The 142,182-nt window shown below is 36.3% G+C and overlaps 4 protein-coding genes and 1 long non-coding RNA gene across 7 annotated transcripts in view; 4 read left to right on the plus strand and 1 right to left on the minus strand.

Moving 5' to 3' along the window:
- LOC132111106 (uncharacterized) overlaps positions 1-2,235 on the plus strand; it is a 5,029-nt gene extending 2,794 nt beyond the window's left edge. Inside the window, exon 4 of the long non-coding RNA XR_009424732.1 lies at positions 1,187-2,235. This is a non-coding gene — a long non-coding RNA (uncharacterized LOC132111106). The remainder of the gene's footprint in view (positions 1-1,186) is intronic.
- A 2,851-nt stretch (positions 2,236-5,086) lies between these two features.
- Positions 5,087-21,442, plus strand: LOC132110488 (sphingosine-1-phosphate phosphatase 1-like). The gene is made up of 3 exons (XM_059517135.1): positions 5,087-6,030; positions 14,586-14,675; positions 18,345-21,442. The coding sequence occupies exons 1-3, from the start codon at positions 5,386-5,388 to the stop codon at positions 18,894-18,896; spliced, it is 1,287 nt and encodes a 428-aa protein (XP_059373118.1). The 5' UTR covers positions 5,087-5,385; the 3' UTR covers positions 18,897-21,442.
- Positions 21,443-29,807: 8,365 nt separating this feature from the next.
- On the plus strand, positions 29,808-69,534 carry LOC132110489 (serine/threonine-protein phosphatase 2A 56 kDa regulatory subunit epsilon isoform). Of its 3 annotated transcripts, none has more exons than XM_059517136.1 (14): positions 29,808-30,179; positions 40,214-40,374; positions 58,471-58,667; positions 60,904-61,005; positions 61,555-61,647; positions 61,743-61,873; positions 61,958-62,017; positions 65,120-65,228; positions 65,315-65,368; positions 65,461-65,511; positions 65,640-65,759; positions 65,992-66,119; positions 67,230-67,331; positions 67,467-69,534. In XM_059517136.1, exons 2-14 carry the CDS (start codon positions 40,218-40,220, stop codon positions 67,564-67,566), a joined length of 1,404 nt encoding a protein of 467 aa, XP_059373119.1. In that variant the 5' UTR covers positions 29,808-30,179; positions 40,214-40,217; the 3' UTR covers positions 67,567-69,534. The 3 variants fall into 3 exon arrangements, with proteins under 3 accessions (XP_059373119.1, XP_059373120.1, XP_059373121.1); XM_059517137.1 differs by lacking the exon at positions 29,808-30,179 and adding an exon at positions 39,828-39,850; XM_059517138.1 differs by lacking the exons at positions 29,808-30,179; positions 40,214-40,374 and adding an exon at positions 49,780-49,808.
- Positions 69,535-83,245: 13,711 nt separating this feature from the next.
- On the plus strand, positions 83,246-115,845 carry LOC132110490 (potassium voltage-gated channel subfamily H member 5-like). The gene is made up of 11 exons (XM_059517139.1): positions 83,246-83,532; positions 84,709-84,832; positions 85,705-85,811; positions 86,156-86,284; positions 87,546-87,664; positions 93,673-94,065; positions 98,853-99,282; positions 103,051-103,250; positions 103,346-103,598; positions 106,704-106,900; positions 113,986-115,845. The coding sequence occupies exons 1-11, from the start codon at positions 83,460-83,462 to the stop codon at positions 115,006-115,008; spliced, it is 3,048 nt and encodes a 1,015-aa protein (XP_059373122.1). The 5' UTR covers positions 83,246-83,459; the 3' UTR covers positions 115,009-115,845.
- A 4,750-nt stretch (positions 115,846-120,595) lies between these two features.
- LOC132110291 (glycoprotein hormone beta-5-like) lies at positions 120,596-126,908 on the minus strand. Its single transcript, XM_059516861.1, has 3 exons — positions 126,813-126,908; positions 121,677-121,856; positions 120,596-120,787 (listed from the first exon to the last, which is right to left on the minus strand). The coding sequence occupies exons 1-3, from the start codon at positions 126,906-126,908 to the stop codon at positions 120,596-120,598; spliced, it is 468 nt and encodes a 155-aa protein (XP_059372844.1).
- Positions 126,909-142,182: the final 15,274 nt, after the last annotated feature.

The raw sequence follows: 142,182 nt of genomic DNA on the forward strand, positions 1-142,182 counted from the left end.
CCTGTGGTCTGTGTGGGTCCTATTGCCCCAGTGTAGTGATGGGGACACTATACTGTCAACAAGCACCATCCTTCAGAAGAGACGTTAAACCGAGGTCCTGACTCTCTGTGGTCAGTAAAAAATCCCAGGATGTCTTTCGAAAAGAGTAGAGGTGCGACCTCGGCATGCTGGCTAAATTCACCCATTTGCCTCCGACCATCATGGCCTCCTAAAAATCCCCATATCCGCTGATTGGCTTCATCACTCTGTCTCCTCTCCACCAGTAAGCTGGTGTGTGGTGGGTGTTCTGGCGCAATATGGCTGCCGTCGCATCATCCAGGTGGATGCTGCACACTGGTGGTGGATGAGGAGATACCCCCCGACAATGTAAGCGCTTTGAGTGCCTAGAAAAGCGCTATATAAATGTAATTAATTATTATTATAATTATTATTAAACATTACATTGGCTTTACATAGCCTTGTTTGAAAGATTTGAAAAAAGTTTTGAAAAAGTTTGTAAGTTTCTAGACAGACAGACAGGCAGACAGACAGACAGACAGACAGACAGACAGATAGACAGATAGACAGATAGACAGACAGACAGACAGACAGATAGACAGATAGACAGATAGACAGACAGACAGATAGACAGATAGACAGATAGATAGATAGATAGATAGATAGATAGATAGATAGATAGATAGATAGATAGATAGATCCCGGGCGCCGCAGCATAAATGGCTGTGTGTGCTCACAGTGTGTTTGTGTGTGTTCACTGCTCTGTGTGTGTGCATTTCGGATGGGTTAAATGCAGAGCACAAATTCTGAGTATGGGTCACCATACTTGGCTGAATGTCACTTAACAGATATACAGATTGACAGGCAGATGATAGATAGATAGACAGACAGATAGATAGATAGATAGATAGATAGATAGATAGATAGATAGATAGATAGATAGATAGATAGATAGATAGATAGATAGATAGATAGATAGATAGATAGATAGATAGATAGATAGATAGATAGATAGATAGATAGATTATCTAGTTGTCCATTTCATGTAAACATCCTGTTCACGTCTGCTCCTGTCTCATGTCTTCACATTTGACATCTTCCAACTGTCTCTCCTCACCTCTCTGTCTCTCCTTACCTGTCTGTCTCTCCTCACCTGTCTGTCTCTCCTCACCTGTCTGTCTCTCCTCAGCACCTGATCCTGCGTGAGGAACGCAGCTGCATCCTGCGCCTGTCTCTGCAGAAGCTGCGTTTCCTAGACGACCCTGAGGCTTACCTCCGCCGTTCTGTGCTCATCAACAACCTGCTACGCAAGATCCACCTGGATGAAGCCCAGAGGGAGAGAGAGAAACAGAGATATGAAGAGGCAGAGGAGACTGAGTGGAGGCGGAAGAGACTGAAGGTGGTGCTCAAGGAGTTCCAGCAGTACAAGCTGCTGCCGTATTCATCTTCCCCAGCCTCATGCATCTGTGGCCTGGGCAGCTGCCACACCCTGCCTCCTGATCATGGAGCTTCAATGCTACTCTACCATTTGGATGATAAAGCATAAGATGTCATCGCGCACATGCAGGGGTTTTATTCCAACTGTCTACGACTGATTTCAAGGAGCCAGCATTAAGGAAGAAGGGGATTCTGGTTTGTGTGCATTTGAGCTTGTGCTGGTGAGCGTGCGCTCTGAGGTTTGTGATGTGACAGGTGTTATCCATATCAGGGTGTGTTTTTCCAACCGGAAAAAGATATCATCCTGTTATCACTGCCTCACTCTGTTGAACTTTGACCACAGACATTTTGTTTTCATAAATTTGCTTTAGTGAGCTATAATCCTAAGCATTGTTTTCAGGGATAAAAAAGGCAAACAAGAAGCCATGCACCTTGTGGTTGTTATTTTATGTTTTTAGAAGAAAAAAAAGAGACGGAAATTAAAATTTTAAGTGTCAAAGTCCCAGCTGTTCTTTAGGATAGAGTGATTTTACTGAAGCTTTGTTGCAGTGAAATTGACTTTTTTTTTTGGATAAGTGGCTAATGATGTCGAAATAGTAATGATTTTTTAAAAGACTTTGATAGCACTTTATTTTACAGTCCTTTTCCTCATGTACATACTATGTACTTACTATGGTAATTACAATAACTATGTAATAACTAGGTACTAACCCTGAACCTACCCCTAAACCTAACCCTACCCAATGTAGTTACCTTGTATTACCAGAACATTCTTTGACAAATACACTGTATGTACTCTTTAATTATGTAAGTACATGCATTGTCGCCATATGGGGGGGGGGGGGAGTTAGGACAATTCCAAGGGCCCCTGGTTGAAAGGGGGGCCAACAAATAGGTAAAAACTCATTTAACATTTGTATTATATTATACACTATATAAACCATCATCATTGAGTACATTTCAAATAATAATAAAATGAATGATGTCTTTGATTTTACTTAATTTGGCAATAAAAGTTAAATATCACCATTGACCTAAAAATAAAACATCCATATTGACCGACCACCCCCCTGTATCTGCATGAAATGGTTTGGTCCTGCCGCCCTTAGCGCACTTATCAGTGACGGTGTTTAGTTAGTTTCAAATGCAGACAGTCAATCAATGCACGGCGCGCTAATAAATAATAAAACGCGAACTAGCGATCTGAAACAATGGCCTCAGCACCCGAAGGGGCAGGGAAGAGGTGACCAGACGACCCTTTTTTCCCGGGAGTCACAATTTCCCGGGAATCACGCTGCTAGAAGTTCTTATTGTCATAATTGATTCAAGATTTTCCAAATGTATTCCTTGATTAAAATTTCTCATAAGCTTAATTGATTTGGTCTAAAGAGAGAAGAATTAATGATTATTTTAATTTGAAAACTACATATAAATTAGCTACCACTGTGTTTATGACTTAGCATCATTCCAGGGACTCCAGGGAGGCATAAGTGCCTTTCACCCTGTTACAACTTGATAAACCACTGAAACGATTTTGGAAACATTATTTTAAGGTAAAAAATGTTACATAGTGTTGCTTTAAGGACATATTTATGGTGGCTTTTAATCTTGCATCAAATAGTGAGCTGCATACTCTATGCAGATTTGCATTTACAAATCACCAGCAGTAAATATTGTGCTAGTACTAGTATTGAACTACAAGCAGCAAGACAGTTGCAAGCCTTTGATTAGAGTTATGTAAAGCTTTTGATGGGACAGTTAGGTCCTAGAGATGTGGTGACAACAGCTGTGCAATTAGATTTTTTTTGTCATGGGGCCCAAAATTCCTGGCAGCGCCCCTGAGTACATGTACTGTAAAATAAAGCACAACCAAGACGTCTCCTTACCTTTAACAAAATCCAAAAAAAAAGGAAAATGTATATGTATAAGGAAAATGTATGTAACTGCACTACAGTTTATAACGGTGTTTTCACTCATTTGTTCTTTTTAACAAATTTAGGTTGTCTGTCCAGTTTGTCTGGCCAGTATACAGAGTTGTCAATGCCTCCTTTTACACACACAGGGATTTTCTACATTTCTGGCTCTCTCATCTTTGGATCTAAAAACCCTAGCTATGTGGGTGTCCGAATATCTTATAACAATGTCCTAGATTCACTGCACAGACCCATGGTTTAACTAATAGGGAAAACAAGGTATACATGCTCAATGTAGTGTAAATTCCTCCATTCTTTCTCCTACAGAACCTCAGACGATCCTGTTCTTGTCTCATATTGCTGTACATGTCTCACATATTTTGGTTACATAAAGTTTTCTAACAGGCAAAGTTGTACAAAAATATTTTGGTATGGTTAATAATGATTAGTACTCTAACTATTAATATTTTGTGTGTTTGTTTATGCGCATTTGTATGTGTATTGTAATTTTTTCAAATTCTGAATGTAATTTACTGAAACCTAAATTCAAAGTGCTATCTTTTGGACATTTCAAAGTATAGACATAGATATCCAGTTTATTTTGAAATGGAGTTATTTTTTGTTTCAAAGAGAACACTATTGCTCAGAGAATTTAGTGCTATTTTGCCAAAAGATTTAAAAGTAGTATTTGAGAATTGTCTATTTTCATGGCAATGCAGTCAAATAAAATATAATATTGAATGTTTCACTAAGTCCTTTCTATTTATCTGTGTAAATAAATATATGCAGATATAAATTGTACCTCCAGTATGTGCAGCTGCTCCAGAGTCACAGTGATGGTGGAAGACCGGGTATACACTGTACATTTTTTTATTTATTATTGTTATTAATCCTCAAATTTCAAGAATAGTACACATAGAATAATACAGCTGTCAACATAAAAGTGGTAGACAATTATAACAACAAAAAACAAAGCAGAAACAAACAACAACAACAAAAAAGAACAGAAAAAAATGTAATAAAAATGGCTTTACAAACTAAAATAATAAAATTGAGAATTACATGTCATTAAAGATTCACAGAAAGATAAAGTTTTTAAGGCTTTCTAGAAACCTTTGTCTATGTATCTAAATGAATGAATAATAAAAAAAAAAAGCTTAAATTAGATCGAAGCTAAAATTAAATTATGTTAACGAAAACAGTTTCTGTGATCCAAAGAGCACTAATAATTTTGGTGGCGCTTTAACTCTGAACAGAAAATCTCATGAATATTCATGTACGCTCCGCCCAGTGTCACAGAAATCTCAGACAGACACCAAATATTCCAGAACACCGGGCTAGACACCGCGTGGTCTGCTTTGTGGCATTAGAAACCATTGAGCTGTGTTTAAATATAAAAACGTTTTCACTCTAAAAGCTTTGTCGTTTAAAAATATAAAAGGATTAATACGACGTAAGCATGTAATCATAAATCAGGCCACACATTCCTTCTTAATAATAAATCCACAGCGCTGTGAAAAGTAACAGCTACCACGTGACAATGCTGGCTCTATGATATTTCAGGGGCGGGTTGGGTAACATTTTAAACGTGTATAAAGTAAATAATTATATTTTATAGCAGTTGGATTAATATCAAACAATGATGTGTTAAAATATTAATAGTATTATTTAGACCCATGGTACTTAGACCGACCAATCACAGACAATGTCCGGGCTGCTAAGCCTCTCCCATTTTAACTTGTGGTCGGGTCGCGCAGATCTCTCATTAACCGGATACGGTGTAGAGGTCGGATTGTAAACCGTTGCAACTAACGTTGGATTTTTTGGGGTTAATTTTCTCTTCATATGTCTAGCTATAACCTCATAAATTGCTATAAGTCTATTTGTCTTAAATTGGGCGTTTTGTTGCTATAATGACAGAAATGGAGGGGGTGGTTTAATAACCCACAGCACGGTTCATTCTCAGTAAGTTAACGTTAGCTCCAGCTTCTCCCGGTCTTTACCGGGTGGGTTCAACTTAGGCAGTTTGTCGCTAGACATGGCAGGCGGGTTGAAAGCGGGATTCGTGCGGCTCATGGACTATTTGCAGGATCCTCAGCACGTCGCGCGCTTCCAGCGGCTTTGCGGGGTTCGCGAGACCGAGCCTCGTGACAAACTTCGTAACGGGGCACCAAGCGCTCGCCACGGGGATGTTCAGAACGGAGGCGGGGATGCCACCCGCCGTAGACCAGAGAGCGGCAGAGGGAACGGCGCTGCAGGAGAAAACGGGCAGGTACTGGATAAAGACGGGGTCGAGGCTCAGGAATCCGCGGTAAAGCCGTTGCGCAGAAACTCTCTCACCGGAGACCTCGGGCAGGAGTTCATCATCGACAATAAGTTTCTTTTCTACCTGTTCACGCTTGGCACTGAGCTAGGGAACGAGCTGTTCTATATCTCGTTCTTCCCGTTCTTCATGTGGAACGTAGACGCGTATGTGAGCCGCCGGCTGGTCGTGGTCTGGGTGTTGGTCATGTATCTCGGCCAGTGCACGAAAGATGTGATCCGGTGGCCGAGACCTGCCTCTCCTCCGGTGGTCAAGGTGGAGATGTTCTACAACTCTGAGTACAGCATGCCCTCCACGCATGCCATGTCCGGTACCGCCATACCCTTGTCCCTGTTCCTGCTGACCTACCGTCGATGGGAGGTAAAAACATCACACGATTCAGCATATGTATGATATTTAAGTGGATGAGTGTTGCGTGACTTTGCACATAGCAAAATTGTATATATATGAGTTTTAGTTCCTTGCCTCCAGCAACCTGTCACTCACTTGAAAGATAGCAATTATCAAACAACCAATCGAGATTTTGCTATATCTGTGAGGACATTTTCAGATGGATAGTTAAACTACTTTGCAAAGGCACCTATTTAGGTGGATTTTCAAGATCTGGCTGTGCAATCATTTCATCTGTTAAAATCCTTTTCTGTGTGGGTGTTAAAATCTCAAAACAATGTTCTACATTATGTGCACTTACTGAGTCCATTCATTAAATTCAATTTTTTTTATTTTGTGCATAATCCAGCATAATCATCTTTATCCCCATTTAAAGGCCACCTTTAAATCTGTGCTAAGATATGTATTCATACTTGTATATTAGTCAGCATTACCAACCTTAGATTATGAAGCTAACCCTACATTGGAGGCTGAAAGGCATAAAGTGTAAGTTTCCTTCACAGGGTAATGGATGAACATTGTGAAACATGAAGAACAAGATAACCCAGGGTGTACAAAAAGGTGTTACAAACATAACATTCTTTTATGTCTTGCTGCATGTAGGATGATTTATTATCACTGGTAATTTTAGTAAATATATTAAAGAGTATTATAACTATATTTGAAGGTTATCATGACCTGATAACACCTACAGTAGATAACAAAGTAATATAATATAGATGTCTTGAAGTCACAGTACTCCTAGAAATGAAAGTTTTGTTTAATAATGTACGCATGTCATACCAAACTCTTGAGAAATGTGGCATGTTTACCAGTGTTTATGCTGCTCTTTTCCATACAGTTAAAGAAGATGGATACTAGTTGTCAACATCAAGCTACAAAATTCACCAAAAAAGCATCAGTACTATACTATATTCCAAAGCATTCAATAGCTTTGTTTGAGGAACATTCACTTTTATTGCATGGAAAATAGCAGCTGCTTAGACCTAATGCTATAAATTACTGAGTAAATTGTGAATTTTCATTTTTGGATAGGCCTAGGCTAGATGTATTCTCTGGTTATGTGTACAAAGGCTTTCAGGGGACTCCAGTGTTTGCTGTGGGTTTTAGAGACTAGTGGCCTTGAATGTTCAAGGCAGTGTTGTTTAGTTTAGTCTTCTCTTAAAGTGCTGAGGTTGATTTTGGCCCACTCAGACGTGTCATTGCTATCAGTCATCAGCCAATGGCTTCTGCTGGCTCACTTGATAAGCACGCTTTCTTCTTATCTCTTTCACTTCAGCCATGCTTTGTGTGTAGTCTGTTTTTTTTAATTACACTCTTTTATCTTTTATCTTGTTTTTTTCTTATTCTCCTCTTTGGTTTTCTTTTTGATTTTTTTTTTTTCTTTTTGGAAAAAGTTTTCTGTCTCTTCAGGTGCCATTTTTATAAGATGCACAGATTAGACATATCCAGTCCATTATATATTTATTATAATTTTATCAGTGATTATATTGGTAATACGTTGGGACCAGTGGCCGATGCTGGAAATTTGCATGCTTTTTTCTTTCTGTTTTTCCTTTTTTTAAGATTATTTTTTGTAATGATTCGGTGGAAAAGTCCTACCATTTATAATAAGATCTCATATTTTAATGTTATCCATAGTTCATACAGTACAGGGATAATCCAACTAAAAATGGAAATTCTGTCATTATTTTAACACTGATTTATTACTATAATAAAAGCTTCTGCCAAATGTAAATGAAAGGCAAAAAATGACTGTTGAGTCATAAGTCTGTTATGTCTGAGATAAGAATTTCAAGAAAATTTTTAGCCATTGGTCCCTCAATATGGTTCAGTCAGTTTCTTGGGTAAGTGTTTGTGTTTATTTGAATTTGTGTGAAGATGCTTCAGCAGTATTAAGCAACACACAAACATGCTATGCACATAAAATAAACTTCCTCAGTCTCTTGCTGGCTGGCACTCACTGTGCATTCACAGACTCCCTCCTACTGTTGTCATGGAGGTTACAGCCACATTAATAATGCAGTATACTTTGTTTACACATACAGTCTTAGCATCAGAGGTCTAGCCTTCTATCTCACACACACCAGCATACACAGCTGGAGAAAGCTCTCACACACAAATATAGTCTATAATCAGAGGCAGATGTTCAGCATATGAGGTTAGCTAAGGCTCAGAATCAAATGAAAGGGAGAAAAAGATCTCTGTGAGTTGGTTCAGCATGTGTTCCAGTGTCTGTGCCATGTGGTCTCAGGACATGAGGTGCGGTCTGGATAACCAAACACGCTCTAACTCTATGTTTGAATCCTTGGTTTTTTTAATGGTCATGTTTCTTATGTTCATCTAAATCCCTTGACTCCGTGTTTACCCTGCAGTTACACTGTATGACCCCGTAGAGGTGTGTGCTACATCAAGTTAATTTGTTCTATTCGTCTAGAAAGACATGCATATTCTCCTTCATAGTTTTATAGTTCATTTGGTTTACTCTTAAATGTAAACTCAACCTTTAAGTCATTTATTTTATGCATTGGAAGTGAAATGCTTTTTTCATGTGATTTGATTGTATCTTCTATTTATCATGTCTTCTGATCCTTTGCCACATTGCATTGCAGTAGGCAGAAGCCATGGCATTAGCTCAACCAATGACATGAGTTTGAGACCGAGCTTTCTGTTTGTCGACCAATAATAGTCATTATTTATGCTATTCCAGTTGGTGATGGTAGTGGCACCGAAATTACATGTTATACATTTTTAATTGATCAAAACTTTTTTTTTTTTATTGTGTTACCATTCCTGCCAAAGTAGATATTTTCCACATAACTGACACATTTTACTGTTTGTATAAGTTCTCACTTTCTCTTTCATTCAGGTGATGTCTTTTTGTTAGGCAAAGCAGAACTTGGAGGTTAAATTTTTTGATTTTTTTTTTTTTTTCGAGTTTCACTGAGCTGAAGGGAACTGTTCCCTTTTATTATACTGCACTGAATGGAAATCCCTGAGTTTAAGCAGCATTTTATTTGCTGTGTCATTTTCTTGGCAGCTGGAGCCATTTATTGTAAATCCACCACTGTACATGTTTAAACATGAACGTCAATGCATACAAATCTCTGGAGTGTTTAAACTCAGCAGTAATCTGTCTGAGAAGGATGTGAGCTGCCAAAGACGCAGATAAGCGGCTTGATTCCAATGAACGATAGGAATGTGTTGCTTTTTAACCTTCATGCAAGTTTCAGCAATTTGATACAAATTAATGTTGTACTGTAAATAATTATGCAATGTTACATTATATCTGCTAAAATACAGAGAGTGTTTATGATTATGTTATAATTTTTTTAATTAGTATAGTCGCTTAAAAGTGTGGCAGATCTTTTTGAAGTTTCATGCTATGGTTCTCTCTCTTTATCCGCCTCACCATCTTTTGCTTTGTGGGACAGTAATTGTAGTTAAGTGGTTGTTTTAGGCTGTGCTGAGGGATAGAATTTAGTGTTTGTTGGTTGAACGGCAATTGTACCTCGGGGGGGGGGTCATAATATGTACAAATGTATTATGCAAGTGGTAGTGATGCGAATGGTATCGCTCAAAGATACTACCATGGACATTGGACACTTGAGACATATAGATACACACCCAGAACAGATACCCTTCAGCTTCATGAAAGCAGGTTACCATTAGCTGTGGTGTCATGGTGACACTCGGGCAACAGCCAAACATGAGGTGTGTGTGTGTGTGTGTGTGTGTGTGTGTGTTTGTCTGCACATGTCTGCATGTGTGCTTGCTTGCTTGTTTTTTTTTTCTTCAGAAAACCATCGGTGCATAAGCTGATACTCTGCTTGAATGTCCAGTTAATACAGCCAATTAAATAGCTTTCAGCTGGTGTCTTTGTTTGATCTGAGGTAGGGCTGGATGATTAATCGAAAAGTAATTGAAACCGAATGCCCATGTCAGTTATTTCGGTTTTTTAATCCTAATACTTCCCCCTTAAAAGCATACTACTGCGTGTGTAGCCACATGACTCCGCTCTCCAATCTGGCATAAAAGCAAAACACGGAGGTGAACGCCGGTTCAACACATAGTGATGGCGCGCGAGCGGTGAGCCTTGCGTCTTCACTAAACTTCGTCACTTGTATTTGTTTTATGGTTTGGACATTCAAGCGATTAGATGATCGGATGTGTATTATTAATTAGGGGTGTAACGGTACGCAAAAATCACGGTTCGGTACATACCTCTGTTTTAAAGTCACGGTTCGGTTCATTTTCGGTACAGTAAGGGAAAGAATTGCAAACATTAAACTGCAGGTTGTTTATTACTATACAATTTTTTTAAATACTTTTTAATAAAATATATATAAAATAAAAATAGAATAAGAAATAAAATACTGCTGCAAAGTTCTCCACTAAATAAAATACTCTCAGTCTCAAACCAATATCAGATAATAAAATATAATGAAAAATATAAATAAATAACTATGATTACAGTGCAGCATTACCAATCCCAGCTTGTAGGCATGCTTCACCAGAACCGTGCCTGACGCGGCGCTGGCGCGCTGCTGCTGCAGTAAGTGATATAGAGGGAGGCCGCCGACAGACCAGGCTCTTGTCTTCATGACAACAATATCTATACTTCATGTTGAGCATAAATATAAAGCCTACTGATAAAGGACCCCGTCAACAGTATTGACGGCAAAATAGACTATGTTTGACAGGTGCAATATTTGAAAATCGATAATTATTAATTAATTTTTTATTTTGAATTTATGTCAACCTATAGACTTTCAAACATCAAAGTGTCATGAATTAATATGTATTTGTGTACGAAATGACATATAAACATTTTCCTATTCTATTTTGCCAGGAAACGGCATTTCTATTTCTAGCATGTACGCGCGTCTCACGCAGGCAGTCTGCAAGCTCTAACCTGTTAACATGGGAGCCGAATTAAAAACAGACACGCCATGCAGCTGAGATTCTTGCGCCACGCATCCAGTGTGTCGCCGGCCTTAGAATCATCTGCAGGGTGGGATTTGCGCTGAACGCAGAGACTTCCGCCACTTAATATGTTAGTTTGGAAACACGAAAATGTATAATGTTCCGCGCACAAAATATTGCATTCGGTCATTCGGTACACACTTGCACCGTACCAAAAGCGCTGTACCAAAACGGTCGGGTACGAATACACGTACTGTTACACCCCTATTATTAATATATCGAGTTCCCATGTTTGAGCAGCTGCATTGTGGCACGAACACTCATATAAACAGTAGCTGTGAAGATTGCGCACACAGAGGAACGCAAAAACTATTTATCAGCGCTGTCCTGTGATTTATTATTAAAGTAGCTTAGAATCTCAAAACTTATTATAGCATATTTTTCTACTTTTGAAGGAACTATGCTATTTACAACCCACAGCTTCACAATAATATAGAGACAGTATGACTAATTCACACACGCAATCACTCGTACTGGTACTGTGCTAATTTATCTTTATCTGATCTTTATCTCTTACACCGAGCAATAATCTGTAAGAAATGTTACGAACATACATAAAATAACTGCTGAAAGTGAGCTATGATGTCAGATCGCGCTTTCAATAGGAAAAAATCTCACCTTTACTAGTCGATCTCAACCGTCTGGCTGAGGCCAGTCTAAAAAGATGTTCAAGACAGTTGACAGAACGCTGCTGCGTGTCGTCATGAAAGTGTAGTATTTTCACGTGTTATTAAGCCTTGCCACTTGCCAATTTAACCATTCAAAAAACTTTAAAGCATTCAAACACAAGACGTGGAAAAGCTGAACTGAGCAGCTGGTTACTCGCGCTGTGCTCGGTGCGCACGTGAGAGAGAGCCGCGTCTCAAAGACAGCAACACTGAACTGAGCTCTCCTTTGCGGAATTGCTAATGCAACCTTTTCACACCACAGACTGAACACAATTAATCATTGATTGGTAATTGGCCAACGAAGTATTGACTGTTGTCTGAAGTTTTGTTTGATTGTAATCCATTACATATCTTTCTATCAAAGTTATCTGATATTATCAAGATTAATTTGTTCTGACAGTTTAACTCTTGAGTTCTTGTCATTTTATTACCATTTTCTAAACTATAGCAAATAAATTGATAAATGTGAGAAATGTTGAAGGTGTCTGAATAAATTTTGGTTTGACTGTATGTTTAAGTTTTACAGTGCTATTTTACATTTAATTATTCGGTTTCTGTACCTGGACACTTACAAACTTGAAAAAACTTAAACACTGTGTAAATAGCACCAACAAATAAACAGAACGAACATACAAATTAAACACTTTCAAACAGGGCCCACTGGTACAACCTGCACCGGGGCCCTGCTGACCCCAGCTATGGCCCTGCTTAGTGTGCAAACCTTGTCAGTGAACTATGAGGGCAAAAAAAAAAAAAAAAACAGAAACAAAATAGTTGTTCATTAATCGTAATCGAGGTAAAATGTTCAATTAATCGAGCTTTTGATTTTAGGCCATAATCGTCCAGCCCTAATCTGAGGACCTTAGTGATGCAGGTGAAATCTACAACCTCACCCCAGGATGTTGTTTCTTCTTATATCATTAAAGGTTCTTTTGATATATTTGTTTATATCATGCATCCAAACAATTATCAATTTCTGTTTAGTCTCGGGCACTGTTCCTGCGTTTTGAAAGCATGCAGTTGTCCATCCACTGTTTAAAAAGCGCAATGCTGATTTAAAATGTTTGAATAATTATCGTCCTATCTCAAAATTGCCTTTCCTTTCAAAAGTTATGGAGAAAGTTGTCCTATTGCAGTTACTTCCGTTTTTACATTCAACTCTGGTATTTCAACCTTTTCAATCAGGTTTTGCAACTTATCATTGCACTGAAACGGCTTTGCTAAAAGTGATGAATGATTTGCTACTTGGTGTGGACTGTGGTTAAAATGCAGTTTTAGATTTTATTGGATTTGAGTGCTGCTTTCGACACAGTTTATCACAACATCCTTTTATCACGCCTTGACCACTGGGAACTGGCATCAAGGATACAGCATTATTGTGGTTTAAATCATATTTTAAATCCAGGACAATTTTAGTGGCTATCGGCCAGTTTTCTTCATCATCAGTTTCTCTCCATTGTGGGGTTCCTCAAGGGTCCATTCTGGGTCCATTACTTTTAATCTGTACATGCTTCCACTTGGTAATATGATTAGGAAATATAAAATCTCTTTTCATTTCTACGCTGATGATTCTCAGTTATACGTTCCATTAAAATCTAGACATTATTTGCAGCATCTTATGGACTGTCTGAAGGACATTAAAATATGGATGGCAAATAATTTCCTCCAGCTAAATAATGAAAAAACTGAGGTGATTATTTTTGGTACCTCTAAAACCAGAAAGTCTATAGTTAATAATTTAGGCAGTCTCACTCCATATGTTAAGTCACATGCAAAAATGCAATTTAGGTGTTATTTTTGACTCTGAGCCTTGCCTTGAAAAGCTAATTAGCTCAGTTGTTAAAAGCAGTTATTATCAATTGAGAATAATTTCTAGACTAAGATCCACACTTTACTTTCAAGACTTCAAAAAAGTTATTCAAGCATTTATCACATCACGACTGGACTACTGTAATTCCTTATACCTAGGTCTTCCCCAATCTTCACTGGCTCATTTGCAGGTGGTCTAGAATTCAGCGGCCAGATTATTAAATGGATCAAAAAACGTGATCATATCACTCCAATTTTAGCGTCGCTCCACTGGCTTTCTGTCTCCTTTAGAGTTCAATTAAAAATTTTGTTGATTGTTTTTAAAACACTTAAAGGACAAGCCCTATCATACATTTCTGATCTTATCTCATTTAATTCTGCTCCTAAATCCCTCAGATCTGCTAATAACCTCTTTTATACGTTCCACGGTCACCGCTTAAGTTTAAAGGTGGCAGAGCCTTTGCAGTAGCTTAAACTTAAAATGCATTTTTATTCTATGGCCTATCCTTATTGTTTTATTTCTGGATTAGTATTATCATATTTTTTATTATTTTATTTTATACTTTGCTATATTTTATGATTGTTTGTACAGCACTTTGGTCAGTGTAAGCTGAATTTAAATGTGCTCTATAAATAAAATTTACTTACTACAACTCATGGAAATGACAGAGTGTAAGACATAAGATTCCTCTTTTTTTTGGCATCTGCTGCAGTCATGTGCATGCAAACAGATAAAAGCAAATCATTCCTGTGTAATACTTTGCTTGTAATTCATATACATTGATGGACTAGCCTGTTCCTTTTCTAACTCACCTGAATTTTTAAAGCAGTTTAAAAATCCATTTTAGGTTATTACTGTGCAGTTTGTGTTGTAGATAAAATGTGAACAATGTACCATTTAATTAATTTACACATAAATCAGATGAAATTATGAAGTTATGGAAACACACAGGTAACCAATGGTTAACATCTATGGCAGGACTGATGAGTTTCATTGTGAAATTTAGCAAAAGTTATCTCATCAACTGAAGCATATTCTAAACTGTTGGTTTGTTTCCACAGTATCCTATGCTGTTGGGTCTCTCTCTGGCCATCAGCTGGTGTGTCCTAGTGTGTTCGAGCCGCATATACATGGGCATGCACTCCATACTGGTAAGACAAATTAAAATAACTAAAAACATAAAACGTTTTTTATTTAATAATAAATTGTTTAAAGATGTAATTTTTAGAGATGGACAGGGCTGTATGTTAACTTTTTTTGCATATTGTACTAATGAATGATTAAATTAATTAATGCACACAATGGCAATATAATTGCCATCGGCTAGTAAATTTTTTTATTTATTTGCCAGACTGATATACTGTACTATATTACACACACACACACACACACACACACACACACACACACACACACACACACATATATATTTATATATTTGGTTGAATCCACATACATGTGTGTGTAATTGATTCAACCAAATCGGCTTATCTTTGTAAAATGGTACAGCTTCTTAAATCTTTAGTCATTCAAGCATTATATTATGATAATTAAGCACTACGCAGAGATAGAAAGTAAAAATATATAAATGCATATTTGTCATTTTAAATGAACTTAGGACTGGTAGTGATGCTTACGATTTTCAGGGTTTCTATAAAAAAATAGATAATAGTAATTATTATTAAAAGATAATACTGGTACTAATTCTACTTCTATACTAACAATATACAATGCACTAGGATATTTTTCAAATAAATCCAGTGAAACACTCATTTAACGTACAGCACACAGTGAAAATTACATGAATATGACAGTGGGCAAATGCATAAAGTGCAGCATAATTTGAAATCACGAGTTTCAAGTTTAAAGCATTCAGTTCACACAGACCGACCATCACACAGAGAACACACGATCATGCTGAATAAAAATGCACACTTTAAGATCTCACGGCTGTTATACATTAATTACTTTGTTTAACCGTTCTATCTGATTATTAGACAAACTTCTATACATATTAGACAGAACTGTTAATGACGACAGCAAACGAGGGAGAGTGTGATCTGTGTGCACTCAGGCGTTGCCGCTCTCAGTACTATCAAAATAAAAGTCTGGTGCACTGCCTCGAACACATCGGCCAAGCAGAAAAACGTATCGGCCGATATTTAAAAAAAAACAAATCAGACGATATATCGGGCTTGGTTTATATTGGTCGACCACTAATCAGCATCACATGGGTTCCCATGACAAAAAGCCAATAGGATTTTTCCATAGGCTTTTGAATTATTGTAAAAAATAAACTCTGTGTTCAACCATAGTTCATTATACTTCAACTTCAACATCACCACCACCATGCTACCAACTTTTTCAAACTTATTTTTAGAAACATATTCATTGAAATGGATTTACGCTGTGGATTAATTTTAAACCACGTTACATGAAACTTTTCATATAAAACCTGAAATAAATACAAAACTAGAGTCAAACTAAAAGTGAAATGAAACATTAATAATGAATAGTAAGTAGTGAATAAATGAAATAATCGTAACTAAAGAACAGATGAAAGCACATATTTTTCTACATTTCGACATATGCTGCATATCCTTGAACTGCCTTCTGAGCATTATTTTGCATAACAGAAAATACTTTTCTCCACAACACCTTCTATTTCTTACCCCGACATAATGAACTACTTTGTTTTTTCGCCAAGCTCATACACAAGTTCTGTTCGGTTCAGAGGCATTGTTCAGTGCCGCTAGTATGGCCGACTTCCTGATTGATGATTGATGTTAGGTGTGTTGTGTGGTGGGTGGTGGTGGTGTTGGCGCAGTGGATAAGACACGTCTTTGGTGTGAGAGACCCGGTTTCGAATCCACTGTGTGACACCAATGTGTCCCTGAGCAAGACACTTAACCCCTAGTTGCTCCAGTGGCGTGCGACCTCTGACATATATAGCAATTGTAAGTCGCTTTGGATAAAAGCGTCAGCTAAATGGATAAATGTAAATGTAAATGTTGTGTGTGTAGTTGTTTTAAGGCAGTCACTCTAGGAAGAAAAAAAATCTCTGGTGTTTCTTTACTGGGCCAGATAATTGCCAGCAGTAGTGTTTATTTGTGTGTGGATGCAGGTCAATTTAATATGTAAGGGAAAATGTACATCCAGCCAGTTGTTATCATAGAATAACCCTCCGACAAGGTGATCAGGACCCTGACTCGAAGCGGAGGGGTCTTGTCACCCTGAATGAGGTTATTCTGCAATAACAACCGGCTGGAGGTACATTATCCCACTTATTACACAGTTACTTGCCACATAAGTAAATAATTAGACACAAAATATTGATTTGAGTTTAAATATTTGAATGCAAAGCTAATGTGAAGACAGCAGTTGTGAGCAAGGTGGCAAGTTCAAACTTTAAGGACATTTAAGAAATACAGTGCAGTCACCACTTATTACACAACATTTCACCATATAAATAATTAAGGAGGTAAAAGATATTAATTTAGGACAATTCTTTTTTGTTCGTTATCTTATAATCCCTTACAAATGGACAAAACAATCAGTTGAAACGAGAGAGCAAGTCCGTAATTAAATAATTGTACACACATATTGAATTGAGTTTTCATATTTTATTAGCTAACCAAACTCAAAGCTTCCATGAAGAAAAACTGTTCCTAGCAAGAGTATAGTGCTGACTTCAGTTACCCGGATGAGCTTGTTATCAGCTTTTACCGGTTGTTATCGAGGGATAAGAGTCAGAATCAAGTATTCCACAGAGCCATGTAATCAGTCTTTACAAAACATTTTGACTTTTTAAAGGAAAATCACGCATGGCTTGAATAATTAGTGTGTTTGTGTGACCTGAGGCCACTCTAATAGACTGTGAGCAGCCTGGTTTAACTACATCCATCTGTTTGGGTCCCATGTTGCCCGATGCTGCCTCAAAATCCACATTCATTATAAACATGTATGATGCACTTGTACAAATCTCGTTACAGTAACAAACAGTGTAATTTTGCAACATGATTTCAGCTGTTGCTGAGGTGTCTGGATGACAGGTTTTTTTTTTCCACATTCCTAAAAAAATGTGGTGTTTCATCTGAGCTTTCTGTTCCATGTCTGCTTTAAGCAGTAATATCACCCTCAGGGTGACCTCATCCATCTGGGGAGATGAGTGGCTGTTGCCCTAGAGATAGTTACCCTGACAACTGTGGGATTGTCTTAACACTCATATTCACAAGACAAAAAGCATAAAAAATTATTATTCATTATGTTGTTGTGTGTGTATATGTATACGTGTGTATATAGAGTTATTTAGAGTTATTATCATGTTTTCTCCCTTTTTTTTCAAACCGTGACAAACGCCAGTCTCCTTTATTTTGCAGAATGTGATATATCCGCTTGACCAATCACAGCGCACCATTCCACACACTCTACACTGTAATGGCGGCGCTTTAATACACCTAGTTAATACATCCTAGTTTTCCTCATCGACTTTGTACTTTGTGATCAACAAATTTTGTTCCAAACATTTGGGTTGGTGTGTACAGGTATTTATTTCTCCTGTTGTTCCTCTTTTTCCTTTGTACATGCCGTTCTTGCTTTTGTAGCAATGTATTCAGAATGACATTTGTTTATTAGGTCAAACTTCCTCTACAGATTTACATGTCAAATAAGATGATATTCAAATATGTATGTTCTCTACACCAGCCTCTTTGTGTAAATTACCTTTTGTTTTTTAATGACGTCTTTGGGTCTCACAGGCGTTTTGTTTTTATTCCTGTGGTTTGTTGTTGATATATCTGTTTTTTTTGTATGCTCTCCAGGACATTATTGCTGGTTTTCTGTTCAGTTTGCTGATCCTGCTGGTCTTCAGTCCTGCTCTGGAAATCATTGACACCTTTAACCGCACGCATCCCTACGCGCCGCTCATCATCATCTCCCTTCACGTAGGACTAGGCCTCTTCTCCTTCACCTTGGACACCTGGAGCACCTCACGTGGCGACACTGCCCAAATCCTGGGCTCTGGGGCAGGTATCGCCTTGGCATCCCACATCAACTACCACCTGGGCCTTTTGCCAGACCCACCTGCATCAGTGTTGCCTCTTCAGCCCCCATCTTTCACCCTCAGCCTGATCGGACTCTGTCTACTCCGCTTTCTCCTCGGTGTCATCATTCTCTTGGCTACCAGAGCCGTAATGAAGGCTCTCACCATCCCGCTCGTCTGCTGGCTCTTTGGGATTCCCAGCAATGACGTTCGGAAAGCCAGGCAGCACATGGAGGTAGAGCTGCCATATCGTTATATCGTCTACGGAACAGTGGGGTTAAATGCGCTTTTCCTTGTGCCTTTCCTTTTTGCGTATGTGGGCCTGTTGTGATTAGATGCAAGAAACACCAATTCTTACGACCAATAAGAGGCCAATTGGACTGCAGCGGCAACTCCCTTTGAATCAAAGATTGGATGGAACTAATGCCTTTCATGTAACACTGTGCTGCATCTTCCAAATGACTCGTTTTCCATCATTTACACTGTAGTTTTATCAGATGTTCTATTCAAAACACCTGTTTGGTGTTGATCCAGAGAATATTGCTTTTTTCTATGCAGTTTGCATTGCATGTATAGTACAGTAGCATATCTATCAGATTCTATTCTTATCTAAAATTGAAAACTTTTGTGTACTACAGTGCTTGTTATATTTTTCGCAAGCAATACAGCATTTTTGCTAATTATCAAACTTTAGAGGAATTTTGACCAATCTTTTGACAAGTTTTGTTCATGCCACAGTAGGATGACTCAAACTCTTGCATCAAGAGTTGACTGAAACTTCTCTTTTTTTTTAAGGTGCAAAATCTCTGATGAATAGGCTGGAACTGATGCCAGCATTTATGTTTCTTATGTTTGTGAGATTTGAATCTGAAATCTCAAATGTTAATAGAAAAGGCTAGCATTGGGAGCAGCATTGATCTTTGTAGTCATTTTGTTGTAGTTTATTGAGATGTTTAATTTCAGATCTAAAGCAAGTTAGACTATTTCTCCAAAGACCTTTGTAATGATAGAAGCTTTAAACGAATAGTTCATGCAAAATTATAGTTCTGTCATTCATTTACCCTCATGTTCAATAATTGACATTCATTCTTCTGTGGAGCACAAGAAAATATTTTGAGAAATGTCTTTTTGTGCATATAATGGAAGTCTATGGACTCTAATTTGGTTCCCAACGTTCCATCTTGTTGTCCACAGAGAAAGTAAGTTGCACAGGTTTGGAATGAGATGAGGGTGAGTAAATGATGACAGAATTTTTCTTTTTTTTTCACTGTCCATTGAACTGATCACTCACTCATTAAAACGTCTTGTTGATGCACTCATGATTTACATATTATTATTGGATTTTTTGTTTTTATATTAAATACATGTCAGGGAGTCTGGCTCGTAATCAGAATTTTATAAGATCTTAAATCTCAGTCTGCTTATATTCCCTATAAGTTGCTGCTTAGAACATGGTAAGGTGTGTGTGCCTAAATATGTGCAGAAAAGCAGCACTTGACTAATAAATGCATTTAGCAGTGTGTTTTCAGTCAGGTTGAAACACTCGTAAATGTCAGGTTTGTCACTCAGCCTATGAATAAATGATAATCATAAAATGATAGTTAAGGTTGTGTTTGATGTATAGTTAAGATGAATTTGTGGTACTGATTTAAATGCACTTCCCAGATTGCACTGCTCTGCTGCCTACTGTTGTGCATGTCGCCGGTTTATTGCATGACACTGCTGTGTGCGTGTTAATAGTCTTCCTGTGGCCTTGTGTGTCTTTGTGCACACTTATGTTCCTTTTTTGCTGAAAGAGGTGGTTTCCTAACTCCTCACTTCTGTAAACAGGATTGTTTAGGAATCTCTGAATGATGAGACAGCCAGTTACTCTTCTCAGCTGAATTCAATGCTGACCTTGGACCCTACAACAATGCAGATCTTTGTCATTTTAAGGTCAGAGGTTATAAGTATGAGGCAAAGTTACTTTCTGGACCAATTGGGCTTGTTCCTTACCACGTGGTTCCATTAATAAGTATGTTTTTATGGATGGCAGTAGGTAGATTGTAGCATTTTTCTCAGGCTTGTGTTCTAGTAATGTCATGTGTTGTTTATGACCAAATATGAGTGCTCTCAGTATTTGTAAATCTATTATGTAGGTTAGTTTTTCCCTTTTCACTCCTACACTGAATCTGCAGATTTTCAAAAGATTGGATTGCATATCATTCAAAAAGCTCAAGACATGCTGTAGCCTTTTCTTGTTTATTTTATGTTTTATAACAATATTTTAATATCATTTGATAACATTGACAATAAAAAGATAGTACTCCCAGGTCATTTTACCTCATATTCCCATGTCTAAATGAAAACTATTTCCCTATAATCAGCACCAAATGAAGAAAAATGCAGCAGAATCTATGTGGTCCTGCTCATGACCTAGATCAATCTCATGACAAAACTGGTCCAGTGGTGGAGTTTTCATTTGAAAGTGCTTTATTTCCTTTGATTTGGTTTTCTGTGGTTTACTGGAAATAACACAGCTTATTCTGAATAAGCAGATCTGATTTGGATACCACACAGTGCCTTTTATATAAATCTCTGCGATATTTGATAAGCACAGACAATTATTCCCATCTGTTTCTTTTCCATTCTTCCTTCATACAAATAGAGCATTTGACAAACTTTTAACCTAAGTGGAACATTCTGAATCAGAATGACTGATTTCTGCTCAAGCCATCCTAATTCATGCAATGTTGTGTTTTTAAATCTACTAAAAAAAAAAAAATGTTGCAATTAACTGAAATTATGCAAGTTTAAATTGGCATATGAAATTACTAAAACTTAAATAGAAATTAAAACTTTATATAAAAAAAAAAACTACATGACAAAAGCACAAAATTAAATTAAAAACTAAAAAAAGCTAATTCAGAATTTTTTTTAAATACTGTAATAACATAAAACAAATACTAAAATAAGACTGGGTTTATCTGTTAGCGCTACATCTTGTTTAGTGTTTTTCAGAAAAATGAAAAAAAAAAGTTGCATGTTAAATGTCATTTATCCTCCACTGGTGTTCACTTTGCTGTCATAACCATGTCATGAATATATTACAGAAATGTAACATTTGTATAATTTGAACAGACACCCTCCCATTGCTTTGGATGTTTATTTCAATGTAAAGACACTGAGTTTGGTTGTTTTGCTACTTATGATGTTTTCATTGTCATTTTTCAGTCTCTGTACCAAATGTGTCCCAGAAGCTTTGGATACTGTATGCGTGTTTATGTAAATTGTTATTTTTGGAGTTTTGATTCTCCTGTGTGATATTAATCTTGGTCTTTATGATTTCCTTTTTGATTATCTGTAAGTACAGATGACTTTGCCATCTCTACATATTGTTGGAGGCATTTTTAAGAGCTCCATGTTGTTGTATTATAAAACCTGCAACTATTAAAAATAAAACAAAATTAACATATTACTTTTGAACTGAACATTCAGACAAAACAAAAGTCTGCTGACCTTCATCCAGCGCTCGACAATGGAAGAATCAAACTCCCAGATGATTAAAAATGTAATGCACAAACCAAGTCGGCACAGATAGCCTCATGATTAGTGCATTGAGTCGTCAACAACTATGCTCACAGCGACTTGAGTTCTATTCCCATCTCAAGGTCCTTCACTGTTCCTGCTTCCCTCTCTCCACCCAATACTTCGTCTCAAAATAAAAAAGGCACCAAAAGTGCATAAATATAACTCAAAAAACAAATGACCAACCTAGAATGTAGTTTTCTAAGGAGACCTGTTCCCTTATATTAATAAATATAATTTTTGTAAATTTTTTCATAGAAATTGTTATCTGATGTTCTTTATTGTTTCCTACATCATTATGTTTTAATATAATGCTCAATAAAAAGCAAAAAGGCTATTACTTTGGTCTGTTTTTTTTTTTTAAAAAAGAAAGAAATGGCATCTTATTAACAGAATCGTATGACTGGGTTTGACAAACACATTTGCTAAGTCAATGTTCCACAGGAAGCTTAAGTGTTACTGCTGAGATCAATGATGAATCTGTAATGCCTGAAATATTGATCTACATGTTTGAGCAATCCTGAGCATGCTTAGTCGGAAAGATTTGCCCTGGCAGTTCACATTAAAAAAAAACTCTTCCTTTCCCTTTTTAGTCATATAAGATGTACTATACAGGTCCTTCTCAAAAAATTAGCAGATTGTGATAAAGTTCATTATTTTCCATAATGTAATGATAAAAATTAAACTTTCATATATTTTAGATTCATTGCACACCAACTGAAATATTTCAGGTCTTTTATTGTTTTAATACTGATGATTTTGGCATACAGCTCATGAAAACCCAAAATGTCTGTCTCAAAAAATTAGCATATCATGAAAAGGTTCTCTAAACAAGCTATTAACCTAATCATCTGAATCAACTAATTAACTCTAAACACCTGAAAAAGATTCCTGAGGCTTTTAAAAACTCCCAGCCCGGTTCATTACTCAAAACCGCAATCATGGGTAAGACTGCTGACCAGAAGGCCATCATTGACACCCTCAAGCAAGAGGGTAAGACACAGAAAGAAATTTCTGAACAAACAGGCTGTTCCCAGAGTGCTGTATCAAGGCACCTCAGTGGGAAGTCTGTGGGAAGGAAAAAGTGTGGCAAAAAACGCTGCACAACGAGAAGAGGTGACCGGACCCTGAGGAAGATTGTGGAGAAGGACCGATTCCAGACCTTGGGGGACCTGCGGAAGCAGTGGACTAAGTCTGGAGTAGAAACATCCAGACCCACTGTGCACAGGAGTGTGCAGGAAATGGGCTACATGTGCCGCATTCCCCAGGTCAAGACACTTTTCAACCAGAAACAGCGGCAGAAGCGCCTGACCTGGGCTACAGAGAAGCAGCACTGGACTTTTGGACAAATTTTGCATGTCATTCGGAAATCAAGGTGCCAGAGTCTGGAGGAAGACTTGGGAGAAGGAAATGCCAAAATACCTGAAGTCCAGTGTCAAGTACCCACAGTCAGTGATGGTCTGGGGTGCCATGTCAGCTGCTGGTGTTGGTCCACTGTGTTTTATCAAGGGCAGGGTCAATGCAGCTAGTTATCAGGAGATTTTGGAGCACTTCATGCTTCCATCTGCTGAAAAGCTTTATGGAGATGAAGATTTCATTTTTCAGCACGACCTGGCACCTGCTCACAGTGCCAAAACCACTGGTAAATGGTTTACTGACCATGGTATTACTGTGCTCAATTGGCCTGTCAACTCTCCTGACCTGAACCCCATAGAGAATCTGTGGGATATTGTGAAGAGAAAGTTGAGAGACGCTAGACCCAACACTCTGGATGAGCTTAAGGCCGCTATTGAAGCATCCTGGGCCTCCATAACACCTCAGCAGTGCCACAGGCTGATTGCCTCCATGCCACGCCACATTGAAGCAGTCATTTCTGCAAAAGGATTCCCGACCAAGTATTGAGTGCATAACTGAACATAATTATTTGAAGGTTGACTTTTTTTGTATTAAAAACACTTTTCTTTTATTGGTCGGATGAAATATGCTAATTTTTTGAGATAGGAATTTGGGGTTTTCATGAGCTGTATGCCAAAATCATCAGTATTAAAACAATAAAAGACCTGAAATATTTCAGTTGGTGTGCAATGAATCTAAAATACATGAAAGTTAAATTTTTATCATTACATTATGGAAAATAATGAACTTTATCACAATATGCTAATTTTTGGAAAAGGACCTGTATTAGAAAAATGAGCAAGAGCTTATTTGTGTTCATTAAAAAAAAAAATTACATATGTTTTTTTGTTTTGTATCATATTTGAGGCATCAGATTTTAATATGATATAGTGATGTATTGAGATCATTTTCACTTACACAAAAGCAGATGTTTTTATTTATGGCCAAAAAGTAAAGATGAAATTCTGAGCTTGTAATGCAAATCAATGAGATCCTTATAACTAATATTATGTATAATCAAGTGAACGTGCTTCAGTCCAGTAAAATATAACTGATATTATAAAAGTTTTTCCTTACGTTTACTTTTTAAAAAATAAATTCAAGATTTCACAGCAAAAAGACACATGTAACATAACCTGAAAATATTAACTTTCAATCAGACAAATGAAGGCATGTAGTAGATTGTGAACGACAGGTTTTTCAGCACAATGTTGATCATGTCGATCATTTAGATCTCTTAGAAATGTATGTATCACATACGATGCAGTAGGCTTTATAGGGTTAAAGACAGGTTGTTTTGTTCTGTTTGCTGGCACAGGCCTGTGTGTGTGTATGCATACCTACTCAGCACACACTGTACTCTATAATACACACACCTCTTTGCTTCTCATCATGCACTCAGCCCCAAATACACTCAACAATAAGATGGAGCAGCTGGGCCTGCTGTACTGCTCAAGTCAGCAAAACACTTGCCGTCTTCATCTGATGACAATGCTGATTGTTGTTTCACTCCTGTTTGTGTCCTTTGGGGGTGTAACAAAAGAAGACAAGCGGACAAGGGAAATCTCATCACAATGACGATAAAGTTATTTATTCACTCTCCGATATAAATGTCCCAGGTATTTCTTCATGTTTAAACTTCTCCACCGGTTTTTTGAAAACAGAAATAGATAAACGAATTAGCAGCTGTACAGACTTACAGAAAGAAATTATATCATTCGCATGTATATTGGAAGGATGAATGAATCAATAACGCAATGTCGAATATGCCATGTCGTTTGATTGATTGCACTTTATTCTCTACATGAATATAGCCTTGGAAGCTGGTATGGGGTTTAAAAGAAAAGAAAGAAAGAATATGCCATGCGTCCAGTTTTACAATTTCTCATTTTCTAATACAAAAAAAAAAAACACTGCCATCTACTGGCGGCAAAGCGCTGTATAAGTTTCTGTTTCTTACCTCTTCACATGTTAGACACGAATACGAATAAATAAAGTATCCGTCGTCGTGTCTCACATTTAGAAATGTTGATGAACTACAGTTATTTTTAGAATAAATTTTTTAGAATAAATGCATCGTAAAAAAAGAAAGTGTATCGTAAAATGTGTCCGTTGCGGAACTAATGTTCAGCATCACTGTGTTTCCGGGGAGAAGCGAAGGATGTGGCACACTGATGTCTTGAGTGTGTTGTGTAAAACCATAGACGGTGCAAAACAGAGAGGCATTTACTAATATTATTAATTATCAGTATGTTTTCAGTACTTTAGGCCGCGAAATTTCTGCTTTGTTACAATGTGTTAACTAAGTAACCTTAATATGCAAATAAATATTCTTTGATTTTGACAATAATTCTGCAACACGTTCTAGATAATTGAGAAATAGTCGTCTTAACTAAAGTCATATCGGTTTGGTAATCTCTATTGATTTATTTGTATAATTTAATATGGATTTTGGGTTCAAACCATTGTGTCCTTGATCAAGACCCGGGTTTTCAAACTGGAAAACTTTAGAAAGAAAGAAAGAATAATAATAATAATAAACAAACACACCAATAAATGTAATTAAATAGAGAATTTGATGCAAATAAAAATCAGATAAATCAGTTTTAAATAAATAATAAATCAAACAGTAGATTAACATAGTCAAAAATGATATAATAATGTAATAGTAGCAGTAAACTAAATATTTTCCAAATGGTATTTTATACATATTTATAGAATTAGTTTTTACTGTATAAATTGGGTCTTAATAAATGAAAATATATAGTTGCCTCTTAAAGTTTAGAAAGCAAATCCCATGAACAAGAATGATCATATTTGGGGTCTGTGGCATTTAAAAAAAATAAAACCCCTGATCAAGACACTAAACAATTTCTTGCTTAAAGGCAGGGTAGGTAAAAAAATGTATAAAAAACTTTTTTTCCAAATTTGTTTAAACTTTATTTATATATCAATACATAATTAAAATGTAAGTACTCTGAAAAAGAAAGTATAAAAATCGAGTGACTGTAGACCTCTCACGACTGTTTTAAAGACAGCTCATTATTTCCATTCACTCTACCCCCTCCCTTCTGGGCTCCTTCCAAAGCCTCTACTACGGCTCGCTAAGTAATGTTATGTTAGCTATATTACGCAGCTACGTGTGCTAATGACACATGCTTCATGAAAAAAATATGTATGATCAAAATACAAAAAGAAAGATTTACCTGTCCAGCAGAAATAAAGCCATCAAGGAGTCACTTTTCAGCCCCTTGAGTTCCCTCAGTTCTCGCCATCGCTGGAAAGCCACGCCGATATAAACTCGCGTTTTATTTCTTTGTTTATCCAAAGACTTTTTGTTCATTGCCTTTTCTTGTACTGTTACTGTCTTCCTTTTTTTGCCTGGTTTGCCTTCACTAACTGCATAGGCTGGTACTGTGAAATTTGCTTGCTGTTTCTCTGCCATTGTTTTGGTATTCCTAGGATCCGTGCCTGTTGAATTCCTCAAATCAAACGTGCACGCGCAAGTGGGCAGGTCATGTGTGGCAAAAGGGTGGTTGCCATGGTTGCGAGAGAGTGACAGTCGCCTAAGCCAATCCTATGTTTCGTCCCGAAATGGAAATAATGAGCTGTGTTTAATACAGATTAAACGGTCTAGAGTCACTCGATTTTTATACTCTTTTTATCAGAGTACTTACATTTTAATTATGCACTGATATATATAGAAAGTTTAAACAAATTTGGAAGAAAGTTGTTTATAAGTGTATTACGTACCCTGCCTTTAAAGCAGAAGTCTAATAAATAGCACAGTAAATCAGTGGATCGCAAATTGTTTCACTTCAGGACCCAGATTTTACATCATGTAGCAACAAATCATAGTCCTTAAAAGTGACATTAAAATATAAACATTAACTGTATGATTAAGTAAAATCATTTTGTATTCATGAAATAAGCATGTTGACAATTATGGTTTTTAATTGTCTCTTTGTTTTCCATGTTTTCATTCTCTTAGCAGGCAATAATTGTGTGATCTGTGACCAGTAGAGAACCTCTGCTTTAAGTCACTTTAGATAAAAGCACCTGTTTTTACAGAACTTTACATTTCTTGTTTTGTTAGCAACATGTTTCTAAAAACAAAGTTTAAAGTTCACTTTTGAGGTTAAACACATGACATTGAAAATGCTCAAATTGTCTTTGGTTTTTTATCTGTACATTTCTCTAAAGAAATAGTTCTAAACAAAGCAGTCACACATCTCCGAGCAACACTGTTGTTACTGAATGATTCACCTTTTTTTGAACGAATCGGGTGAGTCAATGATTCAGTGAGCCATTCATTAAGACAGTCACTTGCTTCATTTATTGAATGAATCGGCCGTTTAATAAATCGTTTGAATCGATGACTCAATGATTAGGACAGTGACTTGCCGCCACCTACTGGTGGTTTGGTTTCTTATTTAAAAGTATTGCATTTTTCCAATCTTTCCAAATACAGTATGTATGTTTAAAAAAGTACATTATTAATCTTGCAACATTATGCATTTGCAATGTTACTGTATAAATGCATTTATGGAACCTCTAATCTTCATTAAACAGTCATTAAACACAGTAAATACATTTAAATGCCACTTTTGATGCAGCTTTTGTACATCCTCAGCTGTTGAAAGATGGAGTTTGTTTATACTACAGCCATACAGTTTCTTATTATTCTAACTAAAATTACAACTTTGACATAAATGATGACTCGTAGACTACATTTAATATGGTTAGAAATAAATATTGCCCTTTCCTAAAAAGCTGATTTATTTTTTATTGTGTTTTATCTCAAGCGATGCAGTATTAATTGGCTACAACTTCATAATCGCACACTTTTTCCTGACTGAGTTTATTTTTTATTATTGTATTGTTGAATCTCATTAGTGATCTTGGACTGAGTGTGCTTTGAAATTCAAATGTGAGTTTTAAACATGCTTGTTTGTCTCTGAGATTTATGAGCACATTGTTATGCACTTTTCAGAGTAGATTCTACTGTCTTCAGTATTTGATTATCATAGTGTAAAAACCATAGACAGTAAAAACAGAGAATGAGAGTCCAGCTAATGATTCTGATGTAATTTAGGCTTAAGCCTGATGAGGTTCACTATGCTGAACTCAACACAAGCCACAACAGGACAGCACTGTTCATCTGTTCGTATTCCATGCAGCGACCGGAAACAGCCCCACCCTCAGCAATATTTAACAGTGTCGCAGTTCACGTGATGTGAATCTGGCATCTAGCACAGGAAATAACAGATGAGATAAACTGAGAAACTGACAATTGCGTGGTGTTTGCGGATGCTACGTGTGTTGTAAACACCCTTAAAATAAACAGTCAAGAATTACGTGTTCAAATACATAGGCTATATTAATCTGAAATTGAAAGCACCCCAAAATCCCCCAGGAAGCAAATGTCATTTGTTTAATTAGTATTTTTTTTAATTAAAATGAAAACGAATTAATATATCACTGTACTAAACCCCTAAATTGGGGAAAAAAGTATTCACTACTCATAAACTTTAACATGTCCATTTATAATTAAACATAAGGAAACTAAAAAAAATAGGTTTATTTTTTCAAAAGTTTCAAAACCCAGAGAACACTGAACCGTGGGAATCGAACTTTTTTTTTTGCGTAGTTCTACGTGTACGTGATGACGTAGGTGCATACGCGCGCGCTCTCATCACTAATTTCCTGAAATATACATAAAAACCGCAGCTGACTGAGAGTAAAAAGGTGCCATTTGATCCTGATGCTCGTGGGATGTGCTGATAGTTCATGCCAGGTGTGCTCTTCGGAATGAGGCGCTCCTCATATGGGTTGGGCTCTTATACAGGTTTAACTTCATTCCTGAAGAGATTGATTATTTCTTTTTCGCTGTCAAGACTTTCGCCATTATAAATAAAGATTTATTAGCGTTATATATTTTTTAAATATTCAGTTTCTTTTTATTTGTGTAGCTCTTTTCACAATACATATATGTTTAGAGGATTGTTTCTAAATAAACGTAGTATTGCCAAAATATTAAAACCATTAATACAGAGTTATATTAATTATACAGTTATTTTACCATATTAAAATTAAGTACATAACAGAATTAAACAGTACATTTCTTTCCAGCTCGCACACACTTCAACCCAACTTTTCTATTCATCGTTAGAGAAGCCTTAGAGTTTTCCCCGCCCATGTGTGGTTATTGACACCTACATCGACCAATGATGTTCCGAGAAATCTTTAAACCGACCAATGACGTAGCGTTGTAGGCCCGAACTCGGCCCAGCATGCTAGACCTCGTCCGTGTTGTGTGTGTGCTATGGACTCAGCCCAGTAATATTGACAATAGGGCGAAAAAGGGACCGATATTCCATAATAAAACACATTTTCTGGATTAAAATAACATATAAGTGCGGTGTGTGGATACAAAGAGATACCCGGGGATGTTCGTATTTCTGCTGGAGCCTTTTCTATCGTCGGAAATTTGAGTGTTTGATGGGATTATTGCTGTGGGTTTGGCAGTTTTTAAGGCCAAAAACAGATTTGGTGTCTTTCTTTATCTTTTTCTGCTGCTTCAAGAGGCCTTGAAGAAGGAAAGACGGTTAAAAAAACCCTCAAATCAGCACTTCACATCGAAAACATCAAGGTAAATGGAATATTTGAAGGTTTTTTGGCCTGTCCTGCTCAAGTTTACATTAGATCCGGCTCGTTTTAGTGTTTCATATACTTACCAGAGTACTATGTCAAATAAATTAACTTTAGGTACAAGAATACTTTTTATACAGAGTTTGTTAGGGGTTTTTGTAGTATTGTGTACCGAAAGGGGAAAAAATTAAAAACGCAAGCATACTTTTAATTGTTTTTCACACATTGTCCGACCATTTGAATGGGTGGATACGTGAAAATCCATGAAGAAAGCTTGTTCTTCATCTGTTTTTGTTTTATTGGTGATTTGGAATGCAGCAGGTCTTTTTCATCTGCTTGTGTGTGTGTAAGTGTGTTTAACATCATCAGGAGATCATGAAACTGCATCATCTGCACTCATGTGGACCATTGAATTTCGGAGGTATGCACTTTTTTTCTATAGTTTTTGAAGGAACCACAGTGCCAAATTGCTTATGTGCATCTCCAAACTCTGCCTGTTTATTTTGGACAAGCCCACCAAATGCAAAATGATTATTACTTCACTAGATTATTATTCACTAGTCTGTGCCTCTGTGCCCTGTTTCCATGGTCTGGTTCACTTCAGCTGCCTGGCAGTTGCAGCGTCTTGTCATCAGCAAAAACAACAACACGTTCATCTCACAAGTGGATTAAAGTTGGACTGGTTGTTTTGGGTGAATTTTAGTCAAAACCAATGGGAGAGGTTATCTCTAAATACCTAGTTATGGAGATTAGGGCCAGGGCATCAGTGTTTTGGATTAACGGCTAGGCATGAGTGTTTCCTAGATTGTGGTTGCAGGGTTCATGTCTTTGTCAGTCAATCCAGTGGTTAAGCCCTGTGAAGGTTTTTTTATACCTGCAGATCTTTATACAGAGCTGGATCGCAGAACAACATGGACATCTTGGATCTGTCTATTTTGTAGACAAAAATATGAAACTTTTTTTTTTGCTAAGGTTAACAGGGCTGTTGAGTAAAGGTTGTCATCTTTCTTATTTTGTCTTGATCTTACACATAAATCTAGCTGTGAATGTCAAATCTAGCTGTGAATGAACTTTACAACAGGACAGGAAGGAATATGGATTTTTTTCCATTTCTCACCTCATCAGTCTTATGTCCTGGACTGGTCCTATTTCACCCCAAATTAAAAATATAAAATTTATTTGCATAATTTTAAAAATCTATGCATTATTTTAATGTCAATTAAGTTAAATTAAGAGTATTTGGTGCATTTGTTGATTTAATTATTTAAATAAATCACTGATTTATTCAAATCAATGCAGCAAAAACTACCAGCATGTAAATATAAGTTTAAAAATATAATTTATATATATATATATATATATATATATATATTTATTTATTATTATTATTATTATTATTATTATTATTATTATTATTATTATTGTAATGAGATTTATGGTGAAATGTGCTTTAACATTTTATGAAAATAATGTAAAAAAAAAAATCTAATTTTGTTTTTCTTGTATCAAATTATATACATTTTGTTGATTTTGGGGTGAAATGTGACACATCCCAGCTTTGGGACATTCTCAAGAGTCTTAACCACAATGACTGCTTGTGTTTATTGATTTCTGCTGACCTTATGTGTTTTCATCAATGTTCTCTTGTGCGATTGTTGCTTGCATTCTTTGTTCTTGTACATGAGAGGAAGGTTTATTCTTTCTACAGGTAGCGATACTGCCAGGCCTGTCCTTTCTGAGAATGGGAGAAGTGGCTGAGAAAAGGGATGATATTGTTTGTGGTAGGCTGCACAGTGCAGCATTATGGGATGTCACCAATAGATGTTGGCAGCATCTCACTCGTTTGATGTCTGCTAATTTAAATCTCTTGGACTACAATATCAAAGTGCTCTGAATAATCAGATTAAAGATCATACAGGCTTCGGACCGTCCTATTCATATTATCAGTTGAATTGTACTTTTCTATGCAAATTCACTTGTCTCTACTTAGGGATTTTGTGTTCAAAAGGCATAAAATAACTGAGTTCAGTTCTAAATGTATATGATTTGGGCTTCTTAAGTTCCACCAGCATGACCAGAGGAAAAGTTTTGGTGGTCTTTCTCTGCTTCCCTGGCCTGTTTACTTCCTGTTAAACTTTTCTCTGCTCCTCCCTTTCTAAAGATGCATTTACAATGACACTGGTTAAATCGCAGGAGGTTGTAGAGTCTCTATGGTCACTAGTGTTGTCACGGTACCGCTACCAGTGAAAATCCACGGTTTCTTTTAATTAATTAAATTTTTTTTGTAAATAAAGGGGATTTGCTATTAAAATTAAAACATGGAAGAAATATTGTGTGATTTATTTCTTTAAAAAATAAAGTTTTATTAATTTTTTCAACAGTAGTAGCAGTATCACATACATTCTACTAAATAATAGTAAAATTTCTAGCACAATCCCTTTATGTAAAATTTAACTTATTTTGACGGGCTGCCATGAATACCTTTAAATTGGCACTGGTTTTACTCAAATGAAACGGTAAAATGCTTGTGAAGTGACTCAGAACAGTTCTGGTGATGTTTATGTATTTATGTCCTCATTGAGATGGCAGATGCTGAAATTACTACAAGCGTCACGCGCTTCAGTCTATGTAAACAAACTGTGGCAGAAAATGCAGGATTCATATTTCAACCAACTTTTGCGGCTTAACATTTACAGATACTTGTCCATATGGAGATTTGATTTGATTAATTTATGCTAACTTTGACAAATTCCGTGTCTGTCCATATTAAATTGTAAGTTTAATTTTCATGACTGGGTTTTGAGATTCCGTCCACGTTTTCTGCTTCGCAGAAATCATAGTGCTGTATGCTTCAAGAATCAGGTTGACCAGGTACTCGCTACCACTGGTACTTAAAGAAACCTGCTACCGTGACATTTTCATTTTTTTTTTTTTTGTACCGACTTAGTACCGAAGTACAGAGTCTTTTGACAACACTAAAGCCCCTTTCACACTGCGATTCCGGCAAATACACAGGTAAAGTGTTCCTGCAATTGTTCCCGGGTCACTAGATTTTGCACTTTCAAACTGCCAGTGATTACCCAGGATATGTGCGTGCTTTCACACACAACCCGTAAAGGTCCCGTAATGACACGTGACATCAGGGCGTGACGTGTAATGTACGAGTCGAAAACGTTAGGCATTTTATACTTTCACTGAAGCAAGCGAACGATCTCGTCTAACTGATCTCTGCTTCATTACAGTTTGCAAATTTTTTTTGTCGCGAACGTTAATCTTCCTTCAAAACAGCCGGTAAAAGAGTCGCGCTATAATGTGCGTCATCACTACGACACCGCATTCGATCTGGCTTTTGTTCACACAGCGCTCGTCCCGGGATTGAACACTGCAATGTTACTACCGTATTTTTTGGACTATAAGTCGCACCTGAGTATAAGTCGCATCAGTCCAAAAATACGTCATGATGAGGATAAAAACATATATAAGTCGCACTGGACTATAAGTTGCATTTATTTAGAACCAAGATCCAAGATAAAACATTACCGTCTACAGCCGTGAGAGGGCGCTCTATGTTTTCAAGGGTAGACTACAGGAGCACTGAACAGCATAGATCGCCCTCTGGCGGCTGTAGACGGTAATGTTTTAACTTGGTTTATTTCTCTCGGTTCATGTCAAATTAATTTTGATAAATAAGTCGCACCTGACTCGCAGGACCAGCCAAACAATGAAAAAAAGTGCGACTTATAGTCCGGAAAATACGGTAGGTCCCCGACCCGGGTTCAATGGAATCAAACTCGGAATCAATCCCGGGACGTGTTTGCTTTCACACAGAAGGCGACCCGGCAATTTGCCGGGTCCGACGTGGAGTGTGAAAGGAGCTTATTGGTCACTAGTTCCAACCAGACTGCCTTATTCAACTTTTCCACTTTACTGATGGTTGCTATCGCTCATGACGTCAGAAATCGGCAATATAAAAATGTTGATAAATTGTTAAAATTAAAAAAATGTACATTGAAAAAAATTTGTTATTTTCATTTGCTTTAATTTAGAAGACTTTTTTTTTTTTGCCTTTTACTTTTGTGTCTTAATTCCCAAATGCATCTGGTTTGTTATGCAGGGCAGTAATTCTGTGTGTTTTAGAGCTGAAACAACGAATCGATTTAATAGATTAAAATCGATTATTAAAATAGTTGTCAGCTAATTTAGTCATCGATTCGTTGCTAAATAATTTATTTGCCGTAAGCGGCTTATTTCGTGCATATTTCAGATCTGCGGTGACCAAAGTGTGGCAGTAATGAGCCACCGGAGGATTTACTCAGCCAGTACAACAGGAGAAGTAGCGAATAGCCAATAGCTGGCCTCGTTTTATGTCACGTGCTTCCCGAACGGCGTCTCTGCAGCATTCAGCAGGATGTGGGAGTACTTTATTTTGAGCCTTCAAAAAAGAAGATTAACCTGTAAACTCTGCACTACTGAACTGTTTAAGGGACTGTTCACATATCGCGTCTTTTGTGCGCTCATGTTCGTTATTTCCAATGTAGGCGCGCAGTATGCGCGCTCATAATGGAAGCGACGCGGTCGCGACGCACCCGTTTTTCCAGGCGCGTGCACACCGCATCGAGTTAAAAACATTTCAACTTTTCAGAATGCAGCAAGCGCACCGCGGGTCATGTGACAAGAACTAAATAATCAGCTTCATCCTTTCCCGTAACAACGTTAAAAGCTCAGCCAAGATGAAGGAACAGCTGATCATAGCTGTATATGGATTCCCATTTTGAAATAAATTTAGTAGCAGAGCTACTGCAAGCGATTTTTAGAGCTGCAAATCCATTTATCCTTTGCTGAAATTTCCGCGTCTTCAAGGAGAGAGCACGTCATGGTTGCTTAGCAAAGGCAGGCGCCTCAGGGGCGCTTCTGCACGAGCGCTTTGGAAAGGAGGAGAAAGCGGTGCGCACAGTCTATGGGTGCGCCTAGCGTTTTAGGCGCGATATGTGAACGGCCCCTAAGCCTTTTATTTGTGCAGATTCTCCAGTACAATGTTGTTTGCAAATGTTTAGTTGTAAAAGCTGATAACATTGCTTTTTAACAGTTAACATTTAAAGCTTAACAAACATGTTCTGTGATCAGTTTGTCGTTTACCAGTTCATAATTCAGTCGTGCAGCCTAATTATGACTGAATGAGAGAGGTAAATGTTTAAAGATATTTGAAATGCACTTTATTTTTCTAAGTATTCACTGCTCTTTTTCACACAGCAGGTTTTTTGTGTGTCCGTTTTTTCTGGACAACCTTCTGATGGATTTTACTTTAAATTGTGAGTTCCATTCAGGTTTCATGCCATTGGCACTTTATTCGAAGGATTGTTTACAATTTCACAGCATAAGCTATAAAGCTGTTTCCCAGTAAATAATAAAATACAACGCACTGCAATCTTATTCTGTTTTATCCTTATTCTTCGTGAAAATATGTTCTGAAAGATTCCTTAATAAGCTTTGTTCGGGATGTTAAACTACTTTAGGAGCTTTAAGGACTGCCATGGTGAAAACATTATTTGAAATCTCCTTGTGAAATTTGCAAGAGTATGGGTCAGTGTTTTGATTGCAGAAGAGTTTGACAAAGGATCACTAACACATAATAAAACAACTCCAGGTATATTTGTGATGAGGATATGACAATGCAAAATTATTAAAATCTCTTAAAAATCTATGCTGAATGATAAAGACCCTTTATTAATAATTTACTTTGGGGGAAAAATGGGAAAAACTAAAATATAAGTACATAAACCGATTAATCGTAAAAATAATCGACAGATTAATCGATTATCAAAATAATCGTTAGTTGCAGCCCTAGTGTGTTTATCTGCTTTAAATTCATGCATGAAATTCAAGCTGACACCTGTAGACTCGTGGTAAACCTGATCCAGATTTTTTAGTCGACAGTGTCCTGCCATGTTATTGCATCACAGTATAGTATTTGTTTTTTTAATTTTGATTATGAATTTGTGAATGCTGTTTTATCTCTCATTGCAGTGTTCATTCTTGCCTTTGTTTACACCTCTGTCTAGATTTTCATTTTGCCACCACATTTCCTTCCTATAGCCATTTGTGGTTCATTTTATAATAGCAAGTCTGAAATGCGAACTTTTTTTCCCCAAGGCATTAAAAGAGGTCTAGATTAGGTGCTGTTATTGGTCCTGCAAAACAGCTTAATGCACAGACATAATGAAAATATACACATCATTGATCTAAAGACCTCAGTGCAACTAATGGCTGTTTAAGGTACTGCTGGAGAGTAACTTTACATTTCTCTTTTGTCTTTTCCTTTATGTACTTTAATGTCTGGGATTATTTAATCCATCATAAAACCTACAGAACCTGAATTCTCAGATATGAAATGTTTTCTTTTGTGTGTGTGTGTTGTTTTGAAGGAATAACTTGCCATTAATCATTGTGTAGTTTTGTAGCCTGATTAGTGTCGGTGACTGTAGGAGTGTGTTTTACTATGAGTCTGTGTTCTCTAATTATATCCATCTAAAAACTTGTCTTTACAGAGTGATCATGTTAACAACAGCAGTTATTTATAGCTATAGACAATAGGGGTGTAACGGTTCACAAAATTCACGGTTCGGTTCGATACAATACACTGGTGTCACGGTTCGGTTCGGTACGGTGCGGTACGTTTTAGATACAGCAAAAAGAAAAAATTAGCAGATAAATTTCCTTGATTTTTATAAAAATGTTTTATTTATTAAAACTAACAAAGTATGTTTTTTTTTTTTTTACATTGAACAATGATGGAGCTATTCTTTACCCATCTTCTATGGTGTTTTCTTAGCAGCATACTGTATAAAGCAAAAACAGCTCCTTATAAAAAAAAATGAAAATGTTATATTAGTTATGAACAAATACAAAGATGTAACTTTTTATATGGAACTCTATAACTCTTTATATTGAGTGTGTTTTTACTCAATTGGTTCTCTATAGGGCTTATGTTTTTTGGAACAAAGCAGGAATTACGGTCTGTCTGAAATGAGCTTGTGAAGGAATATTGTAACGGGGCTCAATTACATTAAGCATGTTCTTAAAACCTACGTTTTCCACTACAGCACAGTTACTCATTGCGCGGCTCGCGAGCCGCATGCGGCTCGTCAAGCTATAACTGCCGGCTCGCATAGTAGCTTACAGTATCACACTGCCACTTGCCTTCAGAGCATGTGAGGCGGGAGCGAGCGGGCGGATCTTGGACAGAGCGCAGAGCGGCAATTTCAAAAGGACGGTGGACGGAGCGTCGCATTTCCCGCTCCAAATTCGCTCTGCTCACACCACGAGTCTGAAGCATGCTCATTCAAGCCTGACCCTGAATCCATTAGTCTTGCACAGTCATCAACAGTAGACTATTTTCAAGCAAAACTCGGCTCAATAATGGGGTTCAAAAAGTAAAATGAGAATTCATACAGGTGTAGCCTATCAATATAAGTCGCACTAAGACTGCTTTAAAACTTTCACTGAGACCTCAAACAGAAAGCACAAAGCTTAAATTTGATTTCATTTTGTATTAATTGTATCTTGATTTTAATCAAGGTTTCATCAACCAATTGTCTGGATTTAATAAGAAGTAAATAGAAAATAGATAACCACGATACGAAGGAGCCGGTGTGAACCTGGAGTTTGTCTCATGAATGAACTGAAACTCAGCGTATAGCCTACTTGCCTCACAGACACGACACATAGGCTATATATAAAGTAGGGTTGCTCCGATCACGATCGGCCGATAGTTAATGCGCATCTCGTCAGTAAAGCCGGTTTTCTAATCAGCGGTAAATTCCATCAGGTGCGTGATTTCACATAGAGCAGCTGTTACTACACAGAGCCGTTGTTAACTGAGAAGATGCGCAAATAAACGCTGAAAATGAACGTGGATTTGCGCATCTTCTCAGTTAACAATGGCTCCGTGTAGTATCAGCTGCTCTATGTGAAATCACGCAGCTGATGGAATTTACCGCTGATTAGAGAACCGGCTTTACTGACGAGATGCGTATAACGATTGGCCGATCGTGATCGGAGCAACCCTAATATAAAGCTTGAAATGTCTACATTTAAACAAAACACTTCAAAACGAAAGAAAACAGACTGCTCTCCCTCCCGTATGAAATGTGCATTTCTCTCAGGCGCGTTTACTACTGCGAAGATCACGAGTCAGCATCTTTCTAGACGACAGACATAAAAAAAATTAAATGTCTTCTGCTATATTTTACATATTCATAATCATTAATTTTGCCGGTTCGTTGTGACAGCTTTTAGGTGCCCTTAAATGTAACATGAATGCATCAGCACTGAAAACAGAGATTTTTTTTTTCTTTTGGGGGCATTTTGTTTGACATTCATGCCAGCTTTCACTCATTCCACTATTAAATTAAATCTGTTCTTAAACGAAAATGTATTGGCCGTGTTATTTCTTTTTTGTGGGATGTCCAATTTATATGTAGAAATGCACATTTGCAAAGGTGACTTAGTATGTTGTCGTAAAAGTTGCTCGCCTTTTGATTTTGCTCTGCCAATGTGGCTCTTGTGAAAAAAATAGTGAGGATCACTGCACTACAGAGTAAGGCGCTCGCTCACTAAGTAATACACACTGATGGCTCGTTGCAAAATGGCTCAGTATTGCTGAGTGAGCAAGCGCCTGACTGAGTAGCCTAACATAAACATATAAGTTGGTGTTTTTTTCTTCTTCAGGGGTGTCAGGGGCGTTGCCTGCTACGTCGTTTGTTGAACGCATATCATTATATTTCACATTTTTTTTATTTTCCAAATATAATTAATTAGTCCAACGAACCGTTCGGTCCATAATGCGTACCGCGTACCGAACCGAAAGCCTCGTACCGAACGGTTCAATACGAATACGCGTATCGTTACACCCCTAATAGACAATTATGTTAATTAATCAAACATTTGGTAGTGTTTTTAACACTTTCTTTCATTACTCAAAATCTGGGCACTAATACATACACACAGCCCACTAACTTCAAACATTCCTGCATTATGTACAGTTTTTCATGTCTCAAAGACTGAAAGTGTAGGAATACCTCAGGTTGAGTGCAGTGTAGAGAGAAACACTACCTTTCCTGTTGGTGCGAGCAGTCAATCACATGTGTGTATGATGGCCAAAGGAACTTCGATATACAACTGGCCGTTTTTTGTTTTATTGCAGCCGGTTTCTGTTCTGGACTTGCACAAACTGCGTTGAAATGCAATCATTTTCAAAAATGTACTTTATGTGAAAATATGAAGTCTGTAAACGTCCGTTAACAGAGACCAGAGACGCTTGCTGTTTGTTTCGTTCAGGCATGTAGTATAATTTACAAAGCTAGTGAGAACATTCTGTTTTTGCTTTAAATTGGGTTATTAAATCTAATTATGTATATGAAATTCTATAACTAAATGATATGAAATTATAAAAATAATACATATATGAATTATATAACTAAAATTAAATAACTAATTACAGATTTGGGTTAAATAAAAATTTCAGTCTTTATTTTTCTTCTTTTTAGGGCAGCAGTAGCTCTAGCAGCAAATCAACCATCCAAATCAAAAGCTGCAGGACAGCCCACAATTAAGCAAACATTTCAGAAACAAATGAAAGAAAAGATAAACAAATACTAATCTTCCAAATATTCTGTATGTTGTTTAGAAATAAAATGTTATGTTCAGTTTTTTAAGACATAATAGCACATTAAAAATAGCACATTTTAGAGCTGTAACAACAATACCGTGAAACCATGATATATTTTCTTAAGGTTATCATACCGTCAAAATCTTATACCGGCCCATGCTAACTTTGATCATATGATCTTGGAAGGGGAACTTTTTGTTCTCCTCTGCCCAAGGACTATAAATGGTATATAGTTTTTAGACATACTACGAAGTGGCAAATTTAGATTTTTAGTGCTTATTATTATTGTTATTTATTTTATTTTTGCGCAAAATGCATTTGGTGCAGTGTTGATGTGTTTCTTTAAATACCTTGCTCTTTTTTTCCAGGGCTATGTCCTCCCCAGCCACCACGCCTCCATCAGTGGATAAAGTAGACGGATTTTCCCGGAAGTCTGTCCGGAAAGCCAAGCAGAAACGTTCTCAGAGTTCCTCACAGTTCCGCTCTCAGGGCAAACCAATCGAACTCACACCTCTTCCCCTGCTCAAAGGTGACTAACTCACGAATACTAAATGCTCTCATAACCACTTGTGCTCTGAAATCACTTAAGCTCTTGTAAGTCTCTGATACAGAGTAGAATACGATTCTGATTCAGACAGCTTCAGCAGTAGGGCTGTGACGGTTGCCATGACAACCGTGTCACCGCGGTGGTCGGTTGCTACCGCGGTTGTCTACTGCCACCCGCGGTAGTGCACGTGACGTCACAAACTCTATAGCAAGCATAATACAAAGTTTTGTATATAAGTGTAATAACTGTAATAGTTGCAAATTCTAAGTCTATGGAAATTAACAAATTACCTCAAACACAGCGTTTCCTTTAGATTGGAAGATTTGAGCGCAGGAAAATACAGTTTATGCATTCAGCAAATTAGTTTAGTGTTGGGCGATGGATCTTGTTGGGAAAGCAAATACCACATCACCGATCTGGAGTCATCTTCATTCATGTCACCCATCAGCGTTTGCACAAGTTCTCGTGATCGCAAACGCTGGCTGGTCAGGTTTGGTGAGGCTTTCTCCAAACTGGCCAAATACAAACGAGACAGCGATAAATAAAAGATGGTAACAAGAAATATGCCAACGGATTCCTATTTCAAAGAGAGCGCGTGCAGATGAGGAGTTAGCTACTGAGCTTGCTTGGTGGTGGAAAAGTAAACCGGACAGGTTTAGTCTGTCTAGTGTTTATACAGGACATTTGAACTCCGTGTCAGTACCTCACAGACCGGACGGGGGATTTATCATGTCGTGTTGTGCTGCATCCAGTTTAGCATCACTGATTATAATGAGTATTTTATCGCACTCCGTCGCTCGCGTCCGTTAGACAGGGTGTATTTAACTTTCTTATTTAGGCTACTTTCTTGTAGCCTAAATAAGCATTATTTCTTTGATATTTATTTTAGTGTTTTGCAGGCGGCGTTCACTGAAAGAAGTGCTCAAATAAACACGAACTGACGAGTTAAATAGGATGTGTTAGATGAGTGATTTCTAGACGTGCATACATATAAATATATCCTGTATATAATATATATAAAATATATTACATGCATCCACAGTTTAAGTCAGCTTTAATCACCCTTTTTTGGTAATTCCATGAATTAACTGACCACGACACTGCTTGCATATTAGTTTATTTCGCAGTGAATGGCCATCCCTGCCCCTACGTTAAACTGGAAAAAAATGATCGCCTTCGTTAACGAGCAAATTTTGACACTAATGTTATATATTTATTTATTTATTATTATTAAGGGGTTTTTTTTCAAACACCGTGCCACCGGCGGTTGTTGGTCCATGACTACCGCGGTGTTAAAAATCTGCCACCGTCACAGCCCTATTCAGCAGTATATACAGCTTTGCAGTAGAATAAGGATACAGATTTGCTTTAAATTGAAAGCATTTTTCTGAACAGTATCATCTGAACAGTACTCATTGTCAACATTCTAGTGTTGTTTGCTTTATTAGGTTATTGTTTTTTTGAAAGATTATTGGAAGGCCAAGTTGAGTGCATTGCATTGTGTGGATATAATATTTCTCTGTGGTTGTGTCCTAGTTGCTCTACCTTTCAAAGGTTTGTGGTCTGTACTAGGGCTGCACGATGTGTCGTTTAAGCATTGATATCGCTATGTACAAATCCACGATAGCCACATCGCAGGATGTGCGATGTAGGCTGTCGTAGTTGATCCGTTATTCATTAACTGTACGGCCCTTGACAAATGTGATTCTCGGATTAATTACACAGCTTAACCATCATAGATTGAAAGTTTAAAATTTTGCAGAGAGAGAGAGAGAGAACGCATGCGCGCAAGAGAGAGAGAGCGTGCGAGAGAGAGAGAGAGAGAGATCACTCTATCACTCTCAGTTGCTGTTGGAGACACTGAAACGTTCACGTGAAAACTAACAGATGCAGAGTCATATACAATGTACAATATACAATGTTTTGGTGCTGGCAGACCTAAAATTAAATGAGGAGAGAACAGTTTAGAAATCTGTCCATTTCACTGCTTAGAAGCTGACAAACTACGCAATATCACGTTCATAACCGCATGCGATTCATCTGCGATTATGTAGTTATGTAGATTATGTAGTAGATTATGTAATTACGCAGTATTGCATAGCTTGTCAGCGAACTACGGATCTGTGTAGTAAGTGCCGCTCCATTTGAAAGCAGGTGATGGACATTTACTGCTGATCACAGAACCGGCTCTACTGATGAGACATGCATGACAATCACATGCGATTATTCATGCAGCCCTAATTTGGACATTCTCCTGCTGAGAAATAGCTGATAAAGTGTAAGAAAAATGTGTGCTAAAGAGAAATGGTATATATCTGTTTTATTTAACATTCAATACCTCAGGAAATAAATAAGGGGACAAGTATTTAGTGATGTTTCCCATTGAGCTGTAAGTGAATACAATTCGTTGTCGATTAACTTAAAGCTAGTGAAGGTGGGATAGGCCTGATAGCAGTGCTCTCTCTCGCGCACACTCCAAGTCTTCAGTTCTCATATACAGCGCGCGATCAGTTCTTGGTGCTCAAATACACATATAGCAGTCCAAATGTCGTTCTTGTAGAGTATCTCATGTGAATACAGTTATGTATTAAGTGAAGGTGAACAGGTGGGTGAAAACTGAACGTGTGTCAGTATTACATGCATGCTGTCTTAAAGGGACAGCATTCCTAATTAAGTACCTATCCGTGTCATTAATGTTAACCAACAGATATTAAATTAATATTTTAAGTAAACCAAATGTATTCGAAAAAAAAATGTTTAATTTGTATCTCTTTCATATGTCTTGTTCTGCTTCTTTGTAAAAAAAATATAAATTATTAAATATACATGAACAACTATAATTTTTTTATAAGTTGCTCCCTTTTCACTACTGTTGAATGGATAGTTTACCCAAAAATTTAAATTGTCATTTATTCAAGTTTTTCCAAATTCAATCCTTGGTTCAAATTTATCATAGAGTACATAGAAAATAACTACCAAAAGTAACTGCAGTTTGACTAAAAGTTATGACTAAAAGTTGACAAAAATGCAATGACTTTTCGTCGACTAAAACTATATAAGACTCATATGACTAAAATGTGACTAAGCCTATTAAGCATCTCATGATAGACTAAAACTAAATCAAAAATACCTGTCAAAATTAATACTGCTTCTGCAGAGTTGGTTCTGTGTGATCCTCTTATTCAATATTTTCGGGGTCTGAATCTGGCTCAAATTGATATGGCAATATTGACACCATCCTTAACTATACCGGAGCAGACGGAAGTTGCTGCTTTTTTCAAGGGGCAGGGCAGTACTGAAACACCACCTTTAAGCTGTTCGCCAATTTACAACACACTGGGACAGCTCTATTCATGTTTCTTGAAGTTATGAACAAAAACGCCAAGTGAAAATTACCTCTTTTTATTTAGTGGTTTTGTGTGTTATAACAACATAAGGAATATCTTTATCTTTTTAATCATGAGAATTTTATGAAAGTGGTAACTTGCAATTTTCTACAATCTATGCATGTTTCTTAAAGTTATGAATGAAAATGCCACATGAACGTTAGTTGTTTTTTTTGCTGCTCCTCACTTGCCCCTGTCTGGTTTTATGTGTTATAGCTCTGTGAGGAATATCTGTGGATCAAGTCAACAGTATATCGTGAATTTGGGCTCTTTTTAATTGGGGGTACTTTCTGAAAATAAATTTATAATAATGGCTGCTGTTATAAAGTAATCATAAGCACTATTTTGAGTCAATTTTCTCTATACATTGTTTATGTACAAAACAGTAGTTAGATTTAATTATCAAATTAAAAATGGTAAGTTACAGTATCAATAGAAATAATCAAAGATTATGAATAACTCCCTAACATCCCTATCAGAACTGTAATGTAACTTTTTCAGTGCTGCAAAAAGAGACTGACTTGTTTGTCCACGTAACCTTTGAATCCAAATCAGTGTGTTGAGCGGTCAAACAGGTTGATTTAGTATTTGTAGAGTGCATCTGATTGGTCATTTGCCAAGGTAACCGCCCTCCCTCAGAGTCTTTGTCTGTTTACTTCTCATCATAAATGAATGCAAAATACAATCGTTCATTCGTTAAAGAACATGCTTCTATCAGATTCACCAGTGTCATGTCAGAAAAAAAAAAAAAATAAATAAATTTTAAAAAATAAAAATGTATTTAGAAGTTCACTGCCTTGCCTAGAAAATGACTGTGTTTTTGCTTGTGATGCAGTATTAAAATTATTGATTTCAGATAGGTGAGATCTATCCAGTGATGGGCTAAGAAATGGAGCAAGAGTTGACTGAAAGTGTTTCCATTCTGTATTGATGGCCTTTGCCCCCCTGCAGAGTGCTCAGTAAGGAAGGATTATGGGAAGGAGGGATCAAAGCATCTCATTTCCTACAGGCGTCAGTCCCTCAAAGGTCGCAGAGATGGTGTGAGTGTGATGTGGTCTATGGTTAATTTCAGTCATGGTTCGTAGCCTAGCAATAGTCATGAGCATGATGACAACAATAATCTGTAGTGAAAACTTAATCTGGTTTATCCAAAAAGTATTTAGAGTTTGAGATTGCAAGGTAGCCAAAATAGTGAGTAAGTGATATAGTGATAGTGAAGTGACATTCAGCCAAGTATGGTGACCCATACTCAGAATTTGTGCTCTGCATTTAACCCATCCGAAATGCACACATACAGAGCAGTGAACACACACACACACACACACTGTGAGCACACACCCAGAGCAGTGGGCAGCCATTTATGCTGCAGCGCCCGGGGAGCATTTGGGGGCTCAATGCCTTGCTCAAGGGCACCTAAGTCGTGGTATTGAAGGTGGAGAGAGAACTGTACATGCACTCCCCCCACCCACAATTCTAACCATTAGGCCACGACTTCCCCTAGAAATATGTATCTTCATATCATATTGTGTTGCTGTACAATGGCAGTTGTTGTGTATTTGTTTGTTAAATATAAATAATGCATAATGCAATGTTTAAAGAAATAGTTCACCCAAAAATCTAAATTTGCTGAAAATTTACTCATTATCTGACTATCCACGATGATGTTTTCACAAGAAATTTGGAGAAATGTAAGCTTACATCACTTACTCATCATCGTGGATTATTCCTCCTTATGTCTTCAATTTTCAGTGCATATACTGTAGCTGCATTGTAATAGGAATGTCATACAGGTACAGGGTGCCTTTTAAAGCGTAAATAATTTGAACACATTGTTTTTCCATAATTAATTGTGCCACATTAACACGTTAAATTGAAAGCCCTATTTTGAAGTTAATGATTTGATGGATTTGTTTCTTAAAAACATGCAGCTTTTCGCTTCACAAGACAATTCTCATTATCACGGCACACATTTACTGCAGAGGATCCATTGGTGAGCAAGTGATGTAATGCTATATTTTTCCAAATCTGTTCCGATAAAAAAAAACAACGACAACAAAATCAGATCTAGCATATTAATCGGGAATGTCAATTATGTCAAAATAATTTATGAAATCATTCTCTGAAACTTTTCGGTATTCAAATTCCCTGACCGCAGTTGTTACAGCAAGACTCAACAATAAGGTCTGCCTGCTGGCCCAGTGACATTGTGTGAGCATTTCAGACCTGCTTACACAAAAGATGTCCTTTTGGGCCTATTTTATGCCTTGCAAACGAAAGAAAGTCTTTCTGGTTTGGGATGATACGAGGGTAAATGAGAAAGGTTTCATTAAAGTGAACCATCCCTTTTTTAAACAGTGAAAATGATCAGGTGCAGAGAGAGAAAGCAAGTCGGCCTACAGCATAAAGATGTCATGTATTTAGATGTTTACTAGTTTTGGACAGAAGTATCACAATGCCTGAAACCCAGTTGCCAGTAGATGGCACTGTAGATTTGCAACTCATGGGATGTTGCACTTTTCTAATAATCTTGCAGAGGTTTAGGCTACTCACTTCACTATAGCTGTTAACACTGAACCTTTATAGAAAATAACTGATGATCAGTCATAGATCACATGACTTCAGTTGCACATGAAGCTGTGTCATGTTTTGCATGCTAAACCGTTTACATATAAGCCAAAATAAGCCACATACACAATCGTTCAGATGTACCAATATCATTAAAAAATATATATTTATATATATTCTGAAATGTAACTTATTCCTCTGTTGGCAAAGCAAAATTTTCATCAGCCATTACTCCAGCCTTCAGTGTCATGTGATCCTTTAAAAAAAAAAAAAAAAAAACTTTCTAATATGTTGATTTGGTGCTCAAGAAAGTTTATTTATTTATTTATTTTTTATCAATGTTGAAAGCTGTTTTGCTGCTTATTGTTTTTTCAGGTACTGCAATACTTTTTTTCAGGATTCATGTAGGGCTGGGTGATATATCCATAGACAGTAAAAGAAATGGACACAGCGACCCCATTGGATTCAACGGAGACAAGTGAAGTCAATTAGAAGCACGCACTTCCTGGGGGTCGGGTGTACTGCACAGACTCAAACTGAGCTTGATTACGTAGATGTCACGTGAGCAACCTGTAAGTCTTCTAATTGCTGTGCCAAGAGAAATCTGAATCACCCACCGAATTTTGCAGAGAAGGCGACTGTGAACAGGAATAATTTTGATAAGTATTCTGATTAATTATCTCCCTTGACTTTATGCCTCCACGTCCCCCGATAGCCTCATAGACAGTAAAAGATTGCCTGCGAGCTTCTCATCCTGTCCATACGGTAATTTATCTACCGCGCGACAGAGAGTCGCTGGTTATGACGCAATCGTTAGCCTATTTTTTTTTACAAAAACTGCTTCTACGGGACCATAATGTAAGAAACAAGGTAATGGAGCCTTTTATACATTTTCGTGTTTCTTTAGAAATAATTAATGGACAAATGCAGTCTTTAAACGCCTCAGATGTAAAGTTATTCGCTGTCAAAGTGACGCCAAAATGAATGGGAATCAATGGAATGCTAGCAGCAGATGGAGGTCCACTAGCCAATGACGGCGCCCAGGGGTGCTTCAAAAAATATGAAACCTTGCCCCCCTGGATATATCTAACGATATGATCATGCGCATCTAGTCAGTAAATCTGGTTCCGTGATTAGCGCTAAATCGCCATCACCTACTTTCAAATGGAGCAGCACTTAATAGACAGTGCCATAGATCACTGACAAGGTAAGTGAATATAACATCGGATGAATATAACATCAGGGCTCTACAGTGCGACCTAATTGCTCAATGGTGCGACTAAAAAAAATCAGCGGTTGCACCGGTACAACCAGCCGTTCGAGGGGAAAAAAGTCTCTCTTTCATTCAGTCTTTTATTAGCCAAGGCCTGCCCAAGAGGCGGTTTGACTGACATGTCCAACAACCAATCACAGTTCATTTCATTCATGGTCAAGTTTCGCGGCGTGGAAAGGTCGCCACATTAACAGACCGGTGTGTAAAACTCTCAGATGTATTTTAAAGATTTTATGCCGTGAACTTTAAATATTTCACATACTTTTGAAAATCCACCGTTTAGTTGATCCTGATAAGCGCCGTTCATCACAGTTGTAAACACGATGGCTTTTTACTTTCGCGAGGGGGTTTGGCGTCACGGTATCTTTGTTTTCAGGCGAAACATTAAAAGAACGCCACACACACGTCTCACAGAAATCCTGTAGAATTTAACCAATCTGATAACGACTTTGAAATTCCTAAAGTGTTTCCACTTTTGTGTCCCATATGCATCGGACGTTCAGTCCACGGTCTGTGAGTGTGACGTCTGAGGCTGAGATTAGGCAGGCCCCAACTTTTTTTCACCCCTCGAGCTGGGTTTCAGACCAGTTTTCATGTCGTAGTTCAGACACGGGCTGGGCCTCCTGGCTGTTTTAGACTTCTCCTTACTTTTCTATTTTAGACAATTAGTGAAAAACAAGATGAGACCGTGCTACCGCGACTTTCTAGAGCGGCTCGACGGTGTTTAATGTCCCACAGCAGCAGTATGGTGCATACTGTCAGTGCAGCTGAGTTCATTTTTGTACTCCTGTTAAAGACGAGATGGCAGAAAGCACATCATGTTTTTCTTTACTTTATAAAAGCACAGCACCTTGTTGATATTGTGAGTGCACACAAATAAAAGTAGACCCTTTGCAATTATGAATGATGTATTACTCTTACCTTTATAAGCAAAAATAAAGGCGTATCCACTTAAAAAAATTCAAGTGATCACGCTGGCATCTCCATGTCCTGAAGCGTCTCCGCACAAACAATTGGATATAGCGCACATTTATCTGGGTCTAACGTTTAAACATTGTTATATGCTTGAACTGTTTTATATCTATAGATTTTCTTTTAGGCAAGTCATGATAATTTGAGAAGGCTAAATTGATCAAACATAGGCTCACTGTCTGCGGCTGGCCACTTTGTCGTTACTAAAAAAAAAAAAAAAATTTAACAAACAAATATTGCTCCAAAGATTTTTCTAAATTAACTTAATAAAATAAAATAAACAACAAAACAAAACAAAATATAATCAGTTTGCTGTTACATACAAAACTGAACTATTTTAATAGCTGAAACAGTATTATATGCTGTTTAGGGACTGTTTAGCTGTTCAGATCAGACACTAGAGCATCCCTTCATTCAGACACAGTGGAAGATCTGATAAGAATCAGTGTAGAGGGGCCAAGTCTGGAAGATTTTGCTGCTAGAGAGAGTGCGGCCAGCTGGTTTAGCCAAATCCAAAGATGAAGGCTAAACTACAGGAGTTGGCCATCCGAGGGGCATGTGACTGCAATGGAGGATAGTTCATAAAACATTGAGCCATGAGATGTTCAAATTTCAGCTCAGTGAAGCACTTTAATAAGCACCAACACATTTTCAGTAAGTTACCTTTCTTGTAGAATTGTGCTTCAAATAAATAACTTTGTTGACCAGATTGTTAGTTAATCATTTAGACTACAAGTCAATATTGCCAATATTGACTTGTAAGTTCAGAAGTTCAGTGAAAATAAGAAAGAAGATTCATAGGCAGATATTTTGAGTCTTGTTTCGTGTGATGTGTTTCTCGGCTCTTGTTGGACCACGTGTTCTGGCCACCATAGATACATTCCCAGCCTATGGTAAACTCCTGCCCCTCCTCCCCGGGGTCTGTGCTGTGCCTCTGACCTTGCTGGCTTGAACTTAAATGAGCAAGGCAGAAAATAGCACATTAGACACAGAGCCCGTCCGTGTTTCCGTAGGCTCAGCTCGGCCCTACGACGCCTGATCTCATGGGTTCCTCATGGAGGTGCAGACCTGTGCCCTGTACACATAACACACACAACACAAACAGTCATCTTTGATTTATTTTTTATTTTTTCAAATACGTCAAGCTCTAAATCCCTACCGATTCCCTTGAGTTAACGACGCAGGAAGAAATTGAGAAAAAGTGAGAGAGACCTGTCTGAGTGAGTGATAGGGAAGAGCGGGTGGTCATGGTGTGTTTTTTTGTCATTTTGCAGATGTCTGTCTATTAGAGTGTTGTCTTCCATGTTGTTCGGTGTTTTGGAGTTCAGTTCTTCTGACCGTTTGTGGACATAAGTGAGATTAGCTGGCAGACTCATTGATTCAGTCAGCTACTGTGACCTCATAAAACATCTATACTGATCTTAATGGTATGATTGAAGAATGTTCCGTCATGCCTTTTACAAGCATGACGCCTATAACCTTGTATTTTGTATGTCGATCTGCATCGATTGCACTGGAAAAGTACTGTTAAGTAATATAATAGTGCCGTATCAGTTATTGGCCATCATATAGATTTTTTTTTTTTTCATTACGTAGCAGGATTGGTTGATTTTAGGCTGTTATTACATATTTAATTGTGCTCATTTTCTCTGTTTATGCATTTTTACCTAATTACCTTTTTTGGTCACTAACGCATATTTAACGTGCATCTTTAAAAAAACTAATAATTGTAATTTGTAGAAAACCTTAATTAAAGATATTTTTTTCTGTAGTGTACATTATATTGTTGTGATGCCGAGGTTAACTAAACATTTTATACTTATTGAGTTTTTGTTTTAATTGTTTAGATAATGAAAAGTAGGCTATATATTTTAATATGTCCCATTTATCAGTGATCAGCCATAACTTGAGGAAATTTTTTATTTACTATTATGGACAGAATTTTCTGGCAAATCTGTGCATCACTACATCAGAATCAACTTTTTTTGTAACTCTGCAGAAATTAATTTTCATGCCCAAGTGAAAAAAGCCTTCCCCTTAGATTCAGGAAAATGTCTCTGCTTTTGTTTGTGTGTGTGTGTGTGTGTGTGCGCACTTAATGCATAGAGTACATTTCTTTCTTGGTCTCTGGCTCTGTGAAAGTCACCTGCTAGTTCCACCTGTCGGAACAACTCACTACACACACGCACACACAATTGCACATGCACTATGTCTGTGTAAGTAGCTACACACACAACTTTGTAACCAGTACTCTCTCTCTCTGTACATTTATTTTCACACACGAACAAACACGAACAGTCTCTCTAATGTAATCCAAGACCACCATTGCACTGAAGTGGGGTTTTCCCCACCCAGGTTTGTGATGCAGTGCAAGTCGTCACCTCTCAGAAGACCTCGCTGCAGACCTTCTGTTTAGTTACTTAAGACCTTTTACTTAAGCGTCTCTTTATACCTCAAAACCTTCTGATAAACTGACAAGAACAAAAAATCATTCTGGACACTAGGGGTGCTCCGATTGATCGGATACCGATCACAATCGGCCGATAATCGCTTTTCGGATGATTGATCAGCGGTCTCTAAAAAACCGATCTCAAGCTGATGACGCACCTGCAGTGAGAGGTCTGGCATGACATGCAGGGGCACCGTCTCAGTCTATGTCCGGCGCTGGTGAAACAATTATAATGCTTTAGGTGAGGTACAATTCATATTTCTTCATTAAATAATTTGAAAAAGTTTCTGTGAGACATAATTTCACAAACAGCGTGAATGAATCACAGAGCTGCATGCTACATAGTCGACACAGGAATTGTCACTTGAACTATCGAGGCAGTGTCGCATCCTCACTAAAGTTTATACATTTCATTTTATCTTTTTAATTCTTGCCAGTATTTAAGCTCATGCACACTCGCAGCGCACACGCATAATAATGCCAGGTTCACATTACTCCATTTGCAATGTGTATGTGGTGATTATTTTTTCTGCACTGTTATGTTAATGTTAATGGGTTAAAGCATTCACACTGCACACACAGTTACAGTGTGGCAGTGCGTTTAGGAGCGGTGCATCTGCAGCAGTGGAGAATCTACTTTTTACTGCGCTGCATATGCTGAATTAAAGTAACAGCACATGGTTTGCTGTAAACATGAACATATATTGACACACAAATGTAGTAATTAGACCATAAATGCACATAGGCTATGGTTTTTTGGCAAGGTTTAAGGGAAAAAAGCACTTTTAGATAAACAAGGCAATAATTTTAAAGTACTTAAAGTTCTTAATGAACCACAGGATTGCTTGTAATAAAGATTTAAATGCAAAAAAAAAGGCAGTAGAGCTGACAAACTTTTAATTTAGAATAGAGCTGAAACAACGAATTGATTTAATCGATAAAAATCGATTATTAAAATAGTTGTCAACTAATTTAGTCATCGATTCGTTGCTAAATAACTTTTATTTGCCGTAAGCGGCTCATTTCGTGCATATTTCAAATCTGCGGTGATCAAAGTGTGGCAGTAATGAGCCACCGGAGGTTTTACTCAGCCAGTACAGCAGGAGAAGTAGCGAATAGCCAATAGCTGGCCTCGTTTTATGTCACGTGCTTCCCGAACAGCGTCTCTGCAGCATTTAGCGGGATGTGGGAGACTGGGAGTACTTTACTTTGAGCCTTCAAAAAAGAAGAGTAACCTGTAAACTCTGCACTACTGAACTGTTTAAGGGGACGTTCACATATTGCGTCTTTTGCGCGCTCAAGTTCGTTATTTCCAACACCGCACCGCATCGAGTTAAAAACATCTCAACTTTTCAGAATGCTGCAAGCGCATCGCGGGTCATGTGACAAGAACTAACCAATCAGCTTCATCCTTTCCCGTAACAACGTTAAAAGCTCAGTCAAGATGAAAGGAACAGCTGATCATAGTTGTATATGGATTTCCATTTTGAAATAAATTTAGTAGCAGAGCTACTGCAAGCGATTTTTTGAGCTGCAAATCCATTTATCCTTTGCTGAAATTTCCGCGTCTTCAAGGAGAGAACACGTAATGGTTGCTTAGCAAAGGCAGACGCCTCAGGGGCGCTTCTGCACGAGCGCTTTGGAAAGAAGGAGAAAGCGGTGCGCCTAGCGTTTTCCACGCGTTTTTAGGCACGATATGTGAACGGCCCCTAAGACTTTTATTTGTGCAGATTCTCCAGTACAATGTTGTTTGCAAATGTTTAGTCGTAAAAGCTGATAACATTGCTTTTTAACAGTTAACATTTAAAGCTTTACAAACATGTTCTGTGATCAGTTTGTCGTTTACCAGTTCAAAATTCAGTCGTGCAGCCTAATTATGACTGAATGAGAGAGGTAAATGTTTAAAGATATTTGAAATGCACTTTTTTTCTAAGTATTCACTGCTCTTTTTCACACAGCAGGTTTTTTGTGTGTGACTGTCCAATTTTTTTTTCTGGACAACCTTCTGATGGATTTTACTTTAAATTGTGAGTTCCATTCAGGTTTCATGCCACTGGCACTTTATTCGAAGGATTGTTTACAATTTCACAGCAAAAGCTATAAAGCTGTTTCCCAGTAAATAATAAAATACAATGCATTGCAATTTTATTCTGTTTTATCCTTATTCTTCGTGAAAATATGTTCTGAAAGATTCCTTAATAAGCTTCGTTCGGGATGTTAAACTACTTTAGGAGCTCTAAGGACTGCCATGGTGAAAACATTATTTTAAATCTCCTTGTGAAATTTGCTAGAGTATGGGTCAGTGTTCTGATTGCAGAAGAGTTCGACAAAGGATTACTAACACAATAAAACAACTCCAGGTATATTTTTGATTAGGATATGACAGTGCAAAATGGTTAAAATCTCTTAAAAATCTATGCTGAAGGATAAAGACCATTTATTAATAATTTACTTGGGGAAAAAATGGAAAAAAACTAAAATATAAGTACATAAACCGATTAATTGATTAATCGTAAAAATAATCGACAGATTAATCGATTATCAAAATAATCGTTAGTTGCAGCCCTAATTTAGAATGTTTGTAATAACGTTAAAAAAAGTAGTTTAAATGTTTTGCTTTAGCAACTTAATATATAAATCTAAAAGTAAATGCAGAAGTAAAACGCATTTTATGATTGATGAAATATTGTATTGCTGTACTGTAGAGCTGAAACAACGAATCGATTTAATCGATTAAAATCGATTATTAAAATAGTTGTCAACTAATTTAGTCATCGATTCGTTGCTAAATAACTTTTATTTGCCGTAAGCGGCTCATTTCGTGCATATTTCAAATCTGCAGTGACCAAAGTGTGGCAGTAATGAGCCACCGGAGGTTTTACTCAGCCAGTACAACAGGAGAAGTAGCGAATAGCCAATAGCTGGCCTTGTTTTATGTCACGTGCTTCCCGAACAGCGTCTCTGCAGCCATAGACATCATATGATGTCTATGTCTGCAGCATTCAGCGTGATGTGGGAGTACTTTACATTGAGCCTTTAAAAAAGAAGAGTAACCTGTAAACTCTGCACTACTGCACTGTTTAAGGGGACGTTCACATATCGCGTCTTTTGCGCGCTCAAGTTCGTTATTTCCAACACCGCACCGCATCGAGTTAAAAACATTTCAACTTTTCAGAATGCAGCAAGCGCACCGCAGGTCATGTGACAAGAACTAACCAATCAGCTTCATCCTTTCCCGTAACAACGTTAAAAGCTCAATCAAGATGAAAGGAACAGCTGATCATAGTTGTATATGGATTTCCATTTTGAAATAAATTTAGTAGCAGAGCTACTGCAAGCGATTTTTTGAGCCGCAAATCCATTTATCCTTTGCTGAAATTTCCGCGTCTTCAAGGAGAGAGCACGTCATGGTTGCTTAGCAAAGGCAGACGCCTCAGGGGCGCTTCTGCGCGAGCGCTTTGGAAAGAAGGAGAAAGCGGTGCGCCTAGCATTTTCCACGCGTTTTTAGGCGCGATTTGTGAACGGCCCCTAAGACTTTCATTTGTGCAGATTCTCCAGTACAATGTTGTTTGCAAATGTTTAGTCGTAAAAGCTGATAACATGGCTTTTTAACAGTTAACATTTAAAGCTTTACAAACATGTTCTGTGATCAGTTTGTCGTTTACCAGTTCAAAATTCAGTCGTGCAGCCTACTTATGACTGAATGAGAGAGGTAAATGTAGATATTTGAAATGCACTTTTTTTTCTAAGTATTATTCACTGCTCTTTTTCACACAGCTCTTTTTGTGTGTGTCCTATTTTTTTTCTGGACAACCTTCTGATGGATTTTACTTTAAATTGTGAGTTCCATTCAGGTTTCATGCCATTGGCACTTTTTTTGAAGGATTGTTTACAATTTCACAGCAAAAGCTATAAAGCTTTTTCCCAGTATATAATAAAATACAATGCACTGCAATTTTATTCTGTTTTATCCTTATTCTTCGTGAAAATGTGTTCTGAAAGATTCCTTAATAAGCTTTGTTCAGAATGTTAAACTACTTTAGGAGCTCTAAGGACTGCATGGTGAAAACATTATTTGAAATCTCCTTGTGAAATTTGCTAGAGTATGGGTCAGTGTTCTGATTGCAGAAGAGTTCGACAAAGGATTACTAACACAATAAAACAACTCCAGGTATATTTTTGATGAGGATATGACAGTGCAAAATGGTTAAAATCTCTTAAATCTATGCTGAATGATAAAGACCATTTATTAATAATTTACTTGGGGAAAAAATGGAAAAAACTAAAATATAAGTACATAAACCGATTAATTGATTAATCGTAAAAATAATCGACAGATTAATCGATTATCAAAATAATCGTTAGTTGCAGCCCTACTGTACTGTGTTAACAAAAGAATCACAATGTTGACAAAAGGATTTTAAGTAACAACGTTTGGATTTAAATTCAAAATAATGAATAAATATTTTGTTTTGTGGTAAACAGCCATGGATTCAGTACCACACATGGACTACATACACACTGCAGTGTGTGTGAACCTCACATACAGCTCAGAAAATCAGGCTTGTGCTGTGTAAGCTATTGTGCAACAATTACACGATTGTAAAAAAAAAAAATAAGATAAATGTATATTTTTGAAAAATGGCCACCTCCACCCCTCAAATTAAAACAAAATTCTCTCACAAGAGTCATCTAAGAGAGGAATTAATTTTCAAAAATGAAATTTGGGCCTTGAATAAATGTCTAAAAATCCTAATTGGATCATTACTATAAATAATTCTACATGAAAAAAAGAAGTCTTTAAAAATATCATATGATTAGTGATTAGATGATTAGTATCAGTGATCAGATTGGCAGATACTGCTCTCTGTGATCGGTGGTCAGCCTCAAAAATCCTGATCGGAGCACCCCTAATGGACACAAATGGAAAATAACTGCACGTGATTGAATCAAAATTACTGTCATTCTGATGGTGTCTAACTTAAGCAATGGTACTGATGTTTTTTGTCTAGATGAACATCTGCGTGTCCTCTGCTGCAGCAGTGCTGTTTTGCTCTGTCTTGGCTGTCCTGTTTTCTTTAGTTTTTCTTGCATTCTACACTTTTGGATGTACAGGTTTAAATATAATATTCTGTTTCATAGGATAAGTTGGATTCCTCAGGATGTGTCGTGATTCTGTATCTTTCCCTGAGGGTTGTGACCTGTAACACTGAATCACAGCAGTTTAGAATTGCAGTATTGTGTGTCATTTGCATATGTCATGAATTTATGTTGAAGACTTCATGATATCAAAATTTGATTTCCATGACTGCATTGAGAATTGACTGCTTCTTATAGGCTGCATAGTATACATTTGTATACAATTAGTATGTGAGTAGGCATTATGCAACAATGAATATTAAAAACAGTTATATGATACATTCACTGTCATCATATGACCTCCATTGCATTGCATGTTTAATTCACTGGTGTCCAGTTATCATCTTAGTATTTAGGGATGCACCGGTTGACCGGCCATAAATCGGAATTGCTTAAAATACGTGTTCGGTAATCGGCCGATTTTTGGTCTTTTTTCAGACGATTTTTCTGGAAGTGCGCCCACGTGCACATACTACATTGTAATCATTCACTATGTCATTTGTGTGGAAGTATTTCTAAATCTGTGTGCAGGACACGGGCAGCCGTTCAGCACTGGAAATGCAGAGCTACATGTCTGAGGCACAGATAGCAGGAAGCAAATGGCCGTTGGTGTACTGGCGCACAAATAAGAGCCTTTCCTGCGTACACTGAAGCTGCGTGAGCGTACTGTACCTGCACAAGTGAAGACAGTGAAGGGATGTTCAGCTCAACTTCTCGCGTGTTGGATGAGAAACTAAACAGACTAAACTGTGACAAAACTGAAAGTTTTTTTTTTTTTTTTTTTTGTAAATTAGAGCTTGCATACACGTTTGAAAAGTCAGATGTAAACGTCAGTTCTGTGAAGGATGATTATTTTTATTTTACCTAAAAATTACATCGACTTAATTTGATTTAAAATTGTTTCATTCATCCAATTAAAACATTTTAGGGTAATGATTTGCATCTATATTTTTTTAGCTTGATCCAATAGTTATTTATTTTTCATTGGCTCATGTAAAAAAAATATAGATGTGAATCATTACCCAATTTTTTTTTAATTGGACGAATAAAACACTTTGCATCTCTGTTTTATTTGCACCAACATTATTTGATTTTTAACATTTTGGAATAATTTATTTTTATAGCATACTTTTATTTAGTCTCACTGGTAAAGACCTTTTTTTTTATTTAAAACCAAATTTAAAAACTAAAACAAATACTGAATGCTGATTAAGAAACATCTTATTGAATGTGTTGTTTGGAATGTAGAACTATGCAGTTGTTGCCTTTAATTTCACATGGTTACAGATAATCTTTTCATTTAAGGCCAGTTCTATGTAGTTTCAACCTAATTCAAAAACAAAAGCTAAATGCTGATGTACCATCTATGTTTGTATTGAATGTAGGCTACTTAACTGTGCAGTTACTGCCATTAATTTCAGATGCTTACGGTTATTGTTTTTAATAGCCAAAAGCCAGTTTGGCCTAAATATCAAATAAACATCTTGTTTATGCATACTTTCCTTTCTTGTTTGTTGCTTAAAAAAAAAAATCGGAAATTGGTTTCGGAATCGGCCAGTTTGCTTGTAAAAAATCGGAATCGGCCATGAAAAATCATGATTGGTGCATCCCTATTAGTATTAAAGGCAATGTTAAAACTAAGCTTTTTTTTCCTTTGTCAAACACCAACTACCCTATCAATAGGAAATATATTAACTAAGGGAAGGAAATTGCACAACAGACAATTTTTTTTCTTTTTTCATTGTTGTAATGATGGTGTTGGTTCAAAGACTATCTGTTAGGTAAACCAAATTAGTGGGTCTATTGCAGTATAGATTTGATTCTAAATCAGTGTTCTGCCATCATGTGTGAAGTCATTTCAGCAAATTCGTTTTGAATTTGAACTCTGGGAAGTTTGAGTTTTTTGCCCTTTCCTGTGCTGCCCACTGATTAGTTTTCATATCCAAGTCCTTTGCAGTTCTTGGATAATGGAACATTGCCCATTGTGATGTTTGATGACTGACCTAGTGCAATCTTTACGTCCTTAAATCTTTCTTCTGATAATAATTTGGGAAATGGGATCTTTTGTCTTGTCTGGAATGTGTTTACTGACATTACATGCTACTTAAATTAATCCCATTGTTAGCTTTTCTCTCAGGCTTTATCTGAGTCAGATGGCATTTGTGTATATGTGGAAGTACACCCTGACACGTCTACTTAAGTGCTTTTTTGAACACACCCATCACAAAGTGACTTTTCAGCATGGCATTTTTTAGCTTTTTCTCATATGCGTGTGTTTGTTTGTTTGTGCACAGACGTCTCTGCTCAGGAGCAGCCGGAGTTGTTCCTGAAGAAACTTCAGCAGTGTTGTGCTGTGTTTGATTTCATGGACACTCTGTCAGACCTGAAGATGAAAGAATACAAGCGCTCAACCCTCAACGAACTCGTAGATTATGTTACAGTCAGCCGAGGATACCTCACAGAACAGGCCTACCCAGAGGTCGTCAAAATGGTGAGTGAAAACAGTCAACTTACTGTGCATCATCTCTCTGTGAACTTATTTTTCAGGTACAGTAGTATTTTGTAGTAGCTTACTTGAATAAACAAATAATAAAACACTACACTTTACTGTATAAATTAAACATTGATTCTTATTAAAGCAACTGTATTAAAGTTCTTCGGTCAAGAGCAGTGAGCGATTTTTATCTTTGTGTTTTGTTGTTTCATTAACATTAAAGGGATAGTTTTCCCAGAAATGAAAAATCTGTCATTTACTCATATTTAAGTTGTTTTAAAACTTAATGGCCGGTTTCATAGACGGGGCTTAGCCTAAACCAGGATTAGGCCATAGTTCAATTAGGACATTTAAGTAATTTTTATAAACATTCCTTCGAAAAAAGTATTACTGGTGTGCATCTTAAGACAAAATAAAGGCACTGACATGTTTTAAGATCAGTCAGTGCAAGTTTCTTTTCGTTAAAACAGCTCAGATTTACATTTTAGTCTAGGACTAGGCTTAAGCCTTGTCTGTGAAACCGGGGGAATGAGTTTCTTTCTTAGTCCAGTATTCAGGCTCTGTTTGACAGGCTTTTAGTGTGCACATGCTTCAGGTGTACACATTCAGAAAAGTGCATGTTAGAACCGCACGCAAATTAAATATTTAACCGGCAAGGCTTTAAACCACATGCAGATAATGTACTTTTGTTATTGTAAATAAGAGTAGTGTCCTGTGCCGTGAGCGTAACTGGGGCTGAGTTAACATTTTATTTGAATTAGGGGTGTGCAATATGACGATTTTTGATCAAGGACGATAAAAATGTCTCCACGATCTGCTTTTGAAAAAATATTGTAGTATTGTGCTACAGCGCACATTCTATCAGCTGCAGTTCTGTCACCTCCGTCTTATACTGTACAACACCACATGGATTCAACAGCAGTATTAACTCAGTGGTAGAGTTACTTCTCATTTTTGCATGTGCTTTTAAATGTTTCATTCGCACAATGACCTATGCTTTTTCTGAACGCCGCATACACCTGAAGCGTGTGTGCTAAAACCTGTCAAAAATCACTGGTTATTGAAATACTGTATTTTCCGCACTGTAAGGCGCACCTTCAATGAATGGCCTATTTTAGAACTGTTTTCATATATAGGGCACACCGGATTATAAGGTGCATAGAATAGAAGATACTGCAGTCCAACCTTTGACTGGGTTTGCATTATGCATCCACTATATGGAGCTGTGCTAAAGGGAATGTCAACAAAATAGTCAGATAAAGATGCCTTGAGCGCCTTGATCCATATATAAGGCACTCTGGATTATAAGGCGCACTGTCGTTCTTGGGAAAATTAAAGGCTTTTAAGTGTGCCTTATAGTGCGGAAAATACGGTAAGTTATCTTTTGTGCTAATACTGTCAAAATGCACAAGGTGTACATGTAGACTCAGTTGGTTATGTCTAAAATGAAAGTAAACAGTTGAGAGTGGATCACTGTGGATCAGCAACTGTTTTTCTTTTCCACGTTCCACAAATAGCATTTATGTTCAGAAGAAGAAAACAATTCATTCAGGTTTAAAAGCACTTTTGAGGGAGCAAATGGTGGTATAAAAATAAAACACTATGACAGAATTTACAGACAGCTGACAGAATTGTTCTTTTTGGGTGAACGTTAATAAAACAACAAAACAAAGAGAAAAATCACTCATTGCTCTTGACTGAAGAAATTTAAAGTTGCTTTATGAATCGTATTATATAGTGTTTTATTTTTATATTTGTTTGTTAAATTTTTTGAATGCTCCTGCTAAAAACACCTATTGTACCTGAAAATAAAGCACTGTTTGTTTTATTTGTATATTATGTGTAGTAGTAATGTTTGTGTTACCTTGAAGGCTTTATCTTTCTAATAGGGAAATTAGTTTGGCTGTAATGCTCAGACAACTTAAAATAGTAAAACCAACATGACAAAGAATTGTGATAAAATCGTGAATCGTGATATTTCTAAAAGAGAAAATTGTGATATATTTTTTCCATATTGCCCACCCCTAATGTGAATGTATGTCGCGTTGTACAGTATATTGAGATGGAGATGCCAGAACTGCAACTAATAGTATGTGTGCTGTAGCATGATACTACAGTATTTCTTCAAAAGCAGATCGTGGAGACCTTTTTATTCTTCACAATCAATCAATGGTCTGTAATATTTGATTCAGTAATTTTTATGGATGTTACATCTTTGTTCTATTTTTTTTAGGTGTCCTATAATATATTCCGAACTCTTCCGCCCAGTGAGAGTAATGAGTTTGACCCAGAGGAGGATGAACCCACTCTAGAGGCTTCATGGCCGCATTTACAAGTGAGTGTGTGTGTGTGTGTGTGTGTGTGTGTAATTGGTGACGGTTCTTAAAAATATTGTTTTGTACCGTGGTCCCTCTTTCCTTGTCTAGAGCTCCTGTCTGTTTTATTTGTTTCAGCGTGTTTGTCTGTGTGTTTTTACGAGGTTAAATATAGACACACACACACTCTGACCCTCTGTGTGTGTACACTCACTGTATGCTTCCAGGATTCCTTTAGAAATTAGATGCATATCTCAAGGAGAATCTTCCTGGTAAAACTTTTCTCTTTTGTTTCATTATAAATCCCTGATTTCATCTTCTTCATCTAAAAAAGAAAAGAAGAAAAAAAAATCCAATAATGAAAGCCACATTCCCAGACATGTGAACCTGTTTTATAATGGAAATGACCCCTGGTGGCAGTAGCAGTTTGTCCTGTGACTGTGACCTCAATTTAACCATGACCTTTTCCCTTTCTTTGCATGTATGCTGAGTTCAAAGAACTCCACCAAATAACACAAACTTTCTCCCCCACCCCAACCCCTCTCTCTCTCATTCTTTTCTCTTCTCAGCTGGTGTATGAGTTCTTCATTCGCTTTTTGGAGAGCCAGGAGTTTCAACCCAGCATTGCCAAAAAGTACATAGACCAGAAATTTGTTTTACAGGTGAGGATGTTGTTTTAAAAATCTCCTCAATCTCTTATTTTTTCACTTGTGTTTGCTCATCATTTTTATGTGCTGTCCATCTGTTGTCCTGTCAGCTGCTGGAGTTGTTTGACAGTGAGGACCCACGGGAGAGAGATTACCTGAAGACAGTCTTACACAGAATCTACGGAAAATTCCTGGGACTTAGAGCTTTTATACGAAAACAGATTAATAATATTTTTCTACGGTGGGGGATATGACAGTTTACATAATATTAATGCACATGCACGAATGAAGTGCAAGCATTCATCTCTGTCTTTCTCATTCTTAGTTTTGTTTATGAAACTGAGCACTTCAATGGAGTCGCAGAATTGTTGGAGATTTTGGGGAGGTGAGTCGTACTTGTTGAAAATCACAATTAAATTTAGTTTACATACATGGCCATTTGTGTGATAAATATATATATTTTCCCCAAACACGTCAAATAGGAGGTAAAAAATAAAAAAACACTTTTAGTATGGAGCTGAATGCAAAAAACAGTATCTATCAGATTCCAAAGATTAAGTACTTGTAATTCGATTCAATTAAAATGTAAAATACTCAGAATCAGATTACAGTTACTCTATTGATTACATGTTTACATATTATTCACCCAATAGCAATAAATTATTCATAATTTCTGGACTCTCCCTAATTCTTCTCCCTAGTTTTATCTTTTAAATATTCCATTCTAAAATAACCTACCGCTTATATAAATTCAGAAAGTCTTCCAGTTTTGTGGTCATTCACACAGATTAGTCACTAGTTGGGTGGCTATAATTACAGAGAAAATTGAGTGGCCACACAGCATTTGACCACTAGATTTACATGAAATAATTTCATTTAAGTGTTTTCTCAGCATTTCAACAATGCATCAACTACTGATGAACACATTAGTTTTTATTTAAAGTATCACTCAGTGGGTTATCTAACCATGTGTCTTTGGAAGGCTTTTGTCTTTCAAACACATTAAAATGCACAAATTCATATTTCTTAACTTCTGTAATGCAGTGTTTCACTTCACTGACTTTTTTTATAAGCAAAACCTCCTTCACCTAATATATTTACTTGAAATACCCCAAGATTTTAAGGTCATTAGTTAATATTTAAAGCTGCATTCCATAAATTTTGCCTCTTTGTCGCCATCAATGTTTGAAAACCTGGAATTGCAGTTCCTTGCAGAACTATATTCCATGCATGGGTTGTGATCCAGTGCGGATGCATCTATTTTGAGGTGGATGTGTAGCTGTTGGTCACTGCATATTCACTGTACTTATTAATCACAGATTCTAGCCTACGTCTTGGAACATATGACCCAAATAACAATTTTCACCATATATTGTCATCTAAACAAGTAAGTTACAAGTCTGCCATGCTTTGTTCTGGCCTACTGAGGAAAAAAGCTTTACAATAAATCACGCTACCAATTATGAGTTAATTAATCTAACGATCGATTATCTCATATCACATCAAACCCTGCAAATTATTATTGTAAAATTTTATTCTCAAATAATTAATGTTAACAACATCAGCATTGCGTATAGTGTATTAGCATGTAGTTTTCAATTTCTGTACAGTCTAATCTCTAATTTTCACATCATACGAATTTCATATTAAGAAGTTCTTTTAACCCAAAAAGCAAACTATGTTCCCTTAAAACTAGTTGTCTTTAAAATACACATCTTGTGTAAACCCAGGCTATCTGTAATCAGAAGCATATTTAAAACTGGAATATAATATAATTAAATTCACATGTCTTGTATATTCTTTCTTGATTACAATCCGCCATCAGAATGATTTTTTTGACATTTAATTATTCCAACTGCTGTGAGAATAGGCTATAATTAAACGATCCGCCACCTGCAGGATCCTCACATGTGACAGACGAGTAGCCGGGACAACTTCTTCATGTTTACAGACATGACGTAATGATGCAGTGCCATGCTATAAATTCCCCCAAAAACCTACCCAAAACACTCAAATTAGAAAACATTATTATAAACTAACTGTTGTGAATCGTGCTAAAGTAAGGTGATAGTTTTGAACACTGACTGGCTATGTACTTTCTCAAATATTGATTTTGGATCATTTTTAACCCAGAAAAGTTACGGACTGCAGCTTTAAGTATCACATTTGCATGTTCACTGTTCTCTGACATTGGTTAATGATCACATGACATGCAGATAAACTAATAAAATATTAAGTGTTTTATTTTGATTGATGTTATTTTATGATGTGATTTATTCAGATGTTATATTTTTATGATTTAATTATTTGCTTTTCATTAAACTCACAAACCCCCTGCAGTTCCTTAACTAACCCCAGTTTAGGAAACCTTGTAATGTTCATGTTGTCAGTAACAACAAATGGAATATATTTTCTATCAATTTGGTACAAGATTTCCTATTTAAATCAATCTGATAAATGAGTTAGGTGAAAAGTAATCTAAAAGTAATTTGATTATATTACCTAAAATGTGTAATAGATTGTTACTAACTAAATGGTTTGTCATTTAATTTGGAATCAGTAATGGGCTACAAATTGTAAGTAATCTATCCATCTCTGTCTATCAGTATGTTCCACAAATTAAGGTTTTGTGTTTTCTTTCCGGCCGCAACAGCTAGAGACTGTCTACTCTGGATTCGACAAAGCAACCATTGCAAATCATTTGAACTTTGTGTCAATACATCATAAATGGAATGAGGCAGCAGTTTACTCTTGGGGATTTGTCGCGCCACATCCAGTGTAGACAGCATCACTAATTATAATAGGTTCTATTGTATTTTATCGTATTGCGCCGCTCATGTCCAGCATAGACACAGTGTTAGAGTTGTGTGGGCAATTAGCACTGTCACTGACATGACCAATAAAATCTTTAGAAATGGCAGGGCAGGGTTTGCGCTTGACAAATGTCATGCCATTTACATAATTTCAGTCACTTAACCTAATTATATAATTGCAATTAACTAACAGTTGGGATTTTCTTTAACATTAAATGTGAGTTATTCTTGATCATCTAAACATTCTTAAAGGGAAGATTCTTCCGAAAAAATAAAAATAGTTTTTATTCACCCTCATGGTATTATATGACAAGCGAATTGGTTTCCATACAGAAAAAACATATAGTCTCCAGGGGCTGTAAAGCACCATAAAAACTGTGTCCATATTTGTACAGTATTACACATCTTGATAAGATAAAAGCTTTTTGTGAGAAGCAACTCAGATTAAATTGTTATTCTATGAAGATCTTGACATCCGCTGCATCTTTTGTCATGCTTATAAAACTTCATAACTAGAAGTTATCGCACAATTTCCATGAAACAGGATTAAATTAGCAAGAAAACCCTGATGATTTAATGGAACTGAGTTTTGCATTGTTCTGAATGTGGCGATAAATTCAGGGTTCAGCAATCCCAGAATGCTGTTAGTGAAAGTTTTGTTTGTGTCCTGTCAGCATCATCAATGGCTTCGCTCTGCCGCTGAAGGCCGAGCACAAACAGTTTCTGGTGAAAGTTTTGATTCCTCTTCACACCGTCAGAAGCCTCTCACTGTTCCATGCACAGGTACTGCCTGTGTTAAAACATTCAGATAATTATTATGTGTTCACTTCCTGTTTATCCCTTCACTGACATTACTGTTGCTTTTGCAGCTGGCGTATTGTATTGTACAGTTCCTAGAAAAAGACCCTGCATTAACAGAACCAGTGAGTGCAGCCTTTCACTAATCATCACTCTTTTTTTTCTTTTTTTTTTGGTCATTTATTTAATCAGTGTCCTGTTTTCCCCCTTCTAACAGGTTATCACAGGTCTGCTGAAAATCTGGCCTAAAACCTGTAGTCAGAAAGAGGTGAGATAGATGCAGTCTCCTGAATAGAGCTAAGCCACAGCATGAGGTTGATCAGTCCAGATTTCAGGGCAATACAGAAGACAATGTAGGATGGATTCACTGATGTTCGATGTCTGCTTCTCTGATAGGTCATGTTCCTAGGTGAACTGGAGGAGATTCTGGATGTGATTGAGCCCACACAGTTTGTGAAGATCCAGGAGCCTCTTTTCAAACAGATCTCCAAATGTGTCTCCAGCCCTCATTTTCAGGTCTGCACATATCCACTCTAGTCTAAGACCAAATCAGACCGGCCCAAGTATACTAATGCAGCCAGTTTTTATGAGTCATGAAACCTTCTATTTCAGGACAGGCCAGTTCTCACCACAGTTTTGCTCTTTAAGGGAAACCGCTTACAAATGCATGTAGCAATTGAAAATACAAAATAAATATACATCATATTATTAGCTTAGAAACACTCAAATTGTGTGTATGTGTGTCCAGGTGGCTGAGAGAGCTCTGTACTACTGGAATAATGAGTACATCATGAGTCTGATTGAGGAGAACTCCAGTGTGATTCTTCCTATAATGTTCACAAGTCTGTACAGGATCTCCAAAGAACATTGGAACCCGTGAGTCAAACCCATAGTCTTGTTATGTTATTTAACAAAACTACTGCAATCGCTGATAGTTTGAATAGTTTCATAGAGCTTCTCTTGTCCCAATCGCATTCCTTGTTTCCTCTCTCTCTCAGGTCACTTAATGGAATGAAAATGAGTATTTAGTTTAATGTATAATTACATTCAAAATCGGTTAAAAACACTTTTACTTTTTTAAGGATTGGTTTTGTGATTTAAAAATGTTAAACTTTAACAGAAATATCATTTTAAACATTTTATACACTACTTTTTAAAAGGAAGATTTTTGTAAGAATACTTATTTTTCTGAGCCAACACACATGAAGCATGTGCAGAGAGAGCTGGCTCTTTTGTGTCTACTGTCAAACTCACACAAGTTTATGTAAAATAAAAACACACAAGTTCACAGAAACAGTCGGTAATATCTTTAAATGTAAATGCCTGGGGAAAAATGGCATGTGTATCAGTATATTAGATGTGTGAAACGGCATCTCTTGGACATTTCAACAACACAGTTTAACCAGGCCTCGCCGTCTCTTATTTTTTTGTATATGCCTTGGGCGGGAATTATTTAAACGAGTGATATTTATACATGTATGTTCCCAAAGAAAACTCAGGACTGCAATCGGGGCTTTTGAGGGAGTTCATGTGTTCAACTTTTGCAGATTTTTTTCATGTACAAAAAGCAACATTACATGCTAAAGGAGGTTAATATTTATTTATTTAGCTTTTATTTAACGTGAAAGAGCTCATTGAGATATCATTATCCCTTGTTATCCCTATTCCAGAGAGACCTGGTTAAGATGGCAGCACAAAAAGTTTCCAAAAAAAACTGGTATAATAGGACTCCTTTAACTTGTAATAATATTTCAGGATATAGCTGTTTTTAACTGTATTTTTTTAATCATATAAATGCTGTCTCGGTGGGCAGAAGAGACTTCTTTCAAAAAAACTTTGACATGTAGTGCACTTTCACAGCCTCCATGTAAACATTTAGTATATTTGTATGTGATATACACAACACTGTCCAGCACTAACTGGATGAATAATTTCCTGTCCAATCATACTTAAATTGTTTAATTCCTTCTCTTTTTCCTCTTTTAGGGCCATAGTAGCTTTAGTCTATAATGTTCTGAAGGCCTTCATGGAAATGAACAGCACTTTGTTTGATGAACTCACGTCCACTTACAAGTCAGATCGTCAGAGGTGTGTGTTTATTTTATTTTTTTTGATTCATTACTTTTGTGACAAGTAACTGTTACATTTTCATGCTGCTTGTACATGCAGTATTAAACATACCTCACCTTTATTAGCATTTTTATTCCATCTGTCATTCCTCAGAGAGAAGAAAAAAGAGAAGGAGAGAGAGGAGCTGTGGAAGAGGTTGGAGGATCTGGAGTTAAAGAAAAGCCTCCAGAGCGACGGAATTATTCCCACTTAACGACGCACCTCTCCTGAACCGCTTTTTTTCCAGCGCCCCCACCATGTGCTCGGGAACGTTGGCCACATTTTTTTTTCCTTTCTGTATTTGTGCAACTTACTTTACCGTAGATTCACCTCATCAGTCTCATTATTTCAAAAGCACTGTAAATAAGTTTATTTTATCTTCTTTGTTTTCCCCTGAAAAATATTATGCCGAAAAAGAACGTGACTAGAAAAGGAAATTAAAAAATTCAAATAAGCAAAAAAAAAAAAAAAAAAAAAAAAAAAGAAAAGAAAGAAACTCGCACTGGAGGGGGAAGGATTTTGAACAGACAGTAGGACTGAAATGAACGACTGCTGTAAAGAAAATCAAACAAACAGAGAATCTGAACCCACCGATCTGACATACCTCAACCATCATTACTGAACAACACCAGCCCAAATCTCTCTCTCTTTCCTCACTTGCCCCCTATCTTTGTCCCTTACTCCTCCGATTTTTCTTTTCCTCTTTATGTCTCTGAATTGGATCAAGATTTGCCACCTGTGTCCTGAATATCTGAAACCTGACCCGACTACCCCATGACCTTTGATTATCCATTAACATCTGGACAAACGCAGCAGGTCTGGACTGTAGACGTCTTGAAGGGATGCAGAGGACACCATGCAGTATCCAGCAAATAAGAGGAAGTCATACATACTCACCAGCTCTTGTTTTTCCCTCCTTCTCCATTATTTTTCTGTCCAAATGTGCCACCCAGTACACTCATTTGGATACTTTAGCACCAGTCCGGTACTGGTACCAGAAAATGGGACACACACACATCTGAACGGGTGTCCAGAATTCCAGCAGCAAAACTAGAGATGCTTGGCATGAGAAATCGATTTGCAAGTGCACACACAGATTCTGCATTCAAGTGTGTGAGGGAGTTTCTTACAGTGTTAAGTACCTGTATACTGTATCTGAATGCAGTACTTTGATACTCTGTATCTAGTAGAACCATAAGTGTATTTTTCTTTAGGAGAATCTAGTATATGATGAGGAAAGATCGAACATAGCCTCTTGGGATTTTTTTTCTTTCTTTCTTTCTTGGGTTTCACTTCTAATTTGTTGGGGTTGTTTTATTTTATTTTTAAGTCTGGAATTGTTTTGTTTTGTTTTTTTGACCAAGTGGAATTTGTTCTTTCTTCCTTTTTTTTACTTAGTTGCTGATTGGGGGGAGTGAGAGGGGGATTGTGGAGGACTGATGCTGTGGTGAGCTTTGTCAGAATTGAACCTGTGCTTTAGAAAGCCCCAGACATCAAATGATTGCAAAAGTTAAAAAGGGTCGGATAAATACAAATGTTTAATTATTTTAAAAAATAAAGAGATATTAAATTAAACCTGTTTTGTGATAAAGATGAAATGCACATTTGCCTTCTTTGTGGCGTGTGAGAGTGGAAGAAAGTGTAAAGGAGAGGTATCTGTACTGACCACCATAGCCATGTGAAAACTTTTTATATAGGTAATTACTGCAGCTTGAAATTGTAAAATGGTTCCTGTTCGTAACTCGTTCCATTTTTTTTTTTTTTTAGTGGTAAAACTGAATCATTTTCTTGACCTTTTGGTTTTACTAAATGTTCCATTCTTTTAAGCTGGATCTTTTCAATGAATCAGCTTCGCAAACCGGTCTGAACCAGGCCACTATGAATACAATTTTGTTGCACAATCTTTGTAATGATTTTTCAAAATTTCTCCTTTTGTTTTCTCCAGGGTAAACACATTGCATAGCTTGAATTTAGAATGACTAGAGGGTGAATAAAAAAAGAGTATGTTTGTTTTCAGTTGACCCTTACTTTAAATCAGTGTGACTGACCAATTGTTTATAGGACCATGTGTGTGGTGTGTTTGTAAATTCAGTATTACTCTCTTTCCAGCCCTTTATTCACCAGTACCAAATTATTCCACAAGAGTGCAGCAGAGCTCAACATTAAACATTTTCAAACCAGCCTTTTGCTTTTGTGGAAAACATTGGATGTACATTATAAAATCTTTTCAACATTTGTGCATGTAGTCTTTTGATGCAGCTCCATCGTTTTTCCTAATAGTTTGCATGCTAAAGTATGAGCTTGTAGGATTTGGCAGGATTTTTCCTGAGGGGTTAAAGGATTCTGAGCTGCTCTGAAATTGGCAGGTTTATATGTAGTTAAGACGTATATGCAGGCTTTATTCTTTCAGTTTGAGCATTAACCTGTCAGATCTTAGGAAGGAAGGGTGTACTTGGGTGACTGCTTGCTTTAATTAACATCACTCCTGGAAGCATAGCAGTACTTTTTAGAAAAAATTTCAATGTTCTTAAAGGGACAGTTCATCCAGAAATGACAATTATTTCACCCCTCAGAATCCCAACTAGGTTTGGAACAAAATCAGAGTAAATAATATTAATAATATCATTTTTATTTATTTATTGTCATTTATTATTATGCATTTACTTTAAAAGGGAAGAAATAATAATACATTTTTTTAAAAAAAAGTAATAAAATAAAAACATTATTCTCCTCTAAAAGTCAAATAGCCTCCATTGATTATAATACCCTCTAATGTGGGTCCCCAGTAATGGACAGGACACGTACTGCTTTCGTTAGTGACCGCTCTTTTGTTTGTTTTTTTAAAGGGATAGATCACCCAAAAATGAAAATTACCCCATAATTTACTCACTCTCAAGTTATGCTGGGTGTATATGACTTTCTTCTTTCAGTTAACTACTAACTGAGTTATATTTAAAAAATGTCCGGACTCATCTAAGCGTTATAATAGCAGTGAATGGGTGATATTCAGTAGTCCAATTTAATAGAAGTCCAATAAACTGCGTCCATCCATCATAAATGGTGTTCCACACAGTTCCGGGGGGTTAATAAAAGCCCCTGAAGTAAATCGATATGTTTTTGTAAGAAAAATATCCATATTTATAACTTTATAAACCGTAATCTCTAGCTTCCACAACTGGTTGGCTACACATATTCAGCAGATGACGTAGGTGTAGCGGAAGCTCGTGTAAGAACAGCTGAGTCGCGAGGGGGCTTAAGCCCCTGATTGAAGATGGAACATGTTTCACTTACCAGATTTAATGTTTAATAACTTTAATTTGTTCTCCAACTGTTAGAAATCCATGATGAAAGCAGTCTACCCTGCTGTCTGTAGTAGATCCAAAAGACAGAAATAATCGCTCTGTGCGATGAATAAATTTAGCAGCACTTGTGTGATACAATTTTGCGATGTGTGATAGCCTGTTTACAAATCTATTGTCGAACAAAAATACAAAAATATTTACTGTCACAGATTTTTTAAATTATAATAATTTCATATTTAATTGAATAATTAGACATTTCTAATGATTGATAGTTATGGCTCCCTGTGTGTTAACAGGTCACCCTGCAGTTTTCTGAAAAATAAAATAAAGATTTAATAATAATACTATATTCTTAAATGCTCTGTTTTGTATATTATAGTAAAACCGTTTTATTACAATGGTGACATTTCTTATTTTATAGAATAATAATAATATTAGAACATTAATGTCCTGTTTAAGTGATGAACTGCACTAATTTTATGATGGATGGATGCAGTTTATTGGACTTCTATTAGGCTATTGAATTCACTGCCAATATACATTTTGGAAGAGCAAGGACATTTTTTTAGTATAACTCCATTTGTATTCATCTGAAAGAAGAAAATCATATAGAGGTAAGATGGGTTGAGGGTGAGTAAATTATGGGGTAATTTTCAGCAAAATGTTTGTCTGATATGACTGATATAATACAGCGAGTAAACAATATGGCGCTAATCTGATTAATAAAGAAGACAGAATACATTTTATAACAGGCATTAAAAGAGCGTATTTACGTCTACTCACCGAACCTGTGGCACATGTAAACTGATGACAAGTATCGCGATGTGTGCTGAATGAGACTTCTTGAACGTGATTTCATAGCGATAAACTATGAATAAGCGAAAAGCGAGAATGGGTTGTAAGAAAACGCTTACGTTAAACTGCTTACTTGCACGCGCCTTGGAGCGTTGTTAAACTCACCTTTTAATGTAATTTTTCCTACAGTTGAGCGTTGCTTTGGTCAAACTCACCGCTGCAGTTTGAGTGTTGTTAAACTCACCGCTGATGAACGCGTTAATTTTTTTGTAGCCTATTCTTTTTTATTTTTATTTAGTCTCGACCCATACAAGGCAGACAACAAGTTGCGGTGTGCTGACCCAAGATGTCAAATTTCAACGCTGTTGAGTTCTATAGAAGTCTATCGGACTAACCTGCACGTTGAAAAATGACGCCAAAGGTATATCTAGTGCGTTAAAAAGTGACGCCAGGGTCCCTTGACCATGCTTCAAACATTTGATGAGTAGGGAGTGAGACTGTGTTGTACTTTAAATTCATGCACTTTAAATCTGATCGAAAGTGATTTCAAAACTTAGATCTGTGATATAACGAGTATATTCAGGTCACATTCTCACACAGTCCTTGTGTCTGTTGTTTCTCCAGCATGAAATTGCCTTTTTTTTTATTTTTTATTAATAAATGTATCCCATTTTATGCAGTCTGCTTTGTTAGGTTTTACCCCAGTGATGGCGTAAGATGCTCCACAGTTAGTGTGTCATAGAGACTGGGACATTATCAAGAAGGTTCTCATATATGGAACCATAACAAACGGTTATTGCTTTTTTGAATGTTTGCCTTATTTTAATGTCCTAAAGGTCAACAGAGTTTGTACCTAGATCTATTTGTCCCTTCGCTGACTGTGATATTCCCAGGTAGGACATATTCCTGGTTTAGTATCTGTCGTGTTTCCTAGAACAACATCGTTGCCAATTAAATAATAATAATGAGTCACTATTGCTTAAATCTGATTGACAATACCTTTTTTTTCAGGACCAATGAGGATGCTGGAATATGTCAAAATTCATGGTAAATCACAATTGTGTCCCTTAACAGTTGAGTCAAGGGTTTTTAGCTTTCTTCATTATGAATAGTTTACCCAAAAACGAAAATATGCTGAAAATATACTCCTCTTCGGGCCAGATACTTCTTTATGAGAACAGATTTGGTGAAATTCCATTGCATCTGGCCAAAATTCGTAATAACACCTCCTCTAGAGAGAAAGTTGACACCTTGTCACCATTTTCTTCTGGATATTTTGGCAATATTATAGATAGAGGAAGCAATGTTTGAAGTGAAAAATGTCTTGATGGATTTGTTTATTGTGTTAATATGTTTGCATATATAAACATGCAGCTTTTCACTTCACAAGACATTAATTGATGGACTTTCCCATCCCTCTAAGGCAGAGCGTTTTTCTGATTGACTAGCTTTTTGGTTGGCCAAAGGACTCGTTTTGCTGTTTTACAAATTTTGAAGGGATAGTTCACCCCAATCATTTACTGACACTCATGTCATCAGTAAAAATACAATGAAAAAAAGGAATGTAAGTCAGTGGGAACCAAAACTGTTTGTTTGGTTGCCAAGATTCTTCAAAATATAATCTTTTGTGTAAAATGCATACAGGTTTGGAATGACATGGGTGTGTGTAAATGATGACTGGATTTGTTTTTGGGTCAGTTATACCTTTAAGATATGAGATATGTCATGACACCTTATCTGTCAGGTAGTATGGAGCGTTTATATATAACATGTTAGATATTAGATCATTTTTAATAATTAAACCGATCAAACTCTCTTTCTCATGCGGTCTTTTTCTGAGGGTCATGCTATTTTTAAATGTCTTTTCTGAATGAAATATGGTGATGTACACCATGAGATCCACCCACTCCTGTTTCTAAAATGGAATACAACACTGGCCCACACATATCCACACAGTCTCTCTTTCTGTCTCTGTCTTTTTTTTTATTTTAAACTGAGACTGTTTCTTGTTGCTCTATTTATCTGTCTTTTTTCATGTTTTAGTTTCCCCTCTTTTATCTGTGCACTGCTTGCTATCTGTTGTGATCATTAACAGAACAAAACCTTCAAGTGATGATTTACAACACCGTTGTGATGTCAAAGCATGAAATAACACTCTTATTATCATGATGAAACATTGCATGACTAGTCTTGGGGAAAACTTCTGAATGCGCATCCGGTCGACGATCCCTAATTATCTGTCTTGTTAATGGCTGAAAAAAAAGATGGTCTTCCTACTCTCTCCTGAGCTCATCTTCCCTTATTAGACTTACGTAATCTTTCTGGTGATGATGATGTGTGCGTGGGGTTGTGATTTCTCCCAGGAACAAAATATCAGGCACTTTGGGGAAGGCATTAGAAAATGCAAATCTGAAGCTTATACACAACTGTGCAGGTCAAACCAAACATAAGGCCAAATATAAACCAATATCACTGAAAATGAATGAGGATATGTTCTGGCTAACTTACCAAGCCTCTCCTATTCCTATAAGTATATAGTAAAACAGTAATACTGTGAAATATTATTACTAATATTATTAAATGTCAATTTCTGAAAATTGAATCAGTCTTAATGTTCTTCTGAAGGTGTTTAGTGAGCTGGATCTAAAACTCTCTGACATATCAAAGTGTTTCAGTGGAGTTAAAATGCACCAGCATGGTGCCATGACACATTTTGAGACTGAATGGATTATACTGATTAAGAGCACTGTTTTATCCTTCTCTTGTTTTCTTACTGGTGTAACTATAATTGTTGAAGTGACAGATGGCTGTGGTCCTGGATGCTTAGCAGTCGACACAGCTTTCCAGTTGTGCTAAAATATAGTACACAACATCTGATTCATTCACTATATATAATATGAGTAAACGAAAGAATTTGGCTGAACTATCTTTTTAATAACCCTGCATGAACACAAACAGAAGACAGGCTTGTCACTGTAATGTTAAATATGAACTGTTTATTTTCTGTTCCCTGTTGAATCATTATAGGCAGCTTCTACACATTATTATCATCACCTGTGCATTGTGGCTGACTGAGAAGGAACTATCTCTTCTTTTCCTCACACTTGGACTATAAAGAGACGAATAACAGTAAAAAAAAAACATATTTGAACTGCTGATCTTCTGTGCCTGTGAGGCTGGCTCATTGTGATTAGGGTGATTTGAGACTATTAAACAGATTTCAGCCCTGGATAATGCAGGAGTGTTTTAACTACTGTAATGACGGCCTGGCTGAATGTCAGTGAGTCATATCGCATCAAAATCCCTTTCTCTCTTGAGCTCTTTTTCCTCTCTTTCTCTCCCTCTCACTCTCTTTCTGGCCCTGTCTTTATGGTTGTGCTTTATCATATATAGGCTAGGCTGAGTGTAGCCTACAGCAAAAAGTAGTGACATTACTAAATATGTTTTTCGTTAGCTTGACAGCAGCTCAAATTTTCAAAACAGTCGATTTTCCGGTAAACCGCAATTAGAGGACAAAAATAAGTTGAGGATTAGTGTGTGACGAATTTTGACACAATACTGCACTGCTGACGACACTGCTTTAGTCAAGTAAACTGATAATAACCAAATACTGTACACTCACTCACATAAACTGTACTGTGAAATTGAGTCTTCAGTCTGGAAACACCGCCACCATCACTTTCAGAAAAGTGCTATTCATTTTAATGAATAGTTTCATTGTGAATTTGAGGTTTCATTCAAATGAGTCACTAAAAACGATTCTCTTTTTAAACTGACCTTTGTAGTACTAGCGAAATACAGTATTAAAATATTTTAATCAAATAGGTTTATAAAATAATATAATATTTAATTATGTTTATCACTATATTTATTTGTAGTTGTACAGGTTATGGAATTTTATAGATTGGTTTAACTGAAATATATATCACATATACTACGATTCAATAGTTTGGAGTAAATAAATGTTTTTCTGTTGAAACAAAAAATCTCAGCGGGAAAAAAAATCTACCAAATGTTTTGAAGCATTTTTAAAGGATCATGTGACACTGAAGGCTGCTGAAAATTCAGCTTTGCCATCAAAATGTTTATAATATGTTTAAAATGGTTCTTGTCATAAGTGCATATTCTTTCTGCTTATGGTGCTAATGTGTGGGAACATGTTGTTTTTATATTTCCAGGAGAGCTCTTGCAAAAGGGGCTTCCGGTTCTTAAATGTTTATGTGGCTCTGAATCTGAAAATGTGGACAGGAATCGTGGGCAGAGCTGTAATTAGCACAAGCATGGAGACAAAAGAGATCAGGTTTGTGCTCGACATCACCGGCAGCATCACAACGTGTATTTATCTGACTGCATACAAACAGATTCATGGACTCTGTGACTTCAGCGAACAAATTTGACCTACTTAGGAGGAGGATGGTGTCTAATCTTACTGGTTCCAGGAAGACTATTGCTTTGAGTGAAAGCACTTACACCACGTGAGGCCAGTTTTGGGACATACTGCTGTTGATGATGTGCTTAAATATAGAGGCAGTCTGATACCTAAATCTGATACCTAAAACTCATATTAAAAGACTAATTTGAATCATGCTGTGAAAAAAAAAATGCATTTGGAAATCTTCAGTTCTGCTCTTTTAATGCTGCTTGTTATTTCTCATTTCATTCCCTGATGGGAATAGGCCATATGTCTGTCAGTTTCAGATGCTGGAGTCTTGCTGTGACTCATTTAAGCTGTGTTCTGTGAACTGTACTGACCACACGTTTGATTGTTAGAGAACCATGAGGCAAACTTCTCACCTGACTGCTATGATGAAGGAAGAAAACACCTCTGAAAGAGGAACGATTATGTCCATTGTATTAGCACTCACTGTTATATAATACATTCATATTTCTAACTGTTATTCTTTTGAAAATCAAAAATGAATTCAGTGAATTTAACAGGTTGTGTTACTCAGGTTGTGTGCAGTTAATCTGTAAAGATTTTAAAACCAAAATTAACATTGTCAAAATTTACTTCACTTTCTTAATATATGTCTCTGCTCATACTGTAGAGGATTTAGTAATTAATTTATTATTATTATTATTATTATTATTATTATTTTACTATAATTTAATCACAGTGTACTGAGATGGAACTTTCTCCTCCTTTTAAATTTCTCCTTTTTAGCGGACATTGCCTGGGTCGAATGGGTTATTTTTTATTCAGTGGTGAACGCTATATTGTAAGTAATGCATTTTTTTAATTGTGCAAAAATATAATTTTTTTAATTCATTTTATTAATCAAAATGTACCCAGAAAAAACTTTCTCCTGTTAATTGTCTCCTTTTTAGCTGATGTTGCTTGGGCCACATTTGGGTAATGTTAACCAACAGCAAATGCTCCTGTTGTAAATAATGAAGCTTTTCTACAATCATACAGTAGTTGTTGTACATTTTTTTGTATTATTTTTACTCTTATGTGTCTTCTTATCAGCTGAAGTTGCCTGGGCCGCATGAGTTATTGGTTCATGTTAACCAACAGCAAATGCTGTTGTAGCATAATGTAGTTTTTGCGAAATCATCCGATATATAAAGGTGTAATTAAAGTGTGTCATTTCTGTGCCGCTGGTGGCATTATTCCATTATTCAAAACAATAGTTCTGTCATAAACGTAAACTATCAGTTCAGCTCAAATAGTAGTTTGGTTCCGCTAGTGCGTATACAATTACACACTTCGTCTTTAACATAGTAATTTAATACCATTTAACATCATTGTAATAAAGATTAAGGATATAAAAGCAAATAAAGCAGATATGTTTGAAAAAGTTTATGGTTACAATATTGACCTCCACATTGTGGTTCAAAAGTTGGTAGTTATTTGAAATTGACTGCAATTTTACATTCAAGATTGGTTCCATTCTGGCTGATTTCATTGCCTGCTTTTCATTTTCTAATCAAATACTGAGGAAGAAAATCAAGTACTCATCCTACAGTTTTTCAGTCGAATATCCAATTTTGCTTTGAAGTGTGTCACAATTCAGAAGTAAAATGGGTATGTTTACTCTAATATATCTACAGTAGCTCACTTAATGGAAGGGCCATTACTGTAATTCAGCCCTCTAAGGAAAGTCTGGCAGTGCTACAGAGAGCACTAATGGTGTAACGACAAAGGAAAATCTATCATGTCTCTGAAGTTATCATTTGTTCTCTGACCCTGTCATAGTTGCTTATGACCTCTCGGCTTTCAGATTCAGAGGTTATTGACTTATCGACTGGATATTTTTAGTGAGGTTCAAACGGATTCTAATTAGGAAGAACGTTTGATATCTGACTGTATATGGGCATCACAGAGAGAAAAAGAGGGAGACCAGAAAGAAAGAGATATGCTCACTGGCTAATTAAGTCACAATCAGTGCAGAGGAATGGAGACATGACAGGGTTTTTGTGTATGTATTTGTGAGCGAGAATGAGAGATTAAGTAAATGTGTGTCAGTGAATACAGTAGAGAGTGTGTGTGTTTAGGACTTTGTGTAATTGAATGTGTGTTGTATCTGCAATCACACAGTGTGTCACCATCTCTGGAGGTAGAGTGAGGTCAGAGCCCCCCCACCGTGATCCGTGTCTGTGACATTTACAGTGAAACTTGAATTATTAAACATCTGGGAATGTATCGATCACTTGAGGTTCATGCTGTCAAGCCTAAACTGTGTTGCTCATGAAAGAACCAACAGAGCTGTAATAATCAGATTGTGTCTTAAGGAATTAGTTTTGGCCTCTTTTAAAATTCCCAGCTGGAACAATTGGATTTCTATACTCTCCTCCCTGCTCTTCACCGCTCTTATTTGTTTTATTTAGTTTCTGTCAAGACTATCTGCACTTTATGTCTCACATGTTGTTCTAACTGCAAAGACAAAGCATGTGAGTGATTGAATGAATGTTGACGCCTTTCTTCTTGAACCTTCTTTTGAGCATTCTGTTTTTTGCTGAGCAGTATTTTAGGACATGAACTGAGTGGATATGTCAAAGCCTGTCAATAACATGTCAAGACCGGGTTTCTCCCTGAAACCAGTGGGAGAAAATAGAAATTATATTTAGAATGATAAATATAAAGCATACCTTTGGACCATACAATTTTTTGCATAGTGGCATTTTTTATAAAAAAATTAAGCAAATTCAAGGCCTCCACTTATTGTAATATGTGAGATATACTGTATATGTATAGAGAGAGAGAGAGTAATGTATTAAACTAATATGAATAGTTAGAATTAATATTGAGAAAAGTGCAGACTTATTACTGAAATTAGATTTTGGGGGCAAATATGCTAAATTGGCATAAAAACAATTAAAAATGCATCTTAATGTTTCTAAAATACGCTTAATTTTCTTTATAGATCAATTAAAATGTCATTCTTTTTATAAAGATTGTTTTAAAAATTTAGGGCCCCAGATGGTGTTACTGTAATGCATTTTAAATATTTTTTTAAGTATAGGCTAATTGTAAATCAAGTTTTTGCTGATTTATGTGTACAAACTTAATAGATTTGTATATTTATTAAAATACAAATATTATACATATATGTATTACAATTCAAATTTAAATAGACTTAATTTTCTGTGTACAATTTATTTCTTATTTCTTTCTTTTAATTAAGGGAAAAACGTGAACATGGACATTTCTCCTAATAGCATGCTTTTGTGTTGGTTATGTAACCAAATAAGTGCACTATTCACCATGATTTTTAGTTTTTCTCAGGTTTTAAGTGAGCTTCTGCAAGTGGGCATGAAACACTGTGGTTTAGTAATTGACCTGGAGTTAAAAAACGTCAGTTAGCCTGGTGACTGCTGTTGCTCCCCTGCAGTGCCAAAGTGTGGATAATGCAATGCCTGACTTTAAAACTACAAACCCGATTCCAAAAAAGTTGGGACACTGTACAAATTGTGAGTAAAAAAGTAATTCTCATAAACTTATATTTTATTCACAATAGAATATAGATAACATATCAAATGTTGAAGGTGAGACATTTTGAAATGACATGCCAAATATTGGCTCATTTTGGATTTCATGAGAGCTACATATTCCAAAAAAGTTGGGACAGATAGCAATAAGAGGCCGGAAAAGTTAAAAGTACTAAAACTCTATAGGTCAAAAAAGAAGCCATATCTAAACATGATCCAGAAGCGCAGGCGTTTTCTCTGGGCCAAGGCTCATTTAAAATGGACTGTGGCAAAGTGGAAAACTGTTCTGTGGTCAGACAAATCAAAATTTGAAGTTCTTTTTGGAAAACTGGGACGCCATGTCTTCCGGACAAGGACAACCCAAGTTGTTATCAGTGCTCAGTTCAGAAGCCTGCATCTCTGATGGAATGGGGTTGCATGGGTGTGTGTGGTATGGGCAGCTTACACATCTGGAAAGGCACCATCAATGCTGAAAGGTAAATCCAAGTTCTAACAACACATGTTCCCATCCAGACGTTGTCTTTCAGGGAAGACCTTGCATTTTGCAACATGACAATGCCAGACCACATACTGCATCAATTACAACATCATGGCTGCGTAGAAGAAGGATCCGAGTTCTGAAATGGCCAGCCTGCAGTCCAGATCTTTCACCCATAGAAAACATTTGACACATCATAAAGAGGAAGATGCGACAAAAAAGACCTAAGTCAGTTGAGCAACTAGAAGCCTGTATTAGACAAGAATGGGACAACATTCCTATTCCTAAACTTGAGCAACTTGCCTCTTCAGTCCCCAGACATTTGCAGACTGTTATAAAAAGAAGAGGGGATGCCACACAGTGGTAAACATGGCCTTGTCCCCACTTTTTTGAGATTAGTTAATGCCATGAAATGTAAAATCAACTTATTTTTCCCTTAAAATTATACATTTTCTCAGTTTAAACATTTGATATGTCATCTATGTTGTATTCTGAATAAAATATTGAAATTTGAAACTTCCACATAATTGCATTCTGTTTTTATTCACAATTTGTACAGTGTCCCAACTTTTTGGGAATGGGGTTTGTACACTGTCCCCATTTGTGATCAATCGTGTATCCAAGTTATTAGTATCATGTTCCTCTTAGACCTCAAAACTGATTGCTTTTAACAGATTGCTTTTTTAAACTAAAGGTGTACAGTATGTTGATGTAGATTCACTCGGTATGAATCTCTTCTTTATCACCCCGTTCATCATGTCTGTTTGTTGGAGGTGGATGAGGACAGAACAGGTGTTTCTGTGAGGAGCCTATCAGAGTGAGAGCCTTCGATGATTAAAGCTTAATAGAAATTAAAGGGCAGAGACAAGCCTGCGTACAAATTGGTCTTGACAAGGCTGTTTTTTTTAGGAAAGGACAGCTAGGAACATTGTCCTGCAGAGGCCCTGTAACAAGGAGACAAATAACTAAATATTCAAGCATTCAGGAGACCAAAGGTAAAGATTTATTCATTAAATAAACTGTAATTATTGGTCAACCAGTAATCTGAATATAGGAAAATGTCCCTCTGAATATTTGTGAATGTCTTCAGTTGAGTAACTTGCTCTACTACTGTATGTTCCTGGCTGTGACCTGGGCCTTGATTTTATTTTGTACTATTGCTTTCTGTAAATTCATTGTACCTCACACACTATTGTCATATTTCAGACAGTAATAATATTCACCCTAATCAGATTAACATTAACTGTCAATAAGTTTCATTTTGGACATGTGGTGCTATAATAACATAATTTCATATTTAATCTGTAAATGTTAAATGTTTAGAAGTAAAGGACTTGTGAAACTCAAAACTATTTATGAAATGGTAAAAATGTAAATTGTAACATGAATGAGTGAATCACTGAATTATAAGGAAAAATAAAACCATTTTTTTTACCAACAAATATGATGTATATTTTGAAAAGAACCTTTTTAAAATGTGACTTTCCTTAACCTGACATTACTGAGAAATAATCTGAACACAGTCCAATATTTCAGGTATCTAATTTTATTTCATAGTTGACTATTATATTTGATACACGCTCAAAAAAGGTATCAAAGCTGTCACTGGGATTGTACCCTTTCAAAATGTTAATCTACCTTAATTATCCCTAAATGGTGCATTTTATACCTTAAAGGTACAGTATATTTGTATCATTAATATCTTTTGAATTGGAACTAGCCAATGACAGCTTGTACATTTTCTTTTTCTGAGAATGTAAATGCAAAATATAGTGTGTTTTATTATGTTCACACGATTATAGTAAAAATATGAAATGAAAATTTTAGATTAAGGATATAATTCACTTTCACATATAAGAGGATTTACAGAAGATTCTATGTTTAAAATCAACATTTAAAACCACTGATAAAGAAAACACACTCTTTTGTAATTGGACCTTTGACTCGAAATCATATACTTTCTGAAATACAGCCCTTGTACCAACTACCCCCATTTCCCTTATAGCTACTATTACAGAAATGTGACTTTTTGAACTTTTCATTTTATATTTTTGTAATGTCGAGTATTACCAGTGGTCAAATTGTAAAAATATTTCAGGGGAGTGGTGTGGGGAGGGGGGCTATAGCTAATTTTAAATAACGATTTCAATATTTGTTCCAAAAAGGTTTTTATTTAATGAAAAATGTACCTTATTAAATGAACTATTATTTATAAGCTGAACTAATGCTGAATGAACTATTATTTATATTTTTTTCCTTCTGGTGCCTGAAATGGAGGAATTCTGGTCAATATTTTGCTAAATGTGTTTTTGTGCTGGTACTGCTGGCACCTTGTCTGGTTTAGCAATGTCATGGATAAATAATCATGTGAATTAAACCAGAGAATTAATAGCACATTTGTGCTGACGCAGAAATATGAAAGTGAAAGGACATCCAGCCACGTTTGGTGACCCATACTCGGAATTCGTGCTCTGCATTTAACCCATCCAAAGTGCACACACACCCGGAGCAGTGGGCAGCCTTTTATCCAGCGGCGTCCGGGGAGCAGTTGGGGGTTCAACACCTTGCTCAAGGGCACCTCAGTCATGGTATTAAAAATAGAGAGAGCGCTGAACATTCACTCGCCCCACCTACATTTCCTGCCGGCCCGAGACTCGAACTCACAACCTTTGGATTACGAGGCCGAATCTCTAACCATTAGGCCACGATATCAGAAAATATTAAGAAAAGTACATTACTTGTGCAACGAATAGAAAAATGTGAAATGTAATACATGGGTATTTTTTTCTTCCTTTGCTTGAATTATAAAGGCATTCTAACTGTATTCTAACAGGCTTCATCGCGCAGTGAATGCTTTTGGACTATCAAGACGTGTTTTTGTTAGTTTTTTGTCGGTGAATCGATATGTCAGCTCTACTATCGTCTCTCAATCCGTCACACATTCAGCACAATAACATAATGTCGGGGAATGTCTTTAAATTATAGTTAAGGAAAAATCATACCTTTTCTGTTGTCTTCTTTTTTAAGAACTTCAAAAGTTGCACTTGAACCATTCTGCGCAGGAAAAAAACGAAAACTTGCTTGCTAGTGAGCAGCTTGTTACAGTACCGAGTTCTGATTTGCCAATCGCCGCTATTTAGTTTGTGAATTATCATAAGATGTTTAGAGATTTTTTACATTTAATTTGCATGGTAAATTTTACATAATAGGCTACACATATTATTCTAAATGGGATGGGGGATGGTGGTTTTACCAAGGGGATGCATCCCCCTCAATTCGAGCACTGACTGTATTACAATATAACGCTTAAGAGTTAACCTTTTTTTTCTGTGCAGTGGGGTTGTTGTGCGCTCTTGCGCACATGGGATCGGAGATCCTCTGCGCCCGCCTGTGCGCGTCGGTGCAGTTGCGCATGCGTGGGGAGCTCCCCGTGCCCACTGACTTGTAGCTTTGAGCCCAGAGTGCGCGCGGGTGGCACACAAGTAGCTCCAGGGCAGCCAGCGCGCAACGTTACCATGAGCCTCCCTGCTCCGCCGGCAGAGACTCCACGCGCAGACAGTGCCCATCTGAAGAGAGCAGCGCGACACCCACAGCCACACGATGCCCGGGGGAAAGAGAGGGCTGGTGGCACCGCAAAACACTTTCCTGGAGAATATCGTCAGACGCTCGAGTGGTGAGGAGCACGCTTATGCTTTCCGAAATGTGTTCGGTCACTTGACATTACAGAGACCGTGTTGCTCTGCATTTACATACTGAGTCAGTAATTCAAACTTAAAACATGTAATTAATATGGAGCTGTTTTGCACAGCTATTCGTATATTCATATTACATTTATGATATGAAACATGGACGGTGTGATGGAACATTGTAATGGTTTAACTTAATAATATATATTTTATATAATATATAATAATATATTTTTTTCTTTAATTTATTGGGATTTTTTCAATGCATTATTTACACCATGATGTTTGTTATTGAGTCGTTTATGAGATAAAATGCGAGTTAAATAAAGAAACTTCATGAAGCAGTCTTCATTTTTCATTTCATTTCATTTCACTTTATATAATCTAATATATATATATATATATATTTTTTTTTGCGCTGCAGAATTTATATTTTAGAGACAGTGTTTATTAACGTTTATTTGTTATTCATCTAACTGCAAATCTATGTATTATTTTGATTTTTAGTTCTTTAATTAAAAAAATAGAATTTTAACATCTTCAGAAATGTACTTATTCTAATGAACAATAAAACGTTAAGCAGTCGTAATTGAGAAAAGTATGGTGTACTTAATTATAACCTATGCAATTTAATGTAATTAGGTATTTCTCGTTCAGCTGATTTAAAAGGCACTACATTTAATTTCACTCCACATCTGTGCTCCAGCAGCACATCAAGACAGCACATTTTTAGAGATCTGATGCAAATTGCGGATTGTTGCGTTTACCCACCACTAGAGGGAGCATCATGATATTTCCCTGTCTCAATAATGCTGTTTGTGTCTGGATTCTTTGTAGTGCATCATAAACACTAATCTGAGGATTATAGTATATAACACAGCATAGTTAAAGTGAGGAAAAATAATTTGAATGTAAATCTAATAAGAGGTGTTAAACATCCCATTTATATTCTGCACTAAGAAAGAAGGACATTTTGTAGCTTTGTTTTTTTTTTTGTTTTTTTTTGTTTTTGTTTTTTATTTTAGCTTTTTAAAGTCTATGTTTTACAGAGAGTACACACCAGATGCTGAAGTAGATCAGTCATAGTAATTTACTGTAGTGTGTGTCACATCACTAATTCCTGCTCCCTCTTTTTCTCTCTGACATCATCCCTGAATTTTCAGAGACCAGTTTCTTGCTGGGGAACGCTCAGATTGTGGACTGGCCTGTTGTTTATAGTAATGACGGCTTCTGCAAGCTGTCTGGATACCACAGAGCAGAGGTCATGCAGAAAAGCAGCACATGCAGGTGAGTGGCTATACATGTTACAATATAAGTCTATAGGAATATGTTACACAGTTTTTTGTGGTACTTTAAGGTGTCTGTTGGATAAAACAATTTAAGACCGAAGCTTTATATTTTTTGTTGTGGATCCATGTGGATTAATTCCTACAAAACCAAGAAGTGGTTATGTCATAATCTTGAGGTGTTTCATCACTTTGGCTCTGCCTAATGTAGAGGAACATGTAAAACAAATCTTGAAAACTCTGGTACCATGACATCACTGATTATTCTTTTGTGAACTGATGTAAATGAATTTGGAATTTAAGTTTAAATAGATGAAAGTATCTTTTCGGCCAAGACATGATCTGGCCTCACAGTGGCAAAAAAAAAAATCTAATTTCAATAAGTGGCTGTCATAAAGTGCTGAGCCACAGATATACTGTCTTGCAGGTCATAAAGACTCAATAAAGAGTGTGTTCACTGCTCTGTGTGTGTGCATTTCGGATGGGTTAAATGCAGAGCACAAATTCTGAGTATGGGTCACCATACTTGGCTGAATGTCACTTCACTTTCATAAGCTTTTATCTGGGACAGCAACAGAAACAAACAGACTAAGATGGAATAATTGGTCACACTTTTGCATATGAATTTTAGCAAATCTCTGTAATCTTTTAATCTTAGTTATAACATATAACCATAATTCATGTCTGTTGGCAAAAGGTGGAAATCTTGAACATCTTCTGATAATTTTGCTTGGTCATATGACTTCCTGAATTCATTAGAATCTATGTAAATCCCACTCAAAGGATTGATGGGAGGGAGAACTGACCATTTCTTCTTAAACTGAATGATTTGGTTTGAGAATAGGAGATTACTGTCTGTCTGTCTCTCTGTAGTTTTATGTATGGGGAGCTGACGGACAAGAAGACCATAGAAAAGGTGAGACAGGCCTTTGACAACTATGAGTCCAACTTCGTTGAAGTGCTGCTGTACAGAAAGAACAGTAAGTGAGACTTCATACAAACAAACATATGAACACTGGCTAACACTTATAAAGTTTATAATATTACTTATGCTGGTGAATGCAGAGAATGTATTTTAGGGGTGTTCTAAACCATAGAAAAACACGTTAAGTTCCACACAGAATGGAATATCAGAACAAATCACTTTATACTTGTTTTAGTTTTTTTGTTAAAAATTGACACTTAAGACTGGTTTTGTGGTCCAGGGTCACATATCATATATTGGTTAGAAACGGCAATATAAAAAGGTTGTGAACTAGTTTAAAAACGTGGCGCTGTCAGAAATCATATGATAATGCTTACTTTGACATCTGACCTTGTACAGGAACTCCGGTGTGGTTCTACATGCAGATTGCACCAATTCGAAATGAAAATGACAAAGTGGTTTTGTTCCTGTGTACATTTAAGGACATCACTGTCTTTAAACAGCCTATTGAAGATGAAAGCACCAGGGGTGAGTTTTATACTCTCACGCACACATATAGGCTATACATAATCTGTATAATCCCCTTGTAATGTCAGTGATTAACTCAAAACAGATTCTCTAAAAGTCACAGTTTATATTGAACGTAATGGTAACAGACTGGCCAATAGAGCTTGTTGGGCTTGATTTTGTTATGAGAGATAAACACTTCCTCTAATGTGCTTATGTCATATAAATAAATATTTGTTTATGATTGGCAAGCGTTGCCAGCTTTTTCCTTTTGGCACTCACATGCAAGAGTTTTTTTTCAAGCACTGCGTGTGTGTGTTTGCTGGTGGGAGCTTGTTTATTGAGCTGAAAAAAGTTATTTAGAGTCTGATTCTAAAACTCCCAATAGTGCTGGCATAGACGTATTGCTTTGGTGTGTGTGGGTGAATTTCATAAAACCTTTTTTAGACAAGGTTCAGGTCATATTTCACTCTCAAAACTAAATAAAGAAATAAGAAATTACATGTTTCAAGAAAAAAATGCATATTTTATTCAATTACTGAACAATTTTGATGACAAATAAGTGCATTCTTTTTTTTTTTTAATAAGTCGATTAATTTTTTTTTTACTGTAATCAGTCACTATGGAGAACAAAGGGGAATTATGTTAGAGTAATGAGAATTTTGAGGGAAAATGTCTGAGTTTTTTGGCATTTTTTATTATGCAAAATGACTTTGGGTTGAAATGTGGTGTGAACGTATATGAGATTCATCAGTGTGTGGGATATGAGCTTTGCTCACATAGGAATGAAAGAGAGACAGATTTGAAACGTGTTCCAGCAGTTATATCTCATTGTAAATTCATTGCAGCAGTGACAGCAAACATTTGTCGCACTTTTACTCATATCTGAACCACAGAGGACTTAAGTTTTGGATTAATGTTATTGTTGTGTGCTTATACTGTTCAAAAAGGTCAGTAATACTTTAGTACTTTTATTCAGAAAAGATACTTTAAATTGAATTTTTTTTTTATGACAATAAAGATTTGCAATGTTACTTGCAATGTTACATTAATCTTCCATTTCAAATAAATGCTGTTCTTTTGAACTTTCCATTCATCCAAATAATACTGAAAAAGTCACATTTTCCACAAAAACATTAACAGCATTGATAATAATAAACAAATCAGCATATTAAAATGATTTCTGAAGCTTCATGTGACACTGAAGACTGGAGTAATTGCTACTTCTGTCTTTCAATTCAGTGAAGCAATTTTTCTAAAACACATTATATGTTTATTGTAGGTTGGACCAAGTTTGCACGTTTGACTCGAGCGTTGACGAACAGCAAAAGCACCGTTCATCAGCTCACGCCTATAAGCAGAACCGACATCACTTCACACAAACACTCCAGACTCGCAGAGGTGAGAACACACACACACAAACACACAGGCAGCATTTGCTTACATCCTTGACTGTGCAGTACAAGGTTATTCAAAACTTCATCTCATGGGGGACAAACTTGTAATAGAATCACACACACACACACACACACAGGACGCTGCTGTAACGCAATCTCTCACATGTCTGTTGGACAGCAATAGTCTACAGTGGGCTGCCAGAAGCTGTTATTAATAATTAATACAGATGAGGAATGTATGTGTGTGTCCCTAACCCCTGTTCACTTTTCTGCTTTTCTCATCTGTTGTTCATTGCTTTAAAACCTCCAAAATTGGCACCCTTTTTCTTCCATTGAATGGTGTGCGTCAATGTGACCTTGAAGTTTGCCTTTTTGTGAAGAAAAAAGGGGCTAGTCAAAACAGTTTTTGCCACAAATGTGCCATAGATGCTGTTGATTGAATCTTTGACTTGTATAGAAAATTTTCAGAAATTGTTTTTTTTTTTAATTTGTAAACTTATTTTTTCTTAAATATAAAACTAAGGTCTCCTCTTGATTAACAATGACATAGTTATTACCATTCAAAATGTAACAGGCAATAGCAGCTATTTTGCAGGTTTCTATTCTTGCATCGCCATTAAACATATTTTTGCAACCAACATTGTGCAGATCGATAAATGATCTTGAACGATCTATAGCCCTCCGTTATCTTCTGATCTTTATTGTCTCTAGGAGGGAAATTCTGTTAAATCTCAAAGTCAACATCATGTTCTGTTTAAACAAATATGCATTGTGTTTTGTCCAAGGAAGAATTGAACATTTCCAGTGCTAGTATTAATATTGGTAACACTTTAGAATACTGTTTCTTACTTACTACATAACTAATAAGGAATTATTGAAGAATTAACAGGTGATTATTCATTAACACTTAACTCACTACTGTTAACTACTAAGGAAGATGTGTTAATTAATCAGTATGTAATATAATTTTATAATTAAGTAACAGTTAGCTAATCAATAACTAATGTATTCTGTCATACCTCCTTAAGAACTACTATTAATTATCTACTAGTTAGGGTTCAAGAAAAATAACTATGAAGTAACTACTAATGAACAGTTTTACACAATTACATTGAATTGTGACCCTTTCATATATAATTTATTAGCAATATTATTAGTAGTATGAAAATGCAATATTAATATATGCAATACATTTTATAGAGGTTTTGCCTATGTAGTAAATTGTTTTGTGAGTGTGTTTTGTAAGAAATCAGCTTCCGACAGGAACCCCACCACGACTCCAGTGCCTTGCGATAATTACCTTAGTTTTTATATTTTATATACAGTACTGTATGTGTGCCTCCTCAGCATATACCACATTACCATTAATTCAATTTCTGTATGTAAGGCAAAGCCTGAGGAAAAGTGAAAATACAGGTATACAATTTGTAATTAATAAAGAATTATAAAATAATTATGCAGGACTTATTTTGAACCTGAAACATTAGGCCTATTCTAAAGTGAAAATATTGGGAACCCATTAATAATTAATAAATAATTATCAGATAATTCCTGAAGAATTACTTAGAATCTGAAACAGTATTCTAAAGTGAAAACATAGGGAACCCATTAGTAATTAATAATTAATTATTAAATAATTATGCAGGACTTATTTTGAACCTGAAACATTAGGCCTATTCTAAAGTGAAAATATTGGGAACCCATTAGTAATTAATAAAAAATTATCAGATAATTCCTGAAGAATTACTTAGAATCTGAAACAGTATTCTAAAGTGAAAACATAGGGAACCCATTAGTAATTAATAATTAATTATCAAATAATTATGCAGGACTTATTTTGAACCTGAAACATTAGGCCTATTCTAAAGTGAAAATATTGGGAACCCATTAGTAATTAATAAAAAATTATCAGATAATTCCTGAAGAATTACTTAGAATCTGAAACAGTATTCTAAAGTGAAAACATAGGGAACCCATTAGTAATTAATAATTAATTATCAAATAATTCTGAAGGACTTATTTTGAACCTGAAACATTAGGCCTATTCTAAAGTGAAAATGTTGAGAACCCATTAGTGATTAATAAAGAATTATTCAGCTGCAACGTGATCTCATGAGACTACGTGTGTATTTTTATGTTAAATGTGGTTCTACCACAGGTACATTACTTACGTTTTCATGCACATAAAAACGTACAACTTATTTATTGTTGTTTAAATATGACGTATTTATAGCAGTAAAACGTAAAAATACTTACGTGTTAGCAGCTAAAAAACTTAAATAATCTAATGTAATGTGTGAATGTATATAAATTCCCATGTATTAATATTAAAATCGTGGCCTTAATGATTTAAATCTGTTGTATTTGTCATATCAATACATGTTTTTAGTGAATTTATTGAAAGCAGTTTACTCATCTACTTAATAGGAAATAACATTTCTGTGCATGCTGCACACTCGTTTTGGGGATTACATAATGTTAAATGAGACTACACTTTGAAACCTTAAAATGAATACATTATATGTAATTGTTTAACCATTTTGTAATATTTTGCTGTGCGATTTTCTCCTATCCAATGACTGGCATTACAACCATAGATACACAAAAGCACAGCATATAATTACAAATCACATCCATTTTATTTGTTTGCTGTACTCCATATCTCTAGAATCCACATGTTTGCAAGGAACATATCCAAATTCAGCCCTTTATCAATCGATCTTCATCTTCATTCTCAGCAACAGCGACCATCACAGTCAAAGCCCGCGCTTGTTATGATATGATTATGATTCGAATTTGAAAATAGCGCTAGTGCGCCACCCTCGAGAAACGTTACGACATGGTTTACGGCACTGATATCGAACTCTCATTGGTTCTCACCTTATTCGTCACAGATTGCGACATGCTGTGTTTCAGTTGATAGACATTTGAAATCAGTACTGCGCCAGTGCGCCTTCACGGAGAGAAGATTCATAATTTCACGGATTAATAAATTAAATTCTGCTCAGCACCTTATAAAAACTATTACCTTCAGAGAGGACTGCGACTGGAACTCATTATCATTTGAACTACTTTTGGTACCACTGTTAATATTTTCGCAAAGAATAAATGATTAATGTTACATTTGTTTGTCTGTTATTTGTTTATTTATAACAGTAACGTTATGTAGTTTTAAGAAATGGTTATGGGTAGGTTTAGGGGTAGGTGTAGGATTAACGTTAGTGGCTCAAAATAACGTTTTAATGTTATATTTTTACTAAAATTGTGTTTTATTATGTTTTATTCTTTTAACATTCTGTATAAAATGGGTAGGTTTAGGTTCGGGTGGGGTTTAGGGATCTTACATTTATCAAAAAAAAAATATAAAAAGGGGAAAAAAATAAATAAATAATAATAATAATCCGATACGCATTAAAAAGCAGCTTCATGAGCTTCTATGGATAACTGACTGGTCAGAGAAAACGTTCTATCTGTACGTATTTGAGGTTGTTTTTACGTAAATTTAGTTACGTATCGAACCTGTAATTACGTCCAGATAATACGTAAACGACACTGTAAATACGTAAAGGCACATACGTATTGGACATTTTTAATTTACGTCTAAATGTGTACGTTTTGATTGTGAGATCAGGCTGAATTATTAGATAATTCCTCAAGAATTACTTAGAATCTGAAACAGTATTCTAAAGTGAAAACATAGGGAACCCATTAGTAATTAATAAAGAATTATCAAATAATTCCTGAAGAATTACTTAGAATCTGAAACAGTATTCTAAAGTGAAAACATAGGGAACCCATTAGTAATTAATAAAGAATTATCAGATAATTTTGCAGGACTTACAGAATTCTAAAGTGAACCTATTAGTAAATAATAATAAACTACATCATTTTGACTAAGAACAACCTATAAAAGTAATCATAAACTTTTTAAAATACTCTCATCTGTTTATTTCAGATGAGAACATTTCTTAATACAGCATATTTTATTCCATTTTAACATGTATACTGCCCACATTTGAACTAATTTAACAAACCTTTCATAATCAAAAGTTAAACATTTAGAAGCAAACAAAATCCATATTTCATTTCCATTATAGGCTAATAAGTGGGCTGTAACAAAGTTGCTACTGTAGTAGTACTTTGTACTTGTCCTTTTACTCAAGTAATTTTGAAAATGAATAGACCTACTTATAATTTTACTGGCGTAATATTTTATTGGGGTATCTGTACTTTTACTCAAGTACTTGATTTGTGGGACACAGCCTGATTATTACAGTGTTTTTTTGCGTATAACTGTTCATTAGTAGTTACTTCATAGTTATTTTTCTTCAACACTAACTAGTAGATAATTAATATTAGGTCTTCAGGAGGTATGACAAAATATATTAGTTACTGATTAGCTAACTGTTACTTAACACAATCATAAAATTTTATTACATACTGATTAGTTAACACATCTTTCTTAGTAGTTAACAGTAGTGAGTTAAGTGTTAATGAATAATCACCTGTTAGTTCTTCAATAATTCCTTATTAGTTATGTAGTAAGTAAGAAACAGTATTCTAAAGTGTAACCTTAATATTTAATACAAACTCACTTTCCTAAAGGCTCACTGTATTTCATTTCATTTTTACTCTCAGTGTCTCTTAAGATAATCCTCTTATTATGTCAGAAGTACTGAAAAAAGAATATATGGCTGTCAATTTATATACACTCATCTAAGGGATTATTAGGAACACCTGTTCAATTTCTCATTAATGCAATTATCTAATCAACCAATTACATGGCAGTTGCTTCAATGCATTTAGGGGTGTGGTCCTGGTCAAGACAATCTCCTGAAATCCAAACTGAATGTCAGAATGGGAAAGAAAGGTGATTTAAGCAATTTTGAGCGTGGCATGGTTGTTGGTGCCAGACGGGCCGGTCTGAGTATTTCACAATCTGCTCAGTTACTGGGATTTTCACGCACAACCATTTCTAGGGTTTACAATTACAAAGAATGGTGTGAAAAGGGAAAAACATCCAGTATGCAGCAGTCCTGTGGGCGAAAATGCCTTGTTGATGCTAGAGGTCAGAGGAGAATGGGCTGACTGATTCAAGCTGATAAAAGAGCAACTTTAACTGAAATAACCACTCTTTACAATCGAAGTATGCAGCAAAGCATTTGTGAAGCCACCAAACACACAACCTTGAGGCGGATGGGCTGAAACAGCAGAAGACCCCACCGGGTACCACTCATCTCCACTACAAATAGGAAAAAGAGGCTACAATTTGCATGAGCTCACCAAAATTGGACAGTTGAAGACTGGAAAAATGTTGCCTGGTCTGATGAGTCTCTGATGATTTCTGTTGAGACATTCAGATGGTAGAGTCAGAATTTGGCGTAAACAGAATGAGAACATCATCATGCCTTGTTACCACTGTGCAGGCTGGTGGTGGTGGTGTAATGGTGTGGGCGATGTTTTCTTGGCACACTTTAGGCCCCTTAGTGCCAATTGGGCATCGTTTAAATGCCACGGGCTACCTGAGCATTGTTTCTGACCGTGTCCATCCCTTTATGAACACCATGTACCCATCCTCTAATTGCTACTTCCAGCAGGATAATGCACCATGTCACAAAGCTCAAATCATTTCAAATTGGTTTCTTGAACATGACAATGAGTTCACTTTACTAAAATGGCCCCCACAGTCACCAGATCTCCACCCAATAGAGCATCTTTGGGATGTGGTGAAACTGGAGCTTCGTGCCCTGGATGTGCATCCCACAAATCTCCATCAACTGCAAGATGCTATCCTATCAATATGGGCCAACATTTCTAATTTGGTCAAATATTTATAGAATTCGACCATGCATTTTCAAAATAAATATTCATGTCAAATATTGTGAAATTTCACTTACATTGGTTTTACCTTTGGATTTTCTTCTCCAAGAAAAACTTTTTTACTCGATTGAATATTTTTATTTTCTTCTTTTTCTCAGATCCTTCTCTCCCTTTATCTCTCATTTGTCTCAGGTGCTTCAGCTCGGCTCTGACATTCTCCCGCAGTATAAGCAGGAAGCCCCTAAGACCCCGCCTCACATCATCTTACACTACTGCACCTTTAAGACCACCTGGGACTGGGTCATCCTCATTCTGACCTTCTACACTGCCATCATGGTTCCTTACAATGTCTCCTTCAAGACCAAACAGAATAACGTCACATGGCTGGTTCTGGACAGCATTGTGGACGTCATATTCCTTGTGGACATCGTGCTCAACTTCCACAACACGTTTGTCGGGCCTGGAGGGGAGGTGATCTCGGATCCGAAGCTGATCAGGATGAATTACCTGAAGACCTGGTTCGTAATAGACCTGCTGTCCTGTCTGCCCTATGACATCATCAACGCTTTCGAAAACGTGGATGAGGTGAGAAACTGTAAAGCCGCTGTTTTGTTGCTTTGTACCAGATTAGGACACAGCTGTAGTTGGCTGTAGTTGGCTTTTTCAAGTAAAACTCAGCAGTGCTTCAAACACTTGATTTTCTTTTTTAACTGTCAACCCATCAAAGATGAAAGATTGAACGATTATGTCAGGACTCATCAGAGGTACTCTTCTGAGGATAATGCTTTAGGGTTCTTGGTCAAATTCATTTAAACTTTTGAAGAGCTTGATAGTTTTGGGACAGAAAAACTGACAGCAATAGAAACCTTAGTGAAAGTTGGTGTCACACAAATGGAACACACCTTTCACTGACAGCTTAAATCTGTTCTAATTTACAGCTTATTTTTGCCAAAAACCTTCAAACTTGTGAATTTTAACTTTATGAGCTACCAAGCACCTCAAATGAAATGCCACTACATTGCCAATAAGTTCTAACAATTGAATATTTTTCCCCCAGAAGCTCTCATTTTATCAACTCTGTATCTGAACAAAGAAAAAAATACTTCACTTCCACTCCAACTAACAAAAGCCATTGTGTCATTGTGGTTCTTATCATTTGTGTGTGTAGTATTCACAAGCCAGTCATTGAAGGCACTATGTGTGGTCTGTGCCCTTTGAGACTGAAAGTAATAAAAAGAAGCCCACTGTATTGATTGGCCAAATACTCAGCAAATCATTTGAGATGATTTGTAAAGTGCTTCCTCTTGAAAATGGAACCATTTAAAGTGATATTGTCCTTTGCATCCTCTCCTGGTTTATGTTATATATTCTTGGAGTCTGTCCAGATTATGTGCTTTAGGATAGTTATTGATTTGTGCACATACAGTGGATCATTGAACACTAGCATGCTTTCTGTTATATTTTTTCAGAATTTTCTGGAATTTATATTATGAAAAGTACATTCACAGCTAAAAAAAAAAAAAAAATTATATTTTCAAGTAAAAATGTCTGATCTGTACATCTTGAAAACAAGATACATTTAAAATACTACAAAAGAGATTAAGCTTTCAGTATACCTTGATTTATTTTATTCCACCGATTTTGGCAAATAGTATTTTATTGTTCATTTAAGGTTTTATTTATCTAGGTCTGTAACATGAAAAAATCATTTTACTAATTATGAACAGTTTTAAAAGCTCTCAGTAATGCAGCCAGAGGCATCATGCCCATTCAAAGCCAAAAAAAGAAATAAAAATAGCCGAATAATATTTTTCATATTTGATACAATCACACCGGTGTGATTAAATCGTTTAGTTTGACACAGCATCAGCTGCTAAATCCAAATCCGCGCTCGCTGGCTGGCGCTGAGCCAGAGACAGACACGGTTGTACAGTGCTGCATTATAACCAATCAAACACGATTCTGTTGAGCTTATGAATGAAATGGCCAATCAGAGACGTGCAGATGTGTCATCGCTGAAACGCTGTGTTTCGTTCACTTTTTCGCTGACTGAATTATTTGGCCAATTCTCTCATCAGAAACAACAAAGTGCAGATGTGCGTATGAATGTAAGTAAGATATTCATTTCACAGTGTAAAGAGCTTCATTGATTATAATGGGATTTTTTGAGTGTGTCTGAACTCTGGCTACACTGAATGAAAATGTTCTTTGATAATATAAATGTTCTTTACTCTCTGTAAAATAAAAGTGTTATAATAAGTAACTTACAATATTGTTATTACAATTCACATCAAATGCAAATTCAGTCATATTAAAAATATTTTATGGCATGACACCCATATCTGCCACTGAAGTAAAAAGGCGGCATTTTATGTGTAGTTAATAGATTACACTGATAGTCTACTTTACCCATCACCATTTATTGATCAAATAACAATCTATAAAGGTGCAAAACGCATTTATAGGCTACACATATTTGATAATCGAGACATGTCTTAATATAGTTAACACGTTTGGAAATATTTTGAATTAAAAAATATATAAATACATATATCTCTCTTGTATGGGTTAAACAGAGCTACCCCACACACACATGCCCCCTTAAAACTCACGAGTGCATGACGCCCCTGAATGCAGCTCTCAGTAAAATTGCACACACATGAAAAATTGTTCAAGTCGACTCCTCTCTGTTTTCCTTGATAACAGAACTCTGTGTCTGAACTGGATGCATGCAGTTTTGCCTGTTGTCTCTGTTAAATAGCTCTGATACTTTAGTACAAGCTTACAGAAAAATCCCATAGCACAAATTCGGCATGTTAACTTTCATGTGTCTTATCGCATAAAAGAGAATTTTATATTTAAGGTTTTGCTGTAAACATCATGTAATCATCTGTTTATTCTCATGAAGACCTTCTGTGTCTAGGCAGGCCAGCATCAGATTAATAAACACAAGGATCATACATGCCTTCAGGCTTCAGTAGCTACATTACATTAATACATACATTTGGGGTTTGCATAAAAATATGTTTATGATAACTTAAAAAGCTGTGGGACTGTTTTTAATATATGTATGAATGGTATATTTATTTGGTTAGTATAACTTTGCTGGTATTTGTTCAGGCTTATTGATTTAAAGTAGTTTTTTTTAATATCATGATTCACATTTTTGTGTGCTCTGTGCCTTATGACTAAATATCCATTAATGTGTCTAAACTTGGTTAAAAAGGTGTAAATAGATTTTATTAATGAACTTCTATTAACTTAACTAAATTAAATCAACATTTGGTGTGACTACACTATGCATTAAAAAAAGTTTTTTTCCTAGTGGCACTTGCACATTGTTTTTCAGGTAGCTTTGCAGGCAGGTTTCTTGAAGCATTTTGGAAACATTTCCACAGTTCTTCTGGATTGAGTCTGTCTCAGTTTGTTCTGTTTCTTCATGTTATTCCAGACAGACTGATGATGGTTAGATCCGATCTCTGTGTGGAGCACTGGCTGCTGTCAGACTCCTAAAAAAATCTCACTGGATTATTACAATTAATAGCAAAAATAATGTTTGGAAATGTGAACTGATATTTTCTACTGAAACACTATTGCAAAAGATAATAATAGACTTAAAATAACTGACTTAAAACCATTTTTTTGTTGGTGAAAATACTAGTGGCCTAAGACTTTTGCACAGTATGGTATATTATTTATTTATTTGCTTCTATAATCCTGTGATAGGGCTGGGGTTTGAAGTTTAGTTATATATCTTTAAATATTTAGATTTATCATTTTTGTCTGAGTTTAAGTGAGTATTGTCAGGGTTGGGTGAAGGGTTGAGGAGAGGACTCAAATGCAGGAAGTTTGGGCTCTTTATTACCAAAATTAACAAATTAACAAAAACAGACAACAGAAATTACCCTGTGTGGGAAAAAAACACTACTGGAAATTTGACTGGCAGGGCAGGACAAGACAGGACAGGAACAGGCATGGCAACATTATACAACAAACTGGCACAGGACTCCAAACTTCAAACACAAGGAGAATAAATAGGGAACAAAGAAGGCAGGTAATGAGGCAGGACATGTTGGGCAAAATAACCAATAATCAGGTAACAAAGTGTGTGGGGTTAATAAATAGACAGGAAAGCACTTGGCACACAAAAACAAACAAAACAAAAGCACTCACACAAATCAAGACATGAACACACAGCTAAGCATGTTCACATAAAAACATGACAACATGAAAGCACACGGTTGAGGAAAACCCAAGCTGTTGGCTACACAACACAAAACAGAACATACCAAGAAAGTACACGGCCGATGTAAACACAGACCCCATGCTAAACTGAACACAACGACATGAGCACCTAGGCAATAAAAACATAAACCAAGTGCTCACAAAACACAGAAGCCAATAGTGCACGGCTAGGGAATGAACACACAACCAGGGCACTCACATGAGAAACAAAACACGGAGCATGAGTGCTCGAACTCAAACACCAGACCAAATCTAAGCTAGACATGAGTGCTAGAATCCAAACACCACACTCGAACATGAAACAAGGCATGCAGACAAGAGAGTGCACGGCCCTAGGACACTTGAGACCGCACATTCACACAAGGACAATACAGGAGTGTTGGGGCTCTGTCAAAAAATTATAAATAGAATAAACTAGACTGAAGTGACAGAACCCTGACAAGTATAGCAGGCTACATTGTTGGTCATTCCTGCACACAGAGTTGCTCTCATCTCACTGCATGTCTGGAACTAAATTTGCACTTTATTGGAAAGGAAATGCTTCAGATGCTCAGGCTGGACCGAATGGCAGTGTTTTTATGCAGTGGAAGGACTAAAGTGCTGCCTGACATCAAAATTTCAGAGGCCTTTTAATGTTGGAGGATCATGAGAGAGAACAGAGTGTTCTCCCCACAAAGTGATTGTGATGTCCAACCGCTTTTGCATCTTTTTTCTATCAGCATGGCTCAGCTCACCTGGCTCCAAATTTAGAAAAAACTGTTTGCAGAATTTTATTTTGTGCAATTAGAACTGTAAAGAGTGTGTTCAGTGAACAGAAAAATTTGAATAGCGCTCATTATTTCTGAGTGTAGCATTTCATTAACATTACTGTGTGCCAAACAATATTATATAACTCAATGGTCTGTTTGAGCATCTTTGTGGTAAATGACAATAAAAGAATGATTTAACCAGACAGAATACATGTTGAATTGATTTTCTCTTTGTGTGCTTCATTTTGGTGTGTAGACAATTGTTTATAATATATGTTATATGTTTATAAAAAGAAAATCTGTGATATATATAAAGTTATGTTATGTTATGTTATGTTATAAATATAACCGTCTGTTATTTATCTTTCTCGTTTCCAGGGCATCAGCAGCTTGTTCAGTTCTCTGAAGGTAGTTCGACTGCTTCGATTGGGTCGTGTTGCACGTAAACTGGACCACTATTTGGAGTATGGTGCAGCAGTGCTCGTGTTACTGGTCTGTGTGTTTGGATTGGTGGCCCACTGGCTTGCCTGCATATGGTACAGCATTGGAGATTGCGAGGTCATTGATGAACAAACAAACACCGTCAAGACTGACAGCTGGCTCTACCAGTTAGCCACGAGCATTGGATCCCCGTACCGGTACAATGCCAGTGGGACTGGCCAATGGGAGGGCGGCCCTGGGAAAGACTCTCTGTATATAACGTCACTATATTTCACCATGACCAGCCTGACCACCATTGGCTTTGGAAACATCGCGCCAACCACAGACGGAGAGAAGATCTTCTCTGTGGCCATGATGATGGTCGGATGTGAGTGCTTGTCTTCTTAAATGTCTTATTTTTCAGAATTGTCTTGGTTAAGTCAGGTGATCTGATCAGGTGAAATAGACTGTAATTTTCATAGGAGGAAGTGGATCACCCAAAGTAAATTAAACACGGTCTCTTTATCTGTTCCTTTCTTGCATCCTTAGTCCTTTTTCTGTTTATTCTCTGCTCTGTCAGAATAACTCAGACTAATCTCATCTGGCCCCTCTGTCCTCCAGACAGTAGTGCTTTGCTTCTAGTGCAGCTCCTTCAGAAGTATCTCTGAGACAGTAATAGAGAGAAATTGGTAGAGAGAGGGACATAAAACTGGAGGAACAAAGCCAGTCATTGTTAATGTCCTTCTCCAGCAGTGTGCATCTGGTGAGGAGTCACTCTAGAAACTAAACTGAGATACGGTCATAATTACTAGAATGTGTGAGTGCTGACAGGCACAAACACACATATAGAAACCCCAATCACTGACCCGCACAGACTCCAAGGGGCTTTAGGCATGTTTTGAGGACACTTTAAGTTTACAGTGTTTCTTTCATGTGGAACAAAACCCAGGTTCAAATGTATATAAATATATAAAGTATATGCATTCCCTAGAACTCTTGATGTTGCTAGGCTATTTATTTATTTATTTCTCATTATATTTTTACATTTTAATTATATTTTTACATTTTTTACAGTACATTACAGTTCAAAAGTTTATAGTCAGTAAGATTTTTTTTAATAAATTAATGCTTTAATCAGCAAAGATGCATTAAATGAATCAAAAGTGACCGTAAAACCTTTAAAATGGGTATGTACGTTGATAATAATAATAATTATTATTTTCTTTAGCAGCAAATCAGCATATTAGAATGATTTCTGATGAATCAGTTGAATCCGAAGACTGCTGTAATGGCTGCTTAAAATCCAGTTTTGCCATCCCCGTAATAAATTACATTTAAAAAAACATTATAATAAAAAAACAGATTTTAATTTAAAACGTAATAGTATTGTATTGTATTGTATTTTTGATCAAATATATGGTGAGCTTAAGAGACTTTGCAGTATTGCCTGTTTTAGTTGACTCAGATAAGCCTTGCCTCCCATCACTGCCCCAGCTTATAATTTACTTTGTCTTTTTGTAAAAATACCCCCATTAGAGCTGTGAATCATAAGACATTTTCTTGCTTTTGACCCAGACAACGGTTTCCCTGACCTGTAATAATCTTTAACCTGACATCACACGGGTGGAGGAGTCAGCAGATGCTTATTAGACTAATGGGTCATTATGAACCTTTAAGAGGATGCTCAAATGAGCTCTGCTGATGCTGTTGTGGGTGCTGATGCATGAAATGTATAGCTCTTCAAGGAACAGCAAGAAACAGCTTTCAGTATATGACTAAGAAGGGATTTCTCCCATGTGTGTCTAATGACATTATTAAGGCCACACTCAGAAAAAAGTACAAAAGCTGTCACTGGGGTTGTACCATTTTAAAAGGTGCACCTTTGTACCTTATTTCTCTTTAAATGGTGCATATTAGTACCTTAAAGGTATAAAGGGGACCACCCTAGTGACAGCTTTTATTCCATTATTTCTGAGACTGCAAAGTGTAAGAGTGTAAGGCCAGAAATGAGCTTGTTTTCAGCCTTAGGCCCTTAACAAGGCTGTTGATTTACTTATGATGTTGTCTTCAGAACACTTTGGTTTGATCAAGGGGAGATGATCACACACGCCCAATAAAAACAGCAGTACACAATTAATGAAGAGAATAATTATAGTTCTGGTGACTCTTTGATGAGGCTTGTACACAGCACAGAGTCCCATTCTCTGTAATTATCTGAACGCATTGTTCTCTTCTACTGATCCTTCAGTCAAGATCTTTTCTCTTTCGTTTATGTGTTTCACTAAAGATCTTTATTCCTGTCTTGCCAACATCTTTTTGTCTGTGTGTGTGTCTGTCTCTGTTGAAGTGAGTCCTAGAAGGCCTCATTATGCGTGGTAGTTTGTTCAGGTTCCCCTGAGACTCTCCCTCGTTTGCCATCCGTGCCATTTGCTCTACAACTTTTCCCATCTGCCCTGAAGTTACACCTTGATGAAAAACTTAAAATCACACCGGGTGAAATGTAGGGTGGAATATTGTTGTATTTTACTCACATATGCCAGATAAACCGGTGACTCTAGATACCTCATGACATTAGTTTTTAATGTTTATATTTATTACAAACTGTTCAAAACAAGCAGATTTTATGATCACATGTTCTCAGTCACCATCTCTGACTGATACTGTGAGGAACTGTCACAGCCAGTTAGGACTGGAAAATATATCCAATATTCATAATTCACATGCAGTGTTAATGTGATGATTTAAATGCACATTATATTGGCTGTTAAAGACATATTGGAATAAATATATATATATATATATATATATATATATATATATATATATATATATATATATATATATATATATATATATATATATATGAAAAAAAAAAATATATATATATATATATATATATATATATATATATATATATATATATATATATATTTATATATGTATTTTTTTTTTTTTTTTTTCATTCCTCGAATGAGAGTGTGAAGTGTTACTTTTTTTCAAAGATGAATCATGATTTGCTCACATCATGCATGCACAGAACATTTTTGTTTCATAAAACATTGATTCAGTCATGATTAAAAGAGTGAATTGTTTACTTTGTAAATTGTGAAGATGTGTTGATACTTTTAGTCTGTTCTGTGGGTCTATTTAAAACACATCATATGTGGACATTTATTAATTTTACAGCATGAACAGAGCAACAGTATTTTCACTGTTCAGTGTAAACAGATCGTATAGTTTCTGCATATTAAGATTAAGAATATTTGATTAAAAACTAGTCACCACTTTAATTTTTTTTAACTTTTTAAATTTCTTTCTTTCTTTCTTAACTGTTGGTTCTCTTTACCTTTCTCTGGCAGTCTTTCTGTGATCAAAATCATTTTTCTTACTGTACAAATTCTTGGTCATTTCGTTGGCTTTTCATCATCCATTTTATCTCATCATATTCCATCCTCTGTTCCTGCTCTTCCCTTATTGGTTGTGAGTGGAATATTTGGAAAGCTATTTCAGGAAAGGTTGCCATAGAGACGAGGTGCAAAGATACGTGGTAACTCATAAGAAAGGCAATAAACACAGTGCCAGAAGTTTACATTGTACATGTACTATATATATATGTATATAAGACATTTAGTTTTAATTAATATTCAAGTACTGGAAAAATGGAAAAACAAGAACAGCACTAAAATAATTTTCTGTTCATAAAATAGTGTTCCAAATAACATCCAGTGACTTTGGATAAATATGGGTTTGAAAATATAAATGTCATATAAAAGTGACATTTGGAAATATACATTTTAGAAATTGAAATAAATTATTTAAATCAAGATCTAGCTTTATGAAAGTGTATATTATGAAATTATGTATTACGATTGATACAGAATGTTGTTTGTTTAAAATTATATAATATTAATGTTTTATTTGTCCACACATATACTTTGTTCTAAGCTTTATTTGGTAATGAAAAAATAAATGTATACAATTGTTTTATTTTTGTAATTAATTAATCATTTAATTTTAAGTACTTAAGTCAACCACATATTCAGACCCTCAAAAGTGAACACTATTGTGTAATATTGTTACAAATGAACCAGAGTTAGTTTTTCTTATTTCAAATCTGTCTGACGTGACAATTTTTTTCTCTCCTCATGTCCTAAAGCTCTCCTTTACGCCACTATCTTCGGTAATGTGACAACCATTTTCCAGCAGATGTATGCAAACACCAACCGTTACCACGAAATGCTGAATAACGTGCGGGATTTCCTCAAGCTCTACCAGGTGCCCAAAGGCCTCAGTGAGAGAGTGATGGACTACATCGTCTCCACGTGGTCCATGTCCAAAGGCATTGACACAGAGAAGGTGAGACTGAAACAGATTGGATGATTTCATGACAATATCAAAGTTTTTGATATTATCCGTGGAAAATACTAAATTGGAAATTCATCTGTGCACAGGTGCTCTCCATCTGCCCCAAGGACATGCGGGCAGACATATGCGTGCACCTGAACAGGGAGGTGTTCAACGAGCACCCAGCATTCCGATTGGCCAGTGACGGATGCTTGCGCTCATTGGCCGTGGAGTTCCAGATGATACACTCCGCCCCCGGGGACCTCATCTTCCATGCGGGTGAAAGCGTGGACCTGCTCTGCTTCATGGTGTCAGGGTCACTGGAGGTCATCCAGGATGATGAGGTCATCGCTATACTGGGTTAGTTTAAAAAATGAGTTTTAAAGTTTAAAAGTTTTTAAAAGCACTAATTAATACATTCTATGAACTTCAGCTTCGTTCACACTGCCTGTCCAATTCCGATTATTTGTGTATCTAATTGGAATCTTATCTAAATTACTGACTCCACACTGTATAATGCAACTGGTCAGATTAGATTTGTTTTCCAGAAATATCTTGCAAAAACAACAACAGCACTATGGATGGGTTTGCATGACTTGATTCTGTGCTGCCATCTGCATCAGTTTCAACTTGTGTAGACCAAGCTGACTAGCAGTATACTCTAATTTTGCATTTTTGAGCTGCACTTCACAACAACACAAACGTGTTTCTGCAATGACTTTTAGCTTGTTTCGTACAGCAACATCTGATATGTTTAGGTCGTATGTGGTGTGAGAAAATGATGGGCAAAAAAATCCCATCGTGGCATCGGTTGCCATCGTGATGAAAACAATTTTAAAAAGTAGTAACAGACTTGTGGCACAACAGAACAAAACCAGCATATGCTTCTCATAGATTAAATAAATAGAAATTTCTTTAAAGTTGTCTTTTTGACATCATTAATTTGTCATCAGACTGACTTCCACTACAACACTGTCTCATTTTCAAATTTCAATCAGCTGCTTCACAGAAATTGCATTTAGATGATCATTCTCACTTGAGCTGTCATAGCAACGGATCCATACAGCGCCATTAATCATGAATCTCTAATGGCCAATAAGTTGAAGCCTCAGCAGGACACTTGGACCCAAAATGTCTCTCTGTGCCCAGGAGGGTGGTGGGTGTCTGGGCAGAGGAAGATGATCTCCTGGAGAGCTGAGTTACCGAGGTGTAGAGCTCTGCAGGAGACGAATGAAAAAAAAATTAAGTCATTAATCACGTTTATCCATATGGCTCACATTTACCCAATACAATTTTCACTGGACTATCTTCAGCAGAACTGTTGTAAATGTGCGTAAATGAAGGAAAAATATTCCCAGGAGTCACTTGTTTACTATAATGGATTGTTCACCCAAAATGAAGGTTCTGGCATTATTTACTCACCGTCATGCCATTCCAAACCTGTATTAATTTCTTTGTTTTGTTGAAAACAAAAGAAGATATTTTGAATAGTCTGTGTTTTTTGCCTATAAAGTGACATTTTGTTGGGTCTAAATGTTGTTTTGAATCCCGCTGACTCTGAAAAAAATCTTCATTGTTGTTCAAAATATCATCTTCTGTGTTGCCCAGTAGAAACTAAACCATACAGGTTTGGATTGACATGATGGTGAGTAAATTACACATTTTTAATTTTTGGTGGATTTCTGGTTTCAGAGCCTCATTTTCTGGTGCATTTTTGCTTTTTTGCATTTTCTACCTATACTCTACACCCACTATAAAAGAGTGATAAAATATTACAGTATGGATCCTAAAGGTATGGGTTCAACTGTCCCCACGGCGACAGGGTGCCATGGTAACGCATAACTCCTTGGAGGCCATGTTTGGTGGCTTTGGTCTTCTGTCTGAGATAAACTGTAAATCCCCACAGTCTCTTCGCTGTACTACATACACATCTTCAAACTCTCAGTAGAGCCCTTGACAAAGTCTCTGCAGGCCATATCTGCTGCACACAGTATGTTCGAATCAAAATAAACACCCTGACCGTGTGAATCACTCCTTTATTTCCAGAATATTGTTTCCATGAAGATTGAAAATCGTTTTGGAATAGGTATTAAGTTGTATAGAAGTTAAGTTTTTTATAATGATTTCTACCGAATGCATCTTAACAGCTCTTAGGCTTGCACTCTACAACCTATTATTAGAGTTGACACAAAAGTGGTTTGCTTTTTTAGAACATATGATGCCAGAACAATGATTTTCAGGAAAAGAGAAATTTTCAGTTTTCCATTGAAAGGTTAATAAGAACGCATTTGTGCATTCACTCCTAGCAGCTGCTAATTGTGGTTTAATTGGTCTGGCATGTGCAGCCAATTAAATGTGTTTTGGTTGGAATAAATCTTTAATTGGCAGGACAAACACCTGTGACAGACGATCTCTGTGTAGAGATTATACTGAGATCAGCATTAAAAATATTGGTATCAAAACAAGTAATTTTTATTTTTTAAACCAACGAAATAAGGTTTTTGGTCTGTCCAGGTGTATGTCTGTTGTTCTAGTAGTAAATGTATGTTCAGCACCTCTGTGACCTATGGAATCAGTGTAGGGTTGGGACTTGAAGGTTGAAGGTCTATTTTAGGTTCCTGGCGCCAAGGATCTGCAGAAAGTGATCGTAGAGATCAGTGTGCCATTGATCTTCAGCATCTTAAACAAGTAGAGACAACTACACTCCTCTCTGATAATGCCACATTTATCTAATGCAGCAATTATTCTGCTTTCTTACTGTTTCTTGCCCTCATTCACTAAAGCTTTCTGTCAGTTCTGAAAATGAGAGATAATTAAAAGAAGATCCTTGAGCTTTAAGAGTGTTGTGTGCTTCACATTTATTGCATTCGTGAATAGTTTTAGTTTCCTTTTGGCCTTAAAATATGAAGTCTTTTTTACAAAAAAAAATCTCATTGTTGACAGTTCATCAACTATTAAATTGAACCAAGACTCTGCCTAACATTTTTTCTTTCTTTTTGATAATCAGATTTGAGTGTAAGACACAAAATATCTGTCAGTAATTCCATTCTGTTCACCAGAAAATGAAAATTCTGTCATTTACTCACCCTCATGCTGTTCTAAACTCATGTGTTTTCCTTTCTCATTTGGAACATAAAAGATGTTTTGCAGAACATCTTTTGTATTACACTGAATAAAGTCATATGAGTTCAGAATGACGAGAGTAATTGATTACAAAATGTTTAGGTCAGTTACCCATTTTTTTTTTAACTTTTTCCAATATAGTTAGAAGTAATTATCCTGTTCAAGCCAGTGCCAGGCTCTGGCTCTATAAAGAGAATATTAATTGAAATGTCAGATTTGATCATTCTTCTGCTCAACCCTGCTGTGAAATTATGCATTTGATTGACACCCATTAAAGCAATCTAGTCTCACACTAACGCTCTGTTAAATATCGTTCTAATCTTCTTGTTCTTTCTCTCTCAGGTAAAGGGGACGTGTTTGGTGATGTGTTTTGGAAGGAAACAACTTTAGCCCACTCATGCGCTAATGTTCGGGCATTAACGTACTGTGATCTTCACATTATAAAGAGAGAAGCCTTGCTGAAAGTGTTGGACTTCTACACAGCGTTTGCCAACTCTTTCTCCCGAAACCTCATTCTCACCTGCAACCTACGCAAAAGGGTGAGACAAATTAGCCAGCACACCTCTTGTATGTTATGTATTGTGTTTGCTAGGGTTGTCAATGTTTCCTTTGTCTGAGTTCATCTTTATTCGGTTAAATGACTCTTCCTATTTTTTATTTTGTGCTGAAATCTCATGCTTTCTCAAGTTAGTTTGCAGGCTCTTTTATTTTTTGCCCTTTCCATTTCTGGGTCCTGTCTGGTCATGTATTACAGTTTTAAATGGATTTAATAGTTGATGTTTTGACACCTTGATTATTCTGTTCCTTTAAGATACTCTGCGATACTAATTAAATCAGCAAGAGGGTTAAAGGACTGAATTATGCAGATATGTTGGATGTATTAAAGGGACAGTTCACCCAGAAATGAAAATGGTCATTTACTCACCCATATAATGTTCCAAACCCATAAGACATAAAACTGGTTAATCTTCACGGCACAAATTAAGATATTTTTCATTGAAATCTGTAATGTTTCTGTCCCTTCAGGTAACCAAGACTTAAGAGATCAAAAAAGGTCTGAAAGGTTATCTCAGGTTTTGTTAAAAAAAATCATAATTTGTGTTTTGAAGATAAGTCTTCTGAGTTTGTAATGACTTGAGGATGAGTTGTAAGCTTTGAACAAAGTATTCCTTTATAACAGGGGTGTCCAAACTCTGTCCAGTAGCACCACTGTCCTGCATTGTTTAGCACCAACCCTAATTAAACACACCTGAACAAGCGAATCAAGGTCTTACTAGGCACACTAGAAACTTCCAGGCAGGTATGTTGAGGATAAGTTAGAGCTTAACTCTGCGGGACACCAGCCCTCCAGGTCCGAGTTTGGACACCCCTGCTTTAAGAGACATGCTAAGATTGGGGTTGTGGACTTTGAAGTGGTATTTTTGCTTTCAAAATGAATATCTGCATGACTACAAATGTGATATTGATTTATACAACAGTTCAATTTAACATTGTTACATTTTAGAAAATAGTTTCAGAACCGTTGTCCCTTTCTGACGCACAGCAGTGATTCGCTACTAATAAATCCACATTTTTTTAATGAATTGAGTGATTCAAGGATTTAGTGACTCATTCATAAAGACAGTTGCTGCGTTCCAATGTGCATATTTGTACTACACCCTAAAAGTATGTACTCTTTTGGTGAAGAAAATTACACATTTCTGAGAGTGTAGTAGAAGAGTAGGCAAGCTTTGGGACATACTATCACATCATACAATTGTATCTCATAATGATACATTTAAAAGTTAATGGACAAACGGATGTTATTAAAATTCACATTGTTGCAGATGAAATATAACATCGATAAGATTCAATATTTTTTACCAGGTTAAATGTTAAGTAGTAACTCAAACTCCTTTGATTCATGCACATCCGCCATGTTTGTAGTTTTTCACTTTAGCTTTTTATTTGCGTTTGTAGTTCTGAACTGAATCCTTTGCCAAGGTGCAATTTATTGTGGGCAATATTAGCCATTAGAGTGTACACGGATCCACTCTTCAAAAATCAACCTGAAATAGTAAACCATCCAGGGACGTTTGTCATAATATTTTCAACATACAGTACTACGCTTTGGATATCACATACTATTTAAGATGTATAGTATGAAAATTGGGACGCAGGCAGTTACTTGATTCATTCTGAAAGAATTAGCAGTTTGAGGGAGTAGATGATTTAGTGATTCATTCATGAAGATAGTCACTTGCTTCATTTCTGAATTAAGGTATATGAGGGTATAATTGAGGTAAATTTACTGGGGTGGGGTAAAAAAGGTTAGCATCAAAAGCAGTTCACAAGCCATTATAAGTGATTTGAGAGATGTGCAGTGGGGGGAGTTCCATGCTGTATGTCTTCAGAAGACTCAGACTTTTACTCTTTTTAGTTTTGTCTGAAGCTTTCTTTTGCTTTCAGCTTTCCTCTTTCTTTGCTCGTGTTCAGTCCTCTCCCCTCCACTATTCAACTGTCATATTTCTAGTTGCCTTCTCATTGTTAAACACTTCATATATACTTGTTTCCTTTATCACTAGCCTTACATTAGATTTGTTTGCTCCTTCCATCCACATTTTCTCTCTCTTGCTCTCTTCTAAACAATTACTTAACCACACACACAGACACACAGACACGCACTCATTCTCTCACACACGGCCACAAAACCACACACATTCAGACCAACAAGCAACATAGTGTTTCTAGGTTAATGGTCAGATATCAATAAATAAAAGCACAAAGCTCCTCTCATACATACTACCCCTGTGTATCACTTTCCGTCTCCCTCTCTTCCTCTTTTCTTAATGTTATTCCCTTTTTCCACCCTGATTGTTCCCTGCCTGCTTTTACCCTGTCAAAGTGTCTTACATCAATGCTGAGGGACAACAAAAATTCACAGCAGCACTGTTTTAAACAGTCTTAAGATATTTTTGATCTTTTGAGTGTTCTTCTTTTCACTACTGTATTAATATTAAATAGAGGACAGTAAATTAAAGAGATATAGTGAAATGGGATCAGCATCCCAATTTTCATACTATACATTTGAAATAGTATGTGACATTAGAATAAGTGTGTCCCAAAATGTTGAAAAGAGTATGATAAACGTCCCTGGATGGTTTATTATTTCAGGTAGATTTTTGAAGAGTGCATGGATCCATGAGTCAGATTTGTACTTTCATTTACATTTATGCATTTGGCAGACATTTTTATCCAAAGTAACTTACACTGCAGTTCCAGTAGTGGAATAGGATCAGGATCGTCAGTCAGATTTGAACCTTCATGATCCCAGTTAGGCCAGTTAATGAAAAAAAAAAATCTCATGAATTCAAAAACAACAATTCTGTCCTTATAGTACATATGATGTAGAAACAAAATGTCAACTTATTGTAGAAATGACTGCATTAACTGTGGCATCCTTACAGAAACTTTTGGCTATATGTAGCAACTGCAGATTTACATAAAGAGTGTGTTGTTTCCACCGGGAATCAGATGTTTTCTCCGACAAAGCGATTCGGACAGGTTTAGAATTATTTTCTTTATTCAGTAAATTGAACAGAAGATTGAACTTCATATCTCCTCTCTCTTTGTGTGACTGAATTAGAACTCTTTCAATGCATGGCTGCATTAGGTGCATGTGTGACTGCAGGTGACAGGCTAGATTGCCTAAACAGCCCTATGTGTCACCTAATCACCCGCTGAGACTGACTCAGTGTGTGAGAGAGAGGAGTGAGGTTTGGTTACGGTACAGTGATGGCAACAGGGTAGGACTGAAAGAAAGAGATGAGAAAATATATTTAAAGTGAAAAAGAGAGGGGCAGTGTTCCCTCAACGCAGCATCCGTGCACGTCCATGCACTTCTGATATTCCTCCTGAGCACTTTTGTGATCTTGATCAAAACATGCATTGGATTTATTACAATTATTTGTTTATTATTACATTTCTTTGTAAAGAATAGTGCAGTTAGTGCTTTTTCTCATGTCATGAAAGGATCCATTCAGTAGAAATAGAAATACTCAACTAGAACAAAAATAAAGTCAAAAAAGAACAAATAAGAAATGAAGGCACTATCGCATCATTGTCTTTCATTTTAGAACAGAAAGCCTCCTTTTAATGCTAAATGCGAATCTAATCAAATCTAATATATTTTTTTTAACAACTGCACCATTACCTGACTGCAATTCCTTTACTGAATCAGGCACTTAACATGGACAGCACATGAACCCAAACAATGCTAGCAACTGGTGGCATTCATTTCAAGTAAATTCCCCCCAAGACACACACACACACACACTCACTCTCTCTCTCTCTCTCTCTCTCTCTCTCTCTCTCGTTTTCCCTCTCAGTCCTGTCTTGATCTCCATTTGGTCTGTTTAGTGGTCTAATTAGCAGTGTTTTCAAGTTTATTCTCTGTAGTGTCAGGGCTCTGGAGAGAACTGAGATGCACAAATACAATTTCAGACACTTTATATGATAAATATATGGAAAACAGATAGAGAGAAGTTACACATATACACACACAACAAATGGATAAAGATGAAATGCTCCAATTCACTCCCCTCAGGCAGATTGTCCCCAAGAGCTGTTACCAAGAAAAAAAAATCAGTCCTATCTAATCATGGATACACACAGCGACCTCCCTACATACACACACAGGTCCTCAGGCAAAAAGGTGAGACTCTCCTGCAGATTTCTTCTTTGGAATAATGGCTTCTCTCTCAAGTGCTTCCAGAACATTCTAGAGAGTGAGAGATTGATGGAGGAGTGGAGCAGGCATGCTTTTTTCACTTGCTGGCAATAATGCATGAATGTGGCAGCTGTAAATCTGAAAGCGTGTGTGTGTTTGATATTTTCGCTGCCGTAATGTCAGAGAATTAAATTTATTTCTCCACCCGTGTGGGGATTCTTACATTTTAATATGGGGTCACACTGTCTATTAGTATATAATGAGGAGTTATGTGTGTGTGAGCACACCTGGTTTCCTGCTAACTGTAATGTGAAAGCAAGAGGGTCTGAAGCATTTGTCAGTGATTCTCAGCAGTAAATGTTGTGGACACATTTTGAGCCAATTACCTCTCGTCAGAGAGAAGACGCTTCCCCACTGTGGGATGGCAGTTTGTGTGCGTGTGTCCAAGATGTGTTATGCAATGCTTTTGCTAACCGGTTTCTGTGCCAGCTATGTGCAGTTTTCAGCAGCTATTACTTCAGTCGTCAGTCACATGATCCTTCAGAAATCATTCTAATGTTTAGTTGGTGCTCAGTAATTATTGGTGTTTAAATATCAATAATGGTTCTTATCAAAACCTGTTGAAAACAGTTTTTGCCGCTTAATATATTAGTATAAACTATATATATATATATATATATATATATATATATATATATATAACCTTTTATTTAGGATTAGGAATAGAAAGCTCAAAAGAACAGCATTTATTTGAAATGGAAATAATTTGTAACATTATAAGCATACTTTCTCTTAAACAATTTAAAACTTTTTTTTTTTTAAATGGTTTAGAATTAAACAATTAAATTTTATTATTTGCTGAATAAAAATATCATCATTACTTTTAATTAAATCAGTAACACCAAGCTTTTGAATGGTAGTGCATTTTTTTTGTCGACAAAAAAAAAAGTATTAAGTAGGAAAAAAAGGTTTTCAGCATAATAATAATAAGAAATGTTTCTTGAAAACTAAATCAGTGACTGGAGTAATCAAATCAAAATTTATTTATAAAGCACCTTAAAAAACCCTAAAGTGCTGTGGAATTTCAAAGAAATTAGATAAAACACAATAAAATGCAAAGAAAAATATAATACAATAAAGCAAGAGAAAAATGAAATTAAAATAATATAAATGCATCTAATCCAAACCAGTAGTCCTTACATAGCGGCAAAGGCCTCATCAAACAAATATTCCTTAAGATGAGTTTTAAACGTGTTTACAGAGTACCTGATAGCTATTGGTTTAATGGATATATGATGTCTATCTTATGGTTGCTATAGAGTATATTAATTACTCCACTGACCTCAGCACTCACATGTGTCTTGACATTTTTTTTTCTTCTCTCATTCTCTTATTCTTGTTGACAGTTACAGGTGAACACACACTAGTGCACTAATCCTTCACTTTTTTGCTCTGAGATCAGAAGTGGAATCTTAAAATAGCCATTCAAATATGGAAAGGATGTTGTAAGAGTGCTTTAATACTCGGAGAAAAAACATGAAATTGTGATGCGTATTGCTGTGCATTGTGTGTGATACTCCTTCAGGGAAGGCCAGTCAGGTCAGCCACTGCTGTCGATAGTTTAGACACAGTGAGATGCTAAAATCCATTGAGGTGAATGCGAGGCAGTCCATTAAAAAATTTAAAACCGTATCATTGCTTAAGATCTGTAAAGAATGTGATAATGGATCTGACCCAGACTGATGTAGGAGTTTATAAAGGCCTCTTCTTCTGCCTTTTTCTTCTGATATGAAAGCATTTATAGATTTTCATGTAGATATTTCTGGCCTGCACCTCTTTATGCAGCAATTGTTTATACAACATGCCTTCTGGCTATGTTAATTTCTCTGATATTACCATATGCATTTTACAAATCTGAATATGCATATTCTAAATTTGCATTCTACCCTTTCTGCAAAAGGGGTACACGATTACAATGTCAATGTGTATTTTTGCAGCAGTCATTGCCATCTTCTTAGTGAGAATTAAAGAATATGCTATAAATCTTTTCCTCTTCTATTGTTTGCGTTTACTTTTGGGCCTTAATGTTAATTGTGTTCATGTTTTTGAGGTTTAGCTGAGTAGAGCCTCTATCTCCTAATCACTCACATGCTCTTCATGCACTAATTGCTCGGGTTAGGTCCATTAATAACATCAGAGGTTCTGCTTTAATTTGAACCTTTCTCTGAGGGCTCTTGTCACAGCACAAGGAGTGATGGGGGTTAGATAGAAGAAAGACAGAGAGAAAATAGTCAAGACAGAGGCCAGTCACAAACTGTCCAGTGAAAATATGAAATTCTTGAATCGAGAAGAATCTTCTAAAGCCAAGCAGAAAATCCAAAATAAGTTTCAATATGATATATTAAGAGGGGCTTAAATATATAAATAAAACATATTTCTTATTTATATACATTTTATATTCAGAGTACAATAATATTTATATCATGCATAATACATTTTATATTTATATTTTTTTCAAATAATGTATTAATGTTAATTTTGTATTTATGAAAATGAATGTATCTTTTATATACAGTACACACAGTTAGTCTGTGGACAGACTATGGGAAGACAAATGCCTAAAGGTTAAATGTTTAATTTTTATACTGGGGTATGCACTTCTTTTTGATATTCATGTTACTATTTTAGGTTGAATGTTCAGACATTTTATCTTTTCTAATACCATTTTTGTGATTTATGATTTTTAAATAATAGAGAAAGCAATTTTACCAACTCAACATGCATAAAAAGTCATACAAACTGAATTTGGTCAAATTACACAAAAATAATGTTTAGCGAAGTTAAAGTTTTGTTACCGGAATTCTTCTAGATGCCCTTTCCTATCTAACTGATGGTGTTTCTTCTCTCCATATCCAGTTTATATTCCGTAAAATCAGTGACGTGAAGAAGGAGGAAGAAGAGAGGCAGCGCTCAAAGAATGAGGTCCCACTCACTATTCCTGTAGACCACCCGGTCCGAAAACTTTTCCAGAAGTTTAAACAGCAGAAAGAGCTCCGTAACCAGGGCGCTTCAGCCCAGCTGGATCTAGAGAAGAAACAGCAGCATCTACAGCAGTCCACACGCATTCCGAAACCTCACACCTCCCTCATGCACAAATCGCTGCATGCGGTTCAGAACGGGTCCACCAGCAGCGTGGTCACCATCTCCCAGATCACACCCATCCAGAACTGCCTGGCTTACCCTAAAGCGGCCGACTCCATTAAGCAGAACAACCGCAACTTCATGGAACTCAAACCTGCTGTGGCTAGCGGTGACCAAGTCGCAAACCGACTCAAAGTGACTAACACAGCACGGACCAAACCTGCAGCAACCGCCCGTGGCTGGATGAGACTGAAAAACAACATGGCTGCCCCAGGTTCACCTCCAGAGGAGGAGAGGAAAGAGGGATTGAACAATGCAGCTAAGTCCGTGTCCATGGAGCACATTTCACCAGAAATCAAAGTTCAGATAGAAAGTGTTGAGGAGGTTGGAGCATCCAGGAAGAATTCACTCCGCAAAACAGACTCTTTGGATAGTGGCTTGACATACAGTGACCAGAGACTGGATAGGGTTTCAGAACCCCAGAGCCCAGTTCCTGGAGTCAGTGGAGGAGAAGGATTAGCCCGGGATTTTTACCCCAGCAGTGAGAGCTCATTCCAGGCTGTGCTGCAGGAGGCAAGGCTGGAGCTGCGGACAGAGATCCAAGCCCTGAATGGAAGGATGGAAGCTTTAGAAGAACAGCTTGGACACATTCTCAGGCTGCTTTTAGAGAGTTCAAAGCCCACATCTAGTGAAGATCCAACCCCAAAAACACACAGACCCAAACTCAAAGCCCAGAGCAGCATCCCAGTGTCCACACTCGGTACTCAAGACTCTGAAAAGGACGAGGTTTTGCCATAGGAAAACAGACTTTGCATTCAGTAAGCATTTGAGATGAAGCATTTGTAGCATCACTGGTGTTTTGGTGCATCCAAATTTGGCACCTGTACCTGCAGCTTACACAGGAACGCCCAAAGTAGGAGCTTGGGTTGGTTTCTAGCTTCTGTTTACTGAGGATAAGGCTGACACCTGAACATCTGTATGGGAACAGGAGTTGGTTTCTGAATCTTAATAACTGCTAGGAACTCAAACCCGATCAGAGAACAGTGGCATGTACTGATGAATACAAAAATAAGAGGATTTTTGTTTAGTGCTTTAATTTTCAATTAGCACTTACTTTGCACACTGATAATGGAACTATTTCCCCCGCCGTTTTTCCCCCTTTTCAGCATAAGTTTGTATATAAAATGCATGTCCAGCTGGGTTCTGGCTTGCCAAAAATGTACAACCCTGATGACGTCTGTACAATTGAAATTATATTTAAATGCTTGTATATTATGCAGTTGACTGCATGCAGATGTATTTATTCTCACAGAATGCTTATTTTCAATGTTTAAATGAAAGCGACTGTTGATTGTCTTTATCACCATAATTTACATTCAGGTTTTTAACAAAACGTAGCATGACAGATCATGAAGGACGACTGTGTCCTGTTTGAAACATTTACGTATGCATGAATGACTTTAACAGCACTCAAGAACTTTGCCTTAAAGGAACTAAACATCACTAATGAAATAAAACTGAAGAAAAACCAGCACTGGTTATTGTAGGACAGGTCTGTTTATTATTATTTTTTTGTCTACATTTTAACTTACATATGTCAGGATTTTGGAGGGTGTAGGATTTTATGCCCTTCATTTATGTTCCACTCAATGTTACTAGGTTTGTTTTATTTTATATAGCACCAGTAGCAGCTTTTCGGTCTAAAATGCAGCTTCACCACTGTATATCTGTTGACTGTATTATATGCAGCCATAATAAAAACAAAAAAAAGGTAAATAAAAAATTACAATTGTAAGAGTTAGCCACAACGTTTTGTTCTCATATGCAAGATAACATTATAAATTATTTGTTTATCTCTCAAAACAAAGTCCCTTATCTTAGGACTGAAATGCACATGACCGAAAAACATCTGGGCTACTCAACCTGATCTGTCTCGCAAACTGCAAACTGCAGAGTCAGACCCCACCATGACAGTGAAAATGGAACCAAATCTGAAAGAGGGCCTAAAAGCAATGTAACCTAAGTATTGCTGTATTTATATCTTCTAAGGTTTACTTCATGCTTCATGTACAGTATCATTTATGTACACTATTTTGGGGTCAGTAAGATTTATATTTAAGAAATTAAAACTTGTAATACTTGTATTCAATAAGGAAGACATTTATTAAACATTTATCACAGATAACTACCTTATTACAAGAAACTTCTATTTCAAAACATGCCGTTCTTTTGAACTTTCTATTTTTTAAAGAATCCACAAAAATATTAAGCAGCACAACTTTTTTCACCATTAATAATAATAAGAATGATGGTTGCACTTTATTTTACAGTATGTGTACTTACATGTACTTATAGTGTACGAAAAATGTATTTATTTTAGACAGTTCTGGTAATACAAGGTACCTACATGGGGTAGGGTTAGGTTTATTAGGTTTAAAGTTATTATATAGTTATTGTAATTATAATAAGTACATAGTACGTACATGAGGACTGTAAAATAAAGTGCTATCAAAATGGTTCTGACGGATCGTGTATGTATATACATGTATGTATTTAAAAAAAAATTTAAATCCTTTTTCATAACTATTTTCCTTGATTTTTTTTTTATGTTTAAATAAACATATGCTTAATAATGTTTTCCTCTTTGTATCCAGGTAGCAAAAAGTTAAATCTCCCAGCACAGGTTAAGAGTGCAGCTCTCTGTGTTATGGTCCTGCTGGTTTGATCCTGTTTTCTACAAAAGAAAGACAGATGAAGCTCTCTGCTGAAGTCAGTTTTCAGGTAGTGGTGCCGCAGCTCGGCATCAAGCCCTCCAGATTCTGTTATTACAATCCATTTATCTTCCTCTCTGTCTTTCTTTTGCTGAGCTTGCTAAAGATCTGTTATTGGCTTGGTTTTAAATATTAGTTTTGTGCTTTTATATTCTTTTATATACTCACACACACATAAATGTTGCTTCACAGATACAAGACCATTTCAGCAGTAATGTGTGTTTGTAACTATAAAACCAAAGACTGTGCTATATTGAATCTAAGATGAGGTCTGCCTTCTGTGTCCTAAATATTCCCTGTTTCAGATGGTCTCAAGGTCTCATTGAGCTGTTGTGAATAAGACCAATGGGGCAAAAACTTTTTTAAGCTCCTGTTTAAACTACCACTCTACTGTAAAACTACCATTCTGCAGTAGCTATATACTGATATTAAAATTAATGGAAATTATTAGATTCTTACTGAACAGATTTTTCAGATATCAGATGAATGCAAGGTCTCTTTTTCATGTCAATCTCTATGACTTTTGAAAGAGCGCATTGAAACTGGTATCAGCATAAACTTAAGATGATATGAAGCATCAAAGCATAGGAAAGTAATCATAAAATCACTGCCCTTCTAAAATGAATAATCCCATTTTAGCCTGGACATTCCATTTTGTTTACTTAGTCTACTTAGAAATGAATTATATTCATTGTGCAGAGATAAAATTTGGTTATAACAAATATTTATGATTTTCTTATTTAGTGAGCTTGATATCGTGCATATATAAATAATAGTATTTAAAACAAATGAACGTAAATGTGTGAGAGAGGTGTTGTGTAAGACTACACTCTCTGTCATACCTTTTTTTCTTGCTTATATTTAAAACCTCATTTGGATGGATCCATGCCTGTCAGCTCAAACGCCTCGAGTTGTTTGAAAGATCCTGTCTTGTCCATGAGTTGGGCCAGATTAAGAGTTTGTTTATTTGACAATTCAATGAATGGAAGTGATTTGACAGAAGGGTAATTTTGGCAATTAATATGGGACAAAGGCAGCATTGGGGGAGGTTTGACATTTCTGGGAATGCTGGTGAATATCGTACATGCCAACATTAGCGAAGCAACAAAATGGATTATGCCCCTAAGGCATCAGCCTTTTTTGGAGTCCCCCTCTTGTACCGTGCACAGACGGTTTTTGCCAGGGAGTTAAAATTGTGAAAATAGCATCTTGTAACTGTACTTTACAACACTTAATATTGCATGACATAATATTCAAATGCAACTCTGTGGAAATTCCCACTCTTGTGAAGAAACCACCACATTTACCTGAACATTTACTGCGACTGTTTAAGATAATTTATATGGAAATTTAAATTCAAAAGTTTGGGTTGATTTAAAATGTTTTGAATTAGAATTTTTTTTTTTTTTAAATGTTTTTTAAACAAGTGTCTTATGCTTACCAAAGCAGCATTTTTATCAAAAGTACAGTAAAACACTAATATTGTGAAATATTAGTTTTCTTCTTTTGAATTTTCAGCAGCCCTTACTCCATTCTTCAGTGTCACATGATCCTTTCAAAATCATATTTTTATTATTATTATTTTTTTATTGTTTATTAAAATTTAATTTAATTGTTGTAGATTTTTTGAAAAAAATATATATTTTTTTTTAGGTAGTCTGCAGTACCTTGAGAGATGTAATGTCCATGTAACACCATTTTATTTTATTATTATTATTATTATTTTTCAGAAGCCAGGAACACAGATCCCCTTATTTTAAGTACATTTTTGTTGCAATTAATTTGAAAATTAAACAAAATTTTTGTCCCACTTTTATGAAGAAGCCACATTTATCTGAACCAAATCTGCACACCTTTGTGATTGTGGAACTAACTGAAAATATATGAAACTGTTGGACCTGCAGTAAATGTAATTTCCAGTGCAGAAAACTGCTGAATTTGATCTCTGAGGCATTACATACAGTGTTTAGGTTTATAATGGAAAAGGTAATAATCATATGCATCTGCTACTCAATACAATGCCAGAATAGGAGATGAAAATGTTTTCTCATCACTTTCAAATTAGTGAGGTTTTAAATAATTTATTGTGCAGGGACTGCTGGGACATATGAACTCACAGTAATGCAGCATTCAGAAAAAAATTATTCTCGAGTCCTGCAGTATTCTGATGATGAGAAAATTATTAATTATACATTATTCATATGTGTGAGATCAGCAAATGTAAAGTAAATACACTAAAGTTTAAATGGAGAAAAGTTTGTCTGGTTGGCCTTAGATGCAAAGTTATGAGCAGGTGGTAAATATATGAGTATAAATGGCATTACACTATGAGTCAGTGATTGAGATGAGAGCAGCATTGAACAGGTGGGTTGGACCCCTAATGATTTCTTTATCACACATATGGACATGTGTCATAGTCACTAGACTTTCGCCAAAAAACAAACACACACACAACAAATCTCCTGAAAAATAAGAAAAACAACAAAAAATATATATATACTTTGCTTCTGTTACCCATCATGCACTGTTGCCATTGGATTATACAGTATAGGTAATGTATATGAAAATACTGAAACATACTTCTGTTCAAAAGTTTGGGGTTAATAAGATTTTTTTGGTAGCACTTTATTTTACAGTCCTGTTCCTCATGTACACACTATGTACTTATTATAATAATTACAATAACTATGTAATAACTAGGTACTAACCCTGAACCTACCCCTAATCCTTACCCATGTATTTACCTTGTATTACCAAAACTTTCTGAGGTAAGTAAACTGTATGTACATGTACTGTAAAATAAAGTGCAACTGATTTTTTTTTTTAATGAACAAGTCTCTTATGCTCACCAAAGCTGCATTTATTTGATAAAAATACAGTAAAAACAAAGATATTAGATTAAATAAGATTAATATATTTTAAAATGTGATTTATTCCTGTGATGGCAAAGTTGATTTTTCAGCTGCCTTTACTCCAGTGTTCATTGTTACATGATCCTTCAGAAAAGCTTATTTATTTATTATTTGTTTGTTTGCTCAAGAAACATTTCTTCTTATTATCAATGTTGAACAGTTTTACTAATATTCTAATGGAAATTGTGCTAATTTTCTTTGGAAGTCTTTGATAAATAGAACATTTGAAAGAACAATTAATTTGTAATAGATATCTTTAATAACATTATAAATGTCTTTACTTTCATCTTGATCAGTTTAATAATTTTTTAAAAAGCTAGCGCATGAGGATTTGTATTTTCTTTTTCTTTTTTTATTAAAAGAACAGGTTCACTATTATGACATCATGAACAATCTAGATCAGTGAGAAATCAAAATGCTATATAATTCAATGCCTTATAGCTATAAGATTTTTTCTCTTCAGGTTATGACAGAAGACCACAGTTGTGTAATTTGCGGTTTTATTAAGTTTTGCTCTTTTCAGGAAATAAAGGAGAAGGAATATACAAAGATGAGAATGTAACAGGCTACAGTGACCATTTGAAAGTAAACTCTCTCCCGCATGTAGACATCAAACAGATTGATTTTTGATGAATTTTATTCCTGCACTGCACATGCTCTTTGTGGTTCTAACCACAACTAAAGTGGAGGCTGATTTCTCCATCAGACCGAAGTGATGCATTCCGTGGTGCTGGTGAGACAAACCCCACAGTCACACCGGAGGGCTACTGGATATGTGTAGGATGGGTCCACGTCTGCTGAGCAGTTCGGCAGATGCACCGTTTCTAATCGAGTTTCATTATAAGTGCAGACACGCTGGTACGACTCGATGAAGGGTGGGTCCAGGACTGGTTTCTGCAGTGATTGACAGGTGAAGAGAAGGGTGTGTATCAGACTGATGTCATGCTGAGAACGTTTCATCTGGGCACTGATTTATTTATTTTTTTGATAGACTGTGCGTAATATGCTGTAGGATCTTTAATTAAATGTTAAATAATGTCTCAATGTCTGTTCCAACCCAAAAAACATTTACTGAAAGTGAATATTGTCCCGAAGGCAATTTATCTTCAAAAATGAGTGTTGTCTTAATCTGACCCTTAAAACTGAATTGACCTGTAGTGAGGATGAGGTATAACTATTCGGTTATATATTTGAGTCATAAAAAGTAGTTGATTTCAATGCTAGCACATAAAACATTTTTGTTTTTGTTTTTTTCTGAGTGTACGCATAGAAAATATATCCACACTCTCCCTCAGATATGCTCTTATCAATAATTAAGAGCAGTAAATAATGATTCTTGTAAAACATTTATTGCAGAAAAAAAAAATTGGGTCAAACTGAGTTCTGTTCCCAAAGTGCTTTTAACTGCTCTATGTGTAACATTTAAACACAATCAAAATTTATTTTTAACTGAATCTCTCTAATATAACTTTATAGTATCTTTGCATTTTTATGAAAAAGTCAAAACTATTTTGCTGCTTCAATTTGTATTAAAAGCAAAATCTATTAAAAGTCTATTATTTATGCTACTATGTAATATACAGAATCTGGGGTTTATCATTTGATATATTAGAGAATTATAAAAACCATGTTAAATAATAGCAATGCTTTAACATTCATTTTCACCCTGACATTGTTAATCATATAATTTTGAATAAGTATTGATCACATTGCAGGTGTGCTGCAAAAGCGCTTCTCTCTTTTCATGAGTATGTTTTTCATGGGCTGATAACGTAAGCCTTACTTCCCAGGTCTCACAGCGTCCCCAGCAGGCATCAGTGGTGATGTGGAGCCCACTGCATCCCGGCTTACGGGCAAGAAAGGTCAATTCTCTGACTGCACAGCCGATGAAACGCTTCAGGTTGAGCACAGAAGCCTGAGCACAACAGCCAGAGTCACACAGCATAGAGTTACAGGAGAGAGTCTAGCACACATACAGAAAGAGTGAGAGTTTAATGATGAGGCTGTGTGTCTCAGAAGAATGATTAAGTGCTAAATATTCTGTAGGTTGCAAGAAATTAAGCAATTACTCTTGATTAATATAACAAGTGTTTATATTATGAGTTATAATGATCCATGAAAACAAAGCTGTTTTTATTTTATTTATATAAAGGTTATGTTAAAAATTTGTCATGCCTTCAACATGTACAGTACACTACCATTCAAAAGAGGTCAGCATGATTTTTTATATATATTTATTTTATTTTTATTTTTTGGAAGAAATTAGCACATTTATTCAGCAAGGATGCATTCAATTGATCAAAGTGACAGTAAAGACAATTGATCTTTACATTAGATTTATATATTTTTTTTTAAATGTTAATTTGAACATTCTAATCATCAAAGAATCAAAAAAAGTATCATCCATGATAAACTATATGATAAACTATAGTCTGCACAAAAAAACTTCAATGTTTTTAGTTTCAGTGTTTTAAACATCATTCAGCTTTGCCATCACAGGAATAAATTGCATTTTAAAATATATTAAAATAGGATTTATTTTAAATTGTAATAATATTTCACATTAAACAAATTACATTAAAAATGGTAAAAAAAAAAAAAAATATTCAAGATTATGTATTGTCATTATTGTTTTACTTTTTTAAGCTATATACCATAAATAAAACTTCAATAAAGTGCTGTAAAAAGGACTATGTAAGTTTCTCACCCCTGTGCTCTAGACCTCAAAGAAGCCATTGCTGATTCCAGTGACTGTAGATCTCAGTGGTCAAAAACAGGTGTCTTTGTTTTTACAAAATAACAGTTATTAATCAAATAAACTACTAAATAAAACATAAATCTCACTTAACTTCTATTTGTGTTAATTTCAGCAATGATACCTGGAGGGCTCTCCAGAATCAGCAAGAAATCTCACTTCCAGTCCTGATATCACCTCTTCTGAAGTACCTCTGACACTGAACTTGCACAAATCTGTAATTTATAACAAACGGCACTGCCAACCCCACCTAAAACACATGAGGCCGTCTCTGTAGCGCCAACTGCATCCAGCAGTAATAAAGAAATGTCACAAAAGACCACAGACAAACAGGGAAGGAGTCCATGTTTGTGGAGATGTTTGAGGAGCCAGCCCCTCAGGCTCTAAAATCTGTGCACGTCTTACCTTCTGCTCAGGTATATCAGCCGTACATCAGTTAACTTAATGAAGAGGAAGATCCTCCTTTTGTTCAGAATCATCCAGATGGAAGAGAATGGTAAGCAACCTTATCCTGTAATCCATATATTCATTTATCCACCTTTTGGGCTGTGGTTAGTCCTGGCTCCATAAGGAATACAAGGAGGTGTCAGAACAGGTTAAATGAGACGCCAGGCTTCAAACAGTTAGACTTTAGACAGGTTCTTACCATGGCAACATGGTGGCAAAATCTAAGAAGTGATTTTTCCTGAAAGGTCTGATATTATTGAAACCTGAGGGTGCAGGGTGACAATTGCACTGACTTAATTTCCTCAGAAAACCATTTTCTTTATTACATTCTTTATTTTTTTAATTAGGGGAAAACATACATTTAACATCTTTGGATTTCATGAATTACAAACAGGCATATTAGACTCAAACTGATTAGACAAATCAAATATTAGACAAATCAAACAGAATCCTGAAGATACGGACTGACCTGCGTGAGGACACTAAATTATAGGGCAATTATTATTATTTTATTTTATTTTTTCATTTTGTGTAGAAAAAAATAGTAGAACAGAAACAAAACTTATTAGCTAAATGTACAAAGTATTATTTAAAGTAAATAAATTTGTGTAAATTTGTGTAAATAAATAACTTTAAACAAACTTTTCTGCAATGATGCCCCAGTGACGCCTAGTGGTCAATCCTGGAATGTTCTGGTTAAGAGAACCAACATGATCTACTCATAAATCACTTGTCTCACAGTATAATAAGTGATCAAGTTGTCCCACAACCTTTGTAATTAAATCAACATGTAAGTGTGCTTTAGGCAATAATATGTATATAGGCACTGACTGACGGGCTTTTCAGTAAGAATTATTCATTATCTGAAGGACTTTTTTATAGCCTGTGTAAATCTTTAATAATGTTTTAAACAACGAGATTATTTATTACTTTTACTTTTCCCTAACGATTTGTATTTGTTCTTAATTGTAGTTGACGACAGAAAACTTTCAGCACTGGTGCAATTTGACTTTTATTAAAGAGAGTTTCATACTTTGTCAAACATGTAGGCCTAAGTAAGGTTCGAGTTCATCTGAACAGACCCATCTTGACAGACCTAAGGTCACCTAATTCATAACTCAGATTCAATCGTAATAATAACACTATGCTTATTTATTATGTTTGTTGTTATGAATTTTCTTCTGAGAGTTTAAAACGTTATATGCATACTATAATATAGCCTAAATACTTAAAAATATATATATAATGGAACTTTATAATAGACTAAATGAATAGACTTTCAGTTTAAAGGGGTCATATGATGTTACTAAAAAGAACATTATTTTGTGTATTTGGTGTAATGAAATGTGTTTATGCTGTTTAAGGTTCAAAAATACATTGTTTTCCACATACTGTACATTATTGTTTCTCCTCTTTGCTCCACCTTTCTGAAACACATTGTTTTTGACAAAGATCATCAGTCTGAAAAGCGAGATGTGCTCTGATTGGTCAGCTATCCAGTGACTTGAAATGTTACACCCCTTGTCATACTGTGATGCGTGTCCCAGTCAGAACACCAGCAAGACTAGACAAAAACAATAAAACCCATTACAAACGAGCCATTGGTTGCATCCAGTGGGGACATAATTACGGTTTATTATGACTTATACTGTCTTTTTACGCATTGCATTGCATCGTGCCAGGTAACAAACAACAAGCTCTACTCTACACACTGCACAAACCTTGCATTTGAATCATCAGTGGCAAATCCTTTAGATATGTAAATGTACTTACAGACTGTGACTCAGAACAGCCGGCATTGGATCAAGTAACAGTCCTCCATAAAATGCTTTGCACACATCTAAATATTTGGGTTGGACTGTTCTGGAACAGTGTTGTAAATACAATTTAACCACTGATTTCTAGTTGTGTCCTCTTTTGGAAGGCCAAACAAAGTATTTTCATTTTCACAATGAAACAGCGTCTCCACGACATGGCGCTGGCGACAACAGAGAAGTCATGCCTTCTTTCTTTGCGTGAACATTTGGGCAGCCTTATGCAAATTTCCCCAATCGTGACATAGACATGTGGGGCCATGTTTAAACAAGGCATTTTAGTAGGGCATGGACAAGTCTTTAACTTTTATAAAGAATATCACTTTGGGTTTGAGACTTTAGTCTTTGCAACTCTAGGGGATCTTATCTATTCATGAACAGCTTGTAACACTCCAAAGAGAAAGGAAAACTTGAAATTGACCCCTTTGAAAGAGTACTGTCAGGCTCAGATAAAGCAATAAAGCCACGCTGTAGAATCGTATAATGTAGGCCTATGTGTTTGATGGTTTATATTGATATTGACATGTGTTATATTGTGTTATAAGTGTGTTGCACTATTTTGGGCCCGTGGATCACACAACGCCCCCTCGCGCTCGAGAGGTCACGCTGTTTATTCTTGACCATGTGCAGAACATTTCTGCTGCCTTTGCATGTAACTCTGAGAAACTTAAAATAATTCAAATGGTCAAAACACTATAAAATAGGTTACACAATAACCTACTGGCATACCAAGTCAATGGCAAAAAAATTGCATAGCCTATATATATTAATTCCTACTAGTAGCTACACACTCACACATATAGGCTATGCACATATACATACATCCATAACAAAACTTTTTTTTGTGATTGACTTTTTTTATGCCACCATGTGAATCTGCTAAGAAAAAAGCTTTTACACTTACAGCTTTCGTTGTCCCTCAGAGTGATGAGTACTGTTACTTGTGTTAGCAATGATTTCTGTTAGAAGATAGAAAAACATAGGTGATGGGCATTTATTTAAAGGAATATTTCATCCAAATTAGTCTTGATACTATATAGTTCTGTCAATATCTGGAAAAGGGTTGCAGAAAGAGCTTAATTCAAAATGTTAGTTGGTATACAGTTCTACACTCTGGGACAGTTCGAGCGCCAACCTCCCGCTCTCTCTCGTGAGGCCAAGAAGGAAGTGACTAAAACTGCAATTCATCGACTGGCCGCTTGAGGCTGGCTGCAAAAGGGAGTCAGTTCCATAGACTCCCCATGTTAAAATGCCCAACTTTACAGCAGGAAAAAACATGTTTACAGCCTGGTTCAAAAAATGATTTTGGTCTAAATAGCTAATTTTGCCCTTCATGACAACTGTGAGGGGGGTGATTTTTTTTTATAACTCATCCGTTTAAATTATATTAAGACTTAAAGTTCTGCATAATTAAGGGCGTGGCCACTTGAGTGACAGGGAGATTGCAGCTGCTGACACTGCCGTCGCGCTAGGTGGGCGTGGCTACAGCAACTAGCTCCCGCCTTTTTGCCCATTTTTGATTGTCCGGGAGAGTCGCGCGGTGACGCGCTGCCAAGATGGCGACGGCCCGCTCTACACACTTTAGGCTTCAAAAACTCTCTTCAGTAGTCTACGGGTGACGTCACGGACATTACGTCCATATTTTTATACAGTCTATGGGACAGTTATGCCCAGTGTTTTGTTCAACGGCAGTTTCAGACATTTCACTTCTTTGTCAGTATTTTTGGAGTTTCTGGTTAGGCGTAGTGACACGTTCCCATAAAACATTTGTCTCTGCTCTGCGTAGGTGATTGTCCTTTGAGCGTTGCATTCTGTACATGTGAAATGCTTTAGATGGTTTTGTGGTCAGTCTGTGTGGATGAAGTTTCTGTGTAACTCTCTCAGTCATTGAGTGTGATTTCACTGTGATCGCAGCACTCTGATCCACAGATATGTTTGATCTCTGGGAATGTCTCCGGTCTGTGTTAATGCCAGTATGTGCACTCTCTTTCTCTCTCATGTTCTTGTGATTCCAGCTCAGGAAAGAACACTTTCCTCCACCCCTCTGTTCTCTAGTCTAGCAGAGTCACATTGTGCTGCAAGGACACACATTTACATGGTTACAGACTAATTGATGCAATAACATTTTATTGACTATCTTGTATTACTGTTTATTTGAGACATTTTTGTTTATCTAACATTTATAATTTTTAAGCATGCCAATAAATGTATTTATGCCTCAGATTCTGAAAAAAATGGCAGTTTTGACTCCCCAGAGGGTGCCATTGCTTTATTTGCCTATCCACAGGAATTTAAGGGTCATTGCATGTTCAATTTCCTCATCATATGTGTCTTAATATAATGGATAAAATATTAAACTCATAGTTATTTCTGTTTCTATGACTTATATATGAAAAACCAAAAATAAATTTAAACTTTATAAGATAAAGTTTTATTTAAAAAAAAGAAAGGTTCTTTATAGAAATCTATATTTCTATAAAGAAAATTTTACATCCATTGAACACAATTGAAGATTTAAAGGTTTTAAAAATACAACAAAAAGAAGTTGCCTCATTTGGTCAGGGTTGAACACCCATCTGAAAGGTCTCATAATAAGAAACATGGATCACAATGTAAAGTGCACATCATTTGTATAAAAAAAAATTATTTGAGTTTTTAAGTGTTCAATATTGGCTGTATGTCTTGAAAGAGTTCTTTAAGATTACCGTAATCATGGAGCTTTCAGCTATAGTAGTGCATTTGATTTTACTTCACTAATACTATGAATTATTATGAAAGTCATTTGTTCATCATATCTATCCCGCCGGAATGAAGTGTCAGCAAAAGCTGTCATCCATGTTATGTGTCTTTTCTTTTTTTTTATCTCTTTTTGATATCTTTTGTTTCCCCTCCCTCTGTTGTTCTCTCAAAGGGAGGTGTTGTCTCCAAAAACACATTAGACCATACGATATGAACTTTGTTCAGTGGAAACATTCCAGTATTGTGTTTCTGTGGCGTTCATTTAAAGTATGTCACCAGTAAAGGGGAATGTTCAAATCTTTCTTTCTGAACAACATCTTGGCTAATAATTCATTATAAAGCCTCTTTCATTGATGTCTTTTAGGTTCGAGTCATTCTTTTGGACTAGGTCTCTGGTGGGTTACCTCATTTACCTGATCCCTGTGTCCATTTCTGTTTTGCTTAACAGCAACAACATGCAGTTTGATTTTTTTAAAGACTACAGATGCATGGCATTAATTACATTTGACTGAAACACATCAGAGTGATAAAATTATATATAAACAAATGTTAATTTTTATTATATACAAATACTTTGGTTACCTTTGTTGTGGGTCTTTTTTTTTCTTTTTTACCTGTTTTGTATTTTTCTGTACATGTATTTTGTAGTTCCTCAGTGCTTGACAAATCAATTTCTGGGATAAACCCTGGGTTAACAGTGTCAAGTGTAAAAGTGTATTGTTATTGGATAGCTGAACTTTAAATAAATCCCTAGGAAACTTACTGTTGTGTAGTGCGTGCCATACGCAAGTATATGAAGTGAAGTGAAGTGACATTCAGCCAAGTATGGTGACCCATACTCAGAATTTGTGCTCTGCATTTAACCCATCCGAAGTGCACACACACAGAGCAGTGAACACACACACACACACTGTGAGCACACACCCGGAGCAGTGGGCAGCCATTTATGCTGCGGCACCCGGGGAGCAGTTGGGGGTTCAGTGCCTTGCTCAAGGACACCTAAGTCGTGGTATTGAAGGTGGAGAGAGAACTGTACATGCACTCCCCCCACCCACAATTCCTGCTGGCCCGGGACTCGAACTCACAACCTTTCGATTGGGAGTCCGACTCTCTAACCATTAGGCCACGACTTCCCTAATATATATATGCTCTATGCTTACTTTTTTTCCCGGGCCATTTGCGTATTACGACTTCTAAGGATCAATATCTGCATATACCTTCAGTATACCCACTTGTTTTGTTGCTTAGTCCATAATCTACTCTCATGTATTGCTTCTCCTTTAATATTGTTCCATACAGTTGTGTGAAACTCGTGATTCTTTGTTGTAATTGGCGCATTATCACTTCTGTCACAGTGATAGGTTTTATTGTTCAGTAATGGTTGCCTCAATCAGGCTCTTCCGAGAGACAAGTTTGTAGAAATGGAAACCAAGCAATTACAAAATATACAGTTTTTTATAGCTTACTGTGACTGTCGCTGGTTAAGACAAGGCTTGCGCTTTGTCTAGTTAGTACACTGTATGAGTGACTGTTTGTTGCACTGAATAGGCTGTTCCATCCAATCAGATCAAGCATACACACTCTTAAAGATTCAAAGACTTTTAAACAGTTATTCTCTCAAACACACACACTACAGTAGATTCTGCTGTTTTTTTTTGAGTGATCTATATGGTGATCGTCCTCTCTCTTTCTAATGCATGGTCCTTTCTGACTGTGAATCCTTCTGGGTTTTTGTTAATTTTGGGATCTTGTTTATGCAGCTTTTCTTTCTCATTATTATATAAATAGGGGGTTGAATCTTTATCTCACTAACAGGAGGTGAAAAGGGCTGAGAGAACTAGAGAGAGCTCATTGAGTCGATTGTTCTGGTTCTGTTATCTTAAAGCTTGAGGCACTAAGAGCATCATCAGTGACTGGGTCAGCCAGCAAGAATAGTGCTTAATGAAAGACTGATATGTATTGATTGAATACCACATAAATATAAAAAAATCACATTGTGCATCATTTCCATGTGCTTTCTGATGTTCCTATAAATGTGTTTTTTTATTATACCTATTTTGATCTTTTATATCCATTAGAATATCAAAACAGAAATTCTTCCACTCTAACTAATTAACCTAACTAATTAAAGTTAAACTTAATAAACATGCCTGAAGGGTCTAGGTTGTTTTTATTTCTGGATCTGTAATTTACAATTATTTGAATATGACTCTTTTTTTGATTTTCCTGTTTTATATATTATATGATATCACCATTTATATATTTTGACCATAGAAATGTTTTGTCTGTTTCTCTATACTCACTTTGCGACTGCTCTCAGTGAATGCTTGTGTAATTTGAGGAACCAGTCAAATTTAGTTACCTTTGCTGTTCTTGTTTATGATGCTTCAATGAGCTTTGGTTTGGGGGGAAAAAACTCTTGTACCAAGAAGTACTTTTGAAATTAAATGGATAAAATTGAAAATGGTTGTTTGTGCAGTACATAGATGTACTCATTATTAATGTAACCTAATTGATGAGTAATGTCACTTTTTTTTTCTTAACAGGAGGTTCACTCACATCTGTGTACACAGAAGGCCGTTCTACAGCGTATTTCGGAAAGCTTGAAGATGATGTGCTCTGACAAAAACTCACCAATTCCAGAAGAGATAGAGGGAATATTACAGGAAGTCTCAAAGTCATTAGAGGAAGTGGAAGAGCAGGTTTGATGCATATTTTGAATGGTTCTTAACTTCTTTTGTTTCAGCACCCAGATTTTACATTCATCAAAACATAACTTTTTGATTAAGAATTAAACAAAACTTTAATTAAGATACAGCAACATTTGTCAATTTTTTTCTTATTTTAATATTGACATGTGCACTGACAATACAATACTGAAAAGCAAAAAGAAAAGCAATTCAGAATTCAAATGCAAATAAATGTCCTTCACTCACACTTTTTAAACATCACACTTATTGGCTGCAGGAGCGTGAGGGGATGGTGAAAGGGTCACAGAGCTGGATCTCAGAGGCTCAGTCTTTGCTTACGACACCCTGCACATACACCACTGCCAGATGCCTGGACAGTCATGTTAATTCACTGCAGGTATTATTCTCAGACACATCATTATCATTTAGCTGACTGCTGAAGAAACCTATATCATCCCACTGTGGGGTTTAAACTTAGTATTTGATTACTGGCCCAGATCTTTGTATAAGGCCAAAAGTGCTTCATCATTTTCATGTCAAATAATAATCTACATGTGTATGTGTGTGTTTTAAGTTCTAGATGATTCTGCTCAGATGAGACAGATTCTACAGGGTTTCGGCAGTGTGCTGACAGAGATGGGAAGTGTTTTTGAAATCAGTCCATTAGAGGAGCAGCTCTCAAATGCTGACCTGTCTCAGCTGGAGCATGCAGCAGCAGTGAGCACAATGACATCTTTTAAAATAAAAAGAGGATATGACTTCATACATACACATTTGAAAGTGAAAGTGACGTGACATACAGCCAAGTTTGGTGAGCCATACTCAGAATTCGTGCTCTGCATTTAACCCATCCAAAGTGCACCCACACAGCACTGAGCACACACCCGGAGCAGTGGGCAGCCTTTTATCCTGCGGCACCCTGGGAGCAGTTGGGGGTTCAGTGCCTTGCTTAAGGGCACCTCAGTCATTGTATTGAAGGTGGAGAGAGCACTGTACATGCACTCCCCCCACCTACAATTCCTGCCGGCCCGAGAATCAAACTCACAATCTTTTGGATTATAAGTCCAACTCTCTAACCATTAGACCATGACTTTCCCCATTACATAATTATTTATGATTAATTAATTAACTTCGATTTATTAGTTCATTTATGAATAATATATTATCTATAAAAGGGAATAATAATAATAATAATATTTTCAGGAATCTGTGAATTTCCTCTGTTTATGTGTCTGCGTTTTTTTAAGGAAGTGGATGCCATTGAGTCAGAGGTGAAGGTCATGGAGAAAGATGTGGCCAAAATCAAATCTACTTTGACCACCAAAGAAGACATCAGTCAGGACTGTCTAAAGGTAAAATAAAAATTTGTCTTGTATTTAAACATTTGACCAGGCATGGAAAAGACTAAAATGATGTAGTTACTATAAAGCACCGGTTTCCTGTGGGTGTTTCATGTGTGTTTGCAGTCAACAGAAGACAGGATCGACCTGATGAAAAGGACAGTCGCTGAGATTCAGAATTGTAAGGATGGTCTGTGTCTGCCTGACAAAGCTGAAAACACACTCCTAGTGTTCAAAAAAGCAGAACTACTACAGAAACAACTGCTGGAACTTGAACAGGTATACATATACAGTATATGCACACACAAGCATACAAACACAGTTTACACAATGCACAGTATCATGTTTGTCTCCTAACATTTGGCTCTAGAATACTCGATTGAGGTACAGGAGACTTCTGTCCCACTTCTCTGTGTCACACCCCTCAATGCTCCGGCCCTCAGTGTTCCACCCACAATCACTGAGGAAGACACACAGGTCAGACAAAATACTGTTAGAATCTAATGGTCCAGAGGCAGTGATTACATACTGATTATAATATGTGTGTGCAGGAGAGTGTTCAGTATCAGATTGTGCATGTAGAGGAGGATGCATTGAAAAAGTCAGGAGCTGCGCTGATGACGGTGGAGCAATCCACACACGAGCAGAGGCTCACCTGGATCTCTGAGAGGAGTAGCCATACACCCCCACAGAAACACAGGTATGAAAATTAAGAAATAAGGTTTATAAATATAAGGCACAGTATATAAGCATGGCTAAAGGGTTTTGTTATGCATAGTTAATTATTGCTTTCATAAAACAGTGACTTCAAAACAAAAACATATGATGTTTTCTCTGCTTTCTACTGTCATGTTTTCTACATGCTTACTCTTTCCATCACATGGTTCATAGTTCTGCCTTGTCACATCTCAGTAGATGTTTTTTTTGCACCTCCAGTTTAATATAGATATTATACTGATTTGACTTTTCTTAATAGTACAGTTTGATTTGATGATTATGTTATTCCTCATCCTCTAAGGGGCAGTATGACTACATTCTTTCATTGAGTCTGCAGTTATTAATTTTCAGATACTCCCTGTACTCCATTTGCAAATGTGGAAAAATATAAAAGATAAACATTATTGTGTGTGTGTGTGTGTGTGTGTGTGTGTGTGTGTGTGTGTGTGTGTGTGTGTGTGTGTTTGTGCAGGACTCAGTTTCTGCTGACGTGGTTTCTTCTACAGAACAGATTTGAGAAAGCAGAAGCAACATACTCAAAGGTAACACTAGACCACTAGTAATGGTCGTTCTTAATTTGATCACATTAGTGTGTATGTTTGCCTTGCAAGCTCTGAAAAGAAAATCTAATTTGTGTTCTTTAAAAAGTATTAAGTGGCCACTTAAAACGATTTTTAACTTTTTGTAGTCTTTTGGAACTGTGGCCAGATATCATATCAGGGTGTGTAAACTCTTTTACCCTGTGTTTGCAGAAGCAGATACATTTGTGGCCTCGGGAACAGGTGTGTTAGAAGCTTTATCTGAAACGGATGCCTCAGTGGAAACTGCAGACATGGTAACCAATACCTCCTCTGTTACAGAGATCTCCACATCCCCTTCTAGAGGCCAGCAGAGGTGTTTGCTCTCCTAGTTTTAGTCCCTCCTAACAGAACCTCCATGTCTTAACTTCCACCTCTACCAACCCAAGATGTGGATGATTCTAGAGCTAGAACTCTATTCCCAGTGCAATTGCATGACAGACGTGTAAAAAATAAAGAATTCTGAGAGAATCTCTTCAAATAGTTCAGAATTGAGTTCACAGTAATGAAACAAGGGTTAAATTAAGCTAAATATTTGTATATAAATCCAACAAATCAATGTTTAAAAAGGGCTTGAAGCGACTTATTTATTATTTTTTTCAAATGTTTATGATGTTGACTAATTCTGTAAGGATATTCTGCAGATCAAGGGAGAGAACATTATATCAAATGTTCAATATGGTTTAAATGCACCATAATACCAAAGAGCATTTTGAACTTTTGTCTATTTCCATAATATTAATGTTTACTTGTTATACCATGTCTATACTGGATGTGTGCGGTGTTGCAAAATAAAACTGAATCCCATTATAATCAACTATAATATAAAAGTTTTCACACTTAGCCTTGTTCAACTGAATTTTTCCAAAAAAACGATTCTGCCAGCTAGCAAACAAACTATCCAAACCCTGAATAACTGATTTCTAAACAGATGTTTTATTAATGTATTTATAATTTTGAAGAACAGTATTATAACAAAATGTATCCGAAAAAACTTGATAGAATGAGCATCTTGTTGTGGATCTTTTTGCTCTTTGGCCCACACAAATGTCACTGCCAAACCAAGAGGCTTGCTAGTGGTCAGTGCTACGACATGTCAAAGTTCACCAAATCAGAACCCAACATGAATTTCAACTTTGTGAATAGGGAAAAATTTCATCAGGCAAAGTTCATTGTGCTGAATTCAGTAGAAATTTCACCCACATAATTTCTCAAAACAACTATAAATACGACTGCACCTTATTTTAAAACCACAATTTATTTTATATATGCTGAACTGTAACTCCTACCAGGTTCCATCAAATAGTACAAATTTCATTGTATACAAGCCAAAAATTTGGACACTTACTTTTCATTACCTTTTCATTGTTACTATTTTCCGCATTTAATTGTAATTGTTGCATTAAATGTCTTGATTTTTGTTAAGCAGGAAAATCATTGTATTTTTCCATTGCATGGTATCTTCTCATTGACGTTTAACTACTAAATACAATACTATAATACCAAAAAGATCCTAAAATATTTTATATGGCATGTATTTGTTTTGTTTTTCATATAGCAGTGTATTATTTATTGATTTTTTTTTTTTTTTGGTGAGTTTCCCTTTTATCCAAATGCAAGGTAAAATGGTTACTCTGAAAGGGACAGATTTTGTTTCATGGAGTGATCAAATGTAACATTAAAAGTCAGTTAATCGATGGCTGCTTACTCTGCACAGTTATGTCTAAATGCATGTGTATTATGATAAATTTGTTTTTCATGAATGATTGCTGTTTAGATGACACATTCTATAAAAGTAAGCCTTCTCCCTTCGCAAGAATATTTGAAGAATAGCAGGATATGGTTTATGTTATTTATGTTTAGTATTTAGTCTTTTTGTGCCATGTAAACGCACTGACTCTTATACACACTTGTGCATGTTCTCTCGATCTCTTCCTCTGATACCTCCTGAGTGATTACCATCATGCTCCTTTCAAGTCTGAAAAAAAAAATTCCAACAAAACATTCACATTGCTCGTCTCTCTCTTTCTCTGTCTGTGTCAGGAGCAGGGTGCATGGAGGGGGGAAACAGACGCCACACAACAATGACATGCTCACACACATGACACTCGTAGAGTGTAGAGTTCAGAGTCACAAGCCCCACCCACAGAAACAAAGGACATGCTAACCTAACCTAATGTCATGACCTCTGATGAAGGGCTGGGTGATTCCTTAGACAGACTTGTGGTTGTCTCAGAAATACATTTCACATACAGTGAACAGGGTCACTTAGAGGAGACCACCTTTACACCTCAGAGCCTTCCATAATCACACCATCACACAAACCACCAGAGAAACATTTACACACTCTCTCTGACACACACTACTCAATCAAATGCAGAAGACCATAGGTTAGACAGCAGAAGCACACACGACACACACCAATTACAGTCAAACCCTGCCTGGAGAGGACAGAGCCACAGGCTGCAAGTGCATCTTTGGTAGCAAAGAATCTCAACCCACTGACTCACATTTGACACATCAACTCACATAAATCTGTGTGTGTGTTGCGTTTTATCTGAACATTTATCTTCGCTCACCCAAGTGAGAAATTAATTCTTTCTGTCTTTGTCTTACACTAGAATAGCCTATTCAGTGCTAATCTTGCAGTCAGAGATCTCCAAGATTGGATTCAGTAACAGGAATTTATCTTTGCAAGTAGGTGATGCCTTAAAAATAATCCATCATATATAATTATTAATTATTAACAGCTTGACGTGTACTATTATTCATTTTATTAACATTATTAGTACTGTTACTGTGTGTTAAACAAACTGCGCAAAGTCAGGAATCCATCCATATGCAGAAATTATTTAGTGGGATCAATTTATATATTTTTCTGCTAATGTCCACTTATGTTAATTGTTTTTTATTTTTCATCCGAAATTCTTATTTTAGTTTATTTAGGATTGTTGTGCTCTCTGATTGTTACAATTGAGCAGGCCAGTTTTTTGCTGCTGTGTCTTTAATACTACTATGTAAATACCCTTTTTGCATATGAAATGAGCTAAAGGCAAAAATAAACATCATTATCATTAGTCCTTCTGGTAGTAATCCTACAGTAGAAATCCTACTTCCTCATTAGCTTATACTCTTTGAACACTGACAAGACATTGTTGATGTAAATGCGTGCAATCAGGTGTTTAGTGTTTATCTGTCTGACATCAAAAAGTTAGTCCTCTTGCATTTTAGGTCTCTGTGGACTGGGAAGGAAGTTTGGATTTCAGAAAGTAGGCTATGTTTTTTATAGTACAAAGAAAAGAGTTTGATAAAATATGGCCCAGGGCCATAACCACCAAAGACACTGAAGGGGACATGTTCCCAACAATATTCAGGTTTGCGATCCATCAATATAGGTTTTTCTAATGATTGCTTGTAAAATTATTATATTAGGTCCATACTAACCTAAATGGCTGTATTTCTGATATATGGAAGTAAAATATATGAATTGCAGTAATACCTATAAGTTTAACAAGATATTCTGTGACATCTGAGAGGAAAATAGCAGGGGTTTTATCTAAAGCTAGAAAGAAATAAAGTGTAATGGAATAGAATAAAAGATGGGAAAAATAATTTAGGCTATTTGAGTCAGTTCAAAGTAAAAGTATAGTTCCTTCTTTAAATGTGTGTGAGTGTGTTCCTTGTCACACAAGCTGTCCTCGAAAGTGACGACAATCCAGGAAGTAGTTGTAGCCGCAGGTGGGTGGAGTAAGGGACAGACAGAGAGAGAGAGATGGATGCTACATGACAAATGAATAGTATGAATGTTGAGACAGTTTATTGTGATAACTACTGCACAAGGGGTCAAAGAAACGAACATACGGGTTAAACCTTTGTGAGACAGAAGCTGAGATGACTAAAATGACTAAAACTGAAATTAAAATATTTTTACTCGAACTTAAAACTATTCTGACATACTGACAAAAAAAAAGACAAAGCACACACATTCTCTGCCTACTGTTGTTGCTGATGCAACAGGACAGGAAGTGCTCAGAGCAGAGATCTGTCATGCATTGAGCCTGTTTATATATTTGGCTTTGTTAAAAATAAAATTGCCTCTAAAACTACCATAAGTATTATAGACCAATCTGATACTATCATACTATCTTCTTCTATTGTTTCTGTCTGTAAAAGTAGAACTGTTCAATTCTTTATATAATCAAGTCTTTTTTTTTCTTGGTCCCTTGCTCTTTCATTGTTGGTCTTTTTCTGCAGTGTTTTACAACTGTGAACTCTTTTACTGCTCAGAGATCAAAGTGTTTTTGCAGATGAGAGTAATCACAGGTCACAAACATAGATCTCATGATGTAGACCTACATTTAAACACAATGTAGTGAATTTATTATTATTATTATTATTTTATTTTTTATTTTTTTTGATTGATAGACTCTCAAAATTTATTTTAACTATTAGAAATTTGGTTAGACTGAAAATGTATTATTTGTTTTTTAAAATAATAGTTAGGGGAAGACTATAAAGTGTTTAAAAATTTATAAATTTTCAGTTTACATGTAACACATATCCACAAAAGAAATGTACTGTATAAATAAAAATTCATTTTCTTTTTGTGTACTAGGGTATTGACTTTTCCCAGTACATTTTTTACCTGTTGAAATTTGTATCTAAAATTCTCAATGCTCAATGTCAGACAAAACTGATGTTCTTGTATAATATGTAAAGCAGTATGTCAACAGAAAAGTAAAACAAATACTTTAAATGTTAAATTTGCATATAATAATATTAAATGAAATTGAAAAAAAATTCCTTGTATAGAATGGTTCTTTGTTGAAAAAAAAAAATTTGTTCTATGGCATTGCTTGAAGAACCTTTTGAAGCACCTTTATTTTTAAGAGTGCACTTGGCGAATAAAGCTCATTCTGATTCTGATTCCAAAAAAACATCTGAAAATCTTGGCCAGTGTGGCTCACACAATGACTTTGGTGGCATTGGCCAAGTCACTAACATAAAGCATGAATTACATTACATTTTGCAGACATGCAATATAGTTCTGATGTTCCAGAAAATGGTTTGAACAATTGTGTTTAAAATTTACATAATTTTAAGAAAAATGTGCCTGAAAACCGTAAATTGATCAAAAGTGCCATTTATTAGTGCAATTACAAAATTTTAAGCAGCATCCTTGGTAATTATAAGAAATGTTTCTTGAGCACCAGAATATGAGAATGAATTCTGAAGGATTGGACTGAAGACTGGAGTAATGGCTGCTGAAAATTGTAAAATACACAGTGGACAGTGTTTGGAGTGATCTAGAACAGCGCTGTGGAGTTGTGCAGTGGAGTCTAGATGAGCAGAATATGAGTGGAAGTACTGAAGGGTCTGCAGATGCTCCTGACTACATCTGCAGACCCTTCAGTATCTTTCCACTCATCTTGACTACTCAGCTGCCCCTCTCAGCTGGAGCTCAGGAATCCAGCACAACTACAGACACACCTCAACACACACAAGCAAATGAGTTTGTGGGATGCCAGACAGCGCCTCCCCTGGCTGGGAGACTGAGGTGGAAAGAGAAGTATCCAGTGTCCTGCAGCAGGCTCAGTCTGTCGGCGCAGGTACGAGAGTGAGCTAATCAAGAAATCATGTGGAATGACACTTATTACACTTTTTGATGTATAAATGAAAGAACAAGCAAATGGTATTGATGGGTGCATGAATAAAAGAACTGGTAGACTGAATGGCCAACAGCAGCTTTTATTATATTTTTAGTCAATACTCCTCTGCCCTTGAGAAGGATGTATTTCAGGTTTGCACTCACTGGGATGAAAATCATTCATGGTTAGAAACACTTCTGCAGAGGCTAGACACTCAAGTTCCAGTAACCCATATGCAGAACCAAACTAAGGAGCAGCTCAGCAAGAATATTTCTGTCTATCATGTAATGGTTTAAATGTATATATAGTGAACTGACACACATACTGTATATACCTATAAATAAGAATGCAGCAATATTTGAATATCCCTGAACTCCATTTGTTGTCTGTGATAGAGTATGCTGGCGATTGGCTGCACTTCAGAGGAAGGTGGAGCAAGGAATGCATTTGGAACAGGTAAAAATGAATGATGTGGGTAAAATTAAGCCAGCCAGAGTTTTAAAATCACAATATTTTTTGTCATATGTACTCACTTAAATCATGTTTAATAAGGGAGTGTTGAGTTGAAGGACTGAGAGATGTAAATTTACACAAAGGAAAAATATCAAGAATTACAACTACACTTTTTTTCCGGGTACCAAAGCAATTCAGAGGCTCTTACTGAGTGGATGGGACGAGCCACAGAACACCTGCATACATGGATAGATCACATGACCACAGCCGAACAGGATGCGGACACCTTCTCCCATTTTCAGCACTTAACAGTCAGTCAGTAAGCGATTATAATCATTCATGTTTTGTTTAGATTTTTCTGAACATTAAAACATTTGATGACTTTTTACAGGAACTACATACAACCTTCTTTTATGCTTGTTAAATAAATCTGTATTATAATTAAGGAACATTTTTTAATAGGTTTAGTTTTAATGATGACAACACTGGTTATATTAGGACATTTTTGTAACTGTGATGTTTTTAATGCAGGAGTTTGTGAAGGAGCTAGGGGTGAAATCGACCCTAAAGGCATCAGTGATCAGTTCTGGATCTTTGATCCTGTTGCTCAGTGAAAAAGAGCAAAACACTGAGACCCAGAAGATCAGCAGCCTACTACAGAACGTCCACTCTCTCTGGAAATACAACAACCTCTGAAGACCTACAGCCAAGTGAAACTAGCAACTGTACATCTGTAGATATCACCCTTCCTTCAGAAACTAATGTTTCTTCTGTTCAAAACACCTCCTCAGAAGAAACCCTTTCTATAACAGAAGGATCAGATGCAAACATCACAAATGAAGGTGCTGTCTTTGAGGAACCAACTGCATCTGCATTTGATTTATCTGTAAAACAAGAGATTCTGTCCCCAGTTCTCCTGACTCTGCAGTCCCAGCTGCCTTAAGTGGAACAAGACTGGGTGGAGATACAGACACTCATTCCTGCCGTCCAGCAGGGACTGCATCAGGTACACATTTACTGCATCATTACTAACTGTTCCCTGGATGGTTGGAAAGAAAGACCTGTCAGTTTCATGTTTTTCAGTTTGGAGCTTTGTCTCTCTGAGGGAGAACATCATGTATAAAAAGATATCATGGAGGTCAGGCAGCCATCCAGGCATGATTTCCTGTATTACTCAGAAGGTGATGAAATCTTTGAGTAATAGAGTCCTATTATCTGGTTTCTCTTTCTTGTTCTCATCCCCTTTTTTTCTTTGATTACATGTGTCACCCTTAGAGCGCTCCACTGTTTTCATTCTTCTCTATTTTCTCCACCTCTGTCTGTCACTTTCATCTGTCTTTATTCCCATTCTCTGTTCTCTTTCTCTCTCTCGGGGTGTGCTGGAGAGCATATCTCCTGAAGGACTGCTGGCTGATGTTTGTGGCTGGATTACAGGTGCTGAGAGCAGGTTACAGGTGGCTGAACGAGAGGATCACAACACCTGTACTGCTGCTGCAGTGTTCACACACCTGCTCCCAACATATCAGTTACTTTGCTCACTTTTTAATCTCTCTTTCAATAAGGAATTATAATTAGCAAATAAAATAATTATTTTCGATTTGGATTTTATTTGATCCAAAATTAAACATCATTGCATAATAACAGATTGTTATTTTTCTTTTAACAAATTGTTAAGAAATAAATAAAATAAAGAAATAAAAAAATAAATTCAGTTTGTGCTTTACTGACCTGAAACAAATGTGTAAATTTGCATTTCCAAAATATTTGAGGCTTAGCTGCATGAAACGAAAATGGATGAAAATTTCCTCCTTTTAGGTATTACAAAAATGCTCAGAGACTCTACAGACTGATGTGAATGAAATTCATGAAATTCAGGATCTGACTGAACAGATGGATGATAATAATGCAGTTTTCATCAGATCAGGATGCCGTTTTTTAACGTGGTTACCTGCAGTTAGAACCAACTCTGAAAGGAAGAATTGAACACATGCAAGTAAGACTTGTACACATTAGCCGCTGTGCTTTAATAAGCATGGAAGTGTTTGAAGTATTACTAATTTCAATTAAAAACTCATCTGTTGTTATTTTTCTGCATAATATGTCCATGCTCTGTCAAGTTCCAAAAAGGAACCAAAAAACCACAATAATAGCACCGTTAAGTATTATAATAGTAGTCTGCAAGTCATCAAACACCATGAGAGTGAGTAAATGATGACAGAATGTTTGATTCTTCCTTTAATTAAAAATATGTGTCTATTCAGGAGGATCTTGAGCAATTTCAAGAATTTGAAAGGTCATTCCAGATGGAGGTCAGTTCTCTCTCTCCTGATCTGGATCTCACAATCTCAGTTACAGGCTGACCCTCAGTGACCCAGTGACACAGTGGCTGCAGCACCTCAACAGGAAGTGGGCACAGACCTCCGCACATGCTCAGGAGAAATGCAGGTGAATGGACACTTATGATCAGATCACCTGAGCAAGACAGTAATATCAGATTCAGTGCTCAGCATATTACATGTTTATGTGTGTATTGTGTAAGTTGCAGTCAGCCTCTCTCCAGCAGCAGAGCTTTGATCAGAGATGTGAGAGCTAGCTGGCTTTCCTACAGCACATGGATGACAGTTTGGCTGCAGAAATTGCATCAAATTACCCTGTACTAAGAGAACAACAATGAACACATCAGGTACAACAGTCGACACACCCACAAATGTTACACATATGGATCATAGACCCACCCCCCAAAAAATATTATTCCTCCTTCTCTTCTGGTGTTTTCAGGCTGAGTTGTCTTTAGGCCATCAGATCCTTTACTCTGTTATCAGTGAACCTCTCCTCTTGTTGCAGAAGGGAGATGTGGAGGACAGGTAATGATTCTCAACTTGTTTTCGTTTGTTTTTCAGTCTCTGTTTTGGATTTAATGTGATTGGTTGGGTAAGTAAGATTTTTTTTAAAAGAAATTAGGACTTTAATTCAGCAAGGATGCATTAAATTGCTCAAAAGTTAAAGTAAAGACATTTATTAATGTTTTAATTTGTATTTTCAAATAAAGGTTCTTTTGAGCTTTCTACTCATCAAGGAATCCTGTGAAAGATGTGTCATGATTTCCTC

The sequence above is a fragment of the Carassius carassius genome, chromosome 30 (genome assembly GCF_963082965.1).
Source record: "Carassius carassius chromosome 30, fCarCar2.1, whole genome shotgun sequence".
In the NCBI taxonomy this organism is placed as follows: domain Eukaryota; kingdom Metazoa; phylum Chordata; class Actinopteri; order Cypriniformes; family Cyprinidae; genus Carassius; species Carassius carassius.

Excerpts from the sequence above, each read along its gene's own strand:
- LOC132110490 (XM_059517139.1), top strand. The coding sequence starts at position 83,460 with ATGCCCGGGGGAAAGAGAGGGCTGGTGGCACCGCAAAACACTTTCCTG. Across the intron at positions 85,812-86,155 it reads GCTGCTGTACAGAAAGAACA|GAACTCCGGTGTGGTTCTAC; the intron begins GTAAGTGAGACT and ends GACCTTGTACAG. Across the intron at positions 87,665-93,672 it reads AACACTCCAGACTCGCAGAG|GTGCTTCAGCTCGGCTCTGA; the intron begins GTGAGAACACAC and ends CATTTGTCTCAG.
- LOC132110291 (XM_059516861.1), bottom strand. The coding sequence starts at position 126,908 with ATGAGAGAGAAAGAGAGTGCACATACTGGCATTAACACAGACCGGAGA. Across the intron at positions 121,857-126,812 it reads ATCAGAGTGCTGCGATCACA|ACTCTCTCCTGTAACTCTAT; the intron begins GTGAAATCACAC and ends TATGTGTGCTAG. Across the intron at positions 120,788-121,676 it reads GACGCTGTGAGACCTGGGAA|AAACCAGTCCTGGACCCACC; the intron begins GTAAGGCTTACG and ends CAATCACTGCAG.
- LOC132110489 (XM_059517136.1), top strand. The coding sequence starts at position 40,218 with ATGTCCTCCCCAGCCACCACGCCTCCATCAGTGGATAAAGTAGACGGA. Across the intron at positions 61,648-61,742 it reads ACCAGAAATTTGTTTTACAG|CTGCTGGAGTTGTTTGACAG; the intron begins GTGAGGATGTTG and ends TTGTCCTGTCAG. Across the intron at positions 61,874-61,957 it reads ATTAATAATATTTTTCTACG|TTTTGTTTATGAAACTGAGC; the intron begins GTGGGGGATATG and ends TCTCATTCTTAG.
- LOC132110488 (XM_059517135.1), top strand. The coding sequence starts at position 5,386 with ATGGCAGGCGGGTTGAAAGCGGGATTCGTGCGGCTCATGGACTATTTG. Across the intron at positions 6,031-14,585 it reads TGACCTACCGTCGATGGGAG|TATCCTATGCTGTTGGGTCT; the intron begins GTAAAAACATCA and ends TTGTTTCCACAG. Across the intron at positions 14,676-18,344 it reads TGGGCATGCACTCCATACTG|GACATTATTGCTGGTTTTCT; the intron begins GTAAGACAAATT and ends TATGCTCTCCAG.